This window comes from Astatotilapia calliptera, chromosome 14 (genome assembly GCF_964374335.1).
Source record: "Astatotilapia calliptera chromosome 14, fAstCal68.1, whole genome shotgun sequence".
In the NCBI taxonomy this organism is placed as follows: domain Eukaryota; kingdom Metazoa; phylum Chordata; class Actinopteri; order Cichliformes; family Cichlidae; genus Astatotilapia; species Astatotilapia calliptera.
The window spans coordinates 19,679,971-19,792,490 of NC_137435.1; the positions used below are offsets into that span (position 1 = coordinate 19,679,971).

Below are 112,520 nucleotides of genomic sequence, written 5' to 3' on the forward strand. Positions count from 1 at the left end.
ACCAGTGTTAGCTCACAAGCAAACTCACTGATTGTCATTGTCAACATTCGAGATGCGATGCATCTTTAAATCTGGTAGAGAAGTCTTTAAAAACCGCGTGGAGAATTCCCAAAAGTAGCAAAGTCCCAAAAGGTTGTTGAAAAATACAAGACCCTAGATTTGCATGAGATGAGCATCAAAGGGCAGGGTTGCATTAAAGGTCATGCAGTGATTTTTATTTTTGCATGAGTTTTGTGAAGATTACTCAGATTTTAATAGGTTTGTTATAATTATCTTCTCACTTAAAGGGAGCTCCTATGTTGGATGAGTACTAACCTTTACGTTTATCTTACAGCCAATGATAAATTTAATAATCCCAATATTTTTTCTTTGGATTGGTCTTCAAAAGTGAGAATTGTTTTTAATTTTGCAATAACTTAGCAACACCATTACAGCCCATGAGTAATGATCAAAAACAATGAGTGAACATGAGTCTCTTGACATTTTTTTTTTTTTAATGTTGCAGAGCTTCTTTTTTTAAAAAAAAAATTAGATTAGATGACTCTACTCTGACTTGTTTGACCTTTGTTTAAAAAATATATATGAAAAATACATTCCTCGAGTTTCTATCGCAGAGTCAGGTGACACTTTTTGTTTTTGAATTCATGTTAAATTTGCCTTCGTTATTTTGCATTTTTTGATTATATTTATGTAATAAATTTATAAATGAAAGAGGTTGGAGAGGGCAATGTGTACAAATTCTAATATTGTAATAAAATATGACTATAATTTCAAGTTGAATAAGACAATGGGTTTTTTATGGCTGCAAATGGAAGTGGGATTAAATGGTTTTGTGTGTCATCTAAGATGGGTGGATTGATAGTGATTTTCTGATGTAAGTTTCGGAAGTGTGTATATACATGTTATAGTACAGGGTGGGCCATTTATATGGATACACTGTAATAACATGGGAATGGTTGGTGATATTAAAGTCCTGTTTGTGGCACATTAGTATATGTGAGGGGGCAAACTCCTCAAGATGGGTGGTGACCATGGTGGCCATTTAGAAGTCGGCCATCTTGGATAAAACTTTAGTTTTTCCAATAGGAAGAGGGCCATGTGACACATCAAACTTATTGGTAATGTCACAAGAAAAACAATGGTGTGCTTGGTTTCAACATAACTTTATTCTTTCATGAGTTATTTACAAGTTTCTCTTTGTTCACAGCCATTGACATGTCGAAGAGGTTAACACGTGAGGAGTGGATCAAAATTGTGTTGATATCTGGTGAACGCAGTAACCGGGTCATTGCAGCAGATTTCAATGCAAGACACCCTACAAGACCACCCATCTCCCATGCTACAGTCAGCAAACTGCTTCCTAGGTTTCGTGAAACTGGTTCAGTGTTGGATTTGCCTAAATGTGGACGCAAGAAAACTGTCACTAATGAAGAAACATCAGTCGCTGTCCTAGCTTCATTCAGCAAGAGCCCACAGCGTAGCACTCGCCGCATGTCACTGGAGAGTGGCATTAGTCGAACATCCCTTTGGCGGATGTTAGCTACTCACAAATGGCACACTTACAAACTCCAGCTACTGCAGCATCTCAACGAGGATGACCCAGATCAGCGCACAGAATTTGCAGAATGGGCAAAACAAAAATTGGAACAGGACCCTCAGTTCACACAGAAGATTTTGTTCAGTGATGAGGCAAACTTTTATGTGAACGGTGAAGTTAAATAAAACCACCGCTACTGGTCTGACACTAACCCACATTGGATGGATCCCTCCAAGACTGTTGGAACAACAAAAGTGATGGTTTGGTGTGGTATATGGGGTACAACGATAGTGGGTCCATTCTCCATCAATGGAAACCTCAAGGCCACTGGATATTTGAAATTGCTACATGATGATGTGTTTCCCTCTTTATGCACTGAAGCTGGCACGTTCCCTGAGTTTTTCCAGCAAGATGGTGCACCACCACATTATGGGTGCAGGTCCGAGCATTCCTAGATGAACAGTTTCCTGGAAAGTGGATTGGTCGTCGTGGGCCAGTTGAACGGCCCCCAAGGTCTCCCGATTTGACCCCCTTAGACTTTTTTCTTTGGGGTCATCTGAAGGCAATTGTCTATGGTGTGAAGATACGAGATGTGCAGCACCTGAAACTACGGATACTGGATGCCTGTGCTGGCATTTCTCCTGCGGTGTTGCTATCAGTGTGTGAAGAGTGGGAGAAGAGGGTTGCATTGACAATCCAACACAATGGGCAGCACATTGAACACATTTTATAAGTGGTCAGAAACTTGTAAATAACTCGTGAAAGAATAAAGTTACGTTGAAACCAAGCACACCATTGTTTTTCTTGTGACATTACCAATAAGTTTGATGTGTCACATGGCCCTCTTCCTATTGAAAAAAACAATATGGCCGACTTCTAAATGGCCACCATGGTCACCACCCATCTTGAGGAGTTTGCCCCTCACATATACTAATGTGCCACAAACAGGACTTTAATATCACCAACCATTCCCATGTTATTACAGTGTATCCATATAAATGGCCCACCCTGTATTACCAGTCACTTTACCTCGGTAAATTGTTTTTGATTTTTTTGTTTAATAATGATATCTCAATTAAATTTGTTGCTAGTGTGAAAGATGGAATCACTGGCCACTTCATTAGGTACACCTTTCTAGTACCGTGGACCTACTTTTGTCTTCAGAGCTGTCTTATTGCTTCATGGATCCAAGAAGATGTTAGAAGTGTTCCTCAGCAATTTTGGTCCACGTTGATATGATGGCATCACACAGTTGCTGCAAATTTGTGTGAAGCTGACAAATCAAAAAAGGCACGCTACTGGATTGAGATCTGGTAACTGTGGAGGTCGTCTGAGAACCGTGAACTTGGTGTCATGTTCATGTTTTGAGATGATTTTAACTTTGTGACGTGGTGTGTTATCCTTCTGGAAGTAGCCATTAGAAGATTGTTCTACTGTGGTCATACAAGGATCGACATAGCCAGCAACAATATTCAGGTATGCTTTAAACGATGCTCAGTTGGTACTGTGGGGCCCAGAGTGGACCAAGAAAATTACTCTCACCATTACACCAGCATAAGGCATCAATACAAGGCAGGAAGATTTTATGCCATTTATGACACTTCCGTCTGGCTGTTGCAGTGGAGATCAAGACTCGGGTCAGGTGACATTTTTCCAATCTTTTATCATCTAATTTTGGTGAGTGTGCAAATTATTATATAGCTGGCAAGAGTGGCCTTCTGCTGTTGTAAGCCATCTGCTTCCATGGTCAGCGTGTTGGGTATTTGGAGTTGCTCTTCTGCATACCCTAGTTGTTACAACCAAGGTATGCAGTTACTGTTGCAGTGTGGCCTTTCTTTTCTAACCTCTAGCATTAACAACACACACAGAAGATCTTTTCTTTCTGTAAACTGTAGACATGGGTGTGTGGGGAAGATCCCAGTACATCAGCTTTTTCTGAAATACTCAGAGCAGCCTGTCTGGCACCAACAACTGTGTGAAGTGTCAAGCAAGTGTAATTTTTAATAGTTGCATTGTCTGTCTTTGACAAGCTCTTTCATTGTTAAGGTTTTTGTGTCAACCTCCACTTGTAGAAACGTTAATTTGAAGGTATCAGAAAATAGTTTTGAAACATTAAAATTATTTTACTTTTAAGCTGACTAAACAGATATACAGATAACTTTAATCATAGGTATAACTTGTATGTCTAGTTGCTATGATGACTAACCTGGCTTTTGCGGGAATTGTGACATAACATCCTGACTAGACTAGCCTTTGTTATCTAGTTATCCTGGAATGATGAAACTCCTACAGGAGGCTTGTATAAAAGGACTACTCAGATGCCCAAACCACCTCATCTGACTCCGCTCCTCTTGAATGCTTATGTTCAGCTTTTATTTTAGAGGTTTTGAAAAGGTGTTAAAAATGTAGCTAGCGTGTGCTACTAAGTGGCATCACATTATACAGAGGTAACTTGATCTCTTTGTCCACGTTATATCTGCAGTTTATCTACTGTTTTCAGTATTAGCCTAACCTGATATTTCTGGAGTAAAAGTACCAGAGCAATTTCTCTAATCTGATCGTCTTTGGTGTTTCAAACCACTGCATGAACAAAACAACACTTAAAGAAGTGTTAATGCTAAATAACTAATAATAATTAGAAAAAAATTCTGCGTTCAAATATCAGTATAACTTTCCACTTTATTTCTCTGAGTCAATGTGGCTCAGCAGGCAAAGTCGCTCCAACTGGAAAGTCAGCGGCTCAGTTCTTAGCTCATCCAGTCTGACATGTCAACAAGTCCTGATGACCTCAGTGTATCCATCACTGGATAAGGATAAGGCAGTGTTTAATGTTTGACTGCGCTCTGAATATAAAACCATCTTTGTTTCTCTACACTTTGTTTAAAGAAGCCACTTCAGACCTTTGTAAACATAATACAATTTATTAAGTATCTTTTTTATAAATTTCAACTTTTACATATTTTCCCAAGCTTTTACCTTAATACAGATAGATCTAAATGAAGCCCAACATTTACAGGCTATATACAATGTAAACTTTCTCCATAGGGAAAACACAGGTATATTTTTGCTTCTTCAAGCATCTGTATCTGGAAACGTTTATGCATTTTGTTTCTCTGCAAAACTATTTCAAAATGCCATTTATCCCAGATGTTTGTGTGAAATCTAAGAGATGGCAAGGAAACAACATATTGCATCAGAGCAAAATACAAAAACATGGAAGGGGTGAATAATTTAAACAAGTGGCCAAATGTGATTGAATGTAGTGATCGCCCCTTCACATACAGCACTGTACATGGTCCCAGAAAATAAGCTATTTGATAAAATTAACAAACGAGGGGTGATGACACAAGCGACAGTAAATCTTAAAATACAAAATCAGGTTTGTAATGTTACACTTTACATAGACTTTAATAAAGTAACTGCATTTCTAAAAAGGGCTCGACTCCTGTTTCGACACTCCAAATGTTTTCACAGATCAGTACATTCAGATTAAATTCAGAGAGCACAGTGCGTTAAACTGCAGGTTGGCTGTTCATTGAGACTACTTTTTAAATGTTCACAGTGCCAGCTTTGGAAAGAGAGTGCCTCGAATAAACACATTAAAGTCATCTGTTGTTGTTGCTTTGTACAGATACTTGTCCCCAGTTTTATGGATGACAGAATCTTAAATGTGTCAGAAATCCTTCACACGCCTATAGTAACGTAATGAAGTTCATAAGCTCATCGGAGAGCACTGCTATAGGTCCTTGCTTTCATAGTGATCACTACATTAGTACAGTCATGGCATGCATTAATGGCATGCAAACACACACCCTACTACCATATGCACTACAAGACAGCATAGACACACTTCACTATATTTTATGGACCTTTCTGTATTCAGATTCACATCCTTTACCTCATGGTATTTAAGTCTCACAGCGCATATAAACTCGCCTCTGCTGGGGTTGGGGGTCATATAGATGTAGATACAAATCCTACTCTGCAAAATGAAAAATATTTAAAATACATTAGCAGCTGTGACACAAACTGTTTTATCCTAAAACACTAACTTGTATTTGTGCTCAGTGTACAATCACCAGTATGTTTGAAGGACAGATACTAGAAATAAGTAACAATTTGATTGTCCTTTAAACACTAAAAACTAAATCCAGCCATCCACCCAATCTTCTGCTTATCTGGACACAGGTAGCACTTTAAGCAGAGCTATCCAGACCTCACTCCTCTAGTGTGGGAGACAACAAGGCTTTCCCATGCAAGCTGAGAGATATCATGTCCTGGATTTGCCATCGGGTGTCTTCTTGGTTGTGCATGCCTGAAACTGTTCACCTTAGAGGCATCCTACTCAGATGCCCAAACCACCTCATCTGACTCAGCTCCTCTTGAATGATGAGTTCCTCATCTTGTCTAGGCTAAGCAAGACAGCCTAGAAAGAAGCCCATTTACGCCACCTGTATCAGTGATCTCATATTTCTTTCAGTTGCTAACCACAGTTTGTGGGTAGAACAGTGGATCAACCAGTAAATGAATAGCTTTGCCTTAGCGCTCAGCTGTCTCTTTGCCACAGCAGACCACTGATTGGTGCGGTGCCTGGACCAGTCAGTCTGTCACTTGTGAACAAGACCCTGAGATACTTAAACTCATTCACTTGAGGCAGAAATGAGAAATCCACCCTTTTCTGATTGAGCACTTGAGCCTTAAAATTCAAGGTGCTGATTGTCATCTTGGCTGCAATCTGTCAACAGAACATTACTCGCTAAAGGCAGAGACAAGCTCCTAAGACACCCTGGCTAGGCCTAGAACTGACAAAGCTGTATATATTTTTTTTCAGCCACTCTGATGTGGTGATATCATTTTTCTTCACTGGAAGAATTGTGTCATTGTTGCAGAGGTGGTAGTTTGACTATGAACACAAACAGCCACCAGGGGGAGCTGTTGCTGTGTGCACCATCACCGAGGACTGCAGCTCCTGCTCAGGCGGCTAAATGCAGTCCATGATTTGGCTCCAACCTTACAGCATGTGCTGCTGCTGAGGAGGAGGGGCTCCTGTGAACCACATTCTCCCTGCGCTGGGGTTGGCGGGCCAGCACTCTGCTCCTACACTGTCTGGACTCTATAATAGCAGATCGACATTTTCCCATGTGAGGCCGTTTCTTTCTAGCTTCTGTGAAATACGCACTGCCTCACTTTAAAACAACAAAGGAAGGCAGGTGAAGGTCAAAAACTGCACATCAGCCCACTGTGTACAACACAAACACGACATTATGACCGTCAGTCACATGCAGCCTTTTATATCTTAGAAGATGTGGTAGTCTGGTCTAGAAGGAGTTTTAGGATTGTTCCCAGCTTTGTGTCCACTTTAATGCTTTTAAGTGAGAATTAAACAGAGCAGAAGGGTCTCCAGCAGCTCTCCTGCACACACGGTTGGCTTGTCAATGGCCTGGTATGAAGCCCGTGGTTCACAGCAGGGAGGTGGCCCATTGAGTGCTCCCACAACACTAACCAACACACAAGAAGGTGGAAGGTTAAGAACAGGGACTTGTTTTTGGTCACTTTGTTAACATGGGGGAATAACATCCCTCCATCACGTTACCCCTGTTATGGGGATCACAGTCTGGAGCTCAGTGGTCCTGTTGGCAGTGTTCAGGCCAGCTTCAGAGTGCTGATGGGAAAGGAGGGCATGGTTACCATGGTCACAGGGTTGAGCACCGTCTGACCCACTAGCTGCGGGTGGTGAGCCATCATTTGGGTGCTCACTGCTGTCTGCTTACCAACAATGGTGGCAGCTGGCTGTGCAGGCGCACTGCCGTTCACATGAGCATGGTTTATTGTTTGAGTGATGTGACCGACCACGGCCGGCTGTGTGACAGCCACCGGCTGAGAGTAGAGAGTGGGTAAATGCTGGCTCAGGTGAGCCACTGGGTGCACGGTTATGTGGCTGATGGGCTGGTGGCCGGGGGCTAACTGCACAGAGCTGGTGGTGGTGGAGGGACCCAGCTGGGCGATGTTTTTGGAGCTCTGACTTGGGATCACTTGGATGACCGAAGGGTGGGACACTGGTGCATGAGCAATAACTGTGGGGTGCAGACTGGGTGTGGTCACCATCTGTGTCTGGGTGGGATTTGACAGCTGACAAGGTGTGCTGGATGTAGTGGCAGTGAGCGTTGGTGGAGCTGCAGGTTTAGACAGTGGCTGTGGAGGGGTCACTAGTAGCGACTGAGGCTGGTGCTGAGGGGCTTTGCGCTGGTTGTGTGGGGTGGTGAAGGAGGTAGTGGTGGTGGGCATCACAGTTAGGACTTGAGTAGGTGTTGCAGTTGTGCGCAGCTCAGGTTTCATGATTTGAGGCACGGTGGGTAAGGCAGTGGGTGCTCTTGGCGCAGGCTCTTCGTCCAGATCGTCATCCATGATGTCTTCACCTTCTGCAACACCAACAAATTATGGAATTCATTAATTACATATATAATTACATGATTTAATCTGAAACAGTGTTTGGTTGTGTATTAGGGAGATTTACAGACATGCAGTTGAGAGTGAACATAATCCCACCAATCCCTCCAGTCTGCCTACCCGAGGCTGTGGAGGTTGAAGCTTGGTCCTCCTCCGGCTGCACTGTCTGTCGGAGGATGCGGTCGATCTCGATCACATCCATCCACTGGCTAAGATCATTCTTCAGCTCTGCTAGTCGCTGTTGGGTAGCGATCTTTTCTCTGGCCAGACGCTCCATGTCGTGCTCATACTCCTTCTCTTTGCGCTTTAATGTCTGCAAGGAGGAAAAGAAAACAATGGTAAAACTCAGAACTGGTTTATGAATTACACAGGAAAAAGTCCGCAGGGTAAACGTTAAGGTCATATTTACTGTGTAATAAATTCATCCAATAGAAGAGAACCACAGGAATTTTCTTTGTGAAGCTGTCAAAGAGGTTTTTACTCAAGTCCAAGGTCATGCTTGAAGCAATACTGTAAAGATTCACATTGATTTTATATTAGTCTTAATAGTATTTAACAGATTTCACCACTTCAACCTCTAAAATTAGCGAGGAGTTAAAATGACCCGTTTCTGATTTTGTCAAAGATGTTGATATGAAATTAGATATCACTCGTGTGCACAGAGGGTGGAGGAGAGAAAATCTGCAGCACTACTTATTTGAGGAAAACGTCAAAGTGCACCAGTGGAATGAACTTTGACTCTACTGGGTCTATTTGAACTCGTACTTCTCTAATAAAGTGGAGAAATGGTTTATTTAATAGCCAATTTTCCAAATTCAAAATAATAAGAAGAAGAGATTAATGAAAGAAAACTGTTATACATTATAACTGATTACTTCTATCAGAAAAAAATATAAATTTGTTACAATGAAAGCCACATTTCCAGCAACAACATTTAAAACATAGTTTAAAGCAATTCATCAAAGGTTCCAACTAGCAATGAAGCATATTACTCAGAAACGGGCAGTCCTGCATTATGTTCTTATACTTTTGGTATTTAGCATTTGTGTCTGCGTTTATAAATACACATTTATAAAATGTGAATACATGAATTTTACTATTGACAGTGACTGGTTTTATGTTTTTTATGTTTAGCGTGCAACATCAGGAGGAAAAATGAAATTATGGCAACCGGTACATGATCAGCAGACTTGTTTTTAAGTATTCCCGTTTTAAAGTACTTCAGAAGTCTTTAATTATATATAATTTATTGCATGTCACATGCAGCCTGGTCAAAGTATTCAGCACGCTCTCTGTGGGAGAGGCTCAGGGAAATGACACAGTCTGAAACCCTTTACCAGCAACCTGATGACTTGCTATCATAAAGGGTGGACTTCCTGTTAGTGTTCATCCTACCGTGTACAGTGTGGCGATACAGTAAATGTGCAAGTAATCATGTGTATGATTTAAGTCGTGTGTAGGTGGCTTCTGGCCTACTTCGGTTTAAGTGCATTCCTGCATGTGCATTATGAGCGTGTGCGCCTACAGCACAATGCACATGTACATAAATAGCAAAAGGGGACAAAAGGCGGGCCTTGTGTGATTCAGCACCTGTCTCAAATCCTGATCCAGGATTAGACATGCATGGGCCAAGTGGTCTGTGCTTTGGCTGCTTCTCAGTAACTTAAACACAAATAGAAGCTCAGAAGAAGTCCCGTTCATATTTCAGTTTAGCTCAAATCCACATAAACAAGCTGTTTCTTATCTTTAAGTTAAACTGCTTTTATTGTGACCAGAGCAGGTTTTTTTACAGTTGGAAAATCTGTGTCCTTGCTCCCAAATAGACCTAAAGTTATCTAGGATCAGGGTTAGTAGCCTAGTTCTGTTTTAAAATAATTGTTACATGGAACAACTCTTAATGTGAATCACAACTACACCTCTTATTTTAATGAAAACTCCAAGAATTCAGGTATTGCACCATCTCATTCACAAGGACAGGGATCCCAACTTTGTATTTTAATATTATTGATTAATGGAGATATAGTTTGGACATGCAGATTTTAAATAGCAGGACAGACATGTACACTACTGTTCACTGAGTAAGGTGCTCCTTAGCATGCACTGTTAAACATCTGGACACAGATGTGCAACTTGTAACCAGCCATAAAGAGCACCGCCTCACTGTACGGATTAAAAACATCCTTCGTCTCTACACAAGATGTGCTAAAATGCCCCCCATCTCTGGTTGTCAGGGAAACTCCTGAAAAAATGTCAACATTTTATCTGAAATCCTAAAAGATGGCACACACCTTCATGTGCGAGAGGTGCGATTTAGGTTTCTAACAGCCTCTTAGTGTGTAAACATTTCTGTCAAAACCTACTCTGGTGAGGAAAATTTAACGTGATGTCCAAAAAGGTCTGGCCGCCTTCTTTTTTACCCTCATGTAGCTGACAGCCTTACGCGAGTAGCGCTACAAGCTTACAGCTTTAAGTGATGACTCATAAAGAGAGAATGAGAGAGTGGAGAAATGCTCCACAGACACAGAGACCCACTGAACTGCTGAGAGCCAACGCCACATTCGCCTTTTTAGACACAGCTAGCCTGAGATTAACCGCATACACCTGATAAACAAGCCAGCAGCAGATGGGCCCCACGTGACTTCATCACCATGTTAAACATGTCACCAGATTGGTAGGACACAATGTGCCAGGTATGCTTGGATTCTTTGCACATGACTGCATTCAGACCTCCTCCTTTTTCCAGGGAAGAGTTCTTACCACAGAACTGTGTGTGCGTGCATGTGTGTGCGTGCGCATGGGAGGTAAACACTGCTGAAGCATTATTGTCACAAGCAATGCGAGGGCCGAGCACATGGCCCCGCAGAAAAAGGGAGAGGGAGGGCCACAGATAACAGGGGATTGAAAGAGAGCAATACAAGCTGTACTCACTGACTCACTTTTGCAGCAGCCGTGAACAGACAGCACAAGGCTGGGTTGTCTTAAAGGGCCAGGAGCACAGGAGGCCACGTTGCAGACATGCTGCTCCACTGATCGGGTTCCTGCACACAGGTCTTATGACACTGTGGTAACCATAAACCCTTGTCTTAGTCTGCCTTCAAGCTGGAGCAGAGGGTTTCACGTGGTGCCCGACTTTAACAATAAAAAGTCTGTCTGTGGAAATAAAATGCCTACTTTTGCACACCAATCCTTTGTGTGTAAGCTTGTGTTGGTCATAGCTGGCCTATTTACCTCATTGCGGTTAAGAGCCGAGTCGTCAGAAAGCTGAAGGGGGCCAGCTTTTTTTAATGTTAAGGATGAACAAAAATGAAAATATCAAAAGAACTAGTACAGTTATCTTGTCAGGCAACCTTTCAAAGGAAATATGCCATGAAGTCCACAGTGACTATGCTAAAAATATCAAAAGATAAATAAATTTTTAGCTTATCTTCATCTAGCAGAGAGTACAGCACTTTTCATGCTGGCATTTGCGGACAAGCAGTGGAGGAACAAGTTCAGTCAGCTTTCATGAGGAAGTGAAGCGCGTGTGGAGTAAGCTGAGCCTTATGTTTACTGCTCCATGCTCCCTCCCTGCTGCGGGCGGCTAAGCCTGGTGGTACAGCAAGTCCTGCATGTTGCAGTGCTGGGTGGGGGCCCAGCACAGGGGGGGTGACGTCACGCGGCTCAGGCTAGCCATGTGCTTGCTGCTCATGTGGCCTTAAAAGCTCAGAGAGGCAGGCTGGAGGGAAGGAGGGGGAGTGGAGAGGAGGAGCGCTAATGCATCAGGGCTTATTTTACAGCCTCGGCTTTCGCGACACCACTACGGGCTCAGAGGAAAGCCTGCTACATGTTGTCTCTAAAGTAAAGCAAAAAACCCTCTTACAGCTCTATTAGCGCGACTGCTATAATTAAAAAGGAAAACAATTGGTTCACATGTAAGATTTTCTGGTCACAGATGTTGAGTCATCTTCATTTGAAATGTAATAAGGAAGTGGAAGTTGACCTATGTAGCTGTTAGCCAAGTTTGCGCCTTTCACTGGAAAACCACTAAAACTGTTCCAGTTACCACTTATTTTCATAGAAACTTTGCTCATTTACAAACTTACAATAAGATGTAAAAATAAAAGCGGCAGAGTGCTGAGCTGAAAGCCTCTTATTCAGACCTCTAAGCTCAGTGTTTTTCTGTGCAGGCTGCTTCATTGCTGCCAGCCCAGAGGAGGACAAGGACAGGGACGGGGAGGGAGGAGTGTGCAGAGTTTCGGGAATGAGGTGCATGCAGGCCGGACATGCGTCTGTACCTCCCATGTCAAGATGCCAGTGCTCGCACGTGTTCTGCCTTTTTTTTTTTTTTTTTTTTTTAAGGCATCCTATCACCCAGCACTCACATCTTTTACTCCACCCCTCCAAAACAAAACACCACCAGCCTGGCCAATGAAAAAGACCCTCGTGACAAAGAGGCACGACACACTGTTGTGGCCTGTAACACTATTCCAGTACTGGGTTAACTGCTTCGTACTACTCTTTATTATACTCTTCACTTCCACATATAAGCATCATCAATTATGTAAGTTTCCCTTGCTCTGTTTGTGTCAAGCATGTCCAGCTCAGCTGCTGATTGGAGGAAAAGACGCACAAGCCTGTCGAACACAACACGCACAGCATGTTGCTTAATCACAGAGAGGGGCACAGGGAGGGAGACTGGGTGACGAGCTGTGCACCCACGCTGTCCTAGTTTCCCTCAGCATCCACGCGCACAGAGGAATAACCAGCCTGCTGCATCTCACAGTCAAGCAGCAGCATGCCGTCCTCCTCGGTGTACACATCAGTAAACCTGCACCACGGTCGGTTAATGAACAACTGCAGGCTCATAAACAACAACGCATGACAACCAAATGTCTAAAACCGTGTAAGTGTTTTATTATTATGCAAATTAAACAGCAAACCGCTAACCACATTTGGGCACACTCAAACACACAGATCATGCAACTGTAATTGTAAAACGCAAATCTATAAAAGCAACGCAACAGAGATATTGTTTTATCGCCTCCTGGATTAGTGTATTGGAAAAATGACCTACAATAAAAACGGACACACTCAGCAGCACAGTCAGTCTGAAAGTTACACTAGACCAGTGGCAGACCTTTGCGCCAGCTGTTTACAACCAGCATACTCTAACCGGGAGAGCTTGACTCATAGAAATGGCGAGTCACTCGTTGAAACACTCGCACACTTAAGAAAAAAAGGTATAAATGAGGAAGTCTTAGAGACTCAGGGAGTATCTAAATACATCACTGTGTTTAAACTTGCTGCTGTCTGATGTTTTTCTCTGCAACTAAGGATCTTAAACGCAGTAAGATTGTAAATGTATCCAGTAAGACTGGGGGTCAATAACACCACAGTGTAACAGCTTTGTTAGCAGTGAGGAAAGAGCGAGCAATCATCAGTGACGTGTTACAGCCTCCCTATACGAGTTGCATTCATGGGGAATAAAGTACAAGGCATCGCCTTTGTGGATGTTTTGTGCATTCCAGTGAAACATTGCTAAACAAAAACAGGTGATAGGAGGTTCAGGCCACTTGTTACTGGTGGCGCTTCGATTGTTGCTTTTTAAATCTGTAATTTCTGTAATTGTGATTTAATTTTTTTGGTTTGTGGTTGTATTTATCTAGCTGTTAAAACAATATAATAAGAGAGTTTATTTAATAAGTGCTTTTCACAGACAGGTGGTCACAACCCACTGTACAGAAAAGGGTAAAATAAATATTAACATTGAGTAACAAAACAGCCAATAAAAATCTAACTAATGAAATTCAAGAAGATTTTAAAATCTACCAACACCAATCGGATACTAATGATTACCAATACCAGATACGCCAACGTGGAATTTGAAGGTAATAAAACTTTGAACTTTGGAGACATCACAAGCTCACCTGAATGTATCTCAGTGCACTTCTTAAGACACTCAGGTTGGAGGTTTTCTTCTCATCAATGTTCGGGATGTTCTTTTTCAGCGTCTCGAAGCACTCCTTCAGGTGTGCTCGTCTGACAGACCCAAGACAAATAGAAGGTACTTTAGACAGCGCTAATGGTAAAGCTCACTTTAATAAAACAACATCTCTATTTGGGAGTCCTCTGATTAAAATATGAAGCACATTTCAAAATTGAAGCTCTACCAATAAGTAAAGTTTTCAGGAAAAAAAAAAGAATCTATTGGCAAATGCTTTTGGGGAAAGGGGTGACCCTACCTGTTTTTCTCAAGTTTGTTATGCACCTCTCTTGTACCAGCCCTGCAAGAGCACAGTAAAATTGTGATGTTTAAAAGGGCAACAAAATTGAAATAATAAAAAAATTAACCCCCCCAAAAATGAATCAAAGAACCTGTTTCTTAGTTTTGGGAGCAGGCAGATCAATGACAGTACCGGTAAGTGAGTGAATTTATCATCTCATCCAAATTATCGTAATAGCAACCGTGCAAAGTGGAATCTAATCTAATCTTATAATTATCTGAGTGGACCACAGAAGATTACTGATGACACCGTTTCAGTACGTCTGTAATCTGGACTCCTAGTTATTATTTTTTCTGCATTTTAAGGACTGATTTAAATTGATCCTCAGTAAAACAATACTGAGTTAAAAGGTCAGACTTACCCTCCAGGCCTCTTCTTGCTGTCTAGGTGGCGACTGTCATCAGGAGGACTTCCCCGGCTGACGGGGCCATTGTGCAGAGGGGCCTGCTGAAGCAAGGGGCCTGAATGGGGCAGTAAGGCTTGCTGCTGTATGGGCGAGACGATGGTACCCGGATAGCGCTGAACCAGCTGCTGGTGTAGTTTAGTGTTGTTGGTTTGGGTGACGAGCTGCGGCTGAAGGTGGTGGTTTTGTATCAGCTGCTTGTGGTTGGCAGTCACCATGGTTTGGGTGTCAGGTTTGGGCTGTGGAGACCAGAGTAGAGCTGCTGCACTTTGCTCCAGAGGGGGATGAGAGTCTGTTTTTGGGGAGGCCAGTGGAGGAGCAGCAGGAGGGGAGAGCGTGGTAACAGGTAGAGTAGGTGAGCCTGTAAGGTTGGGGGTGACCACAGGTATCGGGATGACTGTAATGGGGACAGAGGGAGGGGACAGAGCTGATGGTATGGGTGAGGGACGGGACTCCATGTGGAGCTCCTCTGCTTTAGAAACATTGTTGATGTGGATTGTGGAGTTCACATTAGGGTGGCTCTGCTCTTTCAGGTGCTGCAGACGCAGCTTCTCCTTTTCATCCTCTGTGGGAAAAACACAGCCGTTAATACAACCAATCCCATCTATACACACATACACAAAAATGCAGCAACAACCCTTTGAGCTTTCTAAATCTGTTAGCACTAACAGTACTGATAGATTTTGGGAGTATGTGAAAGGAAATAAGCCAGGGTCATTTCTAGAAAGGTCTGGTAGAAGGCCTTGTTTGGCATGTTATGCTGTACCAGCTCAGTGACATTAGTCCTGCTCATCTTAATTATAGTAAATCAGCGAAACAAGAAGTGTTTGACACTCAAAGCTGCAGGTATATTTGCACATGACACCAACAGATGTTTTTTTTAACTAAACCTAAAACTTGTGTAAAACCATGACAGTAGCAAGTTTCATTTCATCTGTGCCACAACAGAAAGAGCACAAACATATTCCATAACGGTGACGCCTGTTACACGTAAAGTGATGAAGTATTATTGTTAATATTATTAATATTATTGAAACATCCAGTTGTAAGTCAAAGTGGCTCTACAGGAGAATCTTTGTTGTTATGTAATTACAACAAGCAGAAATGAAAGTCTGAGCTTTCAGGTTTCAGGCTCTTCTCTCTTGCTGTTCCTACTTTGTGTTTTATCTGTACATGCATTTTCACATCCACAAAAATGTTGCCTAGCTTTGAGCATGTCTTCACAAAAGAAGTTTTTTGCTTTAATGGAGGTACATTTCGCTGTAATGTAATCCTGGTCACAGTCCACTGACTGAGTTGTGCTGGGGAAGTGAGTGCAAGTACACTCTAGATCTCTACTAACAAAGCCCGAGGGTCTCTTTATTACCAAGACGCATGTCCAGGTTAGGTTTATCTGTAAAGGCATGTTTATAACAGTTAATACACTGCAGATCTCATTGAGCCAGCTTTAAAATGATTGCACGTTTTGATTACTATTAAATAAACTGTGATTACAGCCATGTGAAAGATTCGTACAGATAAATCTAACTGAAAAGTGATCAGCTTCAGTATTTTTGTAAAACACGAGTCAGTCTAAATGCGTCTTACGGGGCTGTCCAGTCATCTAAAGCACACCCCCTCCACACTGTATAGATGCTGTGGAAAGGGACTCTAGTTGCTATGGCAGCTCATGTTCACAGTTAGAAAATGTCAGATACAAGTAGCTGTCATCAACATCGTTATAAATGCGATCAGGACGCTGCAGCAGTACACACTCATCCGTTCACTGCAGAGCTGAAGCTACAGCGGCACCACAGACTTCACCCCAAACCACTGAAAACAAGTTCACATAAATGATGACGACAGTGAGCGACAACAACACAGCTGTCTCCCAGAAATTAGGTGCTAAGTCACTCTAAAAAATAAAATAACAAATGTTTATTAGATACACAACATCCAAAAAAGTCACTGAAACCTTCCCACTAAAGACAAAAAAAAAAACAACCCCAGTAAGTTCTTAAGTTTCAAAATGTGAAATGTTGTCTTTGTACCTTTTAAATACACAAAAGGGGGGTTTCAATGATTTACAAGTTTACAGTCTGTTTTTATTATACATTTACATACAATAGCTACATTGTATGTAAAATTCTACATAGCTACGCACAATAAGATTGTATGAAGCGACAAAAAAAAAAATCCGGGTTTAGATAATGTAGTTTGTTGCATCATAATGTAAGCTCGCCTTCAAATAGAGTGTACAAAATACTAGGAATAGTCTCACCTGTTAACATCAAAGACTATTTGAAGCTGAATGAACACATCTCTAAAACACCAACATTGATAAAAGCAGGAATTAATGGATCTAACCGCCTGGCACCAGAGCATGACGTATGAGGTCAGCTTGTTTAATCAGTTAGGATTAAGAGCAGGTTTCTCTAATATTTCTCAAAATCACAACCTTTTATCGGTCAGTCTTTAAATTAACTTCAAATTTTGTTTGTTTAAAATAAATAAATAAATAAATAAATAATGTGACAGATACTACTTGTTATGCATGTATAATCAGTTTAAAATATACATGCTCACATTTTGAGGGTTCAAAGTTCAGAACATTATAGCCCTGCTTTAAAACAGATCTTTCACAGATCTGGTAGTCTATTTAGATCTAAGAAAAAGCAGCACATTCTGTTATGATTTTACATTTTAAAACACTAATGTCACTTTATCAATGACTGTGACTGTAAAAAAATAAAATAAAATAATGTGATGGAGGAAGGAGATATTCTATCCAGCTCTAAAAAGCTCTAGAGAAATTTTAACAGTGTTACTTTAAGCATTTCAGTGTATTTTTTCCAGTGTATGAACATGTCCTGTTACACTGAAAAGTCTTTTCTTCAGCGGTAAAAACATACGAAAGAACAAGATGTTCCAGTTGCAGTGGACAGCTTTCATAAGCTGTTGCATGCACAGTTATGAGTTCTGACAATTTAATGTTGTTTTGTTGACATAAACACATAGAGGGGTCTTTTCTGAAAGGAAACCCATGAAACACTTACAAAAAACAAGCAGGTTTTCTATATGCATTATATAACTGCAGCAGTACATAGAGGAACACTGGCCTAGTTTCCTGCACACAGTGACCTGCTCTACAGTAGCAGAGAGGGAGGAGGAGGAGGAGAAGGCGCCTGCTTAGAATGCACCAGGCAGGAGCAGCTGAGACAGGAAAAAAAACAGGATCTCTCACTCCGAGCCTGCGTGGACTCTCTCCGTAATGATGAATTTAACTATTCATGAACATATCAATGTAAATATGCCAGAATTAGCCAAAAGGCTACTTTTCATTCACGAATATGTAAAGAGCTACAGAATATGTAAAAATCAGCATTCAACCAAAGGGCTGATCTGTTGGCGGCCAAGCTTAAACGGCGCAGGAAGTGTAATGCACTTTTTCAGCAGGTCTGATGTTAGCGTTAGGGCTGTCTGAGGTAGCTCAACCTGCACCTTCCCCAAACTGTAACTACACCTCACAGCTATGCAAACGTAAACAACTCTGATAGGTTTGTTTCCTTTTAATATGCAGTGCAAACACAATATGTTGACAGCTATAGCGATCCATGCAAGATACATTGATTTATTGGAGTGTAACTGCATGTAAAGAGTTGCAGACATGTGACATTAACTCGTCTGCCATTTGGATGTGTGACAATCATGGTGACAGTCAAGTAAATAAGGCCACAGACACATAAGGCTAGAGACCAGTGTGACCATCTGTCAACCACTGGTCCAGAGGAAAATTATTTTTTAAAAGAGCCCCAGTCACAAAGGGTCATGAACTGGTCAGTGATTCCAAGTGATTTCGTGCACCTGAAGCAATTTCTACTAGGTTTTCACCACCTTTGGAACTGAGCCTCCTTTAGCCACTGCCAACCTGTCAGGGAATATATGGCTTGCCTTAGCAACCAGTGGTTATATCACATCCAATACGATGGACAGTTACACGTGATTTAGACTACTGCAGGAAATTTACGTCGTAACAACGTAACATTGTTCGACCCTACATCCCAACCTCCCACGCCACTCGACTTTTTGCAGGCTGCGTTGACCCTATATGTCGTCACATTTCTCAGGAAGTGCACGTCAGGTTACGGCGTAGGGTTTAGAGGAGTTTCTGGTTACGTAGTAAGTTATGCAGTAGATTTCTCACTGACGCATAATCCAGTCATTAAGCGATGTGCAGCATGACATCACAAGAAACCTGAATAGTAATCTCACATGAAGAGTTTGTTGACTCCAGAGCTGAATGAAGTTGTAAATATAAAAACGTAACGCTTGTTAATTCTCTCCGGATGTAGTTTACACGGATGGAATACCGGAGTGAGCCATCTGCTTTATTAACGATCTTTGGGAGGGGTTGCCCGGCACGCACGTGGTGGAAGGGGCGTAACCATCTATGCTTTTTAAACTACAGGGGCGTGGTTTGTTGTTCACGTCATCGACTGACACTCAAAGCCCTCCACGAGAGTCTGGAGAGCCAGGGGAGTTTGTGATTTTGCTTTTTTATGTATTAAGAATCGACAGTAACACCGAAACACACAGGTACGCAGAGTCACTACAACACCTGATATCCGGAAGGCGCGCGGAGGGACTGAGGGGGCGCAGACTGCTGGGGTGGGAGGGAAGAGGAGGGGGAACCTGAATGCCAGAGTCACTTGATCCCCAGCGGACGATGTCAGGTCATTATGTAAAACGAGCCTGGCACTCCGCGCGCCACCGCCCTTCATCGGACCGTGTTTTGTTTTTATTTTTAATGTTCCGCAGCAGCGCGTGCAGATACTCAGAAATACAGGAAGGCGCGCGGTGACGCGGCCGAGCAGCACGTTAAGTGTCTATGCAGCAGGTTTCGATGCAGTAACCCCTGACACTGCAGCAGAAGCCCGTCTCTGTCTGCCTGTCTGAGACCTGACCTCAATCTTGACATGAAGAGAGCAGATCCACAGCAGCCACTCTAAAACCGGAATGAAAGTAAAACTAGGAAGACTGAAACGGTCTTTAAATGCATACGTGACAAACGGAATCAGTTCAGACACTGTGCTGGTAAATGAGCCACAGGCAGGGTTTCCTCTTACCTCGGAGACTAAACCTTTCACTGAATGGGTGGACTGGTTCCCACTCCTGACTGTCAGAGTGTGAAAAACGAGCGAGCTTTTATTTATTTTATCTTTTTTCCCCCAATAAAAGACAAACTTACCACGTGCTTTCTGTTGTTGCTGGGCTTGAAATTCCAAAAACTTGGCCGCTTCCAGAAGCGTTTCGATGCTCATTTCTGTCCGCTTGAAAATACTTTTTTTCGGAGAAAAGGCTGTAAAGCAGACGCGCCTGTGCGTATAGCCTGCCACAGGGAGAGGTTCCCGGTCTGAAGCTGAGGGTGGGGTAGGGGGGAGGAAGGAGAAAAAAAGAGGGTAATCCGATACCCCCCTCAGTAGAAACTCTACCACTTACGTAGAAGAGTTACAAACAAGATGGCGCTCAAAGTAGTACGAACAAATAAGGTTTGTGAATCACGCAGCGTTTGTAACCGCCCACAGACAAACGCCCTCCCTCACCGCGTGCATACGAGGGAAGCGACGGGAAAACACGGAGCGGGGTTCGGGTGATTTCGGTCTCGTGGAGCTCTCTTCACGAGTCACGTCCGCCACACGCAGAAAATGTATCAAAAATGTTGCCGCTTATAACGGCGGCTTGTTCTGTTAAGTGTCTCACGTGCCGCCCTCTCGCGGCTTGATGTTTGACTAACCGATGACTACAAGTTGTCACCGCGTAGTTGTTCTGTGTGAACGAAAGGTCGACAGTTTGCTTGACTGCGGTAAATTTACATCTTATTGGCGCTGTGTCCACCAGCCAATCAGCGCGGAGAACAGTCGGCGTGCTTTGTTTGGCACGTCAGGGTCACATGCTGGGAGTTTACGAGCGTGCATCAGGCGTACGGGCACGTTAAAAGTAAAAACCAAGCAAAAAACCAAGCAGTCACGGGGTAGACTGAGCCCTGCATCTAATAACTGCAAGTGCTAGTTCCAACAGTTGCATCATAACACCTCTGTGTACATAAATAATATAATCCTGTCTGTCTGTATAATGTCTTCATTTTACTTTTACATTTCTGTTCATGTGTAAGTGTTTCTATACTATGATTGGTTCCTACATCTAAAGATTACTTCCACTCTTTAACCCCTGTGAAACATAAGGCTCAGGGGTCACAATCAGACTGCCAACAACTCAAGTTTGGCCCACTGGTCATGAAGGAGGGCATACATTTTGGACTTTTTACTGCATTTACATGTTTCACAGCTTCCCCATGGTGATTCATACTACACTAAAGTAATTAAGTAGTAGATAAATAATCAAGTGGCAGAAAACCTCCCGCTTTTTTCACTATAGAAATATATGTTGTTTTGTTGTTTTTTATAGTGGGTTCACTGGACATTTTTGTGATGTTACCAGAATTTTACACATTTGTTTACACATAAAATTTAAGCCCAAAGACTCTTGTTGCAAGGTTTCTTCATCATGCGGGAAAAACTGAGAAATACTGTTGAAACTTCACTTGGTTTTTTAAATTAGGATATCTCAAGGATTAAACTAGTTGACACTGAAGGGCAGTTTCACTGGTCCGTCCCACTAAAGATATGGCTATAAAAAGAGCTTGTCATCCCTGCACTAATCAGTGTTATTACTGAAGCCATATCTGTAGTTGTTAAACAATAAAACCATAGCGAAGCAGCACATTTTGGCTTAATGTAAGGCCACAGCTCAGTTTCACTTTCATCATTGACTGCTATTATGTCAGAATAAGGATTAATGACAATAGGGGAGACCGGGGATAGTTGTAACGTGGGTCAGTTGTAACACTTCCAATTTCTCCAATCAGGGCTAAGTTTCAAATGATGTGACTCATCCTGTGCATGCCCAATTCAGTTCTGCTATCACATGTGAAAAATCAGCACATTTTGTCAAACACAGACAATTTAACATGAAAAAAAGTAATTTGTATGCCAAAAAGTAAGTTTTTCTACTTTATTTCAATTTCTAATAGCATTATCTGCTTTGCAGTTAAACTCATCAAACCTAAATTATGTTATTTGTATGTCTATGGGGATATATTCTGTGTAAGTCTTTAGTGCTAATGTTTTAGCCGTTGGCTGTAATGTTAGCTAGTTCATGGCTATAGGAGTCTGGGTCAGTTGTAACAGCAACAGTCTGGGTTAGTTGTAACAATAATGCAGATGTTACAACTTACCACACTATTACTTTAACTTATATTAAACAAGTTTGTGAACGACATCAGCAGAGAGAGGTTCACTGGTCGCTTTTGTATATGCGGTTAATGCCATTGGCAACACAATTCCTCCACTGTTTGTGTTCCCACACATACATTATGCAGACCACTGTGTCAGAGATGGACCAGTAGGAAGTACTGGTAGTGGAAATAAGTCAGGATGGGTGCAAGAAACAGATTTCCTCATCTTTCTGAAGCACTTTGCAAACCACACCAAGGTAAGCCATGATAAAAAGTAATGGAATTGCGTTGCTGGTGAACAACTACATTTTTTCAGCTTCATTGTTATGTTCAAAATTGGTGCAAGAGTTGTAGGTTATAATGCCCACTGAGCCAATGAGGCCAAACTCAAGGAAGACCAACCAAAATTAATGAAATATTCAGTTGCAGAAAATTCCAGAATTTGTCATTTTTGGGGGGTTGGAATATGTTCAAAAGCTAGATTTCTGCATTCTGTCACACACACACACACACACACACACACACACACACACACACAGAGCTACATAAATGGCTCTAAGTGCATTCATGTGTTGAATAAACAAAGATTACATGTTAATATTTTGTTAGTACCCTTATTTCATTGTGTTACATTTCACCCCGGGATATGTTACAACTAACCCAGACTATGGGGTTAATTGTAACATTTCACTCTTTGTGTTTGAGACCATACCATGCAATGGGTAATTGTGCTGCAGAGAAAATAGCTGCACTATTTAATAGCCGAGACATGTAAATACTTTGCATTACATTTTGAATCCACTACCTTAAAAGAGCTCCAATTTACAGACAGAAATGTCAAAAATGTTACAACTATCCCCGGTCTCCCCTACACTTCCCTCTAACTCTATGGTGATTTTGTCCACCCAAATGTGCTTTTTTATAGTAAAGAGGGAAAGAAAAAGCAATAAATTAAACTATTTTAGTGGCTGGAGGCAGCAAATTAAATGCTGGACTTATAAATAACTTCGAAATGATTAGCTAGTCACTTCAGGTCTTTTTGATTTATTAGGGTAATAACTCCAGTCACACCACCAATATCCAGACTGATTTCTAAGCCTTCAAGGTTTGCAGAAAAAGGAAACGTCATCTTTATGACAGCAACATAAATAACAGTGAGAGAGTTACTGGAAGTTTTTTAAGCATATTAAAAATCTTTAAAGATGTTGTATCAGCGGACCAAAAACAAAAGAACAAAAATGCCAGCTTCTAATGTTGTTGCCCTTTATTCAGCAGATATCACATGACTCATGCGTCGCCGGAGTCAAAGTCCGGCCGTGACCGCAGGACACGTCGTACGAGCAGGAACCGCGTTTCTGCTTATGACAACAGAAAATGTGCACATACGTACACGTGGCCCTGCATATTTTGGGAATGTTTTCCTGTTATTCACTCGATGCTGTTGAGGAAGTCAGCCGGGTACAGCAGAGTAATAATACCAAAGGCTCTCCAGGAAAGACCGAGGGGCTCCAGGAACTTCCTGAATTACACGGTCTGTGGGTCTATTTAAAACAGTTGTGCCAGAATGGAGCGACAGTGAGTCTAAAATACAATCTCTAACAAAGGAACAATTAAAGATCAACGAGTACAACGGATCATAACACACAGGACAAGCTGACGCTGCCCTCTTGTGGATATTTACAGGTACTACATAATTAAAGACAATTCAGTAAAAATGGGAAAGAGAAAAAAATCTGTATAAAAATGTAAATTTATTCCAAATATTTTTGCAATTTATAACACACAATATGCAGTGTTGGGTGATTCCATGAGTATATCAGCTATTGGCAAGGCCAAATGAATCATTGGTTGGAGTGTTCGGAGTAATTTCCCTGAAGATTCCAGCTCAATACAATTAACTTGTAAAGCTCAATTGGTGACTAGCGCTACAAGGTGGTGTCTCCTTACTTTTGTTGCGATAGAGATTCTTGTTATGTATGATGGTTTGTTTGTTGTACGGTTGACATGAAGTATAGTATATTAATAAGTATTTTAATTAAAACAGGTGATTTGGATTTTTTTTTTTTTTTTTACAAGCTTGTGTTTTTTCAGCGGGGGGAAAGGAGACTTTTGCCTCTAGAATACAAAATCTTAAAAGTGAATTAAAAGAAACAGCCAATACAGAATTGCCTTTCAGAAGCTATACAAAATAAACTTCCCAACACACAGCCTAACATTAATCATGTCTAAAAAATAAAGCTTTTAATTTTTGAGAAGAAAAGATCTCGACTTGCTGATCAGGACTTTGCGACAGTCTTTAAAAGTGTGTTCTTCAGGTAAGTGCACAGCTGGTTCATCAGGTCTCTGTTCAGACCCTCCACCCAGTGCATCTCGATCACTACGTCACTCTGCTCCTGGATCACGTTCAGCAGACACTTAAACAAGAAGTGTTTGACAGTGCTGGGGCTCACGGGTTGTTTCGAGGGCGGCTCGCTCGCTGCAGCAGGTGTTTCCTTCAGGTCTGCTTCCTGCCCCGTTCCTGTGCAGGTAGAGGACTCCATGTCCACATCCTCGCCTGTTACTTTTTCTGGGGCCTCTTTTTGTTCCCCAGTCATGCTCTCTGTGACTTCTTTACCCGGCTTGTCTGCAGGCGTGCTTTTGCTCTCAGCGTTCTCGTTCTGGCTGCTGCTGTTTTCTGCGGTGGTCAGTTGGTTTTGGGAGGTCAGGCATGTTTCTGGAGCACCTGCGGTCACGGTGGTTTGTGAAGTGGTTCCGGCACAGTGTGGCGCCCTGGGGAGCTCTCGCAGCTGACGTGTCTGTTCACGTCTCTTCTGACGCCCGTGGATCCAGGTGTTCTCCACAGCTGTCAGAAAGAGGCTCTGCTCCTCCTTTTTGCAAGGCACACGTTTGTGCAGCACCTGCAGAGCCGCACACGTGAGACAGTTGGCCAGTGCAGTCAAAACTTCAGTGAAATCTATTATACATAAAACAATGTTCAGTAGTGAAGCTCACCCGCAGCTCACTGAGCGTCTTCTCGACCAGAACGGTGAGGCTGTCCACAGGGCTGCGGCACGTGCAGCCTAAAGCCGAGGCCTTGGCTTGGAGCTCCTTCAGTCCCGCCTCCGGCATTGTGAACGACAGCGGCTTCCGGGCCTTCTCCAGTTTACACTTCTTACTGGGAGGGGACTGAGATCATACAAAGCCAGTCAGACACCGTTAGACAGCAAGCTGTACTGGATATTACTGAGGACAGGGGAACCAGATTTGAGGATACTCAAATCCACACAGTAATAAGTAGGGATGGGTACCGGTATCCGGTGCCATTATGGCATCGGTTCTGACATAAACGGTAGTAACCAGACCGAAAAGCACCACACATTTCGGTGCTTTTTTTTTTTTTCCTGAGATGTCATACACTTTGGATTCTAGCCAATCATTTTACCTTTCCAAGGACAGTAGGCGGGCCCACTACGTACGTTCTTTTAGAGCAGAGCTACAGATTAAAAACGCCCAAGGCAAAGCGGTCAAAAGTCTGGCTGTACTTCACAGCAAAAGATGCAAACTCAGCAGCCTGCAACAAGTGCTTTAAGCTGATACTGTGCAAATGAGGTAACACCTCGAATCTGATGAAACGCCTGGCAATGCATAGCGTTTTTTATTTAAAAGCTGAGAAATGCACCGTATTTGATAGCTTGCTGCGAGACCTCACACCGAGCACATCTACTGCGGGTGTGGTGCCTGTTATCGGACGCGGAGTTAGCAACATCCCCCAAGAACCCGAAGAGTAGAGTCCTGGCCCCTAGCCCTGCCAGTGTAGCAGAAATGATGACGGATGATGATGCAGCAGCAGCCGTTCTTCTCTGCGTGAGTAGCTTAATGTTGTTCGTGTGTAATTTACGTTGAGTAGGCTAACCACGTTATTAAATTAATGCATGTAAGGTGAACTAGCAAACACCGTTGTAGTTACATGCAGCTGTATTCTTGTTTGATGGCAGATACTCCCTTCACCCTGGCCAGAAAGCCTAAAACGACCGAAGAAAAAGTGGACAAAATTCATAGGGAAGTGACAAAATTTATAGTCAAAGATCTCCATCCATTTTCAACGGTGGAGTCACCATAAAAAAAAAAGACTGCTAAAAATAAAAACATAAGAGGTTTTTGGACAAAGTTTGTGTTCTCCATTCTTTAAGCACCGGCACCGTTTCAAAAGTATCGGATGAAACCTAAACGATACCCATCCCTAGTAATAAGAGACAATGAACTGTATGAGTTCAGAGCACAGCTGCCAGCAGGGGGCAGTGTTTACACAGTGTGAGCTGTTTCAAATCCTTTTGGCAAACTCAGACATCTGTAAAGTCTTCAATCAAGAACGCACTAATAGTAACGCACTTCTTTCTGCAACTACAGGAAAATGTCATTTCATGAATATGCAGACAATAACTGTGTTATAACAGCACTGAGGGGGACATGCAAGGAAATATCATGCAACAGTCTACATCAGGTGTGGAGGAACTCCAGGCCTCGAGGGCCAGTGTCCTCTAGGTTTTAGATGTGTCCTTTATCCAACACAATTGATTTAAATGGCTAAATGACTTCCTCAACATGTTTTGAAGTTCTCCAGAGGCCTGGTAATGAACTAAACATTTGATTCAGGGTGTTGACCCAGGGTGATATCTGAAACCTGCAGGACACCGGCCCTTGAGGTCTGGAGTCACCCACCCCTGGTCTGCATATTGTAGACCAAACTGGATGTCAAAGTTAAGTAGCTCCGTATCACAGTGCGACTTGTAGTCGGCATTAAATTTTAAAAGGATCAACATCTGTGCTGCATTCAGACAGTTGACCTTTAAGGAGGAGGAAAACTGACATTTTACTGGATTGAGTCTTTTTCCTTTGGCCTTCAGAGTAGCTGCACTGTCCTGCTACCAACACTAAAATCTGCTGAACACTTCCTCACATTTTGTACTCTCTCGTCCTTACTCTTTAACCTCTCAGATACAGTTTTTGCTCATTTTAGGCCTAAAACGATCTTGCGGAGAGGGTTGGAGCATTCCCCAGCAGTCGCCCATTAAAAATACTACATAAAATGAATGGCATGAGTAAAATGATGCAGTTATATCTCTGCATCAAAAACAAATCTAAAGAGAAAAAAAATAAATGCAGAGTGCCACAAGAGGGCGCTCAAATCATGCAAGCTGCACCTGAGCCTGCAATAAATCAAACGGAAATTTTTAATTCCCTTTAATGTCAGGCTATAATGGCGATGTAGATCATCACCCAACTGTGTCGGAGTACTGAGGCTCTGCAGCAGTCATACTGCAGCCGACCTGTGATCGCTACACTCACTGCAGGCTGGCTTAAAGCGGGGAGACAGCGGGGGTCTGCGGCAGTAGTGAGGCAGCAGACAGCATGGCCGACTGACCTACAAACAGCTGAGGGAAGGAGCAGAGGGTGACCTTCACTCTGCTGCACTCGCCTGCTGTCAAGTTTCAGCTACTCTCAGAGTCACTGAAGATTTTTATTGTTGCCTGTGAGTGATGTTTCATCATTTACAGTTCCTCAGTGATAATCGCCGAATTTGCTGCACATTCAAGAAGAAGAGCAGAGTTGGTGCTCACTCCCTGTCTCAATCATCTATTGATTTTTAGTTAAAATGACGGTGCTTTTAGATGCATATTTAGAGGAGATGGACACGTGTAATTAATGGGTTGACAATGAGCGCTGCCTTGTCTGGCTGCTGCTTTTATTTCTTATTGTTTGCCTCAGACGTCTCTCCCTCTTTTCTGCACGCTCTGCAGCTCATTGTGCAAGGAAATCAATAAAATCCATCAAGCCAAACCTGTCTGTTCATAACCGAGCATCCTTGACACAGAATCTCGCACACACACGTGCACACACAAACAGACTTACAAATGAAAGAACACAAAACCCACATTTAGAGTTTACATACACACCTCTCAACTGAATCCCATCCTCCTCTGACTCCTCTGCTCTTTCACTCCATTATTAATCCCACTTACCCACTACAACCTCACTGCATGCCCTCTCTCTCTCTCACACACACACGATTTTTAAAATTAGAGTTAAAACCAACAAGAGCTGTTCTCTCCACATATAATGATGTTCAATCATCAATCTTCACCTCCTGAGTCCATGAACACACACACACACACACACACACACACACACACACACACACACACACACACACACACACACACACACACACACACACACACACACACACCATAGAGAAACAAACTGCTGCCAGTCTCACCTGCAGGCAAACTGTAAATCATACTCTGATCACCCCCCCCCCCTCCTCCCAACCCCCCGATTTCCGTCAGGTCCCCAAACCCCAGCTTGGATTCTGGACTTTCCTGATCCCTCCTCCTCCTGCTGCTACAGGCTTGTATGAGCAACAGTGGGCCTCAGGGCTTAGATAAAGCCTGGCAGTCGTCTCTGTCTACAGGTCCTTTTATTCTGTCGGCCTGTGCTGGATGTGCTTCCTCCTCTTTTGTCTGCATTCAAAAGGTCTTTCTATCTAATGTAGTTTCCTTTCAATTCACTACAACCCCTGCATTTTGTCCTCTCTCTGTAATAAGATTGAATCTAAAAATAACAACAGCTCGTATTATTTCATATGTTGAAAACGGTGTGGATTTGTGTGTACTGGTTGGAAAAAACAAACGAGGGAAGGGTTGTCTATGCGGTCTTTGGTTGTATCGGACTACAGGAGGAAGACAAAACTCAGTGAAAAGCTAAAAAGACTGGGATCAAGCTGACGCTCCAATCAAACAGCCACGGCTAGTTTCCAGAGTCAAAAGGATAAATTAGAAAATAACTAAACTGTTTAAAGGGGACTCATTACACTTGATTCCAACTCCATAGTACTCTAATCTAGTAGAGTAGCTTTGCATTATTCACAGATGAAAATAATCCTTTATACTGAGCCTCGGTTCAGCCTTTCAGTTCCATCCTTGGTCTGTTTCTAGTTTTCTCCTGACTGGCTGAACCTCACAAATAGTAGGTCTGAAAAGGGAAGTGGAGCTGCTTTGCTAAAAAGTCAGTGCTATGTTTCTGAGTTGACCATATTAATGATATCTGCAGTCAGTGGCATCACACAGAGAGAGTGTCACTGATGGTGGGGGAGACGGGTGTAGCCATGAAGCTGCAAGGAGTAGAGATAGTAAAAGTAGATGAGTTTGAATACCTGGGATCAACTATTCAGAGCAACAGAGGTGAAGAAGAGTGGGGAGGGTGGAGACAAGTGTCGGAGGTAATTTGTGACAGGAGTAAAAGGGAAGGGTTACAGGATGGCAGTGAGACCTGCTGAGATGTGTGCACAAAAAGACAGGAGGCTGAGCTGAAGACTGACCAGAATGGACAGGAATAGTAATGAATACATCAGAGGAATAGTGGATATACTGGACAAAGGATGATGAAAATGGAGGAGGTAAAGACGAAGACCTCAGAGAAGATTCATGGATGTCGGGATTAAGGACATGCACAGGGTTGGTGTGACAGGAGGATGTTAGACAGAGGGTGAGATGGAAGATGATCACAGTGCAGAAGAGGAAGAAGCTCTCACTGACATCATACAGATCCAAGTGTTTAAAAAACATAAACACGTCTCCTATCTTGTTTTTTAGACTGAAGCTATTTCCAAATGAGGGAACCAAATGAAAATGACATGCAAAAACAACAAATAAATAAAATTGACCAAAAATCTATTTCTTCCTGGATTAGAATCCTTAGGAATCCTGAGGTTTCCACTACTTCAATAACTGTACTGCAAACATTTCTGGTTACACCAGACATGAATTAAGTCACCACGGGTAATAATGAGGTTAAGTAGGTCACAGATCATATATGTCACATATGTTTTAGTCTACCGTTTGACCGTGAACTTCTGCTACGTAACCCCACATGTGCTCGAGGGGCTCTGCCTGTTGATGATTTGGAGCAGTGTGAACGTGGAGGATGGTATCTGGAGAAAAATTAGGCCAATCATTCTGCTCAACTGCTTTTTTGCTGAAAAACAGAAACAGTCCACCAAACAGCCCTCTGCTTCACCTGCATTTATGTGTTTGATTGACTTCATCAGCACTGCAGCATCATTTCCAGATCTCTCTCTGCAATGCTTTCATGTCTGTTTAACTCCAAATCTCACCCTCTAATCCAGACACGCCTGCGGTACAGTGTGCGCGCACAATTCTGCCCTGGCGACTGTTGCCTGGCTACAGCATGTTAGAAATCACATAAACATCTCCCCAGAGGACGGAGTAAGTGCACATAATGGAACGAGGCTGCAGGGAAAGAGGATCCAGTCTGGAGAGGGACAGAGGTGGTGCATTATTGAGGAGAGGGTTTGGAAACATCCAGCAGCAGAGCAAAATGTGCTCCTCAGAGCTGAGCAGGTAACCTGCTTTTATATGTAATCCTGATCCTGGTAATCCTCTGTTACTGACATTTAACAACAACAACAACAATAAATCTGTACAAACTCACCGGAACAACCACGTCGTCATAGAAACTCCAAGCCAGTGCCCACCGCATGGTCCGCCCCTGGCAAAACTCAGTGTGGGTCACTTTAGGCACCTGAGCAAAAACAGAGAGGAGTCTGGAGTTAACAAGTGCACAGCATGAAAACACTGCAGTACTCTGGCGACCAGGCTGTACCTGAGATCATCAAAACGATAAATTCATAAAGAAAATACACCACAGAAACTGATCAAATGTAAAATATTTGTTGGAAAGAGAAAAAGTCCAAGTCACGCAAAATACATCTCTACAAACAAAATTTATGATAGTTAATTTAAACTAAAAATTGAAACTAGATGTGAAAAAAGAAACATTTTAAAATAAAAATGTTTGTGTACCATCGCTGAATTACACTGAATCGCAGGGAGGAGTAAAATGATTTTAAATGGAATAAAGAGTGCAGGTGTGAAAACACTCTTAGGTGAAAATCTGATGATCATTTATGGCTAAATACAGAAAAATCCAAATATTTTCCTGCAACAGAGGCTTGTCATTTTATATCTACACGTATCCGTCTCACTATCAGTATTCAGTTATTTTATCCAAATAAAATCCTTCCCATAGCACCGATTCAATATTTTGTTTAAAACAAAACCCATCATTATAAAAACATTTGGAGTTTCTGTGCTGATTGGCAGCTGTGACTGATTGGTGTGTGCGGTATCTGCGATCAAAACTAACAATTTAGGAATTTAGTCTTTCTAGAAAGCAGTGACTGAATCTGACAGTGTGATGTTTTGCCAGTGTGACCTTTGGCTTCACGTCTCTGACAGTATGTGAGAACATAAGGAGGATGTGGGAATCCACTGTGTTGCTGTCGGGGTTTTCTCAGAAAATAAGAGGAAGTCACTTATCTTATATGTCAGAGGTCAGACAGCTCTGAGGGTGAGATGAGTTTTTATGAGTCACATTTGCTAAATTAAAAACACAACGAAAACTGAGGACACGCTGGAGAATGACTCAAGTAATTGGTGATGAAAGCATTAGCATATTAACAAGCGCAGGTTTCTTTTTACACATGCTTCAGAATGAAGCCTTCTTCCTGGATGTTAGCCAACGCTGCACTCACTCTGATGAGCAGCGACACCCTGGAGGAGGGTTGAGGGGTGGCAGGTGCGGGGCGGGGGCCGGGCGGTCTGTGAGATTGGCGCGGTACTGCAGGCCCGCAGCAGTCAGGAGTCATGTGCTGGGCTATTAGTCAGGCTAATGACGCTAATGCATGTTAGCTACTGAGAGGCGTGTGATTCAGTCATGCACAGCAAACAGAAATCAGCTCATTCATGGCTCGTTTGTGAGCGTGCTCAGCTGGTGCTGGTGATTGCCTCCTTTAAACATCAATACATAGGAGAAAGGTAGCTTGGGCGACGGGGGTGTGGCAAAGATTGTTTTAACAAGCCCTGCAAGAAGCATCGTGTCTCTGCATGAACAAACTGAGATCAAAGCTGTGCCTGCTTTGTAACTCTCACTGATTACCGTGTTTGCGCATGTATTCGTAAATTTCTCTTTGTTCTGGGTCTCGCTGGCTACTCACCCCTTGCTTCCTCAGCTCCTCTTTCAAAGGTGCCAGGCTGCACTTCTTTCCCAACATGCAGCTGTACCACCTGCAGAAAGGAGAATCCATATTAACCAAACTGTGTCTGTTGGAGGTGTTAGTGGCCAACAGCCGGGCGTGAACCCTCGAGCACAGATCAAATGAGGAGAGGGGGAGTGCTCAGGGGAGCGACACAAAGTAAAATACGAGAGGCAGAAAAACATCCTGCAGCAGAGGAAAAACTGCTTTGAAGTCATCCCGTGGTGGACGCCTGATCAATAATCACTGCTGTGTGATAAAGACGTGAGGTTGGACTTGATCAATGAGCAGCAACATCCAGCTGGGGCAGGCGGAGGAAAGAAACACATCGGGGAGTCAGCCTGGAAGGACGGCTGGTCAATTTGACAGAGGTAGTCAAAACATGTGTGTGTGATGTTTTTATTAGGGTTAGGGTCATCATCAGGGTTTCATTTTATCGCCTCAGCTCTTAAAAACTGGAGCAGACTATTGTTCCAAACCAGCAAACTGCCAAAACTTCAGCTTTTATAGAGGCGCTCAGATTTGTGGATGATTACTTTACCAACTGCAGTTGATAATCTGTACCTGGCTGCTACTTAACCTCTTAATTCCTATGGAAGCAGTAAGGAGGTGCCAAGTTATTCACAGGACTGTAAAAACTTCCTACATTTCAACCTGATGCACACCTCACTAGAAATTCAACTTGACGTAGTAATCGACGCAACCCATACAGGTTTTATTACTGGCAATGCTGTCACCCAGTTACGTAGGCTAAATCGTGGGCTCTACAGATTTGTATAAATCAGACATAAGAAATGTTGGAGAAGTCAATCATTTTCTATCTGTAACAGAGCTCGAAAAATTCACCCACTCCTTCATGGACTGCTGCAATGTTCACTGCTTGGTAGGGCTGCACGATTTTGCATAAAATGAGAATCACGATTTTTTTGGCTTAGAATTGAGATCACGATTCTCTCACGATTTTCTTTTCCAGTATAAATATTTATTGCACTTATTAACTGCACATCAACTTCGTAACAGTTGAGACTGAACATAAAAACAATAAATAAACATAAAAACAACAAATGTCTCACGTTTTGTTGTTGCCGCAAAATGTTGTACTGCTTGAAATTCCGTCTCCACCGTTGCTCGACGCTGCGTGTATAGAGCAGGTAGTGCAACAATAGAAAAATAGTTGCGGGACGGCACTGTGTAGCGTTTGTCTAGGGTGTTGATCATTTTCCTAAATCCCTCGTTTGCACAGTGTTGATGGGAGCCATATCTTTGTCAGGTGATAAGTGATAGCCTCCGTAATTTCTTTGTGCCTGCGGGAGTTCGACGTGTATAGGGAAGCGCTGTATAAGGTTCCCGTTATTGATGTTTGGGTGGTTGACCCGGGACGGATTTTCTCCTGTCACTTTCTTGTCATCCCTGACGTGCTCTCCGCTGTTTTTTCCCTGCTAATTTTAGCATCACACGGCACAGCTTCTGTATCACGTGGTATAAGGCTCCGCCCTTGTCATTTGTTGAGCAGGAAGAGTGAGCGCTTGTTTTCATGCAGAGTACGTCCCGGATCAAAATGCGGTACAATCGTCGTCTTTTTTTTTTCTTTTTTTTTTAAATCGTTGTCATTTGGAAATGAAATCGCACATGAGTATGAATCGAGATCGCGATTTTCTAACGATTAATCGTGCAGCCCTACTGCTTGGGTCCCAGCCAAAAGTCCATCTCCTTAAAAAAAAAGCCAGCTCATTAAAAAAAAGTCCCAGGATTTGAATAAAAAGGCCAGTACACTGGCTACCTGTCAGATGTAACATTCAATTCATTTGAAAGTTTTATTAATGACTTTTACAGCCTTACATGGCTCCTATCTACATTACAAACACTAGGACAAACCCTCCCTACAAGCGTTTTTTGCCATGCCTGTGGTGCTATTTTGTTTCCCTCCTGTATTTATTACATGCATTCATCTTATTTGAGAAACCTGTTCAATTTGAAAGCAAAACCTAAAACTGCGAACCTTGGGTTTGACATTTACTTGGAATAGCGTAATGTGGTAGTCACACACAAAAAAATAGAAATTCTGGACACCGTTAAGTTGCGTACGTAGGTTTTGTGACTGGCTCCCCCATTAAGGAGGAGTTCATACAGACATACATAAATACTCTATGATCATTATAGTGAGATACTAGCAATTTGTGAACCATTCAACCATCTCAACATCTTTTAGTCTTACTTTCCTTATTATTATAATAATTATTATTTCATTATAATATAGAAAGCTTTTAATAGACATGTACATAGATGCAGTTTCCTAAAGCTCTGACTTCAACTGTGTCAAACCTGCCTCCTGACTGTAGTTGGCTAAAAAGCTCCTGTAACACCCAAATAAAATTTAATCTGACACATTATTTAACTTGTGACTGACAATCAGTAAGGACACTGACATGTAATCATGTTAAAGAGGCATGAGGACAGCCAGGGCTGAAGGGGTATTGAGGAGCAGCCCGTCAGCCTCAGGTGACACGATGAAATATTTAACAGCTCTAATATTCACAGATGTTCGCCAATTTTGAGCACAGTGGGGAGCAACGCCCAGGAGAGATCCCCGAATGCACCACCAGCAGCCTCTTCGAGAAGAGCGCAGCTGCATCAGCCTCCACTTTCAGTCTTTTCTCTTCTGAAGCACTCACACGTGATTACAGTCTTATTACCAGAGACGGTAATTTTCATATCAATGGCGTGATGAATTAGGAGCATTACCTCAAATCTAACCGCACTTTTGGATATTTGGCTGAAAGTTAAACTCGCCTTATCTGACAGTAATTACCCTCTGGTGAAAAGAAAGGAAAGAGGAGCAGAGCGGGGCAATGGGGGCGTCTCGAAGGACCAATCGGAAAAGGCTGGCAGTGTTTCCATGGACACCTGGAGGCTCTCGTGTCCCAGCGTGGTTTTGGGAGTGACAGTCGGCTCCGGTTGGTTTGGCCGGAGCCTCAAACCTGCGAAATGAAACCCGGCTCGCTCTGACTTTTAGTGTAACACTGCCACACAAGAGCAACTAGGTGTTAACTTCAGTCCCACTCAAGAGTGCTCATCTTTCCACTCTGCAAACACACACACACACACAGTGCTCCCTGTAGCAGGTGTGACACGTCTAATCAGTTTTAATAGCACCACTCTGCAGCTCCCTCTGCCCGGGTCTCGCTCGGCTGCCTCGGTGACAGCCCCGTAACGAGGGAGGGTAAAGCGAGGGCCGCCTGAGACACCCCCACCCATCTATCCGACCCCTCCACCCTCACCCTCCCAAACACAGCTGTTCCCTGTGGGCTCCCGGATACAGCACAGAGTCAACGTGTGCCAAAATCATTAAAGCAACTGTGGGTGACAGCTCCATCAATGTGCAGCAGCCCATCTGCCCATTTCACCTCTCCGAGTCTCCCCTTCACTGCAGCCATTTAAAGCTCTCCAAGCCTCTCCAGAGCAACTACAAGTGCAGCACTCATCTACATCCACCCGCCAATTTAAATATGTGGCTGTGTTGTAATGACGTTTGTGTTTTTACACACACAAATACGTGTGCAACCTTTAAAAAGAAAAGAAAAGAAGAAAACAGTCCTCTTTCCTCACCTAAGGCGCTTCTTGAGCTGCAGGCTGTCATGAATGATCCTCTTGACAAACTCCAGTTCTCCGCCCTCTGCCATGATCTCCGTCACCCCGCCCGTGTTCACTGAACTGGGAGGAGGTCGGCGTGAGTTTCTGGAGTTTACCCCCTGGAGAGGGCAGCAAGACAGACAGAGATTACAATAAAATCCTATTAGAGCCCTGTTACTAAAACGTAAACACACTGTGTTTGGTGCTGGAGCCTCTCCGGTCAGTATACGAGTGCATTTACTGTCAATGAGTCAGAAACTTCAAGGTCAAAGCAGACAACGCTCCAGAATTTAAACTACTTTTAAACGTGAACTTTTACCTTTGCTTCCAGCTGGTTGGCGAAAAATGGAGGGTTGCACATGCAGAAGTCGTACACCATTTCTGTCTCTTCTTTCAAGGCATCCATCAGTAAAGTCTTCTGAGGAACTTTGACGACTGAGGAAGGTAAAATAAATAAATAAACACTAATGTGAGACAAGTGTGTAAAAGCTGAATAAAATGTATGACTGTCAATACAAAATGGGACCCGAGTCACTGTGTGCTGCACTCCTGTCAGCCACAGATTTGCTGAGCAGAGACAAGTTTAGTCTCAGCTCAGGCTAAATACGACACTCTTCCAGCGAGACGTCCCTGTTTTGTCCGGCTAAGTGTCACAAAAAGACATCCTATTTACTACAACAGGAAACAAAGCATTTTCGAGGCAGGATATCGAGATTTTGGCAGGACTTGCTGAAATATTTACAGCAACAATCAGTGATCAAATTGCACAAAGCAGCCACAGCATTAAAAATAGGACTGGTGAAAATATCTGTTTCCTGCTGGAACACTTTGGGGTGCACGGTCTGCAACCTAAACATTGCTGCAAACCACGTATACCTTTCATGGCAGTGGCCTCTCCGAGCAGGACATCAGCACACTGCAAAAATTGCTCAGGAACAGCACAAGCAATACAACAAACCTGCTCTCCAAACTCCAGAGGACCCGGTGGAACATCTGTGGGATCTGCCAGAACAAGCCTGCACCATGCAACCTACAGCTTCTTAATTTTTGGCTGGTCAGAGCCGCTATAGCGGCATCATCTACAATCATAAACAATGACCACTAGACGCACAGGAAGCCCCCGAAAAACTACCCACTGGCCCTGCAAACCTCATCATCTAACAAACCAATCTGTCTCCAGGCTGTATCAGACCCACAGGTAGAAGGTGAAATCCAAGATGTTCCGAATTACACATCATTCAAGTCAGACTGGACCTTTGATGATATCTGATGTTTAAACCTTTTCATCACTATCACATGAATTATGACCAGAAAAGTGGGATCAACCTTCATCCAACTGAACATTTGTGCAAAATGGTTTTGTTTTTATTTCCAAAGTCACGCTGACCTGACGTGACCAGTAGCTTGTGGTGGCTAATGGTAGCTGACTTCTTCCTGCTGTCATATTAATCCACTTCTTAGTAATCACAGTATCCTGGAATTCATCCTCAGTGCTGCAGCTCACACATAAAACATCATCTCTGAGACAGTGTATGAGAGTTCCAGCGTAGTAGTATAATATCTAAAGATGAAGTCACCTTCACATTGAGTAGATCAAACGCACCTTTGACCAGGTCGGACAGGTTGTTCTGCTCCACGTTTTTGGTAGCATAGTCAAAGCAGATGTCGTCCACCTCTGTGGCGAGGAAGTACCAGCCGTTCATTGTGGCTCCCAGTAAGGGGTAGATACAGGACGCCCCAGTGCCTGATGAAAAACACACACACACACACACACACACACACGTACGTTACTGGCAGCCTGACAGTGATGTATGTGTTCACAATGATGACTGATCATAGCTGTCACTGAACAATATGAAAATGTGCCGCAGTGTTTTTGTTGTCTTGAAGGAAGGAGGTCCCAAAGTGTGACATGATGCGTTTCTAAAGAATTATCTTAGACTTGGTGGACATAATGGTCAATAAATGTCAAATCCAGCAGCTATTATTAAATTATTCCCATCTAACAAGAACCAAAGCCACATAATTCAGTTGAGATGGCCTCGGTTAGAAGTGGAAACACCCAGTGGTGATCCATCAGCAGCAGACAGCTTCAGTGGGCTCACATAAAGGTTCGGGGTCACCAATCAGTGACCTGAGGAACTACAGAGGAGAAGCACACCTGCAGGAAAACACATTTAAAGTCAGACCTTGTTTTCTCTGAGCGACAGAATGAAAAACAAGTAATGACGTGTGACTGGGGATCAGGCTGGCGAGTGCTGGGAAAACTGGGAATGACTGGGCTCATTTGCTGGAAGTGCCAACTGACATTTCAGGTGCTGTGCCGAGCGGCGAGCCACATCAAGAAAAAAAATCAGAGCAGCGGCATTAACATTTAAATCCCCCCCGTCTGTGGTTATTAATGTTTAAAGATGTGCTGCTGGGGTTTGCTGCAGCATTTAAAGGAGAAGCACGTTCATTTTACACAGATGTACAGGTACTGGTGAGAACTGAAACACATATGCATTAGAGTGAAGTCTGACACACTGGGTCAGTGCAGATGACCTTATATTTTGAGTCTGACAGTGAGTGATGGAAGTGCAAATGACCATGTTTGAACTAAGTTAAGTAAGTGACTAAGTAAGCCTGATTTCTCGTCTTATAAACCAATCAAAGCAGCTTAACTAGACTATCACATCACACGTGCGCTGAAGGTGACTGAAACTGGTGGCCGTACCGATGTCAATGCCCCTGCGCGGCTGCTTCTGGCCGTCAATGAGGTCCTCCACCCAGTGGATGTAGTTGAGGCGCAGGGGGACGGTGGGTATGAGTCGCTCCAGAGGGATCTCGATGGCCAAACCAAAGTCCTCCTTTAACAGGGTGCAGGTCAGCGCTCGCACCGCCTCCGGCTCTTTGAAATTCACTCTGAAGAAAATCAGAAATGCGACTAAATGAGTAAAAGGTTTCAAACTCAGAGCAGCTGTGGGAATCGGACTTTATCTGACATACGTCATCTGTTGCTAGGTGGTGAAATATGCATCCCTCTACATCGAGAACTCACAAAACGAGCAAGAGACAGACGTTTTAGACACCAGTTAAGTCATGAGTGTGAATAACTGCGAGTCCTGCTGATCACAGTGAGGGTGAAGTCTGATGCGTGGAAGTGTGGCTTTGAACGCGGGTGTGCAGTTCATCAGAAAACTCCTTATTTCAACAAAAATTTTAAAAAGTTCCAACTAGGTCTGAGGGATATATCGTAGTAAGGTTTAAAGGCTTCTTTCTACAGTAGCAGGCGCTGAAAAAAAACTCTTCTTTCTCTCCACCTGAGCTCACGGTTTACAGAGTCGTGGATTAAAGAAAACATCAAAGTAAAACATTTGCATTGAGGATTTTTTTCCTTTTATAGTTGAGTTATTTGATGAATGGTTTTCGTCCTAACGTTACATCCTATCTGCAAAAGCTGTTTCTATTCACCTTCTGTTTGCTAGAAGTACCCAACTAGAAAAAAGCCAAAATGACTTGTTTCAATCAGAGAGGGAATGAGAAGAGCCGTACTGATGCTCCGTATCAGATGAAAGATTATTCTAAACTGTGAATCATGCATGGCTGGTGGAAATTAGCTTAACAGGTCCACCTTTCTGCTCTTCACCTTCATTTAATCCTGAATAAAAGTGGTTAACTGCTCCTCACCGCCCTCTCCTCAGCATTTGGTGAGTACAGCACTTCCAGTGAGTACCAGTGGGAATGGTGACCGAAAATAAAGCCAAGCTTGAAAGAAACTACAATTTTCCTTTAAGGATAATTTCAATTTAGCTTCTTGCTGATCCTCTCATTTCACCGCGTGGCCCATCTGACAGCAATTTACCAAACTGCTCTTAATACAGCACTTCATTAACCTTCAGCTGCTCCGGCCTCCTGCAGCTCCCTGCACTGAACCGCATTACTTCACGTTATACACACGCTCGCGCACGAGAAACAAAAGGGAGATAAGCAGCCCATCAACTCACAATCCCCTGCTGATGACAATGAGTTTCACATTTTCAACACAACTCAGACCTCCCACTTTTTATTCCCAGTTCTCGGTCCCAGTCGTTCGGCTCGCCCGTCTTCTCCTTCTCGCCGTGTTTAATGATTTCAGCTGTCACACAAGCAGGCAGACAAAACGAGTGGGCGAGATAGGTGTAATTAAAGCTTTGCAGAGTTCTTTCGCACCTCGGCAGATGCAATTAGACGCATCCTCGCGATGCGAGCGTCTGGCACCTCGCAGTGTCGGTGTGAGCATATTCCAGCAGAAGAAATGCACCGAGTGATGGTGGAAACGGCTCTGCGGCTTCAAAAGCAGGCAGCCGCTGATTGTGTTTTCATTGTCGCCGTTTTCAGGATTCAATTACACATAAACGGCTGAAATGTTTTGCATTTCAGTTTTGACGTCCTCACATTAAATAAAGAGTCCATCCCAGCCTGGGCTTTTCAGAGGTCAGAGGTCAGGGGGATGACCAGAAAACCTCCGCGTTTAAGTGTGGGTGAAAATCCTGCAAGGTCCTGCGAGTTCTCCGAATGTGCACCGTTTAGTCATCACTAAAGGATTCATTTTAGACTTAAAATACCAGGAGTATGACAGATTTGACAAACCATCATCTTCAGAAAGAGGTACACAGCAGACCTGGACCAAGTCGGGATGTATGCATAAAAATAGGTTCTGCGACTCTGACTTGGACCAAGTGTGGGAGGTCCAGTAGCTCCAACACTGAAGTGCACCACGACAAAACTACATGCTCTGGCTGTGTGCAACTCTTTTATTCCAACTAACTGAACTGACCAACAGAGATGAGAGCAACATAATGTGGCAGTATGGAAGTCTTTTTGACTCCACTGTGTGTGGATGACAAAATAATAACACCATCTATGTTCACTGTGAACCTTCACTTCACATTTCTGTCACTGGCTACATAATCTCCTTTGAAAATGGCAGGAAGTGAAGAAGAGTTCTGTTTTCCAGTAGGTAGTATTAACTGGACTTATGCCTCTTTTCCACTACTACCATCTCGGCTCAACTTCAAAGACAGAATCAAGCTGAGTGGTGTGGGTACCAGTGGAAAAGAAGCAACAGGAGAGCAAGAGCCAATAAGGCAAGAGTCCCAACTTTTGAACTTTATCGTATATTTACTGCTGGTTTAGTGACTGTTATACACAGTGTATATTATTGTACAACTTGTACAGCACTTTGGTCAACTGTGGTCATTTATAGAACCTTTGACTCGACACCATCAAATGTGGCAAAATAGGAACGTGACAAGTCAAAAAAAGAGCGAACCTTGGACAGGCCTTTATTCGATGTGCAGTTCTCCAGGAGTGCGGTCAAATAGGTTAATTTTACTCAGGAAGGCTCCTAACTGAGGGAAGTGACCGAACTATAAGAGCCTTAATAAAAAGCTCTTCACGGGGGCTAAACACTAAGGAAAAGTCCTTCAGTTCATCCTTTATTACCTCCATTAGCAGAGAACACACAAAACTATCAAAGAGGTGAAGATGCATTTATCATTTCATGGTTTTTAATTTTCACTAACAACTTGTTAACCCACAGCTGAACTATGAACATCACACTGCTCTACTAAAATCAGCTTCCTTTAGGTGCTTCTTTTCCTCCTCGTTTCCTGTCGTTTCTTTGCTGTCAGGGGTCTAATAAAAACAGAAAATGCCACTAAAATATTTCTAAATGCATCTTATTTCACTTCTCACAGAACTCTGCATCTTCATTCAGGTGGCAGCAAAGACAAAAGACCCCTGATGAGGCGCAACGCACCCACACGGCCCCACATCAATCTTAGTCAGTGTCTCTACACCTAATGAACACACAAGGTTAATGGTCCAGTTGTGAACAGCTGTTGACCTCTCACAGAAAGCCAACACCTGCTTCTTCTGAGCTGCAACACAACTGCAGATGACCAACCAGTGAAGAACTCTGCACTTTAAAAACAGCCCCGGCTAATGAGGGTGAAGTGATAAATCAGCATAACGCTCGCACGTTCCCAAAATGAAAGCCGGCTTCTCTCATCTGTCCAGCGCACAGAGATTCTGCCCCCTGTTCATTTCTCCTCTGAGGCATCATTAGATAAGGATCAATATTCAGAGAGGGAGCCAGCCCTCTATTTTTAGCTCTTTATATGTGTGTGTGCAATGCAGACCGATCACTCCCATCAGCAGCACTGCAAATGCCACATCTCCATGGCAACCCCACCTACTGAACAGATGAGGAGAGCACGCAAATCCGGCCACGCTGGAGCAATGGCTGATGCCAGAAGCAGCGTGAGCGTGCCCGCGATTTACAGGTTCACCGTTGCGTGCCTACGCCGTTAACGTGGTCGACGGGATGCGACGTGGGACAAATCTGAGCTTAGAAGTTGTGACGAGAAGAGTAGACGACATATAAAAACAGCACCGGGAGGACCGATGAGGAGTCTAGTCGTGTTTTGGTTGCATTTGACTTAACCGAGGCGGAGAGGAGGTGGAGAAAGAAAGACAATTTAAGTGCTGAAGGGCAGTAAAGTTCTTGGCTCAGGTCAAAATGTGGAGGTGAGAAGGCGTTTAGTGCTGAGACAGACAGCAAGCTCCATGATCAGCAATAAAGCACACACACACACAAACACACACACAGACACACACACGACCTTCACGGTGCTTCAATCTGAGTGCACTGGGACATATTTTGTGCTGAATTGCAGCAACTTCTCTCACGTCATGAGTTTTAGGGGGGTTTTTTTTGAGTCCTCACAAGAGCAGCAATAAAAGAGTCACAAGAAGCTCACCGTGAATTTAAAGATAACCTGCTTATGAATTTCTCTGAGCGCGTTTTGTTTCATTTTGCAATTCTGCAGATAGTCTGATATGAAACAATGCATGTAACACTTATGTTTAGCAGAGAACATCTAGGGAAAGGTGAGTGGAAGGAAGGAGGGAAGGAAGCCTAACACGCCATTGTTAGAGTTATATACAGTTCTGTAGAGACTGTATATGAAAGATGGATGTACTCCATAAGCCCCCAACCACTGGTTTGAGGACTCAAGTTCAGCACTTAGGCTGGAGCATGAAGTGACCACATTTGGACGACAGAGTGAAGCGCTAACATGGCCATCATGCTCGCCGTTTCCTAACGGAAAAAAAAAAAGACGCCGTACTGTGCTTTGGTGTCGTTATAACCTGACCCCTGAAGATGTGCTGTGGTATCCAGCACCAAGATGTCAGCAACAGATCCTTTAAGTTCTCTAAGTTCCACGGTGGGGCTTCCATGGATCATATTTGCTAGTCCAGCGCATCCTACAGATGCTTAACTGGATCTGGAATTTGGAGGCCAAGTAAACACCTCCCCTTTTTGTTTTAGTGGCAGAATGCATTAGCCTGTTGAAAGAGGCCACAGCTATCAGAGAGTACCGTTTCCATGAAAAGGTGTACATGGTCTGCAATAATGCTTAGATAGGTGGTGCATGTCAACATAACATCCACATGGATGGCAGGACCAAATGTTTCCCAGCAGAGCATTGCCCAAATGATCACCCTGCCTCTGCCGGCTCGCCTGCTTTCCATAGTGCATCCTGATACTAGGTGTTCTCTGCAGCCATGCAGCCCCATATGCAACGAACTGTGAGTCTCTGTGTTCTGACACCTTTCTATCAGGACAAGCATCAACTTTTTTGGCAATTTGAGCTACAGCAGCTCGTCTGTTGGATCGGACTTTGCTCCCCATTTGCATCGCTGAGCCTTGGCCACTCATGGCACTATCACTGGTTCACCATTGTTCCTTCCTTGAGCCACTTTTTAAATAGGTACTGCAGACCGGGAATACTCGACAACAGCTGCAGCTTGGGCTCTGACATGTCCCCAAGCCACAATTTGGCTCTTGTCAAACATGCTCAAATCTTTACGCTTGTCCATTTTTCCTACTTCTAACATCCTCTTTGAGGATGAAATGTTGATGTGCTCCCTAATAAATCGATCATTTCTTACCGAAAAGTGGTTCGTTTCCCTGATCAGACACTAAAATGAGCGGTACAGGTGCAAGATCCATGTAAGGTTACATTTATCAATTTGCAGTGATCAGAGCTGTTAATTATTGGTTCATTTCCAACCCCCATTTCAGGAATCTGTTAAATAATACATCTTTGAACAAAACTGGTGTGAAAATTGAACATTTTTTAAATTAAATCTCACCCGAGCTGCTGAATTTTTAATAACCATTCATGCCTCCTAATCCCACCCTTCTATCTGCTTGATCAGAGCCCCCCCTTCTCCTATCAAAATCTGGAAAAAGGCCCGAAACATTTAAAATATTTTGGGGTTTATCTTCTCCTCGCTTCACTTCCAGTCAATTCCACCAAATTCGTGCTGCCTCTGGTCTGAGCTCTCTTCTCTGCCCGCTGCTATCAGTCCGCTCCACTGACGATCCCTTAATGAGGGGAGGCATATCTCCCCGGAGGATTGAGTGAGTGTCTCCCCAAGATTACTCTCATCCCCCAACTCGGTGCTTAAATACTTAAAAACCCAGAAGATGAATTCATTGAAAAGTACAAAACCGCACTAATCCCTCCGCTGATGGAGCGACAGGCTGACGGGGAGGAAGAACCAAATTCCTGCAGACGGCTAACCAGAAATCCAGAATCTCTCCAGTCGTCACATGTTTCAAGCTGCCTTAAAAACTTGTCAGTGACTCCTACAGAAATTTTAGGTGTCGGGCAGAAAAGAAACAAAATATCAGATTTTTATTTCATTAAAAATAAATAAATAAATACATCACAGGACATCCTTAAGCCTCAACAACATGGCCATGAGGTAAGCCTAAATGACTAAGACACTGTTCACGTGCATCTGTTCACAAAGAAACCCCATCTTCAGCCGTCTCCCATCCACTGCAAGGACTCACCCGACAGTGGGGCACGTGAAACCACCAAGGTCTCACGCATCTGCTCGGCTTTAACCAAAGGCTCGGTTCACCTCCAACGGGCTCTGTCCAGCCAGCAGTGCAAACGCCCTTGAAGTTAAACATTTACTTCTGTATGAAACTTGTGGAAAATATTATTTTAGCCATAATCCTGCAGGCCTAGTTATAACTCCATAATTCTTCTGCTTATATCCCATTAACTGCAATGCCTCATGAACATCAGTGTGCCACAGACGCCCCCTCATTGCAGCTCGTCAGTTTCATGACCAAATACTCTCTTCAGTCCAAATTAACCAATGGCACACGCCAACATGCTAATCTAATGATGCGTGTCCACACGACGCATCATTTCGACACACTCCATTCGCTGTTTAATAGCACATCTCGTCAAATTTAGACCTTCCTTTCAGTCTGCTTGTGTTTATACCCAACTACTGTATCTAATTATGAATAATTAGATGGCTCTCTCCTTCCAGCCCATCCCTGATTAAGGTTCTGTTGGAGGTTTCTTCCTGTTAAAAGGGAGTTTTTTCTGTGCCACTGTCACCAACAGCTCACTCGTCCGTTCATGAACTATTGGAGGGTTTTCGTGCTAATCTTTACCCTATAACACAAAGCACCTTGAGGCAACTGTTCTTAATCAGTTAAACAGTGTGACTTTCACATATTCTATATTAATATCTGATATTCATGACACCTGAAGTGAAAAACTTCAAGCCTTTCCTTGTTTTCATCAAGATGGTTACTGCTTACAGCTCATAAAAATCAGAAATCCAGCACTGCAAACAATTAGATCATTAATTTAGACTTTGATAAAAAAAATTATTATATAACACAGTTTAAACAGATCTTCTAGCTCTGTGCGCACAACTGCAATCACGAGTAAGACTGCTGACTTGACGATTATCGACACCCTCCACGAGACGGGTGAACCACAGCAGGTCATCACTGAGAAGGCTGGCTGTTCAATGAGTGACGTATCCAAGCATATTGATGTTGACTGGAGAAGAAAACTGAGGTAGGATCCGTTGATTCAAGAATATTACGACACTAAACACAATCACCAAGTAGCCACTGATTTTTTTTATAGACCGACTTGTATGATTAAGCCACTAGTTTGCGGTGATTAAGTGGCATCTTATTTTATCAAGCCAAGTGTGTTTAGTGTCAGTTGAGACGATTTAATGCAAGTTTTCTCTCCTCATATTATCTGAGGATGGTGGTGCTTGAGATGAGCCCTCTTTTTCAAAGGCGAGCGGAGGGCCGCCTGTTTTTTAAATTCAAGCGACCAGTTCTTCGTGTGTGTGTGTGTCCGCTCACATCGGGTCTTGTCACAAAAATCTCACACGTAAGCAGGAGAAGCTGTCGCATCCCCTGATTGTCCAGATATGATTTTCATGCCGAGCGTCAAGCTCGAACACCGCCGCCTCATTGTTTGTCATCTGTCCGTCTGTCAGGGAACCGCAGACTGATAATTAACACCTGTCACACGCGGACATCGAGTCGGGTTTTACAGTGTGCCCACGCACACTCGGTCCGCTACAGACGGCCCACGCCAACATGTTCGCAGCCACAGACAGATGTTCGGACTCACTGCAGTGACACTGCGTCCGCATTCATCTGTGCTACCTGTTTAATGTAAACAAAGGAGAAGTCCAACAATGACTGGCAGCTCTTACACTCGCCGTCACTCAAACGTTAGTCGTGTTTTATTTGATATCTCAACTAAAAAAACAAAACCTATGGTAACATAATTATCTGCTCTAAAGTTTAGTAATCAGCCTCTTAAAAGGGGGAGTAAATTCACTCTTCTCAAAATGAAATTCTTCCAATTAGTGGAGAAACAGGCCGCAAGGCTTTGTAAAAATCCTGTCAAGCAGACACACCTATGGTTTCAATGTGAAAATCCTATATCGCTGCATTCAGAAGATTGATAATGTGCAAGAGTTATCAGTTTTAGTTAACAGCCGTGCTCGTTGTAGTGAAACAATGTGACAGTTGGTGTTAAAACGGTGGCACACAAATAAAATCCCCTCCAACTTATCAACCCAAAAATCTAATAACATTTCCCACAAGTCTACATTTTCACTCCACACGTGCTCTCATAATTAAAAATAAAAGCAGAAGCCCAGACATTTACCTTGATCTGTTTTGCATTCATATTTATTAAATATCAAAAGGTAGCAATTCGCTGGAATTGAGTGCATCACAGCGAGCACTGAAGGGCAAACGCTGGATGGAAACCACAGAACGAAGCGCGCGCACAGCAGAAACGAGACAGGAAAATCAGAGATGGAGAGCTGCAATCATGAGCTCATACTGTTTGACGTCAACACCGCCAATCCCACCAGACGTACCCTTCCTTTGTTCTCCAGCCTGCACTTTTTCTAAATTTCTCAGCAGCTCGATCTCACTGAGCAACACACAGACACACACACACACACAAAATCTGTGCCCAGTTGGAGGAAAACACAGGAAGCTTGCCGGCCTTCTTTGATTGGCACACTAACCTATTTCGAGTTAAATTGTGGGTCTGGTTGAAACCACTCGTACATGCACAGAGGACAGAGTGAAGAGGAAGAAAATTTTTGACGTTGGGCCCATTAATTCGTCCAGGTTTCCTCCTGCTGCTGCCAGAAGCTGAAAGAGCGTTAACCAGCAGAGCGAGTCAGCTGGGTCATGAGAGGAGCTGAATGTGTTCCTCAGGGCTTCAATTAGTGCAAACTAGGTAGGTACCGTACAGCTGTGGTCAGAGGTTCACATTCACTCATCAGCTTGAATGCCGTGGTAACTTGGGGGTTTCAATGATTTCTTTGAATTGAAGCACGTGTCTTTAAAGATTTTACAAAACAAGAGTTTGGTGTACAAGTTTGGATTTATTTGATTTTGTCTAATCCATGCAGGGTTGAAAGGATTCATACAGGCTCAAATATATTCATACATTCCTGTTAATATTTAGTTTAATGTCCCTGACCAAGTTGCACCTTAGCCAGACCCTTTTGGTAGCCATCAACAAGCTGTTGGCGTAATTCTGGCTGGATATTTGACCACGCTTCTTGGTAAAAGAAGTTCATTTAAAATATGCTGGTTTCCTGATTTTTAAGAGTAATCCACAAATGTTCAAAAGGGTTGATGTCGGGACGTTGGGAAGGCCATTAAAGAAGCTTAATGTTAGCCTGCTTTATCCATCCCAAAATCAATTTGGGATCATTGTCCTGTTGGATCACTGAGCTGTGTCCAAGTTAAGGAGACTTGAGGTTTTCCTCCTCCTTCATTATTCCACTTTGTTTACTATATCAGCACCACCACCAGCAAATCAGCCCGGGAGCATGATGCTACCATCACCGTGCTTCACAGTGCGTACAGGGTTCTCTGATTTACTTCTTTTTTTGTTTATTTATTCACATTTTTTCCTTTTTTAATTGGCTAGTGGAGCAGTGAAGAGGGACAGGAAACAGAGAGGGGAAAGACAAACAGCAAACATGTTGCAAACAGCTCAATCTTTGTCTCGTTTAAAGACCATAAAACTTTTGGCTTGTCCGTGTGCAAGGCTGTAAATTTCATTCAAGCTTGAAGATGTCAATTTCGAGCAGAGACTTCTTTCTTGGTCAGCACCCTCTGACTGTGGACAGCGATGCTGATGTTCCTGCATTTTCCAGTTTATTGCAGTTTGAGCCTTAATGGTTCCTGGGTTGTTCTTGTTCGAACTGATGATCTCGCAGTTGTTTAGAAATGCCTCCAAGAGACATTCCCAGGTTGTTTTTAAAAAAAATATAATTCTTATTAAATAATATATTTGGTAGAATACAGAAGTCACTGTTATAAAACTCGGGGTTTTCCTGCATACGGGTACAGCAGCAGCGGTTTGTCTGTCAGAGGGATCGATTCCCAGCTCCTCTGGTTCAGCAAGATGCATCCATCAGAGTGAATATTAGATAAAGCACCTGAGCACAGATAAAACTGGTGCATGAATGTGTGTGTGAGACTGGGTGAATGACACTTGGCAGTATATAAGTACCAGCCCATATAAAAATCTTCGGTGCCAGCTTAAGCGAAAATCACCAGGACCAGAAATATTTATAGCCCTATGTGGGGTTTAATTTACTCAACAAGAAATCTTTTTTTGTTGTTGTTAACAAAGCAGCCAACAATCTTGTTTTGTAAGGTGTTAACTGCACTCGGACCAGTTGGCTTGTTGTAAATCAGGAAATCTCTGAAATAAGGAGGAAAAATGCAAGGAGAGGAGAAATCTCGGGCCACAGACCCAGAGGATGTCTGGGTACGCTGGGAGGGGAGGAAAGGAGAAAGAAAAGGAGAAAGGAAGGCAGCAAGGAGACAACTCACTCTCAAGATGCAAAGATGCATCACACTGTTTGTTTTCATTTTCCAGTGAGGTGCACAATCTGGAAGTACTGCATGTAAATGTGTGCAATTATGAAAGAAACTAGAGTGGAGATTATTAGTGCCACGGATCTCTCTCTCACTCACACACACACACACACACACACACACACACACACACACACACACAGAGCGGAGGACAGTCTCAGGTACTTACATAGGTTTTCCCGTGAGGCTTGTGTGCACGTGCTGCTGGAAGTCTGGATATTTGGATGCCAGATAAGCGAAGTCAGGTGGTTTGTCCTTGTAACGGTTCCGAGGATGCATGGACTTATTCAGAGCCATTATTGAGCCCTGATGGTGGACATGAGGTGACATCAACAGTGCTGAACTTTCACTTTTGGATCACTGACATCGGCAGTGTAAACAGCAACACTAAGGCTGCACGAGCGCACACACAGACACGGACACGGACTCACAGCAGTAAAAGTTGATGTTAGACAGAAAAACAAATGTCTGACATTTTTAAAGGAGCACAGACAGACGGGGTTAGCGGAGCTGCCCCTGCTTACCGTCACAGAGCTCAGCCTGTAGCTGCTAATATTTCCTGACCTTCGCTTACTTTTTAAAGCGGAGAAAAACACTACACAGATCACGTTGCACAAACGTTTTCCCACTTTCTGCAGCTCACTTCCTGTACGCCCACGTCACATATCCACGTCGCTGCGCGTTGACGTCACCGAAACTGTGCTTAGCTTCGAGCCTCTACCGGTAAAAGTTTTTTTTTGTCTGTTTGTGGGGTTTTTTTAGGGAATAATTTTTTATGTCAGTTTTATAAAATCACTTAAGTTTTGTATCGATACATTTAAATTCGATTAAAAACAAATATAAAAAAATAATTAAAATAATCGTGTTTAGCGTTTTCATTATGTTCAGTCCTGAGCCCTGGTCTGTTTTACGTTTCCCGTGTACCGTTTTCCCCGGTTGCTCCTTACCGTCGTGCACATTTGGTTCATATTGATATGACAGCATCACACACTTGCTGCAGATTTCTTGGTTGCACGTCCCAAAGGTGCTCTGTTGGATTGGCATGCAGATGCCTTAGTATAGAGAACGAGTCGCGGATGATTTGAACTTTGTAACATGGCACACACTGTGGGTACACATGGTCAGCAACAATACTCACACAGGCTGCCGTGTTTAAACAATGCTCACCTGGTAGTAAGGTCCAACGTGTACCAAGAAAACATCCCTCACGCCGTTACAACACTACCAACCTGAACTACAAAGCAGGAGTGCTCTATTTGAATCCACGGAGGATCAGACCTGTTCCCGTCTGAACTCACCTTCTGACCAGACAATGTTTTCCAGTCTTCTGTTGTCCAATTTTGATAAGACTGCAAATTGTAACCTCAATTTCCTGTTTTTAGCTGGCAAAAGTGGCACCAGGTGTGGTCTTCTGCTACAGCACAGATGGTCTTTTGCTTGCCTTGGTTGTAAGGGATGGTTTGAGTTATTGTTGCCTTCCTATGTCTCTTTTGACATACTGACACATCTGGATACTTTCTCTTGTTCAGACCATCATCTGTAAACTCTAAAGGTGTCTGTGTGCGTGTGTGTGTAAATCCCAGCAGATCAGCAGGTTCTGAAATACTCAGGCCAGCCTGTATAGCACCAACAACCATGCTGCATAATTGTTTAAAAAAAATAAAATAAAAGGCTGATTGCCTGCCCCCCCACCAATACCCATCTCTCCAGAGCCCCTTGCTAGCTTCTCTAAAGAAATAATCAGGTGACGCAGACGTAGATTTTCTTCTTTTATTATATCGCAAACAATAATGACATCCAGGTATATTGTTAACAGTTTGCTGTGTGAAGAGTGAGACCATAGTGGCGATAACATCATGAGCTCTCCTGTAGGAGCTTGTTGTGAAGTCTGAAGTCCTCGTGTGTGGTTCACAGGCAGGTTACAGAGGGCCGAGGGAAACGACCCACAGACAGTAAAAAGCTGTCCGTCGGTCCCTTCACACACCAGACCAGAGCAGCACAGGGATTGCTTTGGACCTGCGAATGTCAAAAGGGGATTTTCCCAACACTTGCATACATTGTCAGCCATGTTGTAGGTTTGCTTTTAGTCTTTTTCCTTCTTTTTCCCCCTCCCCCAACCGATTATTACAAAATAAACAGAACGCACATCGTCCTGACCTCTGATCATCACCTTCCTCCTTGAAGTAAAATCAAGGAGGGGCATAAGTTTTCTTTACATTTTGTGGTCTGGCATGTCAGAGTGATCCTGAGGAGACTTTTCAAAAAGGCTGGTTGCAGCATCTGGACCCCCAAGGAGGCTGCTTTCTCAAGATAAACCCGATTGTACAGACAAATGTCTCCATTTTTGGCTTCAGCTAGAACATTTAACACGTTGGCATCTCTGTTAGCCAAACTGTACTACAAAAATGTACTCTCTTCATCCAAAGCCTCTGACGAAATGTTCTGTATGGAGAAAAAACAGCTTATAGGGAGAAAAAAAAAGTAAGGGGGCAGAGGGGCACTGCACCAAAAGGGAGACATCAGTAATATTTCCTGAAAGAGAGGGTTTCTCCTTTGGGACATCCTAGTCTGCCACAATCCCATTACATGTACAGAAGGAGGAGGCTGTCAAACCTCCCTCGAATAGCATCACACAACAAAACCAGCTGTCCTACAACCAGAGATCAGAGCTGTCCGAACCCGGATCAGTTTGGGGAAAGAACAATTACTCGATTTCTCTGTGATTCCAACAGCGTGGCACCATTATCATTAACGCTGAAGAGGAAGAAGGCAAATAAGCACTCATTCACCAATTTTTTTTAAGTCAATCATTCACCAAATCATTTAAAACGTCACGTTCCGACAGCTCCGCCTCTGGGCGCAGGCTTACATGCAGCGGTGCTACATCACCAGGTCACATTTAGGCTCACAGTGGCCACTAGCAAGAGCTTGAGCAGCAGATCACCACATCCAGTTACACACAGGAAGAGAGGAAAAACTTGGCAAAGAAGCTAAGATAAGAAGATCGGTTAAAGCAGTGGAATTCTTTATTAGCCAAGAGATGCACTGGAATGACACGGCTAATCGGAAATTATAAGTGTTTTGTTTTTAAATTTAATTTAAACGCTTCATCAACATCATTGTTGTCTTTGATCACCAGTGAATGAACAAAGCTTCAGTGAAAAAAACAAAACAAAAAAAACAGGGATGTGCAAGATTAACGAATCACCTTGGCAGCTACAGCTAGACGCAAGATGTTTCATTTATTTTTCATTATGTTTGTGTCCTATGAGGGAAGTGGAATGGTTGTCTCTTCAGCATTTAATCCAAAAATCAGAACTTTTGAGGAAACCCACTCAGGAGAGATTTGTCTGTGGAGACCCTCGGGTGTTAGTGTTGTCTTTCTCTGTACCCTTTAAGATGAGTTTTGACACCTCTGCATATATCAATAAAGACGTGGTTTGACAATCAGAATAGTTTCAGGGTTTTTCTAAGGATAGCTGCAGATACAAACCCAGTCATTTTGTTGTAAAGCAGGTCTGAAATATGACAAACTGCTCAGTTCAGGAAAGCGTTTCCAGGGTAAAGAGCTAAAGTATAAACCGTCCAGACGAGACGACCTCCGCAGTTATCCGGCATTTCCTCACTAATCCTCATTCCCGGCTAGGGTTATCAGTTTACGGCGACAGTAAAAAAAAAATTGCCAGGCTTCTTAATTGATAACAAGCTAAATTTACATTTATTTTCACAGAAAACTGGCTTCTTTGTATTATTTCAGTACTCAAAACCGATTTCTTTATGCACAAGGTATAACTCAAAAATTACAGACCCTTGCACATGCCAGATATGGAACCTGGGGGGCGCTCAATTTGACTCCTTGTCGTGTATTAGCCAGTTCACTGTGTTATTTTTTTTAAGCCTTCAGAGGGCGAAGCGGGATAACTGAGCATCTTCAGACTTTCCTTTGGTGCTCCAAACCCCCCCGCCACATCCAACCAGGTCAGGAGGCGAGAGACGTGGCTACGAGATCCGGCCGGGTCTGACTGAGGAGGTGAAGGGAAAACGTCTCCTAAAAAGGGAGGCGTGCCCGAGATCTTTACTCAGATTAAACGGGTGTAATCCCCAAAGTCTGCTCAGCGACCAGGGCGCTCACTGACGGCGAAACTCGCTCGCTACATCAGGCTTCTTGTTTTAAAAAAACAAAAGAAGAAAAAACAAGCTTAGTGTAGCTACTCGCAAAGCCACGCATTTTAAAAATGGGATCATTTATCTAAAGCCCAGCAGCAATTCATGTGCCGCCGTGACAATGAGTACAAAGCCGTTTTCAAGCCCCCGAGGTCCAAGGACACAGTTTGAAACATTCGTATATACAGCCATTAAAATATTACCTAGATCCACATGAAGAGAAATGGTATGCACACTTGAGAAGTGATGTTATAAAGCTACAGATTATTTCAATAACAAAGCCCCACATATACGTTTCTCCTGCCTCGTCTCTTAAACGTTTCACCGAGCTAGGCACCGACAGACTACGACAGTGAAGGAGAGAAATAACAGAGAGAGAGAGAGGGGGGGGAAAAAAGAAAAATCCTAAATAAAAAAAATTGACAAAAATAAATCTTACACATAAAGACACTGTCATTTCTTAAATTATCGGTTTTTAGTGCCCTACGTTTCACACCCAGTCAAAAACATCCGCCTTCGGTTGGTCGGTGGAGGCTCCGCGAGCCCCGTTGTTAAACCTATGGTACTTCTAGACAACGTCATGTAAATTTACAGTATACAATTTTGGATTACCATGCAAGAATACTTTTGTGTAACATTTAATAGCTCGATCTACATCCAGGAATAATTTACACAGAAGGACAAAAAAAATAAAATAAAAATTACTGGACCAGAGAGAGCGCGATGGGTAAATAACCATGGCGGTGAGTGCGACAGAAGGGGACCGAGATGTGCGGAGGTGGAGGGGAAGGAGGGAGGAGATGGTTCGGGTTTAAGGTGAGGGAGGGAGGTGAAAGGGTAAGTGGGATGGCAGGAGGAGCGCCTGGGTGGTCAGGGGTTGTGGTCCAATCCTCTCAAGGTCCAAATCAACGACACTCCCAAACTTTTACCGTTTGATCTACGCTCCCGGTGACCACATAAGGAGCGGCCTTGTGGAAATCTGTGGAGCAAAAGAGAAAAAACACAAAACAGAGTTACCATCAAATTGACTACAGTGACATTGGCAACATTTTTGCCCCTGTGGGCCAGCAGGCCAGTATATATCCAACACCTGTTATGTGTTTATTTCACGTCCTTGGCTCGGATCAAGCATGTGTTTTCAATGTTTGTGGACAAGAATGGAGCTGTAAGGCTCTGAGGAACAAGCAAAGCTTTGGGGCATTTCACTTATTGTTGGTTTTGGCATTGCTTCCCCCCCTCTTTTAAATGACGTAGACCTGACATGAATCTGACGATATTTCAGGGGCGTGGCTGGTTAGCAGCCCGCAAAATCTCATTTGTTCTGGGAACATTTATTAATGTTCCCGTCACTGAATAGAAAGTGAGTCATCACTGAAAATAAAACCACCCTTCAGACATCTGGGAACATGAACACAGTGAAAAAGACTGCAGAGTTAATATCAGGTTTTAAAATAAGAAAGCTTTGGGGAAGAGCTCGTGGTGTTGTATGACAGACCTCTACAGAAAAAGGGGGGAAAATGAAGTTTCTTTTTCTCTGCCGATTTCAAACAAAAAGTGCTTCTGTTGCTTTTTTCAGACTGCACCAGAACTCATCACATCAATAGCTCACAGCGATCCTCTCCGGTTGAAGCAGGATTTAAGAGGACTGGGTTTCAAACGGCTTGCCAAGGAAAAGTTGGCTCAAGAGCTCCTCAGGAGAGTTAACCAAGCCTTGATCTGCTGAAAAGCTGCAGATACTGGGGAGCGGGGAGAGAGGGGGGAATAAAAAATAAATTAAAAAAAATCCTGCAGCGATTGTCTACGTTTTAAACCCCAGCTGCGAGCGAGCCTGGTAAAGAAGCTCGGCTTCTTCACCGCAACTGTAAAGCAAATACCCTGGAGCATGTATTCACACCCCGCGAGGGAGAACTTCGGGAGAAAACATCAACAAACAATACCTTTTTTTTTTTTTGGGGGGGGGGGGGGGGCCTTACCCAGAGAGGTAACAAAGTGTTCGTGGGCACTCAGGGTTTTCATGCATCGCTTGTTCTTGTAGTCCCAGATCCTTAAGGTCTTGTCATCTGCACAGGTCACAATGAACTTGCCTCCGGGGTGGAAGAGGATCCCACGCACCCAGTTGTCATGGCCAACCTGCATGAGATACAGCAACACACATCTCATCTGATTCCTGAAGAAATATATCTTCACTTAAAGCATTTTCCCCCAAAAATATGGACACGGCACACACAAAAACTTCAAAAATGCTCCTCACCAGCGTCATAAGGCACATGCCAGTGCTGACATCCCACATCTTGATGGTTTTGTCTCTGGAGCCGGAGAGCAGGAAGGGGCCGGGCTTCCCACTCTTCTTGGACTGGTCGGGCAGAAGGGGAGGGGATTGAAATATTAGCTTTGTGTATAGTTCATTGTTTGTACTTTATGCGGAGTATCATACTGTACCCACTGTACCAGAACACAGAGAGCAGCCTAAATTAAACACCTCTGAGCGTTTGTGTTATACGTTTGCTGGCAACTAGTCTGAGAGCACATGTGCAAACATCTGTATAACAACAGCTGTCTCTCAGCCTGCAGATTCACCCAATTCCAACAACTACGTTGGCTTGTTTAAAAAAAACAAACAAACAAACCAAAAAAACCACAACTATTTAAAGAGTACTAAAAGTCAGCTTTTGTGAACACAGGTTAGATTGGGACGACTGCTGCGAGGGAGCATGTGTGTTTAGATTTGCGAGGCTACAATCAGACACACTGAAGATCATGAGGCAGGAGGACGGGCTGATTTTGTGTGTGTGACTGGCAGCACATGGCTGTATAGCGATGGCCGCCTCGTGGCTCAATCTCCTCGCCATCATCAGTCAAAGTCTTATTTGGTTTTGATATGTTTGAAGCTACAAATATTTTTCACTAGTGATGGTTACTTATCACACATAAACTGATCTCACAGTTTGTATACAATCCTGTTAACGATTAGGTTCACGTTATGATTCAACAGCTTTTAGATGCACCCGGAGCAGAAATAACTTGAAGTAATCGTTTTCTGTTTGACTTTATGAGTCTCACAAATTGCCATGGAGGAATTCTGGTCTTCTCTTCTTTACAATGTTCCTTCAGTTCATTGAGGTTTGCTCACCGGTTTATGCACAGCACTTCAATCCGGTCTGGACTTTAATTATTGCAACGCCTTGATTATTTTCTTTTGCAACCATCCAACCTTGGGCCCTTTGTCCTGTTGCATGACCTGGTTTTAGCCAAGCCTTTATCTGTCATTCAGATTGCTTCACATCTGACTCTGGAATACTTTGGTATACAGAGGTCGTCTATATAACAAGTAGCTGCAAAACAACCTCAAATCACCACCCCTCCATTAATTCTAATGGAAACAGTAAGGCAGTACTGAGTTTTTCGTTTTTTTTAAAAAAAAAATACAGTTGTACCAAACTAATGCCTCCAAATATAATACATATAGATCCCAATCCCAATATATAGATCTGACCTCAGGTTTAAAATCAGGAAAAGAGGGAAAAACATATTGAACTGCAAATTCAAGTAATATTCACACCAAACAAGAAGTGATATTGTCTCACAGTATCTATGCAAAGAGGTGAACTGAGGCAAATTTGCATTAGTGAGAGTTAAAAATACTTAAAATTCAGGAAAAAATTCACACTGGGCTTCAGACTCTCGACTACGACTGTCGACTCTGCTGGTACGACCAACGCTCAGAAATGGAGGAAAAGCTTACGGCTGCTTTTTGTGGCCGGATACAGGTGTTAGAGTCAACTTCCATTTTATGTAAAGATAGGATGAACAAAAAAAATAAAGGAAAGCAATCCATGATGAGATATCACTGTGTCTTGATTCCAGTCACCTCCCACAAATGTTTACTTCTCTCACTGGCTGCTAGAAGGAAAGATTTCTGGGTTCTCAAACAGTGACTGTACTCATACAAGGCGAAACTGCACATTTGATGAGAACAAACCAACACATACACCAAAACCTGTGTGGACCTCGAGGAGTTTGGGAGAAATGAGACGTATCCGAGCAGATCTTTTACCTCCGAGCCTGTGGCGTCGAGGATGGTAGAGTAGGCACTCTCTGGTGCCCAGGAGATGCACTCCACCACATGTTCGTGCTCCCGCAGCTCAGCCTTGCATTCTTTGGAGGCCACTACCCACACGCGGACTGTCTGGTCGTTGGAGCAGCTGGCGATCAGCGTGCCGTCCTGGTTGGGTCGTACCATACGGACCCACTCCCTGTGGCCTGTGAAGGTCTTCACGCAGTAGCTAATGGACAAAAAAAACATGAGCAGTTAGAAAGCTATCAGCGTGGCTGAAAATAGTTAAAACCCAACATCAAGCTTAAGTAAAAATAAATAACACACAATGGTTTAAAGAACAGCTTAAAGGTGTCTATTGCATACCCAGTTGCCACCTCCCACATTTTCATGGTTTTATCCCTGGAGGCAGAAATAATGTGATCTCCGTTGGGCATGATGGCTACAGACGAAACATTGTGGTCGTGTCCTGGAACACAGAAAAACAAACACAACAACAACAAAGATTCAGCAAGACCCAGAACCTCTGAAAACAGGCCCAACAGCACAAGCCCACATAACATCTAAGTCTGCTGTGAAATGTAATTTAATGATTTCAGACTGCAACACATGATCCTTTTAGTCTTTCTGCTTGCAATCTGACCACCAGAATGAAAATTTAGAAACATAAATGTATTTATTTATTTAAAAACACATGCTTAGCACCAAACAAAGCCCAAACACTGTTATAATTCACCAAAAAAAAGCTGACAAGCAAGAAAGCCAACATGCTGGAGCTTTGGCACTCATTTTTGTTAGACAGAGAATAAGAGACGCGTAATTACCTAAAGGCTGGGCCATATTTAAGCTGCTAAATAGATGAAGACAACAGTAAGCATACTCTAAAAGGCCTGTGTGTGTGTGTGTACGTGTGTGTGTGTACTTGCACATGCCACCAGGCTACAATAATGGGTGGCAACTACACAGAAAAGTGCTATCTAGCGCTGAAGAGGGTAATTAAGCTGCTGTCCAAATCGGCACTAATCTACTTCACCAGTTGGCCTCTCTCTCCCCCTCTCTTTGTGCGTGTGTGTTTCCACCAAGATATTTAAAATTTAAAATCGGAGGAGTGGATTAAAAAGGAGGAAAGGTTGAGTGAATTAAAAGAGGACAGAGATGGTAGTAAAAAAGAAGGAGGGGGAAAATGGTGGCTAACAGAAGTAAACAGCAGGCTCAGATTAATAAAGCCATTTCCGTTGGTGAGTTCTGTGCAGCGAACCCAGCTCGTCTGTTTATAGATGTGTGCTAGCAGCTCACTCTCATTTACATCAAAAAGAAGACCGGCAACCGGTGAAATCTGTTGCTCACTTGCACAAAAACGCAGGATTTGCAACTCCAGCATAAATTTAAGAATGCTTGAGTGGGTTTAGTCTGCTCACCAGGAAGGGCTTACACCCCCATCAAAAATAAATATTCTTTTATGTCTACTTCACAGACAGCCATCAGTGGCCACTTCAGATTCAAGGTTTGAAGATGAAAAGCATTGGTAAGGTGGTCCATTAACGAGCAGGGCCAGAGGACACATTTAAAATTATTTTTTAGGTTAAGAAGAGCTGAATCCAGAGCTAACTGTACTCCCGGCTTGGGTTGGTGCCAGTTGATGCACATCAAATGTGATAACAAGCAGCACGTGTAGCACCTGAGCACTGGAACCACACGGTGCGGAAACCATAACAAAGGGGATATAAAACGGCAGCAGCTGTGATTAAGGTCCACTAGAGAAAAGAAACCGACAGCTTCATCTTCTTACCACGCATGGTCCTGATGCACTCAAAGCCTTGGAAGTCCCACAGCTTGATGGTCATGTCTGCGGAGCAGGACGCGAGCAGTTTGCCTGTGTGGTCAAAGGAGATGTCCTGCACTGAATCTGTGTGGCCCTTCAGCGTGCGTTCAAAGTCTCCTGTTTCATAGTCCCACACCTGATGGACAAAGCAAATCACTTTGTCAGCATTAAGTTTGTATACCGCTGATACACTTCATTTCATCACACACCCAAACGTTGCATCGTCTGTAGCTCTGTGTTGTTGAAATTACAGTTACAACAATAAGACGCACTGATGGCAGAAGTCAAAGGAAGCACATACTGAATGCATTTTAGAGCTTGTGGCACCTTAGAGCTGCTCATCAGGGTCACAGTTTGGCCAGAAAAAAGCTAACACGTTACTGTGCCGAGTCTGAGTGTTGCAGACGGAGCACAGTATAGAAAAGTCTACTTTTCTAGCCTGAAAGCTGCTGCGTCTCTAGCTTTAAAGCAGACAGACGGTTTGTCACGAAGGGATAAACCCTTCTTGGTTCCTCTCCTGGGGTGGGGGAATTTTGGGGCAGACGGTGATGGGAGACCCCTACCATCACCTCCCCCATCCTCGTAGTTTCCTTTGCCCTCTTCCCATGAGGAAGCTACAGATGGCTGGGGGAGGTTGTCCTGGATGAATTCAGTGGTTCTCTCTCCCTCTTTTGTTGGATGTACACATTTCACACTCACACATATAACAGTACTCAGGAGCAGAGGCTAAAGCACAGCTATCCATTAACCTGTAACTCTACACTGAAAGACCGATGATTCAGACTGGCACTGATTAATAGCCTCCATTCTTTCAGTGAAAATATCGTAGATTTTTTTTAAATATCAAAGGCCGCTAATAATGTGAAGACTCTGTCCATGTGCTATTTGTGAGGAAAGCAATGAGAAAGCTCACACTTCAGTTGTTTAAATTACCCTGACATCCTGGTGGCGTACCTGAGCACACACAGAAGCATGATTTGCACGCTGTACACACATGAAAGGGTGTTATAGTTGCAAATTAAGAGAGATTTCTTACGAGCACAGCAGAAAAGGTGTCAGAGAACGTTCTGAGACGTTCCTCAGAGTGCTGTTTTTTATTTTTTTATTTTTTTTTATTTAAACCACCGTGATCATATTCAGGTGTAAAAACCCTTTTAAAAATTTTGAGTAGATTTAGTCGTTTTACAGCCCTCAGTTAACTCCTATTTTCATGTATTTTTTTCCCAAACACATAATATTTTCATGTTATGGGTTTGGTTTCTTTGTTTGTTTGTTTTTATTTAATTTTTTACAATTTTTGCCATGCAGAGATGTTACTTAAAATAAAGGGCAAACAGGATTTGAAACAGAAAAAAAAACAACAAAACAGCTTACATCCCATGAAAAGATACAAGTACAGGGGGTTTCTAACAATGTACAACCCAAGTCAAAACTCTGATTCCTGGCTGGTTAGAGCCTACCAATAACATTTCCTGAGGTGGTCTTATGATCTGTCACAACGGCTGCAGATATTGGATTATAAAAGTACCTACACAGTGAAAAGTTACCTCCGGTCAGAACTTCCTGCATATAAAACATTTTGAGGCCCACCAAAGAAGTTTTTGCCTCTCACCAAACATGTGATGGAATTATTTAACCTTTTTTCCCCTCTATTCCCCTCCGGTATAATGGAATTAAATTTAATCAAGACGTGAGAGGTAAGGAAACACAGCTCTAAAGGGCTTAATGTGTGTGTGCAGTCTGACCTCCAAAAGCCCTCCCACCATTTACTGGCCCATAGCCAGCTTTTGTTATTGTACCATTAGCTTGGTAGTTTATGGTACAAAGTTTCAACTTGCCAGTAACATCAAGCAAAGTTACTGTTAATAACTTCAATAAATGGCATTAGAAAACATTTTAAAAACAGTCTCATTAAGAAACACTGATTTACTTAATTGCATTTATTCAAGCTTTGAATAAATTTTTACCTACTATACATTTTGTCATCATCCATTTTATTTTACTGAGTGTTCAGTGCTGCTTTGGGGATTAATAAACTAAAATATCATTTAAAAAATAAACTACAAAAGCAGAAAGATATTGAGCAGTCAGCACAAATGAAAATGAAGCTGCTTACTCCAACGATGAGCAGGCTAGTCAGCATTTTAAACAGTCAGTACCAGCTCTGTTTGCCCATTGAGCTGTTATAGTACAGTACAGAGCTGGAGAGGTATTTGCTGGTGCATGAAGATCACAAACCACACAAGGTAACATATGCATTTGAAATCAAGGCTGCATGTTAAAATACTACGAGGTTAGGAATACCTGCTTTTATCAAAATGATGGTTAGTACATCAAGAGCAAAATTCTGATGAAGCTGGTTTCCTCTATAAATGAAAAGGTTTCTGAATCAGTTTCTATAGAGGAAGTTAACTTCTTCGAGTAGCAGCAAACAGAAATGTGACTACAGTTAATGACCACAAAAAGGTTTACTGCTTTCTTTGTGGAGATTAAACAAATAAGACAAGGTGTTAATTAGTGAGCTTTTGAGGTGCTGTGAGGCAGATTAATCTCAGGAGAGAGCGCTACCCCACACTCCACCCCACCTCACCCAGGGTCCTCATGCGAAACCAAGCTAACATCTACTGCCTCCCACATGTTAACAGACGGCCTGATTATGAGGTCAGGCAGCTGACAAGATTCTCAGTCTGGCCTTTTCTGAGTAAAGGGGTCCGTTCCTTGTTAAAAAAAAAAATAAATAAATTAAACACAACGGGTTTAGGAGATGAAAAGTAGGACAAATGGGGGATTCAAAGCAGGGTGCAGAGAGTGGAGGTGACAGGGAAAAGATTCGCCTGAAATCAGGGCTCAGTTTTAAGATTTGGGCCTGGGGCCTCCCTGCTCCTGAGGGAGGGACAGCTGATGGCATGGAGTCATGGTGGGGCAGCTAATGGTTTAAGTGGAAGATGAATGCGCCAGGATGCTGAGAGGAGGGGGTGCAGTGGGGGGAGCGAGTTGGAGGGCGGGGCTGGAAAAGGAAGAAGATGCCAAAACAGAGTGAGAGAGAATTCCCTGCTGCGTGGGTGTAGCCAAGGAGGAGATGTACAAATGTCTGTTATTGTCTTATGAATAAAATATACAGATAACAAACAGCTCAGCGGAGTATTGGCATTGTTCAGTGAAGCAGTGGAGAAACGCAGCTGCAAAAATAGCCCAGAGACAGAACACAGAGTTTATATAAAGGAGTCCACGAATAAATACAAGACACAGAGACAGATACTCGTATAATCCAGAGTATATCTAGCAAGGAGAGTCAAAGCAGTAAAGGGAAAGCTAAGGGAAGCATCATCCAAAGAAGAGAACAAAAGGTGTTTGAGTTAAAAATGCCACCAAGCAGGCTTTAAATTAAAAGACAAAAAAAAAAAAGAAGATAATTTTTAAATCTCTAATCAGGAGGAGGTTACTGCTGTAATACTCTAAAGTCAGGGTAGATTATACCACCAAGTCCAAGAATGCAGATTCTGTTCATGTGTATTTTGATCACTGGGCCAAATTACTTCTTCAGTCTCCATAAAAGCTTTTTTTTTTTTTTAATGTTTTGACAATGAAAAAATGTAAAAAGGCCACTCAATACATGAATGCCTCTTTTCACTGCCTACAATGCAAACATATCTTGTGAAAGGAAAATGCCATGTTTAAAAAAATTATTTGTTTTTGGACACCAAAACCGTTGAAATGAAAGAATTGAACCCATCCTCTACACTTTAAAGACAGCTTACATTAAGCACAAAGTGAAAGAGCAAAACTGGACCGATAAAACAAGGTTATAAAGCAATTTTTAAACACTGATTTATGCTGCATGCATCTTTACCTCTGATATGAGGAAGCTCCCAAATCAGACACACAAACCACTCATGGAGTCATTTTTTGGGTCTTTGAAGCCATGATATACATGCAATATTGCATTTGAACATTTCTCACAAGCGTAAATGCCTGTTTTAGTCCAAACATCATGAATTAAAACATTAGCATACTCAAATATTACCCATGCAGAGCGACAGCTGTGCCATCTGTGCATGCTGGGAATAGAAGGCATCAAACACTGAATAACTGGATTTGTAGAAATTCTTCTAAAAGATGTGACACTAAACAAAATGCACATTTTCTCAACAAAGTGCACATCCACTGCTGGGATACCCATACCAGTCTACTTAACACAACTGTCTTTATTACTCTCCTTTTAAACTAAATAATTAACAGAGCTTAAAAATCCAGCTCCACTAACACAGTTTGAGACCATTTCTTAAACTTTGATTAGTACGATGCTTGAATTTAGAGACAAATATACTGAAGACAAAACTGTCAGTGTTTTTATCCCTGGAAAGCTTAAAATGTTCTGAACTCATCATAAGACTCACTGGGGCCACCATCAGCAGCTATGCTGAGCAGAACAACAAACATCAGTAGATCAGGGTTATTGGATCATGTGCAAAGGGAGAGCACAGTCCTGCAGGGCTCCATTAAAAACTTCAAAAGTTATTTAGACTGTTATGTGCAACCTGAGCCCCGAGACAAATTTGTCAGTGAAATCACCTACTGCAGATTTTATCTGGAAACTCTTGGCTCTTCGACTTGAAACCAGCAGGACTGACCTTTATTGTTGCGTCCTCAGAGGCTGACACCATGACGCTGAAGACGGGGTGGAAAATTACACGGGTGACCGGACTGCGGTGGCCACTCAGCGCATACTTTTCTGGTGGGCGTGGGATCCACTCTTTGGGGTCACGCTTCTGAGTAACGGGCCCACCCAGAGTGAGCTCATCTTTAGCTTCGTTTAGTTTGGATTCAAGCTCCATCACCTAGCCAGAGAGCACAGGGACAAAAGCTGGTGAAGCATATTGAAATGTGCATTTAGGAGATACGGGAGAAGGAACATGGATTCACGAGACTATTGTTTGTGTTTAAGTTAGTATTTTACATCAACAGTGGTGTCATTGCTTTGTTTGACAGACTTCATTTCAGTGTTAACAACTGCTTGAGCACCAATATCACGAACCTTTCACAAGACTACAATCCCCACAAGCTTTCTTTGAGGAGGGGAAAAAAAAAACCTCACAAACCTTCTTTTGTAATCTGATGACTGAGGTCCATTTTTTTTCCAAAAGGCCAGCGTACTTCTTATCCAGTTCTTCATTCTGGGGAGAAAAGTGTGAGGGGGGTATCAGAAAAACTGGCAAAGAAAGTCAAAATCGTGGGCTTAGCATAATCGGTGAGGAGCATGTTGTGTGTGTGCGCGTGTCAAGGGTGGGTAGGGGCATAGTGAGATCTGGCTATAGTTAGAAAAAAGAAAAAACAAAACAAACAACAACAAAAAAAACCCAAAAAGGTGTGTGTGTGTGTGTGTGTGTGTGGGGGGAATTATTTACACACCCTTCACAGGCCAAAACCAACTGCAGGACACTGCCAACCTACTGTATGACAAACACACACACACACGCGCACACACACACGCGCACACACACACGCGCACACACACACGCGCACACACACACGCGCACACACACCCCAAGTCCAAATCCTCCTCACACAAGCTAATCTCCTGCAGACAAGAAAGGCTTACAGCCTCACAGCCACACACCCGGTCCTGGAAGCAGTGGTAGAAGTTAACTTGTGGCAGACTGAAGCCTGATTCCACCTGCAGGCTTATTCCTCGAATTGGACTCTACCTTTTACGTAACTGGCTTCATGGCACAAACAGGCAACGGAGGAAACAAAACACTGTAGTGTCGCTACATATGCACCAAAGGTTAAATACCATATATGTAGAGGTTGACAGTCTCACAGAGCATGTCTTTAAAAATCTTTATTAGAAAGGCCAGCAGTGGTATGACTGAAATAGGCGGCTTGTGGCAGAGATGAGGTGCAGACCAACCAGGGATTTATTCACCACACACAACAAAATAAATTATGTTGGCCAAGTGGTGGCACGTGGTTCCAGCAGCACTCTTTGATGCTAATTACCAGCGTTTTATAGACTGCTACCAATTAACCCACAAGCCTTACCATTTTATAGGATTACATACAGCAATAAACAAACTTATCACAGCTTACCTAATAGCCTTATGAATTTTCTACAAATTACATCAAGTAAATGTTAAAAATACTATTTTCTGCAATAATTTTGTTTGAAAACATCAAACAATAAAACATGACACACCCCTTTGAGTGTATTCTCTTATACACATAGTGTCAAAGTTAGCTCTGTGCAAATACATCCTGTTTATCAAAGTAACGATGCATAGGGTCATTAAATGCCTTTAAAAAAATAATAACAATAAAAAAATAAAAAAATCACTCTCTCATGACCTTCAGTTACACTAGTCAAAGAAAATCAACAAATCTTTGCGATAAAAACTGAAATCGAGTAATATTTGACATAAACTAAGGATTAACTTAGAACTAAAAATAAGTGTGGACAAAGCTTCAAGTTACTGCAATACAACTAAAAATTTAACTCTTAAAATGAATGAAAATAACAGTGAAACAAAAACAAACAACAAGCAAACAGCATGCTTTAGTGCACGTTTAGAGAGACTGGGATGTCTGTGAGACATGAAGTGTTGTGTTTGTATTATTAATGTAAGAAGTTAGAAACAAGTATCATATCCGTGGAGAAAAAACCCCCAAACAAAACAAAACACCACCCGCATTCTAAAAATAAGAAAAACCCCAAACTAACAAAAAAAACCACACAAAACTAAACTGAAACAGGCAAACTTACTCTAGAAACTAAAGGGGGAAAAAACTAATCAAAATGCATAACCATAATAATAACCAAGCAGAGCATTTTATCTTTTTTTCTGAAATATTATTTAAAGTGTATTTAAGTATATGCTAAAGTAAATCTGAAGTGTTGCTTTGTGTTGCCTCGCTCTATAAACAATGCAACAGTTTTGGAGGACTCTATGCACATCCATGCCTTTAGGGCGCAAGTACCAAAGCATCAAAAACCCACACTGACAGACAGCCACGGGTGTCAGTGAGGGAGAAAATTAGCAGTGCGCTCCAATTTCACAGCCCCCTACTCAGGCGTGTCTGTTTCCAGACATCCTGGAGGTGTGGAGAGCTGCAGGTGATGTCGAAGCCTATATTTAACACGTTTCAGTGGCAAGAGGTGATTCCTCAGGGCTACAGGAGGTGTTAACAAGAAAGAGAGACAAAGACATGTACGGAGCCCTGTGAAGAAATCGAGCAGATCTATCTCAGATGGACTGAGTGGGGGAACCCAGTTTGGACAAGTCTGCAATCATCTAATCTGCCATCTGCCTGGACAACACGCACACACACACACACACACACACACACACACACACACACACACACACACACACACACACACACACACACACACACACACACACACACACACACTGAGTGCCAGACTTCACTTCTGCCTACCAGCCAATTGGCAGTGGCTAATAAAAAGGCGTGCACATGTTTATCTGTGCATGCAGGTATGTATACTTTCCTTCAAAAAGGCAAGAAAATACTGGAGCATGACCTACATTAATTATTCCTACCAGTGCACTCAGTCTGTCATGACATTAACTTTAAACTGCTTCTCAAACATCCACAAAGAGCCACACCGAGGAACACTTAATTCACCAATAAGAACAAAACCCAACCACACTTTAAACGCATTAAAAGAAAAAAGGTAACATACTTAACAGTCCTAAAAAAAACAATAAAATGTTGTTTTTTTTTTTTAAATGCTTCATCTGTTTAGCCGAGTCCCGTCAAGGTGTGTGTGGCCGATACCCAAAAGGCTGCACCAATCCCTCTGTGCCATTCATCCATTATTCACCCTGCTTCCAAAGGCCTGTCACGTGGAGATCAAGTGGGAGAATGACAGATGAAGACACAGAAGAGAGGGGAGTGTGGTGTCATGTGAAGGCAATGGAAAAGAAAAGGTGCCACAAGGCAGAAGAGCAAGAGTGAGATGAGAAACGCTCTCAGGTGAAGAGAGCTTTAAACAAATAAGCAATAACATGGCAAACACTACACAATAAGCTCTAAAGGGCACATATTTTATTTTAGGCTCCTTACTACACTCCGTATTATGTGGAAAAAAAGATGAATGAGTTTTAAATGACAACTAACACAGGTGACTGACTGGTGTTTATTGATTTAACCTACAATAAAATGACAATTACTCAAAGTCATACTTTTCTTGTGGTTCATGTTGCTAATTTTAAGTTACTGAACACCCCAGACTGAAGATGCTTGACCTTTTCAACACGCACCCCTAAATCCAGCCAAGCAGTGAAGTCCCACCTCTTCCACTGTGAGTGCTGGATTCACATTTCTTAATTACATTAGATGTTTGGTATTTTTGTCCCAATGCATACATTATAAATAAATAAAACAACATTACAATTCACACCTGTCTAAAACAATGTCAACATAAACTGAACTTTATGTCTGGTTTGTTTTATGCATTGCTCCTAATGCTATAGCTACACCAGAAAATTCACACTAAGCAAGAAGAGGAAAGGCACATCGAGGAAAAGAACATGACCCAGATGTTGTTTTTAGGGGCTGACACAAAAGAAAAAAAATGTAAGTGTAAGTGCGGCACCACTAACTCTCCACATTCCATCAGTGTCCAAAACACTCAATATAAGCAACATAAAAATAAGACTTCAGGGCCCAACATTTGTGATAGGTGTGCCTAATAAAATGGTGACAGAAGGAATTAATACATTCATATTTCATCAGAAAGGAGAACTATTAATGTTTTTTTTTCAAAGTATATATGTTAATATATATTAATTTAAATAAAAAAAGGCTTGCAGCACAAGCCACACCAATCAGACAGAGCATCCTGACCAGGAGCAGGTGCTCCAGGTCACACTCCTGAACATACTGACAAAAATGTTCATGATGGGAAATAAAGTGGAAATCAACACCTACTGTTTGTTTAAATTGGTCTGATTGGCTGTGTGGATGTATGTGTCTGTCCTTAATCTACTCACATTATCCAATTCCGCCTCCTTCTTGAAGGTGGAGTATGCTTCTTCATATCCATTGGAACGTAGATAATCGGCTATGGCTCGATTTCTGGAAAACAGACAAAGAGGAACCATAATTAGTCGTTCCTGATTAGCAGACAAGATAGTAGTTAAGCTGCCACCAGAAACGACGATGCAAGTAATGAAGCTGCATTCAACAGGGTGAAACAAAGACAGAAAAATCATCAGGTTCAGGAAACGTGCCAGACAAAGACACTTTATATGCTTTTCACACTCCCAGACTGTTATCATACTATATAATAATAAAAATGCTTACTTAACACTACCAATAGAAAAATACACACTCTCCTCACTCACTCTTACACTCACACACGCACACCCACCCCTCTCCACCCATCTGACAAAAATTGAGAACATATCTGTCTGGCTTCTATAATGAGCTCTTGTTGCTGTGGGCAAATAATGGGAATGGACGACTCCCCCGTCGTGTACATATAGGGAAAATGAAAGCCAGTGTACATCCCACCATCACCTACTTGCACAGAGAAGGAAAACAGAGAGAAATCATGGAGGTGGGAAGGAATAACCCCTGTGACCTCTACGAGCTTCTGGCTGTTGTTATTTTAAAAACAGTCGATCTCCTGAGTTTAAGAACCAAATCTGCAGATGTTCAAAGACACCAGATCTTTTGAGCAAGACGGCACAAAAGGTGGTGTGAGGATGGTGACAGCAGTGCACAACAGTCCTACTATTTCAAATATGTGAAGAGAGATGGCTAGATAGGAAAGACAATAGAGTAGTGAGGCAGAGCAGGGACAGAGGAAGCTACCTTCATTCTTCCTGTTTTTGTCTTCTAGGGAAACCCAAAGACCCCTGTGGGGCACACGGCAAACGTACACATGCACACACGCACGCACGTCTGGTTCATGACTGCAGCCTCAGCAGCAGTTCAATTTACCAAGAGTTATTAATGAGGTTCAAGTCAGTATCAAACAGTTCGCCTTTTTATTTTCCACCTAATTAGACTCTCAGGAGGGTGCACAACAAAAGTGGATTATATATTTAAATTCTTCCACTTGGTGATTTTGCAATTTCAATTATAATTTGAGCCTGAGCATAATTTAATGTTCTTGTGGCAACTACCAGTTTAACTGCGACAAAGCAATTTGATAATGTTTTAATCAGACCTTCATTTATTATCCAGTACAGCTCCACTTACAATGTGGACACTGCCATGCAGGTGTTTCATTGTGTTTTACTATTGAGGTGCTGTACAGACATTTGATTCACTACTGAATAAATAGTCACTGCTTGTCTGACCCATTCACCGAAGTTTCCCACATACTCATGTTTGGTTTGTGTGTGCACTTGTACTTGGTTGATGAGTGCATGACTACATGAATGTTCTTCACCTGGTGGAGGTGAAGAAGCCTCAGCCAAACTCTAAACCATCAGCAAGCCTGCTCTCTTCAGCATTAAACTGAAGCAGCTGAAGTTCCCAGACCATGTGACACCAACCTTCTTGAGGCCAGGTGTTTTACACACACAAGCTTCTTCCAAGCAGGTCCTTCTATTTAGCCTCACAGTTTCCCAAGAATATTGCATGGAAAAAGCAAACGAATGCATATGGCTGAAGTACTGAGAACTGACAAATCAGTGCCGGAGGAGCGGCTGGAGAATGTACTGTGAGCCCATAGAAGTGGGATGCTGATGTTTAGCTGCCTGCTCCCTTTGTAAGACCTAGACCTTTTTTGGCATCAGAGGTGCTGCAAAGGTGAAGGCCATCAAATCTGTACAAAGGGCCCCCAGGTGAATTTGAATCAAAAGGTCCAATGGTGGGTCAATGCTGCTGGGAAACAAGTCTGGGCCTGATTAATCCTGGCTGGGTCACCTTAGCAAGGGGAGACCAGAAACCCCCGATGATCTCAGGATAGAACAGCAATGTGTCCCACCACATCTATGAATGCATCTAGAAACCATCACTGCTAGACCTCAAATTCTAAAGACACAAATTTCCATTATACTGTGTTCAATAAGCCTGTCCATTTACAATGTTTGACTTTGCAAGCATAAATTAGAAGAACTGATCAGCTTCTATTGCTACAATTTTTTCAAGCATTTTTTCATTAATAGCATATGTTATATTTATATTAACTGAATTGCCCACCTAAACTCAATGAGCAACAAAAAAAAGCGCAAAGCTCATGATCAGGCAAGTGGCAAGGCAAGTTTATTTATTTAGCACCTTTCAAACACTGAAATCACTAAATGTGCTTTCTAAGATTTGGGGGGGGGGGGAGAGACCTTTCTTCAGGGTCAATTTGGATTTGTGTTTTCTTAAACCTTTTCCAGCTCCACCTTCAGTCTTATATCACCTACCTACCAAACCAAACAAAGACCAATATAAAACTGAACCGCCTTAAAAAGAAATGCAAATTTCTTTAAACTTATATACAATATTTTCTGGGTCCTCCTGCTCCCTTGGACACCATTTATGCCAGGAGATGCCAGACAAGCTGTCAGGCAGGCGCTGCTTTGAGGTGCCAATGTGACGGGGGTGTGGGGGGGTACAATCTGTCAGCCCAGCCTGTGCCCCCTGCACCCTCTCGGTCAGGGTTGAGCACAGAAACCCGCTTCTCTCTGCCCACCAGAATCCTTGTGACAACAGGCCCAGACCTTATTAAGGCTCAAGGTTAGCAGGAGGTTATCTACTCCTCTGACAGCCTGTTCAAAGCCTAGAAGACAACCAAAGGGAGGGGGGGAAGCACAAAGTCTTGAGTATATAAGCAGGTGAGGAGGAAAAGGAGCTGAGGCACAGAGGATGCCTTTGATATGGTGATTGATGTATCCATGATCTCTATCGCACCACAAGAAGGTGCAGAAGGTCACTTATTTATATGTAAACCATCTGGTGGAGCAGGACTGTGCATTTGACGTTCCACACAAATCTCTGGCAATTATGAAAAGACTTTTGTCTTTAGCAATGGTGCTCTCATTCAGACCTTTGTAGAGTGGAGTGGGTCTAAAGGAATTAGGTCTCCTGCATTTATAGCAAAGCATCACACTTTCCAAAAGGGTGCAGCTACATTAGTTGATCTTAAGACGAAAATAATGGAAATACAGACTTTCGTCAGCAAGACTAGTGAAATCAATTTAGCTGTTAACAAACACTTCAGTTTCAGATTATTCTTTAAAGTTTTACAAACACACAATATTTAAAATATTAATTTATTGTGTTAAATGATCATGATCAATATTGGAGCAGGATATCTCGGAAAAAAAAAAAAAAAAAGAATGACAAATAACTAAGAACAAACAGCTACACAGCCAGACGAATGAACAAAGGGAGGGATGACACACACACACCCACACACACACACACACACACACCCACACAATCAGAAGTGGTCAACAGAGAGCCACACTGCTCAAATCAGTCATTGACATAGGGGATGCAGAGCTGACGGCTGCCACTTCACACTGGATGTGCCAAATTAAAAAAAAAAAAAAAAGAAAAGAAACAAAACAAAACGAGTCTTTAACCATCTATAATCCTCATGACTGTGATGAAAAGAGAATGGGGGAGAGAGAAATAAAAATGGGGAGGTGTACAAATATCAACAGAAGGAGAACAGAGTTTCCATGGTTACAAGCAGCCCACAGCTAGATGACTCGATAAGGAGACAGTGAGAAAGAGGGCAGGGCGAGTAACGTGGCCAGCCAGGCCAGAGAGAAGTGAGGAACAAGAACAATAGATGGCCTGAAAGCCTGCACTGGAAGTCCCTGCTTCAGTGAGATCTCCGTGATGACATCAGGGGATGAAATACGAGATTAATCACTCAAACTATTCAGAAACTCTCACACCAGCATCTGCTTACAAGTGTTAGCAATCTAGTGTCATTAAGCAAAAGCCTACGCAAGCCTCACGTGGGTTATAATACTAGCATGCTTCATCAGACCTCTACGCTTTCTTAGGCGCTACAAACGCTTGATGGTCCCAGAAGAAAAGCCTGTGATGCAGAGAAGAAAAACAGGGATGAGAGGAGGAAGAGATGCATGACCTCATCCTTCTGAGAAGAGAGGGAGTCAGGCATCCAGCTCGTCTGCCAGTGACATCACTTCCTCGCAGTTCCCACTCCACTTTTGCTTCCTTTTAGAAATGAGAAGCACGAACACAGCCTCCCCTGAAGCTAAACTAAATCAAACAAATAAAGCAGATTGTTCAATTACCCAATATTTATTGCTCTCATTTAATATTTTTATTAAAGATTTATAACACCGCTGTCAGCATACTAACTAAATAATACTGCACAGAAAGATTGTCGCTCAGGTTTTAAATGAAAAATGCTGGTCTATGAGCCCAACATTAACTTCGCCATGCAGTACGCTGGACGTTAGCAGGACAGCCAAAACAATAACAAACCAACAGGAAAGAAAGAGCAGTTTGGGGGTATTTCCCAGCTCCTCTAGACAAACAACTTTTCTTTGTTTGCTAGCTTTTCACTTGACTGCAAACAGTAGTCAAATTACACAACGTGACTAAAGTCTCCTCACTTGTTTAGCTTCACTTGAGACATTATATCAAGGTTGTTGGTAAAGTGCAATGCTGGTTGGGAAGCTTTTATTATACCCATTAGCGCTACACATGATGTGAATGTGCAGGAAAAGGAGAAAGCAATATGACTGTAAAGTAGGGCAGGGCAATATGGCCAAAAATATTTATCACAATATATATTTTAAAATTTGCAATAATGATATAACTGATGATATAATTGACGCGAGACAAAATACTTTACAACTCCACAACTTTATTAGTGCAAAAAAACCCCCCCCAAAAAAAAAACCATCAGTGTATTTTCACTTAAACAAGCAGCTGTTTTTTTTATGTGCATTAAAGCTATACACAAATTTAACAGTGGAAATGCAAATTCCTTGCTGACAGTTTAACCAAAAGGCATTTCCAGTGGAAATGGGCCGACATCTCCTGAGCATAACCATGTATAATATCCACAAAACTTAAAAAGAGGTTTTACACACAATACGGTAATATTATGTTGAAGCACAGTACGTATTACTCCGCAAGGCTCCGCCTACGATAGCCGTAATGCTCCGACAATCCATCAAGCGGTGCGGGTTTGTAGCTTAGCAAAGTTCTGTTGTTAATTCTGGCTCCTGATTTTTCAGATCAGACTAATGTTCTTTAGATTATTAACTAGTTTAGTATGAAAAACTGAACGCAACACTCCATAAAGCACGTCATATATAAATGTGTGGCTATCATTTAATTTATTGACATGCCCAGTGATTACAGCAGAGCATAGAAATTAATCAGCCAACAAACACCCTCTTGTTAAGGCACAGATTAGAATACATTTAACCTACAATGCACCACACACTACACAGCAGCTCCATTAGCTACAGCTGGTTGAACAGGATGTTGCCCCCCTGCTGTATAACCACAAAAAACCCTCACAAAGGAATATTTCCATTTCTGTCTACGGGCCAGTTTGCATTTCAAGACTCCTGATAAATATTTAACAGACCACAGCTCAGGTCTACACTCTGAAAAATATCTTAGCATATTCAAAATTCACTTTACCCTGGATTTCATATTGCAATGTTATGTTCTTCAAAAGACAGCACAGCTCTTTGCTATGTGCATCTCAACTAACGCTGCATCTCAACTGGACTTTTTCTGGCATTCTGACTGCTACTAAAGGTGAAAGAGGCTGTGTCAGTGGTTGGTTTGTCTGATGATGATCACTGTGCAAACAGCAAAGACATTGGTTGCATCACCACACAGCACTGCCCTGTTTTTTATGATTAGTGTTTATATTAAACAATAAGGCTGCGGGCAATTAGCAACATGAAACAGAATTGCAGCAGTGGTCTAAATTTGCCTTTAATATTAAATGAGGTGATAACTTCTCAGTGAGAACTTTAACTAAATAAATAAATAACAAGATTGCATAACTTCCCAGCTAAATCTAGCTCTATGAAAATCGCTCTATTCCTCTTACTTGACTGATAAAGAGCTCTGGGCTTTGGTCGGCACCTTCAGGCAATCACCACCCTTGTTTTTCCAGAAGCAGGGCTTTGTCTGTCATAGAAAGCTTTTCAGACCACCTAAGGGTTTTTGTTTTAAACCAAGTAAACACAATAAGACATCTATCTATCAACATAAAAACAACAAGCACATATATAAATATAGAGCCTATATACAACATATTAATGGCTTCAACTTTAAAGAGGATAAAAAGGTCAAACAAAGAAGAGAAAACACTCCAATCGGGTAAACTCCCCCCTCTCCAAGTCTGCAGTGAGCAAATACCAGTAACACCGACATGCAGATGCAAAGATAAACAACTTGCACATGAAGATGTATGCACATGCATGAAATGTGCTCCCAAAAGTGATTTAGTTTATCACTTTCCATGTTGCCTTTAATACTTATATTCGATTCACACTAACTTGAACACTATATTAAAGACTGTTTGGCTATACCTCATTCTGTTCTGTAAAGGTCTACTTTTTCCTTCAACACACAGACAGGGGTAACCATTTCAAAGAAAGGACCAGTGTTGGGAACACTGCTCTGCAGGGTGTGACTGTGGGGCAACAGCACAACGTATATACGTCAAGGGATCAAACGCAAGTGAAAAACCCCAAAAAAGCCAATAAGGGCTTTGAGCTTTGTTTCATAACTACAATGAAGACAGTAGCTGAAAAAACATGATTCAACACAACTACTACTATTAGTACTTACAATTTCTTTAAAATAATAATCCATCCTCCCCAAACCTAAAATGGTAAGGCCTCTGAAAGTCAGGGAAACCCCAGAGAAAAGCCCCCAAAGGCAGAAATACCCCTTGACAGATTTCCATCTTTGTCATCACAAAGCCTCTGAGAAGGATGATGATCACAATGCAGTCAGCGTGAGTGTGAAACAGGTAGGGGAATGGTTTTTTTTGTGGGGATTATCATTTAAGCCATGAGAAAAATCCAAGGAGAAAAACCCCACTATACTGGAATTCAGAAAAGAAGAAGGTTCTAACATCATTCTATATTTATCTATTTATTTTAAGTAAATGTCGACTTTAGACATTGACTTTCCTTTGTGCGTTTCTGTGGGTGTGTAGAAGCAGATGGCTTTTAAGATCAAAAGCAGCATGGGTGTGGAAACCAGGTGTCTATGTTAAAATAAGAAAACAAAAGCAGGGTTTTTTTTTCTTCTATAATGGGTGTGGCATATACACATTTTCTGTCAAACAGCGATGGAGTTTTGTTGACTGAGCTGAAGCCAAAGTCAAACTTTCTTTAATCCAGTGAGGCTGTGCATAATTCATCCTTGGATAAACACAGAATAAAGCCAGACACAACATAGGTGACAGAGACACACATGGCACTTAGAGAGCCCTCCATTTAAATCTATGGGAGAATTCTGGTGGTAGAGGTCTTGAGCCACAAATCTGTCTTACTTAGGAATGTACCTTGGATTTGAATAATTATTATACTACTAATAAATATGATGCATTATGAAAACGCACTGAGAAAGGTCTGGCTGAAATGAAATACAAGTAATGAGGAAACCAGGGAGGGACTCTAAAGAAAATTAATGCTGACTCTCGACAGTAAAAGTCTAGGTAAACTAAACCACTGGAAACTCCAATGAGCAACCGATCGAGGTTTCAACCAACTGAAACTGTCTTAACTAGCTTAATTGATAAGAGATGATGGTCCACAAAACAAGGAGTGCTGTCATGCCAGCGCAAAAATCTGATTGACACACCCGTGCACCAAACTGTGTTCAGTTCCCTGAGAACCAAAAGAGAGGCTGGAGAACCTCCTGCTCACTACTACCACCACCATGGAGGGGAGAGGAAGAAAGAGAAAAATAAATAAATAAATAAATAAATAAATATCTGTCACGCTCAACACTTATCTACTAGCAAAATACAACTTCTCTGGACCCAACTTGGGGAGAACGAATGCAATAAGTTCAATTAATGAAAAAGGAAGGACCTTTGACTTATAAGCCACAAATCTGTACAGTAACACTTAAAACTGACAAAAAGTGCAAAGGCTAACTGATTTAAGCGACACGCAATCAATCTGAACCTCTCGTTTAGCTTGCACAGCTATGTTTAAATATGCACCCTCTAAATTATTCGTAGTCATGTGATGTTGCCCATTGGTTTGCGAGGCTCCATCTGAAACGCATACTGTGCATTTTGACTGTCACCAAACCAGACATGACAAGCACAGTGGTGGATATCAGAAGGTAAAAAGGTAACCTGCCGTGAACCCTATCACCTTACCTGCCTAGTAAATTAGTTGCCAAGCAGGAATGTTTCTGGAAACTAAATTACTCAACAATTAAACAACAGGATACAGATCAGACTGATTAATCAAAAAGTGACAACACACTGAAACATTGGTGACAACTAGCAAGGGCAGCAATATCAACTGGACTAGTCATGCACATCTTCAGCGGGGAATCTTTGAAAGGCCTATGACATCACCTACATAACTGGCTGATGTCATTGATTGTGTTGGTGCATTATGTGTTAACTGCTGTGTGGTCATTCGTGATGTGTGTGAATGTTAGAAAGTGCTTACATGTAGAAAAAAAAGTGCTTGAATGACAGGTGAATGAAATATGTTATATGAAAAAAGGCAATGATAAGAAAAGGGAATATCGCAATAGAATATGGGTAAAACGTGCATGCTTTCATACGCACATGGCGGAAAAAGCATGGCGGTGGCAGAGAATGAGAAGGGCGAAAGCGGATCGTTAAATAAAACAGATGAACCAGAATTGGTTTGTAAAAATGGTTCAACTTCAGTGATGTTGAACTGGTTTGGTTTTTGTCCGTCAGATACACATGAAAGCACAATTTGTGGTAGTGCATGCTAGCGGGCCGTCATTATTACAGTGTTTTTTGGAAAATAAGGTGTACTTAAAATCCTTTAATTTTCTGAAAAATCGACAGTGCCCCTTATAATCCGGTGCACCTTATGTATGAATTCTGGTTGTGCTTACTGACCTCAAACCGATTTTATGTGGTACACGGTGCTCAAAAATCTGTCAAAAAATGTTTTAGTACGACTAAGCTACAAACCCGTACCGCATGATGGATTGCCGGAGCATTACAGCTACTGTAGTCAGGAGCCTCGCGAAGTAATACGTACTGTGCTTCAACATAATATTACCGTATTGTGTGTGTATAACCACTTTTTAAGTTTTGTGGATATTATACAGGGTTATGCTCAGGAGATGTCGGCCCATTTCCACTGGAAATGCCTTTTGGTTAAACTGTCAGCAAAGAATTTGCATTTCCACTGTTAAAATTTTGTATAGCTTTAACCCACATAAAAAAAACAGCTGCTTGTTTAAGTTAAAAATACACTGATGGGGTTCTTTTGCACTAATAAAGTTGTGGAGTTGTAAAGTATTTTGTCTTGTGTCAATTATATCATCAGTTATATAGTTATCGGAAATTTTAAAATATATATCGTGATAAATATTTTTGGCTATGCATAAGTAGAATGGAAAAATCGCTGTATAAGAACCAGTCCATTTACCACAGTCTACAAAATAAAGACCATGTTTTATCAAAAAGTTTTACTCTCAAATGAGCCATTTTTAAAAATCACTACAACAGCGGATCATTTTAAAAGCTTTCCATAATCTAACAAAGCAATGTGCTTTCATAATTCCTTGTCTTTATTACAGAAAAGCAGCAGACTTGCTGCTGAACATTTACATTATATCCAAACTACTATATATTTTTTTTGTCCGTGGTTCAGCTTTTCAAAGTGAAGCCAAAACACAAGCAGGAGTCATTGGATGACTGAGTTTATTTGAATGAGGGTGAAAACTGGGACTTAGAGGACTAGTATCTTGACAGGTAAACATGATCTAAGTCCTGTTAATGATCAAACTGAGCCACGGTGAACTCTTTATACCACAGTTCTGACTGCCTGTGGCAGTTATCTCCATATCTTTGAATTTCATCTGTTATGTCACCACATTTATAGACAAGGGCATGGTGGAAAAAGAACAAAAAATAAAATCACATGCACCATCTTGTTGCCCAAGACATGGAGTTGTTTTTTTTTTTTTTTAATAAAGAAAAGAGTTCAAAAGCAAAGGCCCATTTGCACATAAGTGCCTCCGAGGTCTTTCAGGGGAGCAGATAGTTTGTGTTCTGTATCTATTTTTGCTACACGCTGCTGGGGATAAGTCTCCTGACCCTGGAAAGGAACACAAACGGGCTTTTCAGTGGCAGCAAAAAAAAAAAAAAAAAAGGAAAAAAAAAAAAGAAAAGACAAAGAAAATAAGTTGTGAAGATGCTGCGCAATCACGGCATCTGACTATGGTGCTGACAAAGATTATTCCTCTTAAAAAAAAGAGGAATAATGTGCAAAAATATTTCTTCAAGAAAACAGACTGTAAAGCTGCGCTTTTACTGCCCCCCAGTCGATTGGTTACTTTTAACAGTTCAACCGTGAAAAAGAGGGAAGAAGATGCTTGAATGCTATGGGAACTAAATTTATTGGGTTGGTGCCTAATGCTAAACAGGGCTGTGGCAAAGAAAGGAGGGGGCCCAATGAAAAATTAGTGTGAAGAGCAGACAATCAGCTGGTCACTGTTCCCATTACCGCCTTGTTTGGATTCAAAACAGGCCATTTGGTTTCCAAGCAGGCTTCGCAAAATGAGAAAGTCAGCTGGGAAATGACATCTTAAGGGCACTGCATGAGAGCACTATCTGAGCCAAGCAACATCACTAACAAATGTGATTCGTTGATGCTTGAATGAGACTCAGGGGGTCCCTCAACGGTTTCCTGTATACCACTGGGGGTAGAAACTTGTGCAACAGAGAGAAAGGGGAAAAAAAAGAAAGAGGGATTTTTGTTTTGTTTTGGTTGGGGGGGGTCCTGCCAGCTTAATTTGAATAGCAAATAGCACGAAAGATTAGCATTCCAATGGAGCTCTCCATACCAACGGACCCCTCCCACAGCACTAATCACAGAGAAAGACTGAGGAATGCTGAGAGCCTTGTCACATGCAGTGAGGCATTTTTTCAATGACAGTGCAAGATGGCGGTTAGAAAAGAAGAAAAAAAAACAAAAAAACCAAACATAAACAAAACAAACAAACACCCAAAACAAACCAGGCCATCAACAAGGTCTTCACCTCATTGAAAGACAAAGGAAAATCTGTGGCTCTAACATAGTAATTCCATCACCAAAGATGTAACTTGGAAGCTAGAACTAGCCTGCCAAAGGGTCCAGTTTGGCCTAGTGTTTCTGGTAGGCCCTACAATTTATGATTTTTATAAAATCTTGGTTATGGCTGAGGGGAAATTTTCAGAATGTGCCCATTTACTCTTTAAGAGAAAAATATTGAGTGGATGGTGTTCTATCATAGGGCTGTTTGATCTAACGATATATATCGGATGACGATATAAAAACGTCTATCGTTTCATTTTACGCTATCTTTTGTTTCGTGGTGTCGCAAAATAAACTGTTTACGGCAATATTTTTTCATCGTTTTGATGGTCACTGTGGTGGCTATATTAATTTCTTAAAGTTCTCTCTTTCTCTTATATTTAATATAACCACACTACGGACGGGCAAGTGCCTGTTTTTATGCGTTGTCGTTAGCAACAACCACGGTAAAACCATCGTAAAACCACCCGTTTGTTTATTTTTCCACATAAACCTTTCACAATAAAGCTCAAGATCCTGTTGACTTTTCAAAATAAACTGAATCACATGAAAGAGTATGCAGAGTATTTACGGATGAGAAGCAAAAAAGAGCCGTCAGGTGCTAAAAAATAAACCTTAGACTCAAACGTTAGAACAGGCTTTTCCCCGCAGCACGCTGTGTAATAAATACTCAAAGAAAATGGCGGCCGTTACAACTTATGTCTAAAAATGTATAGTTTCATGCATCTGTTAAAACACTCGACTCCAGGTACAGGTCAGGTTACATTTTTGTGATTTATATCGTTATCGGGACAATAGACGTCTTGTATCGGGATATGAGATTTTGGTCATGTCGCACAGCCCTATTCTATCATATATTATTTTACAATGGGTTCTATCACTTGGCGCAATAAAGCAAGTTAGACACTCCTGACTTGCACAGATATGGATATTTTTTCCACAACTAAAGCTCAGGAAGATGATCTCAACGCCTGCTCATGACCTTCCATCTCACACTGAGATGCCTTAACATTTTATCCCTGCCTGAGGTGCTAATTACCAAGCCCAGACTGCAGCTCCTCTCACTCTTCCCATCTCCCTATATTCTACTCAGCACATGAGCAGACATGTCTTTGTCTGTGTGCCACATCGCTGCCAATGACGCTATGTTGGGTGCATGATTTCTCTGTGGAATCACTTCTCACAGCGAGCAGAACGCAAATATACAAACTCTTTGGATCTCCGTGTATGTACTGTGGGCCAAAGGTGGCAGTCTAAGCTTTTCTAAGGTCACATTGGGCAGGGGTAGGCAGCAGAGGTGGTCGATCAATAAATTTGTGCTTCAGGCCTCAGGGGAGCTTAGAAACCTTTAACCATTTATTGATTAATCTTGACAGGTTACCGAGGGGAGAAACATTTACTAAATTTAACCATTTAAACTGAATCCTGTAGTCAATACACATCCTTCCCTGGAAGTAAACAGTCTACAACCACAACAAAGGACATTTGTCTCAGGCTTTTTTGTTTTTTTAACCATTTTAAAAATATCAGTGTCTTTTGCTTTGGGACAGGTGAACGAATGAAGCTCAAATGTAGCCAGCTCACACCAACACCATTTGTGGGGGAATTTGGCATTATAACTTGCACTCATGTGATTAGGTATCAGAATAAAGAGCTGCCATAACCCCTTTGCTAAATGCAATCACTGCACCAAAATATGAGCAGGTTGTGGTCGTACTGGGCAGCTGTTCAAGAGCGCAGACTACAAAGCAATTTCAGCATACCCAGGATATCTTTTTCTTATCTGGATTCTGCATGAGCTTGTTAGGTCTGCAGCGCAAGTTACCAATGGAAATGGTAACCTGCCCTGAAAATCCTAAGCACCACATCCTGCTCTGTAGTAAGAGCCACATGAGTATGAAACGCGTCTGATCACATAATGGCAACAAACAAACCATAGCGCGGAAATCCGTAAGTTTCAAATCTGAAAGCTGTTCTGGAAACTTACAGTTCATCTCTCTGACGTTGTGACAGCACCATCGTGACGGGGCAGTGTGGGCGGAGCCGGATTTTATTTATTTAAAAAAAAAAAAAAGAAAGAAAAAAAAGAAGAAGGTGATTCCTGTGCAGCCGCTGCGCTCTCCTCGGTCAGGAGATGAGCTGTGCTGATCCAAGCAACACAGATTAGGTCAGGTGGTGTACTCCAATGACAGGTTAGTTTTGCCCAGACTGAGACTCAGATTAAGAGAAGAGGGTCGCAGGAATCTGCCCCCCGAAAGCTGGCTGACTCCGGGGAGAAGAAATGGAGAGCCTGCAGACCAGTCACCAGCTGAGTGTATGCTGCATCTGCAGGGGAGAGAAAAAGAGAAAGTCAGCATTAGGTATGCATGACAGATAACATGTAGAGTGTTCTGCACCAGTTTAGCAAAGACACTGTCAGCGATGATGGAAAAAACTGAACAATAAAGCAAAAAAATCATTGTATAAACTGCTCATTCATTCGATTTTTTTATTTGTTTACTTTTAAATATTTTCATCCACTTCTGTTATCTCTCTGCACAATCCGTCATGGCACAACTCTTGTCTGCTCTTGAAGCGAATGCCTCTCCGTTGACATACAAGAGCTGACCCACATTCTCCTCCCAGGTTACCAACAGAAAAGAAAAACAGGACATGGCAGAGAGAGTATGAGTAACGGCTGTGCTCAAACTCTCCTGTCCCCATCATCTCGTTATGATATCACCTCAGGAGCTGACTTGGCTGATGGCATGCTTTAAAAAAAAAAAAAATCCATCAGTGGTAGTGGGAAAATAAATTTATTGTCAGGGTTAGAGTATTTATTTCAGGAATAATAAATGTCAATGAAATGTTAAGAATGTCACGATGAAGACTATTTCTATACTGCATCATTGTCTTGAAAAAGCACTTTAACAAACCAGGTACCCAACAGAGTAAGCCTCTTAATCTACTGGGACTAGCCTCAGTAAATCTCTGCCAGAGCACTAAACAAAAGGTACAAACTAAGCCAAATTACTTCAACACCTGCAAAAAGCTGACAAAATTACAGCAAGGCAGACTTCCAGACACAGGAAACAATGTAAAGTAGACATGAGATTTGCTGCTTGGGAAACAGGCAGTAAAAGAAACCGTTATTTGGCTACAGAAGTGATGAGGAATAGAAACACCCCAGGAAGCTACAATGAAGAGAAAAAAAAAAAAAAAATCACATTGCTGATTTTAGATGCAGGAGCTGCATTCCCACAAGGAAAAGAGTCCTCCTATGCACTGTGTTTCTGTTTGCAGAAAAAAGGAGAAAAGCTAAATAATTCTGGTTGGTCAGATGAAGGACTGACCAACCTGTTAAAGTACTACTTTGTATTGCTTGCTTGTTCATTTATTCATGTTGTAGAGAAACTGATTAACAGTACACAGCCTAACGTGACCAGCAGCTAACCTCTGGACCTTGATGTCACCACCTGACAGCAGTCCAAATGTCTACTTACCCCTGACTGTGTGTGCCTTACGGCGTGCTGGCTGCTGCCCAAAAACACTATCAGAGCGCAGCAAAAATATTCTAACGAGCAGGCACTGAAGCTAAAAATGTCTCCCTCACTCCCTCCATATAAAAAAATAACTACCACACAAAAAAGGCACCAAATGCATCAACCTTCACAACTGCCATTGTGTGTGAAAATCAGGTCATCTGCCACATATTGATACGTCTCTCTGCATTGCTGGCAGGTCTCATCGCTGTGTGTATCCATTAACGTGTAGGACTCCCTTCTCTGAAAAACTCATTTGCGGCTTCAGCATCGAGCAAAAATGTTTGCACAATAGCACAATCAGGCTAATTGGCTCAGCACAAAATGTTGTGCCTCGATGGAAAGGGAGGGGTATGAGCCGCAGCCAGGGGTGCATCTATAAATCTGCTCAAAGGCAGTCAATAATGGTAATGCGTCTTCCTCCCAGTGATTGTCTTGTCTTTGTGCAGGACCAGGAACTGTACAACGACAGAGCCCTTTACATTAATGATGCTGACTGGGAGATGTGTTCAATTTGCTTACGAGTCCCAACAGATTATCTGATGTTAGGAGACCAATTCATACATACTAAATGAACACTGTGTACTGTACATACTCTGCATCTTTTGTGGTTAAGAATGCAACAACAGCAGTCAAATGAAATGAATTCTTCCCAATCAGGGTTTTTACTCATTAATAAAAATAAATAAATAAAATATTGGGGGCCCTCCAGTTATTCTAGCCAGCTACATTCATTAGCTCAGACACACAAATTGGTACTAAAATAATGGACTAAAACAAAATACTAAAATTCACTCACCATAAGTAAAATGCACTTCCAGAACAGTCTGCATCACACCTCAGACCATAAAGTTACTCAGATAATCCATTAAAATGCTCCAAAAGTCTCCTAAATAACTACCTTGGTAGAGGAGTTACAGTAAAAAATTACCCCACTCAAGAGTTATCAAGGGTAAACTGTCAACAGAGGACAAACTCATTTTTGAACCAGGCTGCAAAAATGCTTTTTAAAGCTGTTAAGTTGGGTGTTTTAACATGCGTGTGCTTAACTCTCTTCTGGAGGCAGCTTCAAGTGGCCATTAGAAGCACTGCAGTTTATTGCACTTTTGCTTCTGCTTCATTTTTTAGCTCCAGAGTTTGCCTCTTGGCTGTTACCTCTGAGACCTCTCAGACTAGAGTTGGATGTCTAGAGACTTTTACGTGGTCTTGGTCTCGAAAGACTTTGGTCTTGGATCCCTCAGTCTTGTCTTGCTGTCTCGGTCTTGCTGTCTCAGATCGACATAGTGGTCGGGAGATTTGGAGTCAACAGTATCCATGATATACAACGTAACGTTCGATAATGTGTCATGCGCAAAAGCATCAGCTCTAAGAGCCGTGCTTAGAGAGTGATTTGTAGTGAATCAGAAGAGTCAACTCCCATTGAGCGAAAGCCGGCTCCTCACTTAATTTCCTTTCGCTGCTCAGCTCTCACACAGTGGCTCAGCTATGCTCCAATCCCTCCATATTGCGGCCAATCACATGCGAGGATATAGGATAATATCATTATGTGAAAAACAGAGAGGGTGAGAGACGTGATAGTCAAGTGGAGCGCGCGTCTGTCCTCTCAGTTATTGAGTGACAGTAGACAGCGGTGAGGAGGGCTGTGCGAGTGCATCGCAAAAACACATAAATATGCCTGACACCCATAAACGAAGCAGCATCTGGCTACAGTTTAAAGACTTTTTTGTCTCGGTCTTGGTCTCGTCTCGATTTTGTCTTGACTCGGCCTGTCTTGGTCTCGATACCCTCTGGTCTTGGTATTGTCTTGGTCTTGGTTTAGGCGGTCTTGACTACAAATCTATCTCAGACAAACATTTGCGCACAAGCTGCATTTAAGCAGCTAACCCAAGGCTGGTCTCTACACACTTTAAAAAAAAAAAAAAAAAAAAAAGTGGGCCACCTGACTGATAATTTGAATCCAAACAATTAAAATGTGCAACAATTGTTTAAAAATACCTGAGGAAAAATGTCAACAAAAAAAAGAAAAGAAAAAGACTCAAAGAAAACAACGTAGACGACGACAAATCCCCAAACTAATTAGATATCTAGTCCTGACACGTCACCATAACACTATGACTTAACCTTATGCCGCCAGCCAAATATTACAAGACGAGGTATGCACAAAAATTTTTGACTACCCATCCCATGGTGTCTGAACAAAGGAATAAGCTGCTATGGCATGCAGAGAAGAGAAACAAAAATACCACAGTCTAAAGTCACATGTGAAATAGTGTTCTAGTAACTTGTCACAAAATATTGCAGCAATGCTGACAAAGCTGACGGTCGCGAACCCACTGCTACATTGGATTCACAGCTCTCTGGTTGTGACGTTATGTCGCCGTCATCATCCCCCCGCCCCCTTAAATGTATTCTTTTAAAAAAAAAAAAAAAGAGAGAGAAACAAAAGAGAGAAACAAAAATACCACAGCATTTTTTTTCTTTTTTTTTTTAAAAGGCAAACATCTCAAACAGCTGGAATGTGGAGCACCTTCATTTACTCTTAGACTCCACCTCACATGCCCTGGGAACAACATCACAGACTGCATGTTTTACATAACAACAAAAAGAACTATTATGAATCATGTGAAATAATGAAGTGTTAAAATACAGCAGAAACAGTCAAGTTTGGCTGGAGAAGGCTGGCAAAGCTTGATCATACAAGAGCACAGACCAAACATAAAAAATCCAGGTCAACACCTGGGGGACAAAAGTCACTGAATTACAGAAGGGGAATGGCTACCAGGCTAAACTACTTTACTGAAGAGGAGGTACACCTATGCATAGGAGTCTTTTGAACAGGTCTGTGATTTTAGATCTCATAACCATGCAAAGAGAATCAAAAACGACGCTGTCATATGACCTGAACACTTACACGCTGACACATTTAGCTACTGAAGCAGATATAATATGATGTTTTCAAGACTTGGGTTTCAACAGAGCAATAAACATAATATATTTAACGGCTAATGTGCACATATTAGAGGCTTATCACACAGGCAGTAATTTAGATGTCGACACACTTTGGCTAATTTAACATACAAAGTGATAAAATTAGGAAATACGCTGTGGAGATGACTGCTTCCTGACAAGACTAAATAGAGGCTTTTCAAAATCAGATAACTAAAGAAATCTCAAGCTTGATGACACACAATGGAGATATCCTCTCCACTCTAATAACACTCAAATGCTAAGTTTCTGTGAATGGCTGTTCTTGATAAATCACTCAGGCAGAGACCATCTAAAGACCTTTACCACAAACTGATATTGCAACTGGGGGAACATCTGGCTCGGCTCCCAACATGCAGCCGCTACAACCCACGAGGTGCTTGTCTTAGTTAACTGGGTTGGTAGCAGTCACTTAAACCTATTAAATTACATGGGTAGTAAGATAGCAGAGTTCTCCTGAGATTAATAGAGGAGATTTCATTAGGAGAAGCATGATCTCTACAGATGGCTTCAAATGTGTGACTACAAAAATATTTAAGTAGTGCACAAGACAGAAAAAAACCTACTCCTTGCTCTCAAACAGCTGTTTTATCTTCTGGAAGAGCACACACACACCCCAGCATCCACACCCACAGAATGGGATAGACACTGAACAGAGAGGAAGCTGTAAAGGACAACAGATCAATGTTACGCCAATAAGACGCTTGACATGCAGGCGAGAGCAACACCATTGAGGCAGGTTAGCCTGCTACATTTATACAACAGCAAAGAGGTTTGTTATAAACCATGTATGAATCCCTCCAGGCAATTCACCTCACACCAACAAGCTACTGGCTGAAATTATTAAGACTATAAATATAGAGCAGAGGTTAATTCTGCAAGCAACTATGGTGGCTATCACACAAATGGTGGATTGCTATCAAAGCATCAGCCTCTACAACTTATTTACAGTCTCACTACAACATAAATACTTTCTGTAAAGTATAGCAGAATATCTGGCAACGTGTGAAAACAGTCATTTGTAGGATGGCTGGCAGTTGTTGTTGGCAGATTGGTTAATAACCAGTCAGCTTAGCAGTGGGCAAGCTGTCTGGGAGGTGAACCTCTATGCTACTGTAAGCCATCCACTATAGCAAAGGCAAACAGCCTCTCTCTCTGTCTCAATACTCTCTGCTGACAGAAAAAGAAGAAAGAAAAAAAAAAAAAAAAGGGGGGGGGGCACAATTTGCTCCTTTCTCACAAAAATCTTCACATTTTCCACAACTATTAGATGACAACCCCATAACATCAGTGACTCTTTGCAGTTTTGCTGATGGACTAAAAGTAATTTCTAAAGCTTCCCATTGCAGTGAAACGCAATTGGTGCTGCTGTGTTTCCAGTGCTGACAGTACTGAATGGGGCCTGGCTACAGAGATGTACTTATTCAAATCAACTGCTGATAAAAACTCAGCACAGACGAGAAAAGAAAAAGAAAAAAAGCATTGTCAAGTAAAAATCAGCTCAGCACACAGTATATTTTATACAAATACAAAGCTGCTGTTCTTAAACTAAAAGTTGAACTTTGAACTATTTTGACATCATGGACAGTCTGTATAGCTACATTTTCTGACATTGAAAGAAAACTGCATAAATTATTACTAAACTTCGTGTGGACTGTGCAGATTTAGAAACGGATCAAGCAAATAGCAGGCCAACTTTGACCCACAACAAGACCAAAGCAATTTGCAGCATTTGGCATCAGTGTTTAACATAAGTGTGTGCATATCATAATAGTATTACAAGTGACAGGTCCCAACAACCGCTACTGTCAAAAACTGCATTGCTCCTCAAAATGGCTGCAATTGAGAGTCCTCTTAAGTCTGTCACAACCTACAACACAATCGCAAACACCTGCATGGAGTGTAAGACGTGTTGAATGCCGTTTTCTAAAATAAATATCAACATCCCACAGGATCAGGACAGGACACTTACCAGGCGTGGCTGATCCTAGCTCAAATTAATGGTTTATCCGATCTGAAAACAAGGTTCGCGCTAAGTAGCGACAACGTACTCTCCCCCATGAGACTGCCAGAGCAAAGACTAGCATTCATCCCCGTTTTCACTAGACTCTGAATTCATACAACGAGACACAGAAAACAGCGAGGCACACATGCAAACACGTCGCCTCCTCCTGCGTGCTCCACCCTGATTTTCAAACACCGTGCCAACAACACACGGCGTGAAGCAGCCCACGAGTGTGACAGCAATGATGTGAGCTGCCTCAGCCGAGCATCCATCAAGCAGTGTGACAGCGACCAGAGAGGGGAGAAACGCACCCGGTGACAGGTCACGGGAGCAACTGGGCTGACTGAAGTCGAAACACAATAATATCTGCACAATAAACCACACGACGCCTGAACGTCACTCACAACCGCTTCCAAATGCTAACGCCGGGGCTGCACCGCCGGTTAACGACAACAGAACCACACGGTGCGGGCGGTCAGGTGTTTAAACGAGACACAGGCCTAACATTTCCAAGGATAACCCTCTACTTGGAAATGCATTCAAGCATGCTGCAGGGGTTAAGAGACTAGGTTGACAGGCACAGTTACTGCACTTCTAACTACGCTAATTACTTATTACTAACTTAAGGTGGACTCCATAAGCAGCACAATTGGCACTGATATACCTTATCACTGAAACCTTCTCCAAACTTACTCTACTTCGGCTTACCTGACCACAACGCCAGTCGTTATCGTTATCTTATTCCAGGTTATCTTCAGCTAAAGTTAATGTTAGCCAAGTTAGCTCCAGAAAGTTAGCTCGCTCGTTTAACTTCAATCAAAACCGCACTTTGTATTCCAGCTCAAGTATGTACATTTAACCAAAACAGCAAATAATAACGGCTTAAATGACAGCCAGTGTTCAAGTGCTGTTTGTCGGCACACAAGGACAAACTCCCACTGACAGGGTACCTGCTGCTCCAGTCCAGAGCGGCCTATCCGCCATTTTGAGGCACAGAAAGGAGGTGCACGGACTGCAGCCACATCGTCATTTTCCCCACCTAACGACGGATTCCTTCGACCGTCGCCGGCTTCATAAATGAAAACTGCTCAGACTTACCCTATTGTTACTGGCCGTGAGTATCCTCAGACGTCTCCGACGGCAACACGACCCGGCAGGGCGTGAAATTTCCGCTCCCAAAACCTGGTCTTATGATGTGGAGGTAAACTGTGGCCGTCTTGTCTCCTGTCGGCTCCGCTCGCTTGTTTTTTTTCGTACACTACCGCATTCGACTTCGGCCGGGTACGCGCTTGGAATTCGCGTTCACGCCATCACAGGAGCGCGCGCGCCCTTGGTCGTTATTTTATTTGCCTGTTAACTCTTAGATTGCGGCTTCTCATTAGTATGTTTTAAATAGAGGAAATTGTCCTAAATGTCATGAGTGATTTAGAGACTTAATAAACTCACAGAAGGGCACTTTTTTATTTAGTGATTTAATTATTTTTTGTACTTTACACGCCAATTCTAGGATATTTCTCAGGTAAATTCCTTTTTTATTACCCCCCCCCCCCCCCCCCATCTTAGTAAGCTTTATAAATAATCTTTTTACTTATAAAACTTGCTGAGTATGAAAATATGTTCCATGTTTAAAACCTTTGCTTTGACTGACAGCAGCTGCTGAAATTTGATTTTTTTTCTTTTTGGTGTTGTTACTAGTTCCTCTTTTGTACCAGCTGAGACACATGTCTGTCAGTTATTTACAAATAGACCGATACCGATCAAGAGCTGATACTGATGTTCCTCAGATACACAGTCAACAAAGGGTTTTTCCCCACAGGACCATACGTGCAGTTCTGTCAAAGCTAAGTATTGAGTAGCCACTGCCAGATGCTGCTAATCAAATGCACTTGATTAACTGAGCATCTCTATAAAGGCATAAGTATTGGTAGTGTTTTAACACAATGCCAAAATCTTCTCAGTAGTGGAGGTCCCAGCAAACTCACTCCAAGGTTAGACCTTAGAGCCTTCAAAGAAAAATCAAGAACCCTACAGCTCAGACTCTATGGGCCTCAAGAGTCTGAGCTGTTCGCAAGTCAGTTCGCAAGTTAAATGTGAAAGTTAATGCAGTTCGTGCATAATTAAGAAACGACTGAACAAGTGTGTGTTGTGCTGCCAGAAGAAAGACTTCTTTCTAAAAAAGACGATGGCAACATGCCTTAGTTTTGCAAAGCTGCATCTGAACACCCACAAAACTTTGGGAACGTCCTTTGGACAGACAAGACAAGCACAACTTAGCACAAACATCTCATATGAGTTCAACAAGCATGCCGGTGGTGGTTTGATGACTTGGGCTTTTTTCAGAGCTACAGGACCTGGGCACCTTGCAGTCACTGAATTGGCCGTGAAGTTCTCTGAATACCTAAGTAGTCTGTAGAGTCAAATGCGAGGCCATCTGTATGACAGCTGAAGCGTCACTTGGTGTCATGCAACAAGAGAAAAGAATCAAGGTGTTGCAATGATCTAGTCAAAGTCCAGACCTCAACCTAATTGAAATACTGGGGTGAGCACACTAAAGAGCTATGTATACATTAGGTGTACTTAGTGTTTCCATGGGACTGCGTCGAGTCCTTGAAAACTTTTTCACATCTGCACTGGCTACTTGTTATAAAACAAATTAAAAACATATAAAAAAGTTGATAAAAAATCCGAACAGATCTTTCACTAGTTTTATTTTAATCCATTTTTAATATAAAAGCATACTCAGACCAAAAAATAATTAGATTTTGTAAAGAGCAACACACACAAATACCACACACCATCAGGGGAAGCAGACTCAAACACTAGGCTTAAGAAGTCTTTGTGGAGAAGAGATTTCATCAGCGAGAGAACACAAAACCCTCAAACAGCCACACAAAGACAGTATTGCAGTATGACCAGGAGCAGTGAAATGCATATTTTAGGATAGATATTTGCCTTTTTCTTCTTTTCACAGCACTCTTATTTTTTTTATAAGATAGTATGAGCTCTTTTTAACTTTAAAAAGCTACTTTGCACAGAGCCCATATGAGCAAGTTCAGTGTTTAATCTTTGAGTATTTGTCCTTTAAGTAAACATTCATTCTTCATCATCTGCTTTGCAATTTGAATGTAAAACAAAAAATGCAAAGTTCTGCAAAATATGTGTGAATGAATACACTTCATAGTTTTATATTATTACACTTTGCCCCCCCCCTCTTCTGGAGATAACCTCAAATAAACATCTACAGCATTCAGGAAAGAACCTACAGCAGAGTCAGACTGATGTCTCCAACTAAAGCAAAAAGCTAAGTGTTGAAAGGGCAGCAGAGCATCTCTGTAGACATTTTCCTGTCTCTCAGGGAGTTTCATAAACTATCGTAGCGTCAGATCATTAAATGTTCTGCTGCAAACATTTTACAACACGTTTAACAGCAGGTAGAACTACAAATGTGCTAAAAATTAAAGTTGTCACATCCTTGCTAAATGTAAAAACTTACTGGCATTTTAAAATTAATCAGAATCTCATGTAACGTTTACAGTAATGCAGTTTAATGCATTTCCAGTACATCTGGCTATGCTAGAAGAGATGCATGTTTCTAAAGTCCATGAGCATACTTTTCTAAATCAAATACAGCATGTGTATATCTGAACTTGCACCGTGACATTTCCTGTCATGTAGGTCAAACGTTTGTCCTTCACATACAGAAGAATGTTAGAGTGCCACCTTATGGACACTGTCTGTATTACTGCTGAATGCCACTTGGAGAGTAGGTGGGGAAGAAAATAATAATACAAGAAAACCAGAAGACATAATCACAAGGCTTATGTCAGCTTTTGTTTTGTTTTTTAAAGCCATCATCCTGCTGGTTTCCATTCAGGATAGAGAACAGGCACATGCTCAGCTGTTGTTGGTTCAGGAGCAATCTGGAAATCACTGTAGTGACCTCATCTCCTGGTGTGAAGAACTCATCTTTCATCGTTTTGTATACATCATTCTTCCAGTACAGTAAGAAGGCAAACTTCCAACAAGTAAAAATGTTTTTTAAAAAAAAAAGCATCATCGCTCTATTGCTTTAATCACTCACATCTTTCCATGAGAGGGAAAACATTAAGTTTACAGCAAAAACAAGCCTTTATCAGTCTTTTTTGGTACATCACTGAGGCAGCCCTTCCTTTCCCCCCCCCACGCCCCCCTCTCCTAATTTTGGTGACGCCGTGTACCTGTCGACACACAGCACAAGAAAGTTAACTAAAACTGCTTACTGCTCGCTCCTGTCTGGGATTCGGCTCCGTTACACATGAAGAAAATAACAAATCACATAACGAGAAGAAAAATAAAAATAAACAACCAGCAACGATAAGTCTGTCATCACTGCCGATGTCGAGAAGCGATGCGGTTAATTTCAGTACCAATTTCAGTATATCAGCGGATTTTTGGGGCCCAGAAAAGAACCCAGTTTACCGTGTGCAGAATTATTAAAGATTTGGAAAGCCAATGTTTTCTCAGCCTCTATTCAAACTATGCGAGGAAAGCCCCGGCCAACAGATTTGATGTCAGACTACACAAAGACGCACACTGTCAAACACACAAACACACATGCACATATTCTTTCACTGTGCAAAAATAGATATTTGAACACAGCTAACTCATATATATAGAGATAAATCTACTGCTTAAGGTGGACGTTTTCTTTTTGTTCAAATCTGTGTTTCCCATACACATCAATCAAGTACTTGTCTAATAGAGATTTATACATCGTTTTTCCATTTCTATACATTTTCTATAAAACAGACATGGCTTTAAATTAACTGATGATGAACAGACAATAAAATTCCTTCTTACCCCCCCCCTGTGCACTTTTACAAAAATAATCCATAAAAAGAAATTAAAAAAATAAAAATAAAATCAACCTAAATGATTAGTTGTGAGCTCGCTAATTTGTGACTGCGCTGGAGAAACGGGAACCAGAGGATACAGCATGCACCCTCCCGGGATGTCTCAAGTACAAATGACAGATCAAATTAGTTCATTATTGAGGACACGTGTGAATGATGGGTGCTCGCTGCAAGGCGGCTCAATGAGCCACTAACAAGGGAAGTTTACATTCAGAAGCCCCACTTGAAAAATGGCAAATTTAGTAACTGGTCTTTTCTGGTCTTAGTGCACAATAGAAAGTACCCCTGAGTTCAAGGACAGGGTAGGATCCACCACGAGCCGGTGGCTACTTGCCCGAGGATCTTCGAGGCTCTTTAGGCAATGACGGGGGCAGAATATGGTCCTGGGCCAACAGTGCTGTGGAAAGTTTGAGCTGAGAAGAAGAATGGCTTGTGTGTGGGGGGGATTATGGTAGAGTGGATAAGGCTCTGGTATAAAATGTCATGGTCATTCTTGGTCTCCCGCCCCCGGCTGAAACCCTCGTTTCATATTCATCGTAATTCTAACACAGCCAACACGCTCTAGGGCTTCATCACCAGGTTCTCGGGATTTTCAGATTGCACGGTACTGTGGTTTTACATGGTTTGTACTTTCTCCTCCCCTCTATCCCTACTTTGTAGGAAATTCCTGCTCAGTATTCCTTTCTCCTACAGTTCATCAGTCTGTGTCTGGACTACCCTGACCCCTCCCCTCCCTCTTTTTTATTTATTTATATTTTTCTCATTTATTTATGTTGATTTAGACTGCTCGGCTTTCGGGTCCACAGGCTTTGTGACTCATCCATCACAGCCCGTCTTTCTCTCCCATAGCAGAAAATAGCTGTGTTGGCCACTACTCAATATTAATCGATGGGAATTTTGTCTTCCAATTCCAGTGAGCGGTCCTCAGCAGGCTCCTCGCTCTTTCCCAGCTCCTGCAGCTGCTGCCGCCTCTGCACCTCTGCCTTCAGGTTCTCCAGATCCTTTGGGCTGAAAAAAAGAGAAGAAAAATCAACACACAACTCCCTAAGATAGAAGAAATCCTGAGCCTATAATTATCCCCATTCAAGTCACAGACATGCTCCCAGAGCTACACACTAACCACACCTTCATCTCAAGGATTCAAGGAGCTTTATTGTCATTTGCATCACATGTTTACATGAGGTGGAACGAAATTAAATTATAAGTCATTATTTACTAGAAAGGATGTGGTCCAATATCAGAACAGGCACACAGATTTCTGTCTGCAGGATTTATGGTTGTATAGGCACACATACATCCACACAGCCTGTGTAGTTTAACACTTTATTATCCTAAGTCAAAGCATTTGTGGAAAAATTGGAGAACTATGGCTCAAGACTACTTTAAAAATAATACTAGAAAGTGTGACACCCTGGAAGCAAAATACAAAGCAATCAGGGGTAGCTCAAGACTTTTGCACAGTACTCTAATGGCCATTTTCTGGGAAGGATTAATTCAAATATAGGAAGTGAGTATAGTGACCCAAAAGAGTGAAATTTCTATAAAATCCTAACTAAAGCAAAGATTGGAAATGCAATCTTAACACTCTCGGAGAACCAGGGTTACGCTAATAACCAAATAATTTCCCCATTTATTCAGTTCCACAGTTTAATGTCTGAGGAAGCCACTGACTTCCTGCATGTTGTGAGATTACCAACCCATATACAAGCAACAAAGAGCAGTAATGCTCCTTTATGCGTCTACCTGAGAGGTATAAAGATGATGCCATTGATGATGTTGAGCTGGTCCAGGATGGTGGCCATGCTGGGTGCAGTGAACTAGAAAATCAGAGGGGGGGGAAAGGGGGGAACGAAAAAAAGCCATCAGCACTGAACATTTGGACATAATCAGCTGGAAGCACAAAAAAACAAAATGACTTGGAACATTTACCTTAAGGGGCATAATGCTGGCGTTAGAGCCATTTTTGTAGATCTCATTCATGGTTCTCTGCAGAGCTACAGCCTGCTGCGTGAGATACTTCAGATACTCAGAACTCTCCTTGGTCTTCTCATGGGCCTCGCCCATCTGACAGGAGGAAAAAAACATTAGAAAAAAAACTGCTTCATCACAACTGGTAAAGTTAAAGTGTATGAACTGCTGTGGAGCATACCTGGTTCTTATAAATGGTGTAACCCTCCTTCTCGTGCTGCAGTGCAGAGCGGAACTCAGCCTTGCTCTCATAAACTCTTGCAACCAAATGATGACTGGAAAAACAATAAGGCAGTTATAATACAAACCATCATGCCATTACTACTTTTATTCTAATGCATATGAATGAATAAATCAATCTACCCACCTGAGGGCTACTTTGAGGGACCGAGGTCCATGGTACTTTGTGTTGATGGTCAAAGCGTTCTCCAGGAATCTCAGAGATAAATCGTACTCCATGACTCCATGCAGCACCAGCCCGATGTTACTCTGAGGAAGTCAGGAACAAAGTTCAATAATTTTGCTTTTTCCCCACCTTATGAGAAATAACGTTAAAGCCAGCAGGCGAAGTCTGCACTCACGTCCAGCAGAGCCATCTCAGGGTGGTCCTCCCCACAAATCAACAACATGAGGTAACGAGCGCGGTACAGAAGCTTCAGGGCAGTCGAAAGCTGGTTGTTGGCAAAGCAGTACAGGGCCAAGTGCATCTGACAAATGAAAGGAACAAACAAGTTTAGAAGGATATTAAACATGGTCAACATGACAAACATGAGTTCCTCCTCCATCTGGTAGCTTACATATTCTTGAATTGTGTTGGGATGCTCGATGCCAAGGACTCTTTCACTCATCAGAACAGCCTTTTGCTGATTGCTGAGAGCCTGCAGGTAAATAAATATAAAAAACAAACAAAAAAACAAAACAAAAAGAGCCATTCAGCACCACAAAAAAAAATCAGCATGAGCTTATATATATATATTAAAAAAAAAAAGGAAGCATTGCACATCTGTGCCTACCTCAGGGTGATCTCCCAGGATGTAATTAAGGCGCGCCAGCAGGCGCAGGCAGGAGCAGATCTCTACGTGCATGGCTCCGTACACGTTGTTGAAGAGATTAAGAGCCTCGTTGATCAGCTCACATCCTTCCTTCAAGAAACCTGAGGGCAGTATAATGATTAATTTAGATATATTAGTACAAAAGGAAGAAGGGTTAATGCTCTGAAAAAACTTTTTTTTTTTACACAGCATGCAAACGTCACCTTGCTGCACTTTGGCCTGCCCACTCTGGAAGAAGTGGAAGGCATCTGTGGCTTTGGGGTTTACATGTTTCACCACAGGGAAAATGTTCAGGATGTCCTCTTCTGTGAAGGCAGGCTTATGGCGGCTGTCGAAGTTATACTCCTTTATCAGGATCTAAAAGTCAAATAAAACACAAGTCTAAGAAAGGATGTGATGACCATTCGGTAAAGTGAGGGTGCAGTCACTACATTGTAAATGAGTTACCTGTATGCCAGTTTTGACTGAAATTTCTCTGAGCAGAGTGATTTTCTGGAGGCCGAATTTCTCCACAACTTGGTCGACACTTTCACTGTGCAATGAGTAAATAGGTTTTATTTAGAAATACATACAAAGTCTCTACATTTGTTTGAGTTTAACAGGTGGGGTCCTTACCACTGTAGGGTAAAGTGATAATAGCTCTGGGCCTCAGAGGCAATGTTCTTCCACAGTTCACTCGGTGTCAGGCTGGCCCACGCCGTGTTGTCGCCACCGCCGGGGACCCTGTTGCGACGTTTGCGGTTTTTGCGGCGTGACACCAGTTCATCGGGAGGCAGGTGGGCAACGGCGTCTGGGAAGGAGCTCAGGAAGCAGTTTAGGAAATGGCTCACAGCAGCAGAGAGTGCAGACAGCTCTACACCCTGCAGGAAAAAAAGCACAGATGAAAATAAACAACAGCTCGTTGATGTCTTTAAAAGAGAGCAGAAAATGTTGCACCATTAAATTTAACTAACCTGGAGGTACGTCTTGAATATATGTTTTGCACATCTGGTGATCAGCTCAGTTATTCCTATTCTCTAAAAAAAAAAAAACAAGAAGAATTTTATTTATTTTTTTAAATTTAAACTGTGTGCTGATTCTATTGGTCAGATTTGAGGAATCAGACTCACATAGATGTGCTCCAGCTGGGCTTTGGCAGGAGTCTTCTCCATAAACTCCAGGACTGTGCCCAAATAGCGAACATTGATGCCTCTCTGGTGCAAAGCCTCCGTTAGTGAAGCTCCATCCATGGGCAGAGCGCTGTGGTCCAAACAGTCCTTCACCTGGTTATGAAAACACACAAACATGGCTTTAAACTCAGACACAGACAACCCTACGTGATAATTTGATGTGCAAGCATTTACCGAACAGACTTATCATTGTAACAATGAAATTAGGCGCACAAGTCCAATATAAAAACAGTTAAGTGCAGAAAACTACTAATAAAATACCATAAATATGCTTTAAATTTCCACAAAAACAGAAGTAGCATATCTGAACGCATGCTCTGAATTATCATCAGACAAAGGGTAACAGTTCATACAATGACCAGGACTGAGAGCAGTCCTGATGATGTTTTGCAGTCTTTTGGGGTAGTGCGAGGTGGTGACATCTTCTATGGCAGCTAAATATAGGAGGTCCTACTAATCTGATCCCTGCAGTCGTGAAATTTAATTTTTTCCCCCCCAAGTAGTTTACAATTAAAACTTAAATTTGACTCTCTCATAGAGTCTCCCAGCTGCAAAGGTTTTATACACCGGAAAAGCAAAAACAGAGTTGGTGAATAGTTTAAGCAGAACACATTATGCTTTAATCATTTCATGTTAGACACTACCTGGGCCTTCATTTCCTTAGCCACACACAAGCCTTCATCGGGGAGTTTAACATGATCGTGATGTCCTTATAATAAAAGGCAAAAACTATTTGAATCCACACTCTTCACACACCAAGACAACTCAGCTGGATGTTTGGGAGCAGAAGCGTCACTGACCAGTGTTGGGACCTGACAGGAAACCAGGAAGGCAGCTGCGTCTTTGAGTAGCTGCTTCTGCTTCTGGATGTCGTCTGCGCTCTCTTCAGGGAACCGTACTCCTGGTTCAACACCACAAACACAATCATTGCTTTTTGTTGTATTCACTTTTGAAGTAATCGGGAATCAAATGTGGTAGTGTCTCCACAACTCTAGTTTTCCACTTCCAAAACTTAAAAGCTTCACACAATGTTCATGGAAAAGATCATTTCTGACTTCCCAGCTATTTGTTTCTAATAACCCATATAATAGGAATCATCATGTTACCTGGGGAGAAGATATCAGGGTTGAAGCGGATATCGAAAGCTGTGTCGCTGATGGAGCCCACTGCCTTACAGGCATTCAGGACCACTTCACGGCTTTTGGGGTCTGTTTGTGTTTGGGACCAAAGACAAAAAAATAAAAAATAAAAATAAAAATACAGAAATGTTAAACGTGATTACGTCAGACAGGTCATGTCAAAATGTGTAAAGATCAGTTCTGATCTGAACTGTTCTTTCACCTCAAACTATCTGTTCACACATCAATACACAACAGCAGTCCAGTTTATTTCACCCTGGTCTCAGCAGAGCACCCACCACCATTCGATCAGGACCACAAACCCTCGCTCTATGATTGGCTCACACAGATTACACAAATCACGCACCACAAGGTTATTTCTGCATTTCAAAGCACCTTTGGATTAATCAACACAGCACCCGATTATGGAGTTATTGGGTCAAATCCGGGGGGGGGGGGGGGGGGGGGGCACTATTCCCTGCTGCAGGCTGAGGACTGAACGGGGACAGCTACTCAGGTGGAAAGAAAACACTATGATCCAGTAATTTTAGAGTTCTATTGATCCATTTCTTTTTTCTAAGCCGTTATCCACCAGAGTAGCTCTCTCTGTATTGTCCTGGCCCCAATTTTTGGGGGGGGTGGGCGCGGCGGTGTTTCTAAACGTACCAATACTAGATCCATCTTCGGCAACTAAGGTCTCCGCTAGCTCTTTGGCCTGAGCTAATCCTGGAATACTTTCCTCAAGCTCCTTACCCTCCAATGGGCCCTTGCATTCCCCGTTCTGGGTGGCTGTGGGGTCTACAGGCCCGTTTGTTGTGGGCTTCGAGGAGTTCTCTTCGCTGTCAGTTCCTGTTTGTGAGGCAGCAGTGGAAGCATTGTCTGTCTGGCTAGTGCTATCTGTGGAGATGTCTGTTGCTTTAGAGGAATCTGTGGCATTGGTCTGTGCTGTGTCTGTCTGGGTCGTGTCGGCTTTGCTCTCTGCGAGTGTTTCTGAGGTTTCTGTGATGGCGGGTGTGTCAGTCTTGATAGAGTCCCTGTTGGCTTTATGCTGCATCAGCTGTAACGCTGCCATCTTCATGAACAGGAGATATCTGAAGAGGAAGACAAGAAAAAGTAGCAAAGTCACTTCTATATAATCAGCACAGGTTTCTAGAAAACAGCTCATTATTGCTGCACAACAACAACACAAACCTGTGCTCAACAAAGGCTTCGATGAGCTCTTGGCGTAGACAGGCCAGGCGATGGCGGTGCTGGCGGGGGAAGCCTAGACGCTGGCACTCTGGAGACAGCTCTACTCCATCCACAGGCAGGAAGTTGAGGTCAGGGGGGAAGGTGCGAAGGAGGTCGAGAATATAGTGTCTGCCGTCATTCCCGATGATGCCTTTGCATTCGACAGAGGAGCACAGCTCCACCGTGTCATTCTTCTCATTCAGCACGCTGTGCCGCTGGATCTAAAATTTAACGTATAAAACATACACAGTATCTGTATGTAGACACGAGTCAGCTTTATTATTGTCACACAGTCACGCTTCTTACCTTTAGTGGCCTACTGGTCTTTTCCAGCAGTTCCAGGTATTTGCCGTGAGACACAACAGTCTTCCCAAAGTCAATGGAGCCGTAGATGACGCTCTGCTCCTGCTCACGCTCCAGGATACCTGGGATGATGGACTGGGCAGTGACACGGTAGCCTCTGTAGTCCACCACTACAGTTCCCAGAGTGTAAAGACCTTCCACATCCACCCCGCTGTAAGCTCGTACTCCGTTCAAGTCATTGGTGGGTGCTGCGTGGGCGGCCGCATCGCCCCCCAGCTCACGATAGTGGTCCCGCACATCGAAGCCCAGACTGAAAAAGATGTTGTTCCAGATGAACATCTGCATCCGAGTTTCTTCACCAGGGTTGATGGCCATTACGTTGCCATCAATTACAGCCATGGCACCTCGAGTGGCAGCTGCCGCAAAGTCACTGTGGACCTGCAGAAAGTAAAAGGTTTCACATTAAATTAGCATCAGCATAAGCAACAAGGTGGCTAATTAAAGAGCTGCAGAAAGTAAGACTTTAAACCTTGAATATAGCCCTCTCCCTTAGCAGCCGCTCAGGCAGGTTCTTCCGGGGCAGCTCTCTGGTAGTCTGCAGCTCTTCGTTCCAATCTCTGGTCTAGATGCACAACAAGAAAATTAATATTGGAAAAAACTTGAAATCATTCCTCTTGATGATCTGCTGCTGGATTCAGCGCCTTGACCTGTCCAGGGATGTGCTCCTCATAACCCAGGCGGGAGGTGTATGCGTCCTCAGCTCGAACACAGTCCATTGCATGGTCTACTTGCGGAGCAGTCCAGCTGTATACTTGGAAAGGCGTGGCTATCCTCTCAAACGGGTGTCTCTGGACTCTGCAGCAGTAAAAGAGAAACCATAATTTCCATGGTTCATAATTTAGCTGCAAATATCATTTTTCGCTTGCTGTGAGAGGGTCCTAAAACTAATAACTGATGAAAATCACAGTCTTGATATACAACTTTTATTTGCAAAGACTCATTTGTTATAAGATATTCAACTGCTGTCCCCGAATGTGAAAGAACAAAAGTGCAAAGTAAGTAGAGGTCAAAAAAATGACTTTTGTTCCTTTGGAGGGCACAAAAAAAAAGAAAAAAAGAAAACAGCTCACAATCAGCATCAAGGCAAGTGAGAACAACAAATTACCGTAATTGTCGGGCTATAAGCCGCTACTTTTGCACAAGCTTTGAACCCTGCGGCTTTTAGTCAGGTGCGGCTTTTCTATGGATTGTCCATGATTTTTGTGATATCGTAAGAGGATTTGTTTTGTTTGTTCCGCTGTTGTACGGCACTACGTTGCCTGGCGGAAGCGTATGTGATCAGACACATAGTATCGGGGTTCAAGAGTGGTATGTTGGTCACATGTCCGTCCGCCAGGCAACGTAGTGCCGTACAATGTTATGCCCAACTCCACCAGTGGAATCTGACAGTGTGGAAAAGTGTGAAAACATCCATGATCACCAACGGATATCGAAGGGCTGGACTGCTGCATGATGGAGAGGAGGACACCGCCACGGCCCTTCTGAGGGTGTTCGACTCTGACACTGACAACGAGGATTTCTTTGGTTTTGAAAGTGACAACGAAGGAAAGAAGCGGAGAGTGAATGACGAAGCCATCCTGAGCCTGTTCGTTTCCGACACTGGAGAAGAGGACTTTGGTGGTTTTAGTGCGCAGGAAGATGGTGGTGAATGACTGACTTTTCTTCTTGTTAAAGCCGTGTCACTGCACCTGAGCCTAAAAGGTAGTCTGAATCTATTTTTCTGGTGTGCTGTAGGTTACTGTTATGTACTACATTTGTTACTCATTTATGAAGCACAGTACATGTTTCGTACTTGTAATTACCGCTACTTGTACATATACCTAAAAAGTTATGCAAATATGTACCCATAACTTGTTTTTCAAAATATTAATAAAAGGGGTGTGTCTCCAAACAGCCATCTCTTTCCTGACAATTCGCTTTGTGCATATTCTCTTACATATGATAAGTCAACATTGAAACACCTGCAGCTTTTAGTCAGGTGCGGCTAATGTATGTAGAAAACAGGATTTTTCCCTGATCTTAGCTTGTGCGGCTAATATCCGGGTGCGCTTTGTAGTCCGGAAAATACGGTAAGTAAAAGAATGAAATGTTTTCACCTTTTCTTTTGCAGGGCGGTGAAGTTCTTCTTGAAGGCAGGGCTGATCTGGCTCAGCAGCTCAACTAGAGAGTGGCTCAAGAAGCTGGGATTAGCTGGTTTGGGGTTGAAGGTGTAGGTAGTAGACCTGAAAAGCACACAAGCACATTATCATCATGGTTCACACTAATATAGCCGAGTTCATCATCTGCAGCCTGCTAAATGGAGAAAAAGCATCTATATAAAAATACGAAAAAGAAACAAACTTGCTGTTAAATATCCCCGCCACACTACAAAGCACTAATACATGAAAGCAAGCTTATGACTGAGAAAACAGCTGGAAGGGGAAAAAAAAAGAAAACATACAAAAAGAAAAAAAAAAAAAAATCTTCATCCTAACAATGCAACATGTTTCCAGGCTGTCCACCTAAACAAACTGCATCAACATTTCCTGTTCTATTTTAAGGAAAAACACTACAGGAGAAAATGTGCCAACTATAATGAGCTGACTCACAGCATCGCTTCTTACATCACCTAATTGCAGACTAACTGCTGCCAAATGTCTTCACCTAATGGCATCTTGAATTATAAATACACGCTGCAGAAACGGTGCTGCCAAATGCTTAAACTGCACTTTAACGGCAGAGAGTCAGCTGCAGTAAGAACACAGAGCTTGTAAGGAGACACCAGGCCCAAACATCAACTGACTGGTTGAGGTAGAAGCCGCGTGTTGAGGCAGTGACGCTGACATGGCGCTCCTCCACAGTCACAATGTACAGGTACATGAGGTCGCCGTGCATCTTCCTGTTTCCAGGTGGAGGGTTCCACCCGCTCATGGTCAAGACCTTCAGGCACTGCATGGGCTGTGGAGCACGTAAAATAAGAGGATGAATCTCAAGTTTAAAAGCCAAACTTACTTCCCCCGTTTAAGTCCCTAAATGCCTTCCTCACCTTCCAGTCCTTATTCTGTGGCTGGAGGGGCACAAGGGGGCGCTCTTTACTGCCGGGCAGGATGTGCTCTGGAGGGGTGCAGTCTATCTGCTCCATCTCGCTGCCCTTTTTCTTCCGCTTTCCAGTTTCTATAAGCAAAGGAAGAAGCAAGAAAGGAAAATTGGTGGATTTCTATTGAATAAAACAGCATGCATGCACACACACAGGACTAATGTGAACACAAACCTTATTCAGTCACTCTTAAAACCATCTGTTGATCGCTTAACACAAGGGTGTAAAACATAAGGCTCAGGGTTCAGAATCGGCTCGGCAAAGACTCAATCCCAATGGACGGCTACGGGAACTTTTTCTGTCACGCTGACAGGTTTCTTTCATTTACTGCAGCAGCATTTCTTCATTATGCAGAAAACCCTAACCTTTTCCTCACATCTTTGAGATTAAATGTGTAGTAAAACTTCTTTAGACTGAGAGAAAGGGAACTTTCACTCGTCCAACCCACTTAAGATCAAGTTTGACATGTCTGAACAAACACATTGACTGAGAAGGGAGTCTTAGATTTTCTGCTTTTCATTTCTAAGCTGCATGCTGTTCGATTACTGCAAAGGCTGCAGCAGTGCATGGTGAAAATTCCAGAGCTGGGAAACATTTTACTCCCTTCTTAAAAATCCCCTGAAACAATTTAATCCTCAGCTCTTACGTATGAATAATATACAAGCAGTTTAAAAGGCGATTTCACTGAGAAGCAGGGGGGAAACCTCCTAATGCCAACAACAGTCATTCATTTATCTCCCGACTGCAAAGTAGGTTTTAAAATCCATCACTGAGAGAAGAAAACCGCATGTCTGTCTCTCAGTGCAAATACTTCGCAAGAGAGTGTCTCTTTCATTAAGGCTCCCAGAAAAATAAACCCAACTTGTCTGAATGACAGAAAACCAGCAAGGTGATAGGATTGAAAAGAGTTTTAGGTCATATTCATGGTAAACGTGTTTGCCTTGTGTGATTTTAACCCGTGCACCAACTTGCTGGTCTGCCCTCAACTTCATTTTGTCTCCATATTTTATTCCATCTCAGAAACGGGCATTTCAGCTCGCGTGCTCTTTGTTACGCTCACACGCTTCAAAACAGTGTAATACAAGGTTTATCAATAATTTAAGAGTTTGTCTCAAATGTGCTCAAAATCCAACTAAACTACACAAGGTCCAGCTCTGTAAGCAGGAATCACAGTCTTTAAAGAAACTGTTGATCCTTAGTGTCATACCTCCAAGATCTCCATCAGTGAAGATGCTCAGGAAAGAGAGAGAGTTGCAGTCTACTCCGTTGTAAGCGTCAGAAGGGTCCAGACTCTTCAGCAGGTCTCTGATGTGACGCACATGGATTCGAGCTTCACGCACCGTGTAGGGCTCTGAGGGAAACAAAACAAACAGTGTGGTTTAAAACCCAACTAAGCAACATGTATACTGAACTATTATGAGTGCTGGAGGCTACTCAAAATTTTGCATTACTCACAACTTTTTGGTTTTTAAGCAACAAATCAATTTGTCCCCCAAATTAAGTGGTTAACACAAGAGCATTTTCGCTCATATCAGCACAAGTGTCTTTTCCAATAACTTAAGGAATACCAGCCCAGAACACACCCCACAGAAGAATTTCACTTGTGTCTGCAAAGATCACACAAGTAGCCTCCTGCCAGCCAGTTCTGTACATTATCATCAAGTCGACTATTTTTGCACTGCTTCAGCATAGGTAACAGACACACTCTGAAACATATTCCTCAGATACAGCGTCACTGACGGGGAATACTTCAGTTTGGCTTTTGAGGCTGAGTTTAAACACTAATAGGAGCATGTTCATCTCTACTTTTGTTAACTGCAAAACTCAAACATTGGCCTGAGCGTCACTCTGGGTCATTTAACGCTAGCTTTATGTTAACGTCTTGTATTTAGCCGGACCCCTGACAAGTGTGACAATATGTATGTATGGATGGATATGATGATTAGAATTGAATGCGATTACCGATTTTAGAAACACCTTTTCCATTACATAAGTCGAACCCTTAGCAGACCCACGTGTATAATGCCGCAACATGACAACCAACATATTTGTATATAAAACGGTTTCAGGATCAGGCTGCACCTGCCAATACTGTGAGTTCCACCTGGTTCTCCTGGAGGTTTCTTCCTGTTAGTTTTTCCTTCCCACCGTCACCAAAGTGCTTGGTCATCATGATTCTCTCTTAAACAGATAGCCATGAATGTAGTGCCCTTCTAAGTAAATGGACAACAGCTCTCAGGAAGTCCGTCCAAACTTTGCACGACAAGCCCTGGTGCTTCAGAATCTTACCTTCCACCACTTTGAGCACCGATCCCTCCTGCAGACCCTCGATAGACTTGAGCTCGGCAAAGTTGTCCAGCACATTTCCATCCAGCTGCAGAGAGAAGCAGGTGCGGTGGCAGGTGTCCTCACGGTCCATCAAAACCTGGTGGATTTCCTGCACCATCTCCTGGGGGGAGACCTGATGTTGGGGAAGAAATTAAAGAAATGAAGTGACACAGAAATGAGGAGGAGCAGCAACATTTAGTTCATGTTACAAACTACATCATCACAGACATGACTTGAAAGTCCTGTAGTTTTCTTAAAGAACTGCAGCTTATCCTCACCTGCAGGTCAAATGGCTCTGTCCCCGGAGCCTGGATCTTTACAGTGAAGCCTGTGTCCTGGATCACTATCACTTCCTGTTCGTTAGACTCCTCCCCTCCGTCTGCCTCGCCATTCCCATCCTGCTTTGAGTCCGTCTCCTCCGTATGCTCATGAGCCCTGTCACCATTTACCATGGCTGTATCTGCACTGTGCCCTTTAATGAAAAAAAGTGCATAGATCAAGCTTTATGTTAAGTCACAAGACATATCTACTAATAAAATATTCAACTACTTAAGGCTTTATTTAAAATAACACAACCAACTCCCTTTGTCAGAAACGACAATTTATTAACTTGTTGTTCTCCTCTCACCCTCAACCTGCGTCTGCCCCTCCCTGAGGCTGATTCTGCTGGAGGTTTCTTCCTGTTCAAATGGAGTTTTTCTTTCCCACTGTCACCAAGTGCTTGCTCACAGGGCTTTGCCTGATTGTTGGTGTTGTGTCTGTATTATGCCCCTTAAAATATAAATGTCCTCAAAGCAACTACTGTTATAGAAAAAAAAAAATTGAATTGAACTCAATTGTTAGTTGGATAAACCATTTACAAAAAAAAGAACAAAAAAAAAGTTGATCATCGCTTTCTGAATTTTCCACTTTAATACAAGTGTGATCTTAATTAGAAAATATTGTAAAATAAATGTTGTAACCCAAAAAGTGACATTTGGCGTACTGGTGACAAAATGCAGCCGTAAGCACACTGAGTATTAGCACATTCTTCCTTTGAATTTCTTATGAGTAATTGAAAACTGTGTTTTTCCTGTTTGGGAACTTATAAAAACCAGTTCCAATCTTTTCAATAGTCATGAGGAGGCTGGACAGAAGCACTGTCTCGGTTTCAGAACTGTTAGAGTCTTGTTTCCACTAATGAAAGGGGGAAAAATATTTTCCATCATAAGTCAACATTTCAAGTGAAGAAGTTTGACTTAATAACTCAACCTTCTGAAAAAAAAAAAAAAAAAAAAAAAAAAAAAAAAAATCACTAAAACATAATCTAGCCTTTCTGGTTATTGTTTTGTTCCAGTAACAATCTCAATCAAGCTAACATGCTAAAATGCCACCACAGACTACACTACAGGCTAATTCTGCTAACACTGAAAGGACAAAGGGACAATTGTTATGCACTCTCCAAGTGAGCTCACCTTGCCAAACAGCATGACACAGGAATTTATATGTAGTTACAGACATATGGTACTACAGCTGTCTGGTGATGCTAAACTGTGTAAACTGGATAAGTATATTCAAATGAAACAAAGACGTGTATTTGCCCTTTCTTCCACATCAATAATAATAATAATAATAATAATAATAATAATAATAATAATAATAATAATAATAATAAAGCTACTGCTGGGTCCTACCTTGTCACAAGGGTTCAACACTGTGGCCCTTCGCATCCGAATTCCAGCTGGAATTAAAACAGTGACCCTTCACTTGTCAAGTGAATGCGTTAACCACCACACTATGTAGTTATTGTGTCAACTGCACCACATACAGGAGCGTTCCTGTCAAAGCCTCGAGGCCATTTGCTGGGTAACACTGCGTTTATGCTATAATTTATTTGTTTACAGCATAATTTAGACAATGCACCTCTTTGGCTGCCATCAGTGACTCAGCCATCATGTCAACACTAACTCACTTTTCTTCCACATAAGCAGCCAGGTCACAAATAAGGAAGGCAATCCTCCAGGCCCAGATGATCTTACCGATATCCTTATAAAATATTTATTTACGGTTGAGCAAAGCCAACAAAGCTCAGCTATACCATGACAATGCTGTGGTTTTGCTTCCCTGAAGTCGACAAAGACTAGAGGATTAACGTGAGGGATCTTCTCAACACTCAGATCTCTCTTTTTATTCAAACATCAACAGTACTGAAAAGACCATGCTGACAATCATAACTGACTTGAGTCACTAATGATTTATCTGAAATTTGACAATAAGTAACCAGCTTCGTCTAGAAAAGAAAACGCTTGGTTTCCAGCAGTGACCTGCTGAAACCTACACCGTTGCAACACTGCAGGGAACTCAGCCAGGAGGCCTCGAGGGAGGATTTCACCATTCACGAGAGGGAATTATGGGTCACTTACATGGATATCTGCTTATACCAGCACTGTGACAAATAATCCAGCAGTTGCTTTACCTTTTTATAGAAATCAGAGCCACCAAAATTATTCTCTGTAAATTCTCTGTAAAATAGGCCAGCTGAGAAAAGTCTGACAGCTCCTCTCATTATACAGACGACGGATGGATATTATTTTCTTGAGTAACAGTTAAGGTGAGAGGAAAATGACATGAATAAAAATGAGCTAAATTAATTCAAAGGAACAGGGGCCCACTGCAAGGACATCAGGCAAATGTTTTCTCTCACTGACCTACAACTGCTGCCAGCCAGCGCGTCCTTGCTGCCTGTCAAGGGTAACGCGATGTCAGGGTTACTCGGAGAGAAGGGGCCAGAGGGAGGGGAGGGGCTGGACCTGGACCGCGACCCCGGGTGGAGAATGAACGCAGTGAGACGGTGGGGGAGAGGTGGAAGAAGCGCATGGGAGAGGAACAACAGGCCACGCTCTGAATAACAAACATAACTGCTTCAGGGCGAGTGCGCATGCGGGCCAACAATGTCGGAAAGAATGAGGGATCTATGCAGAAACATTTCATCTCCGAGTTGAGCTCTATTTTGGCTCACACAAGTGACATGATGATGACTAACTTCTGAAATATTACAGACCAGATAGGAAGGAAATAACACGAAGTATTAGGCCAATACTGCACTTCTTAAGTCCAGCTTCTTAAAATTTGATTTGCGGCCTCATTTTAAATTAAATTTAATTAAATATCTTCAGGTAATAAATGGTTAGTGATACAAAACAAGTCACTTGAAGAGGTTATCTCTGGATCCTGAAGCTGAGAGACTGTGATAAGAGGCACTTTACAGATTTTCTAATGTTTCATTAACCAAAAGAAGATCTACAGACATTAACGGCTGTCTCTGATCATTTCGTTTTGATTAATTCATAAGAAACAAAGAGGGGAGTTGGCGTGCAATTGGCTAGATTAAGTCTGTAGATATCAGATTCATCATCGCAGAAACCCAACAGTACAAAGCACTATAAGTGATAAGACTAATGATGAGGTTTTCCAGTGGACAAAGCATTGCAAAACAGACCTATTCTCTACAGTAGAGGGATTAAAGTTCATCAGAAAGTAGGTAATGAGGCAAAAGGAGGCGGGAGAAGCAATGTTAAAACAGTGAAGAGGAAATGTTGCATGCTGCTTTACTTCAGTGTAGAAAATAGAGATGCACTACCTGGTTATAAGTGCATAGATTCCCAAATGCAGGAGAAGTACCTAATGAAGTGGGTCAATTTTCCACTCAGGGTGTACATCAGAAAGTCTGCCAGAAATCCTTGAGAATGACTACTTAATTTAATACAAGTATGATAAAATGTCTCATTCACTGGCTGAAATCAGACACTTCTAATTCTTTTAGTATTACTTCATCAGCTAAACTGTAAATTCGTGCTCTATTTGTGGAGAAATATATGACAAAATATGAGTTTTACAGTGTAATGATGTGTTACTTTATAATAAACCTCTAAACATATCTGTTTACCTAAAATAAATGCTGTGATTTCTCTTTTGGCATTAAGTATCATCACATCTAATTAGACAGTGCTAACTTGACCAGTAATTGAAAGGCACGTTTCAGTGGAACAATCAAACCGCTCTAATCAGAGTCAAATAATTAAAAGCAGTGATTAAAAACCATGTATAGGAGCGGCCATTAAGCACTGTAGCAAATGCTCAGACTGGTACAACGCCCAAGTCCTCGGTAAGGAATGAAGATCAAGGATTTTGATTTGTTTTTTTTGTTTTTTTAAAGAAAAAAAAATTATTAGATACATTCAAATACTAACAAACAACTGAAGATCAAACTGAAAATGATTCAAACTTAAAGCTCAGTGCTGAACTGCACTCTCTTGTTTACTCCATTAGCCTACTTCTGCTGATAAACAATAAAGCCAGCCAAGCAGCCATCTAGCCACTCCGCAGCCCTTGACACCATCACCATGGCAACATTAACCAGCCTGTCAACACCGAAAACACCACCTAGCACACAAGGCCCCTCTGTAATCGAGTTTGATGGACCACAAGGTGGCATCCTTCTGGTGGACGGCCACACAAAGACTGAAATCTAAAAGTCTGCCAGCAGATTCTCCGTTGTTGTAATTTGTTCCCCGAGCATTGAATGATGCTAGAGACTTTTTTTTGTGGTGCAGGCTTGAGAGGGGGCAACTTGAGTCACAAACAGGATACATGAGTCCAACCCATAACACGATCACTGAAATCAAAATCCTTCCGGCAAACAATGACATATTTCTGCCATAGCTCCAATAAATGTCTGTTTTTTTTAAATGAAATTATACATATACATATCCGTAGAGACAAAAAATAAATAAATCCATTCAACTCTGAGCCACAAACTACAAAGACAACGAGACAAACAGCAGAGGTGTGGAAGATGCCAAGAGAGATGAGCAATCGAGGCAGGGTGTCAGTGATTGCTGGGATTAGCAAGGGCACTCTTCCACCCACAGGAGCATTAAGCTCCTTAAAGCCACAGAGTGACCCTCACCTCGACCTGTCTGCTCAGCCACGTGCTGTTAGTATGTCTAGTTACAACTACTCACTGAGACGCATCAACCTCGTCACCATTGCCCAGTGATTACATTTGCTATTGATTCTTGATTAGTCCATGAGTGGTTTGGGATGTAAAATGTAATTTTAAATTAAAAATGCTTCAAGTGCTGACATGTGAAGTCACACTGCTTGGTTAATGCTGGATTTCTGGGGCTGAAGCAGATATAGCTTTCCAAGAACATCTACAAACATATGAAACTGCTACAGTTATACTGGAAAGAAGAAAATCACAAGCTTAAAATACAGCTGGACTAAAAGTCCATGTGCCATCAGCTGTGATGCTACTCTGCAACACGTGCTGCCAACAGTACAGATATGTGCTGACACAACTTCCCCAAGAAGGGAGAAAGCTTGGAGCTGTACTGCTATGTTCATGAAGCCCATGTGACACCCAGGCTCCAATAAACACTAAACGACTGGAAATAGGAAAGCTTTAATTACACGAGAGGATGCCTGGCAGCTCAATCTTTAACATCCATTCCTCTTCCTCCGCACATGTCAAAATCATCTCAGCTTCTTGCCTCTCTAACATCAAGCTGAAAAACCACAACTCATTTCTAATCCCATCCCTCCCAATGACTCAAAACTATGGTTTAATACACTGTTTACGTCTGAAATGCAGTTCCATGTGGGATTTTATAATGAGTGACACACACACAAAACCACAGCTCTTCATCATCGAACCGACAAAGGTTCACTCCGGACAGCTGGAGGAATCAGATACTGTGCAATGAGACATTTCAAGGTCCGGGCAGGCTGCAATGAACTTCAGAGCTGTGGGAGTCAAACTTCACCAGGTGACAGCCCTTGCATTAAATCTAACCCCGCCTGCACCCACAGCACTCCGCCGCTGCTCCCAAACAACCTTCACCTGACAGCTTTTACTCACCAGCTCGCGTATTATTAGAGTAACCTTCCCCCTCACCGTGCGCACACCACCATCATGACTTATCGGCTATAACCAGCTTCCGCTTCCCGGTCGAGGAGGAACGCTCGACCTAATCAGGACGGGGGGGGGGTGAAGATGGGGCCGGTTAGAGGACTAACACCGACCACCTCGCGATTCAGCCACCTCACGCGTATTTTTTTTATAGCTCGGTAACGACGAACATGTCTGCTACACAAGCTGTGTGATACACATACCACCCCCAGTAAAAATGAAGGCATGTGCGCGACCCCCCCCGTGTTCGTGTAAGCAGTGTGAAGCGCCACTGAAGGTGACCTTCAGTTACCGAACATGTGCGTCAGCGCGAGTTTGTGCTACGGCAGCTACTGCTGCTTTATGTGCTCTGAACAAACAGGCGCTACACAGGCGCCCCGTGCTTTACTCGAAAAACCATAGCTCCCCGTGATCACGTTTGGTTTTAAGGCACGAGACAGCTTTGACAGCGACAGGAGCGCCTGTGTGCTAGTTAGCTAACTAGCTAACCGGAGCGCTAACTAGCTTCACGCTGAATGGGACACGCTAAAGATAATGCTAGCATTACCGGCCAATGTGTTTAGGTTAGCCTGAGCAGCTTGCAGTGTCAGGCAGAAGTCCGAGCCAGCTGTGAATATAGCAGCGGTCCCAGTCGAGTGAAAAAAAGCATTAACACCGGACAGTTGGTTAGCAGGTGGGTGCAAGGTGGAACCTTCAAACTTCCAGAGATGGAGGGGTAAAGCAGCAGCACTACGCTCGGTCTGAGGACCTTTAAGTCACACAGCGCAGCATGGAGGTGAAAGTCACCACATTTGGTGCATGCTGCACAGCTTCAGTAAAGCAGACATTCAGTCATGCTGTATGTATGTTGATTCTGCATGCACGATGAGAGCAGTGGTGTCTGCAGCGGACTTACCACAACCACAGGACTCTTTTAGAGGTGCCTTTCCTGCTCCTTTACCATCCTGGGCTCCATCCGCGGGATCTGCCGGATTGCAGTTAGGCACTGACGCCGGGATGTCATCTGTCTTGCTCACCATGGTCGGCAGTCAGTGTGTTTCTGTGACAGAAATCCCCCAGCAGCTTTGCTCGAATATTTGTGTGTCTCTGTAAATGAAACGCAAATAAACAAAGGCAAACTACAGCTTCTTCTCTGGCTGTCACGAGCTAGCTGGCGACATACGAGGGGTACAAGCTTACAAAAACAAGCCTACAGAGGAAGGACAGTGCTGTACATAGTGCCGATCACACGTGGTTTTCTCCTCCCCTCCTCTTGACCTCTTTGCCTTTGCGTTGCACCTCCCCACCTGCTCCGCGTGGCGCTACGGAAAGTCACACGCGACAATTCTTGCGCACTCACCAGTTTTTCATTTGTCTTGCACTAAAAGAAAACATGGACACATGGATGGAGAGAGGAAAACACGAGCATTTAAAACCCTAATCACATTAATGACCCGGTGTTTCTTCTTATGTGGAAGTGCATAGCATTTTATATCTTGAGGCATTCTTCCACATTTTTTATTGGCTGTACTTTGCAAAGCCTTCACACAAAATCCCCTCAAAATGGTCAGAAAATAGAACAATAGCTGAAATAACAATTTTAATAGTTATTTGGATTAGGTGCTGTAAAACGAATATTTCACCCTCTC

The 112,520-nt window shown here is 42.5% G+C and overlaps 4 protein-coding genes across 11 annotated transcripts; all 4 read right to left on the bottom strand.

The window, feature by feature from the left end:
* Positions 1 to 6,866: 6,866 nt before the first annotated feature.
* Positions 6,867 to 20,252, bottom strand: mnta (MAX network transcriptional repressor a). 2 transcript variants are annotated; one of them, XM_026192388.2, is made up of 6 exons: positions 19,878 to 20,252; positions 14,609 to 15,215; positions 14,206 to 14,247; positions 13,891 to 14,002; positions 8,105 to 8,297; positions 6,867 to 7,956 (listed from the first exon to the last, which is right to left on the bottom strand). In XM_026192388.2, exons 1-6 carry the CDS (start codon positions 19,948 to 19,950, stop codon positions 7,181 to 7,183), a joined length of 1,803 nt encoding a protein of 600 aa, XP_026048173.2. In that variant the 5' UTR covers positions 19,951 to 20,252; the 3' UTR covers positions 6,867 to 7,180. The 2 variants fall into 2 exon arrangements, with proteins under 2 accessions (XP_026048173.2, XP_026048174.2); XM_026192389.2 differs by lacking the exon at positions 14,206 to 14,247.
* Positions 20,253 to 23,655: 3,403 nt separating this feature from the next.
* Positions 23,656 to 50,163, bottom strand: mettl16 (methyltransferase 16, N6-methyladenosine). Of its 3 annotated transcripts, none has more exons than XM_026192173.2 (10): positions 50,114 to 50,137; positions 49,116 to 49,252; positions 38,363 to 38,550; positions 37,250 to 37,390; positions 35,966 to 36,081; positions 35,623 to 35,765; positions 31,978 to 32,047; positions 30,414 to 30,503; positions 24,915 to 25,088; positions 23,656 to 24,820 (listed from the first exon to the last, which is right to left on the bottom strand). In XM_026192173.2, exons 2-10 carry the CDS (start codon positions 49,241 to 49,243, stop codon positions 24,200 to 24,202), a joined length of 1,671 nt encoding a protein of 556 aa, XP_026047958.1. In that variant the 5' UTR covers positions 49,244 to 49,252; positions 50,114 to 50,137; the 3' UTR covers positions 23,656 to 24,199. The 3 variants fall into 3 exon arrangements, with proteins under 3 accessions (XP_026047958.1, XP_026047956.1, XP_026047960.1); XM_026192171.2 differs by lacking the exon at positions 50,114 to 50,137 and adding an exon at positions 49,471 to 49,615; XM_026192175.2 differs by lacking the exon at positions 49,116 to 49,252 and having other exon boundaries at positions 50,114 to 50,163.
* A 3,400-nt stretch (positions 50,164 to 53,563) lies between these two features.
* LOC113035866 (lissencephaly-1 homolog) lies at positions 53,564 to 89,079 on the bottom strand. 2 transcript variants are annotated; one of them, XM_026191670.2, is made up of 11 exons: positions 88,842 to 89,079; positions 81,220 to 81,557; positions 68,001 to 68,085; positions 64,086 to 64,160; positions 63,618 to 63,824; positions 58,954 to 59,122; positions 57,531 to 57,633; positions 57,165 to 57,393; positions 55,362 to 55,463; positions 55,084 to 55,240; positions 53,564 to 54,089 (listed from the first exon to the last, which is right to left on the bottom strand). In XM_026191670.2, the coding sequence occupies exons 2-11, from the start codon at positions 81,249 to 81,251 to the stop codon at positions 54,016 to 54,018; spliced, it is 1,233 nt and encodes a 410-aa protein (XP_026047455.1). In that variant the 5' UTR covers positions 81,252 to 81,557; positions 88,842 to 89,079; the 3' UTR covers positions 53,564 to 54,015. The 2 variants fall into 2 exon arrangements, with proteins under 2 accessions (XP_026047455.1, XP_026047457.1); XM_026191672.2 differs by lacking the exon at positions 88,842 to 89,079 and adding an exon at positions 87,711 to 87,913.
* Positions 89,080 to 92,235: 3,156 nt separating this feature from the next.
* cluha (CLUH binding protein of NUMT mRNA a) lies at positions 92,236 to 112,189 on the bottom strand. 4 transcript variants are annotated; one of them, XM_026191817.2, is made up of 28 exons: positions 112,072 to 112,189; positions 111,788 to 111,978; positions 105,218 to 105,411; positions 104,901 to 105,072; positions 103,819 to 103,962; positions 102,561 to 102,688; positions 102,318 to 102,472; positions 101,632 to 101,757; positions 100,183 to 100,330; positions 100,005 to 100,097; positions 99,479 to 99,913; positions 99,134 to 99,393; positions 98,609 to 99,033; positions 97,931 to 98,032; positions 97,625 to 97,725; positions 96,765 to 96,917; positions 96,609 to 96,671; positions 96,271 to 96,515; positions 96,103 to 96,187; positions 95,859 to 96,012; positions 95,617 to 95,756; positions 95,401 to 95,481; positions 95,185 to 95,310; positions 94,971 to 95,092; positions 94,785 to 94,878; positions 94,565 to 94,699; positions 94,379 to 94,452; positions 92,236 to 93,643 (listed from the first exon to the last, which is right to left on the bottom strand). In XM_026191817.2, exons 2-28 carry the CDS (start codon positions 111,909 to 111,911, stop codon positions 93,517 to 93,519), a joined length of 4,206 nt encoding a protein of 1,401 aa, XP_026047602.2. In that variant the 5' UTR covers positions 111,912 to 111,978; positions 112,072 to 112,189; the 3' UTR covers positions 92,236 to 93,516. The 4 variants fall into 4 exon arrangements, with proteins under 4 accessions (XP_026047602.2, XP_026047603.2, XP_080145109.1 ...); XM_026191818.2 differs by having other exon boundaries at positions 98,696 to 99,033; positions 111,788 to 112,146; XM_080288983.1 differs by having other exon boundaries at positions 111,788 to 112,146.
* Between the last annotated feature and the right edge of the window lie 331 nt (positions 112,190 to 112,520).

Excerpts from the sequence above, each read along its gene's own strand:
- mnta (XM_026192388.2), bottom strand. The coding sequence starts at position 19,950 with ATGAGCATCGAAACGCTTCTGGAAGCGGCCAAGTTTTTGGAATTTCAA. Across the intron at positions 8,298-13,890 it reads GTGCACTGAGATACATTCAG|ACATTAAAGCGCAAAGAGAA; the intron begins GTGAGCTTGTGA and ends TCCTCCTTGCAG. Across the intron at positions 7,957-8,104 it reads TTCAACCTCCACAGCCTCGG|AAGGTGAAGACATCATGGAT; the intron begins GTAGGCAGACTG and ends TTGGTGTTGCAG.
- mettl16 (XM_026192173.2), bottom strand. The coding sequence starts at position 49,243 with ATGGCTCTGAATAAGTCCATGCATCCTCGGAACCGTTACAAGGACAAA. Across the intron at positions 38,551-49,115 it reads AGCCTCACGGGAAAACCTAT|AGTGAATTTCAAAGAGCCGG; the intron begins GTAAGTACCTGA and ends GATTTTCTTCAG. Across the intron at positions 25,089-30,413 it reads ATGACGACGTGGTTGTTCCG|TCCCCTCCCAGTAAGAAGTG; the intron begins GTGAGTTTGTAC and ends GTATGATCTCAG.
- LOC113035866 (XM_026191670.2), bottom strand. The coding sequence starts at position 81,251 with ATGGTGCTGTCACAACGTCAGAGAGATGAACT. Across the intron at positions 64,161-68,000 it reads AGGAGGCGGAATTGGATAAT|AATGAAGAACTGGATAAGAA; the intron begins GTGAGTAGATTA and ends TTTTCTCCCCAG. Across the intron at positions 63,825-64,085 it reads TCATCAGATTACAAAAGAAG|GTGATGGAGCTTGAATCCAA; the intron begins GTTTGTGAGGTT and ends CTCTCTGGCTAG.
- cluha (XM_026191817.2), bottom strand. The coding sequence starts at position 111,911 with ATGGTGAGCAAGACAGATGACATCCCGGCGTCAGTGCCTAACTGCAAT. Across the intron at positions 99,914-100,004 it reads GGGAGAGGGCTATATTCAAG|GTCCACAGTGACTTTGCGGC; the intron begins GTTTAAAGTCTT and ends TACTTTCTGCAG. Across the intron at positions 94,453-94,564 it reads CCAGCATTATGCCCCTTAAG|TTCACTGCACCCAGCATGGC; the intron begins GTAAATGTTCCA and ends CTGATTTTCTAG.